The following is a 144,179-nucleotide window of genomic DNA, read 5'->3' on the forward strand; positions in this document are numbered from 1 at the left end:
TTTGTTATTCTAAGTCTCTTCTGTTTTCAAATGAATTTTAGGAATGTTTTCTCTAGTTCTGTGAGGTATGCTAATGATATTTTGATTTGCATTGTATTAAATATGTATAACAATTTTGGAAGTATGGCCATTTTCTTTATTTTGGTCCTTCTCATCCAAAAACAAAGGATATTTTTCCATTTTCTGTTATCTTCTTTGATTTTCTTTTTTAAGGCACTATAATTTTCTGTATTTAGATCTTTTATTTCTTTATTAGATTGATTCCCAAGTTTTTCATTTTTTTGGATGTTATTGTAAAAGGTGTGGTTTCTCTAATTTTTCTCTCAGTGGGTTTGTTGTCTGTGTACAGGAATGCTATTGATTTTTGAGTATGGATTTTGTATTCAGCTACACTACTGAATTTGGTTTTTAAACCTACAAGCCTTTCAGTGGAGGTTTTGGGGTCTCTGATGTAGGGTATCATTTCATCTGCAAATAACAATAATTCAACCTCTTCCTTTGCAATCCTTATTCCTTTTTCTTTTTCAGTTGCTTTGGCTAATGTTTTCAGAAATATTTGAGTAGTAGTGGTGACAGTGGACATCCTTGTTTTGCTCCATACTAGTGTGAAATATTTCCACTTTTGACCATTTAGTAAGATGTTAGCTATTGGTTCATCGTAGATGGTTTTGAACAGATTGAGGTAAAGACCATCTATTTAAATTGTCTGCAGGATTTTTAAAAATCATGAATGCATGTTGGACTTTGTCAAATGCTTTTTCTGAGATTTCTGTCAAATGCTCATCTACTGAGATGATCATGTATAGAACTTCCCATCCTCGTTGCAGTCCAGGAAGGTTTGTATTTTTAATCCCATGGAGAAGTAATTGGAATTCTAATGAGTTAATTACAATCTACCACTTCTAGTGCAAATCAAAGTGAGAATAAAGACACTAAGACATATATACAGTTATGGGGAGCTGAGGGATCCTAAGTCCAGCCAAGATGGTGGCTCACCAGAACAAAAGCCTCACCCAGATCCCAACCTCTGTTTTATTAATTCTCTGTGAGAGAAGTGGCTCAGAGATGCATTACAGTGAGAGTGGCAGAAAATATGTGACTTCCATGACTACTGTGAACTGGGCTAGGGAGGAGGTCTGAGATCACCTCTGTGATAATCAGAGGACAAGCAATGCAGAGAGAGCAATCTGTATAACACAACTCAGGTAATGTCTAATAATTTGAGACTGGGACTTCAGTTCTGATATATAATCCTTTTTGCCCTGTGAAGCCATAGCGTCTTTCTCAAGGTTCTGACCCAGCCAACAGTGTAGAGCAGGGCTCTCCATCCTTCCCTGCTCCACCATGTATTTGGGGAGTCACTGGGTGGGATAACACTGACCTGTTGCTTTGCTTCAGAGGTTGCACATCAGCTCCTCAGCCAGCCCATACAATGCTTAAAGCCAATTGAATGGACAAAGAAACAGACCAGCCAGCTCTGTACATATCAGTACATGGAGATAGGGCCAAGTTTATCCAAAATGGAGATAGTTGCTCTTCTTTTCAAGGAGGGTCAAGGAGAATCATCTGGGTGGTTCCCCACAATTGTGTGATTGTTGTCTTTTGCTCTTTTAATGTGGTATATTACATTTATTGGTTTGCATATTTTAAACTATCCCTGCATTGCTGACATGAGTCTTACTTGGTCAATGTATATAGTCTTCTTGACTTGCTAGTTTCTTTCTGCTAGTATCTTATTGAGGATTTTTGTGTCTACATTCATTAGGGAGATTGGCTTGTAGTTTTCTTTTCTGGTTGGGTTCTTCTCTCATTTTGCAATGAGAGAAATACTACCAGGAGCAATTTTGCATGTATGGATTCCCTTCAAATTCCTTAAAGAGTTTCAGCATTAATGACATTGGTTTTTCTCTAAGTTTCTCATAGAAGTCAATAATTAATCGATCAGGGCCTGGGCTTTCTTTGTTGGCAAATTTTAAATTACATTTACAATTTAATTGGCTGATATCTGGTTATTTATAATTTTTATATCGTCAGTTTTGGAAATTCATATGTGTCTAGGAATTTGTTCATTTCTTCCATTTTTTCCACCTTATTAGAGCACAAGTTTTAAAGCACATGCTGATGATCTTCTGAATTTCTGCAGGATCCTTTACAATTTCCCTCTTTTGATTCCTAATTGACTGTAGTTGTGTTTTTTCTTTTCTCTTTTTAATGAGATTGGTAAGGGTTTATCAATTTTATTTAATCTTTTAAAGAACCAACACTTCCATTTTCTTAGTCTTCTTGCATTAATTTCTGCTCTCATCATTATAATTTCCTCCCTCATATGAGCTTTGGGCTTAATTTGTTCTTTTTCTAGAAGTTTGAGCCTTAAAATTAGATTATTGGAGCTCTTTCTGTTTTCCTGTTGTGAGAATTTTTCGCTATGACTTTTCCTCTTAGAATGGTTTACATTGCATTCCATAAGTTCCTGTATGTTTACATCTGCATCATCACTTAATTGTAAGCACTGTTTAATTTTGTCTTTAATTTGCTCTGTGACCCATTGGTTGTTCAGAAGGGTGCTGTCATTGCAGGTCTAGGGCCACTGTCTGATCATGGGTTCAGAAGATAGTGTGACATCTCAGGGGAATCTCCTGAGGGCTGCAGTCATTGTTGATTCCCTATGGTCTTGTTTTGGAAGTCTTTTTTATTGTTTCTATTGTTTTGTTGGGTTGGGTTTTATTCTTTTTTTCAGAGATATATAATTTTTATTTTTTTAAAACTTTATTTAAAGAAAGAAAAGAAAAGAAAAAAAAAGGTAGAAGAGTACAGAATTTTAAAAATTAACACCAGGAAATCTCTAATTGATACATTACATATTGTCTTCTTAGAAATAGTTGTTGAAGTCACAAAATCAAAGTATAAAAAGTTGATCGACACTCAAACATTGACAGTGAAAACCGTTCTGTCCAATGATCTAACAGAAATTTAGTGATATGATCATCTATCTTACACACTTATACATACCGTTATATCCTTTAGAACACTTTCCTTTCCTTTCACTTTTACAACATCTATTATACTTTTTGGATCTTATTATTCTGTCAGTTTTTATTATTTTTTACACCAGAGAGACAATGTGATATTTATTAATGTGAGTCTTATTTCACTTATGAGGATAGTCTCAGTTGCCTCCATTAACCTACAAATGCCTCAAAAACATCTTTTTTATAGCTGAGTAATATTTCATTGTATAAAAATACCACATCTTTTTCATACACTCTGCGGTTGATGGGCATTTTGGTTATTTCCAAGGTTTAGCTATCTATAAACTGTGCTGCTATGAACATGGGTACACATATATCATTGTGACATGATTTTTTCAGTTTTTCTGGGAAAATACCCAGGAGGGGAATAGCTAGAATGAATGGGACTTCCAATCCTAGTTTTTTGAAGAATCTCCATACTGATTTCCACAGTGGTTGCACCAGTCTGCACTCCCACCAACAGTGGAGAAGTGTTCCTTTTCCCCCACATTCTTGCCAACATTTGTTATTGGTTGGTTTCTTGATGGCAGACATTCTTTCTGGGATGAGATGAAATCTCAATGCTGTTTTAATTTGCATTTCTTGAATGACCAGTGATAGTAAACATTTATTCATATATTTATTTGCCATTCATATATCTTCATCTGAAAACTATGTGTTCATCTCTGATGCCCAATGGGTCTTTGCATTTGGGTAGCCTGATGTTTTTCAATTCTTATTTTTTTTTTTTTTTTGGTACCAAGGATTGAACTCACAACCTTATGCTACCAGGGAAGTGCTTAAGCCACTAAGCTAAATCCCCAGCCCTCAATTCTTTATATGTTATGGATATAAGTCATTTGTCTGAGGAATTGTTGACTAAAATTCTCTCCCATTCTGTGGGTGTTCTTTTCACTTTGTTGGTGATTTCTTTTGAAATGCAAAAACTTTTTAGAATTATAAGCTCCCAGTTGTTGATTCTTTGAAGTATTTCCCATGTGGTTTGTGTTTTATTCATGAATTCTCTGCCTACCCCTGTGTCTCCAAGATTTCTACCTACCTTATCCTCCAGTAGATTTAGTGTTTCTGTTTTAATATTTAGATCCTTGATCCATTTTGACTTTAGTTTAGTGTACAGTGATAGGCATGGGTCTAGTTTCAGTTACTCTATATAGAAGACTCAAAAAACTCCATTAAAAGACTACTAAAAATAATAAACAAATTCAGAAGCAGAGCCGGATACAGAGTGAACACTGAAAAATCAATAGCATTCCTGTACACTAACAAAAAACTCATTGAAAGAGAAATTATGGAAATATCACCTTTCACAATAGCATCTAAAAAATGAACTAATTAGGAATCAATCTAACCAAGAATGTAAAAGACTTATATGGTGAAAATTATACTAGTCTAAAAAAAGGGATCAAAGAGGATATTAGAAAATGAAAGGATATTTCTTGCTCATGGGTAGGAAGAACCAACATTGTGAAAATGGCCATACTCCCAAACTGTCATACAGATTCAATGCAATCCCAATCAAAATACCATTAACATACCTTACAGATCTAGAGAAAATATTCCAAAAATTCATTTGGAAACAGAAGAAACCTACAATATCAAAACAATTCTGGGCAACAAAGGCAAGACAGGAGACATCTCAATTCTTTTTTTTTTTTTTAAATTTTATTTAAAAGGAAAAAGAGAAAAACACAAAACAAAACAAAGCGGTGTAAGGGTACATGTAATACAGAACTACATAAAAAAAACAGTAAGAAATCACCTGTTAATAGATTACATATTATCATCTTAGAAATAGTTGCTCAAATCACAGTATCAAAGAATACAAAGTGGACATTCAAACAGAGAGACTGCAAACAGCTGTGTTCAGTGATCCAAAAACATTAATATAGTCAGCTATTTAACACCCCTAAACACACTTGCTGTTATATCCGTTAGAGCTCTATTTTTCCCCTCTTTTTTTACAACAAAATTTGCACATTTTGGATTTTATTACTCCTTAGTTCTTATTACTTTTTTTGGGGGAGAGAATAAAGTAATGAAAGTAAAGAATAAATAAAGTAAAATAAGTAAAGAATAAATAAGAAAGTAAATAAGTAAAGAATAAATAAAGTAAAGAATAAATATGGCAAAACAAAGCTGTCAGTCAAAACCAAGGATAGACATAGCACATGATGTAAAATAGAGTACAAGGTTATCAACAATGGTTATCAACGATGTCTCTTGTTTCCTTAAAAAGAATTGTCTATCTCATTAGATATTATAAAGTTGAACAAAACAGTAGAGAACAAGACCAATAAAACTTACGCATTGTAAACATTACAGGACTTCCAAAGGAGACAATAGTCAAACCAGAATGGGCATCTTAGTGAATCTTATTGCCTTCAAAGTAGTTGCCTATACCTTCAAATTTGATACTATCATACAGAATGGAACAGAGTCTAATCAGTCAAAACAAGATAGTGGGAGTATTACAGGACTTCAAAACAAGTTAATAGGAAATCAAAAAGAGTTACTATTATATATCCTGCTAATTTTTAAAATTTTTCCCCTTAATTAAAACAAACATAAGAAATAACTAAATAATTTTTTAAAGAATAAGGGAGAGATTGAGATAAAACAGGACATAACAATATAACAATACAGGTCAAAGCATGACTGTTTCAGCAACCTAGTGCTTCACCACCAAATAACCCAACTTAATAGTAGTTACCATAGTGTCTGTCTTTTTCCTTGATATATTTGGATAAAACTTCATATACTCTAGCTTCAAATATTTTCATATCAAGAAGCCCAGAATAAAGCCTTTCCAATTAATAAGTGAAAACTTTATAAGGCTTCAAAGCCACATAATGGGGAATCATGATTACCACATATTTTTATATATTTGAATCATTACTTACATTAGGGAAACTATTCAGTATTCACACATGCGAGATTGACATCTCAATTCTTGACTTGAAACTATACTACAAAGCCACAGTAATTGTTATGGATTAAGAACTGGTGGTCAACTTAACCCCAGCTGAAGATATAGCTCAGAGGCACAGGCACCTGCCAGGCAAGTGCGAGGTCATGAGTTCAATCACTGGTGCCACACACACAGACAAAAACAAAAACAAACAAACAAAAAAACTTAATGCCAGCTGGATTACATCAGCATGGCATTGGGCGAAGATGCTCCACCTGAGAAAAGTTGCCAGGATACATAGGTGAAGAAGGGAGGTGTTGAGGGTTGAGGCATTAAGGAGGCATCGTGGGTTCTCCTACAAGTTGCTGTCTGAGCTGTTGGTTCCCCTGGAGAAGCTTTGGTCCTCACATCGAGCACTTCTTCCTGGCTCCGGAGGCTAAGACATGTGCTGCTTGGTCTCCAGGATGAACTCGTCACGCTGCTTCCTGGCACATACCCGACTGTGCTTGTCCTTGGAGGACCTTGGGGCCTCTGTGTCGCTGAGGACAGCTGTGGTGTCTTTCAGGATAGTCCTGGTCTTTGTTGTGAGTGTGACTTCTCAGCTCCAGCGTAGAACCCTCATCCCACTAGCACAGCTCCTTCATCCTGCTGGCATAGACTTTCTGGCTTCCACCGCTGACCGTTGGGTCTTCCCGGCACGGATCCTTAAAAGAGACTGGCGTGAGTCCTTCTTGTGGGCTCTGGACCTCCAGTTGGACTCATGGGAGGCATTGTCCTGAGTTTTTATCTGGACTCATGTGGGACATTGCCGTGAGGTTTAGGCGCTTGACTAAATAATCTACGTCTTTGGTGTTGTGGATAGATTTCCTGCATTTTCCTGTGTTAACTTCCGGTGACCATTATAAAAATATTATAAACTCCATGTCCTAATCCTAGTTGTTCTCTGTGTACAACCCCTGACTACAACAGTAATAAAATCAGAATGGTACTGTCAAATAAATAGACCTGAGGATCAATGGAACAGATTAGAAGATGCAAACACTACTAAAAAGACACTCAGCCAGCTGATATTTGACGAAGGGGCTAGACATGTTCATTGGAAATAAGATAGCTTCTCTATTCTCTTTTGTTTTGTTTGATTATATCAAATCTGATGGGAAGAGTAGGCATTTCAAAGATAGCAACATATATTGTATTAATTTTGGATTTACTATTGGCTTGTTTTGAAGTCCTTTAATGTATTCATTGTCTTGTTTTTGTTTCTATTCTATTCTGTTCTGTTTGATTTTTACTATGTCCGGTTATCTGCAGCTATTTTGAAGACATCAAAAGGTATTGTGATAACTGTTGTTGATTTTGTAATGCTTTTAGGCCTGTACCTCTTACGTTGGTTTGTTTTGACTGGTTTTATTCTGTTTTATCCTCTTAAAAATAAAAAAAAAATACATAAAAAGGAAGGACATTGTTTAATTTCCATGTTTTAGGTAGCTTTTGTGATTTCGTTTGTCGCTGATTTCCAGTTTCATTTTGTTATGGTCAGATAATATGCAGGAGATGATTTCAGTTCCTCTGCATTTACTTAAGTATATTGTATGGGCCATCGGAAAATGTCCCATGTGCAGCTGAGAAGAATGTGTATTCTGAAGTTTTGAGGTAAAACACTTTGTAGACATCTACTGTGTCCATTTGTTTACAGCCTTAGTTTAATTCTGATATATTTTCTCTGTTGATTTTTTTGTCTAGTTGATCTATCTTTGTAAGAGTAGGGTATTAAGGTACCCCACTACACTTGTATTAGTTTTCTTTTTATTATTTTGTCTGTAAATATTTGTTTATGTAGTTGGATGAATCTGTGTTTGGTGCATAAATATTTATGATTATAGACTCTTCTTCTTGTAGTTTGTACTTCACAAATATGTAGTGACCTTCTTTGTCTCTTTTGATCAGTGTTGGCTGAAAGTTTACAATGTTCGCAAATAGAACAGCTACCTCTGCTTTTTTCTGGGTTCCTGTTTCTTGACCCATTCTGCCAGTCTGTTTCTTTTATTGGTGAATTGAGACCATTTACATTGATGATTATAAGTGATATGTATTGGCTTATCTTTTCCAGTAATTTTCCTGCTGTTAGTTCCCAGTCTCTCTCTCCTCTGTTTAATTACTTGCCCTGCCTAGTGGTTGTTTTATATTGTTGTTCTTGTGTTTGTGGTCTTCATTTTCTCTTTCTAATATACTCTTCTGAGCATTCTGAAGAGCTGGCTTTGTTGTCATGGATTTTGTCAGTTGTTCTTTGTCCTGTAATTATCTTTTTTAAAAATTTTATTTAAGGAGAAAAAGGAAAAAAAAATAGAAAAAGGGTACAAGTTATACAGAATTTCAGAAAGAATAAACAGAAGGCGATCACTAGTTAACAGATTACATATTGTTATCTTAGAAATAGTTGTTCAGTTTGTGTGGGCTTCTTGATATGGAAATATTTGAAGCTATAGTATATGAAGTTTTATCCAAATATTTTAAGGAAAAAGACAGACACTATGGTAACTACTATTCTTTAAAAAAATTATTTAGCTATTTCTTATGTTTATTTTAATTAAGGGAAAAATTAAAAAAATTAGGATATATAATAGTAACTCTTTTCGATCTCCTATTAACTTGTTTTGAAGTCCTGTAATACTCCCATGATCTTGTTTTGACTGATTAGACTCTGTTCCATTCTGTGCGATAGTAGCAAGTCTGAAGGTATAGGCAACTAATTTGAAGGCAATAAGATTCACAAAGATGCCCATTCTGGTTTGACTATTGTCTCCTTTGGAAGTCCTGTAATGTTCACAATGCCTAAGTTTTATTGGTCTTGTTCTCTACTGTTTTGTCCAACTTTATAATATCTAATGAGATAGACAATTCTTTTTAAGGAAACAAGAGACAACGTTGATAACCATTGTTAATAACCTTGTACTCTGTTCTACATCATGTGCTATGTCTATCCTTGGTTTTGACTTACAGCTTTGTTTTGCCATATTTGACTTTATTCTCTCCCCCCCAAAAAAGTAATAAGAACTAAGGAGTAATAAAATCCAAAATGTGTAAATTTTGTTGTAAAAAAGACAGGGAGGAAAAAAAAAAGAGCTCTAATGGATATAACAGCAAGAGTGTTTAGGGGTGTTAAATAGCTGACTATATTAATGTTTTTGGATCATTGAACACAGCTGTTTGCAGTCTCTCTGTTTGAATGTCTACTTTGTATTCTTTGATACTGTGATTTGAGCAACTATTTCCAAGATGATAATATGTAATCTATTAACAGGTGATTTCTTACTGTTATGTTTTTTTTTGTAGTTCTGTATTATGTGTAACCTTACACTGCTTTGTTTTGTTTTGTTTTTCTCTTTTTCCTCTTAAATAAAAAAAAGAAATAGTTGTTCAAGTTACAAAATTAAAGCATATAAAGTCTCATTGTTTGAGACTGCAAACAGTTGTGTTCAATGATCCAACAAAACTCAGTAATATGGTTATCTATCTTATACAGTTAAATATATATGCAGTTATATCCTTTAGAGCACTTTCTTTTCATTTCTTTTGTACAATGACAATTACACATTTGGGTTTTATTACTCCCACAGTTCTTATTACTTTTTTTTTGAAGAGAGTAAAACCAAATGTGATATAACAGAACAGAGTCAGTCCAATCAAAAGGATGGACATAATACATAATGTAAAAACAAAATACAAGGTTAATCAACAATGGTTACCATACTGCCTCTTGCTATCTTAAAAAGAATTTCCTATATCACCAGTTATAATAAAATTGAGCAAAATTGTGAAGAATAAAACCAAAACATTGGAGACATTACAGGACTTTAAAAGAAAATAATAGTCAACAAGAATGGGCGTCATAATGAATCTTATTGTCTTCACAGTTGTTGCCTATACTTTCAAACGTGGTACTATCAAGCAAAGCAGAATAGGGGAAAATCAGTCAAAACAAGATGGTGAGGGCAATACAGGGTTTCAAATCAAGTTAATAGGAAACTTCATATACTGTAGCACCAAACATATCAAGACAATGTAAAATCATTCAAGAGAATGACAGTATTACAGCGTATTTAGAACCAACTGTCAGAAAATGAACAATGGTTCCTGTATAATCTCCTAGTCTATTAAGGTTTTTGCTTATATTTTCACATATAATAAAATCCAAGATGATACAACCTGTTAAGACCGATGGAGACAGAAGAATACAAATTTGATGGGACTTCAAAACAAGATCATACTAAATCAGCACTAGCTATTATAATGCCTTGTTTTCTCCAAAATGGCTGTTCCTACCATCCAATCTTCTCTGCCTCATTTCTGTTGAGCTCTTTTTCTGTCATTTGTTGTCAGTTTGTCTTCTTCATTTTGCTTTCTGCTCCATTCATTGTGGCCTCTCTGCCACTGTTTCTGGAATCTTGGTATTTTCCTTTTTTAGAATATCCTGCAGTATTCTCTGTAGAGTTGAATTGGTGATTGCAAATTCCCCTAGTTCCTCTTTATCCTGGAAGCACCTTGTTTTTCCATCAATTTCTAGGAACAGTTGTTCAGGATATATCAATCCTGGCTGGAGGTTATTATCTTTCAAAGTTTGAATTATTTCCCCCCACACTCTTCGTGATTTGATGGTTTGTACTGAGAAGTCTGCTCTAATTCTGATGAGGGTTCCCTTGTAAGTGATCTGTTTCTTGTCTCTGATGGCTTTTAATATTCTGTTCTTATATTGGATTTCTGGAATTTTGATTATTATATGCCTGGGTGTAGCCCTGTTTGGGCTGTAGGTGGCTGGGGTCCTGTATGTCTCATACATCTTTACCTTTACCTTTTGCTAAATTAGGGAAATTCTCTTGGATTATTTCTGTGAATAGCTTTTGTAGTCCATTTGTTTGTGTCCCTACTTCTTCTTTTATGTTCTTAATTCTTAAGTTATAAGTCTTCTTATCATCTTCTAGCCTTTGTATTATTGCTGTTTGTTTTCTTGTTATTTTTAAGAAGTTTTTCATTTCATGCTCCCACATTACAAATCTGCCCTCCAGTTCAGATAACCTATTCTTAATTTCTTTCAAGCTGTTATGCCAGCTTTCGATAGAGTTTTTAGTTTCCTGGTAATCTTTTGAACCTGCTTCATGTATTCTATGTTTTCTCTATTTTCTCCATCAAACAATTCTCCCCTTTTTTTCTGTTCTTCCATTCCACCATCTGTTTTTTCTTGGGCAGTGCATAGCATTTCTCTAACTATTCTACTTATATCTTGCTTTATTTCATTAAAAACTTCTCTTTTGAACTCATCTATGAGGCTCCGGAGATATCACTTTACGTCTATTGGTGCTGTTTCTGATATTGCATAGTTTTTTTCCCTCATTTTCCTTTGCATTCACCTTTCCTGGATCAGTGTTCTCAGGATTGGGGACTGAGGATCCTTTCTTGTTGCTTCTTCTTCCCATACTTTTTGTTCCTTCCATACAAGCGAATATAGGAGGTCCAGTTTTTTTTTTCTCTTTGTCTGTTACAGTTTGTTTGAATTGCGCTGGCTAGGTGTTCCCGCCCACTGCAGTGTAGTAGGGAGACGAAACCTGGGCAGCCTCTGCTGAGCCTGCCCCTCCAAGTCAACCTACTGAAGGCTTCACTGCTAGGGTGCACCTCCAGGTGCTGGGACCTGGTTTGGGCTAGCCTACTGGGTCTTAGTCAGCGGCATCACCCAGGCCAGGCACTCCCCACCAATCCCGCTTGAGAGGGGATTATGCGACTAAAGTTACTGCAGCATCCTGTTACGGCAAGTCTGCCCGGTCCCAGTATGTCCTTTGCTGAAGCCTCCTACTTTATGGATGGGTCCCCGTTCAGCTCACTCACTGCAGGTCAAAGCAGGGCTCCCTGCCAGTCCCGTTCTCAACTCTGTTAGCTGATTCCCACTCTCAGAGTTTTTGCACATCTCTCTCCCTGCCGTGCCGATTTGGATGCAGCAGCAGTAGCAGGAAATTCAAATCGTGGCTTCCAATGGTGCGGAATCCAGCTTCCGCATTGAGATTTTATCTGTTCCTGTTATAGCACTGAAATGGCATTTCCAGTTGGTTTCTCTTAGCTTAGTTCATTCCTGGGTAGGCAGGGTATATCTTCCCTTGCTTAGGACTCCTCGCACCGCCCCATTCCTGGATTCTAAGCAGAGTATCTCAGAGAGACTCCATAGCTGCTGCTATCTATCTGCCATGTTCTCCCAGATGTCATGTCTTGTAATTATCTTATTTCTCCACCAATTTTGAAAAATAGTTTGTTAGATACATCAATCTGGGTTGAAGATTATTTTCTTTTAGGGCTTGAAATACTTCACTCTCAGCTCTCTTTGATTTGAGAGTTTGTGTTGAGAAGTCTTCTGTGTTTGTGCTGGGCTTTCTTTTATAGGTGATTTGTTTCTTTTCTCTAACCACTTTTAATGTTCTGTTTTTGTGTTGAATTTCTGGAATCTTGATTATTGCATGTCTTGGTGTAGATTTATTTTGGTCATGGCTCTTTGGATTTCTGTGCTTCAGTTATTTGTGTCAAGTTCTTTATGCTTGGGAAATTTTCTGTGAAGAATCTTTTTATGGGTTTTGTGGAAAACCAATCAAACAAACATGGAAAAACAAATGTAGTAAAATTTCTCTGGTGTCTGTGCTTCTGTGGTAGGGCCAAATTTTATATCAGAAATGTGTATGCTAGCCAAAGTTTCAAGTGGATTTGTGTCCTTATAGAAAGAGGAAATTTTGACAGAGGTGCACACTAGCAAACAGAGAACATCATCAGACAGTGTAGACACAGAAGGGGTTGAAGCTTCTAGGTGTCTAAGAATATTAAAGACTGCTAGCAAATTCCCAGAAGTTGGACAAGAGGCTTAGAATGTATCATTCCTCACAGTCCTCAGATGAGCTAACCTGCCAATGCCTTGACTTCAGACCCCCAGCCTCCAGGACTGTGGGACAATAAATTTCTTTTGGTTAAGCCACAGTGAAAATTATGTATTGTTAAGACAATAATCCACATAAGTATTAGTCAAAAGTTTATTACTCAATGTCTATTTTTATTGATTTTTTCTTTTTGAAATAAAATGGATTTGGGGGGAAAAAGGAAAAATCAAATGTCTGGTGTTACAAATTGGATGTTTGCATCCCCTCCAAATTCACATGCTGAAGTCCTAACTTATTGTTGTTATGTTTTGAGATGGGGCCTGTAGGAATTAATTGAGGTTAATGTGGTCATAAGGTGGGGTAGAGACGGTGATCTGATGGGGTTAATGTCTTTCTAAGAAGAGCCACAGTACCTTCATTCTTTCCATTCCCTTCCTCTTCATTTTTTCTCCTTTTCTTCTCCTCTTTGTCTCTTTCTCCTCCTCCTTCATCTCCATCTCTCTGACTGTCTTTCTCTGTGTCTCTGTCTGTCTCTGTCTCTGTCTCTCTGACTTTCCTTTTTTCCCTTGTTGTGACTATGCTGGAGAAAGATCAAAAGACCATGTGAAGACATAACAAGAAGGTAGCTCTCTACAAGCCAGGAAAAGAGCTGTTACCACCTGAATTAGTCAGAACCTTGATCTTGGACTGCTAGCCTCCAGAACTTTAAGCAAGTAATTTCTCTTTTCTGAGTCACTTGGTCTGTAGTATTTTGTTATGGCAACCTGTGCCCACTCATCCATGCATTGAGTGTAAGATGGTTAAATAAACTGTAGCCTACTCATAATGAATTGCTATGTAACACTGTGAATAAACAAATTACAATTGCATGCAACAACACAGATGAATTACACACACATACATGCAGGCACACGGTATTAATCATGTTTTGATGACACTGGAGTAATTTAATAATTCTAAATTATTGACATTATTTAGAATGGGGGGGCTAGCTCACTTGTCACAGGGTGAAGACTAGCTAATTCTCAAAGATTGTCAATGGCTACAAGATATCTTTTATATGCAAACCAAATAACCCTTTATCAGGGTCTTAAACTTTGAATCACCATTTCCCTGCTTTAATCAGGCCAAAATTAGGTTACAGAGGACCAGAGGCAGTCCTTATACCCCAGATTCCTGGAAGCATTAAAAATAACCATTGCTAGACCTGCTGTTTTTGCCTCACCAATATTCCCCAGACATGTGGCTTCCTCACAGACACTGATATTTCTGAGGGTGGTGTTGAGTGTGATACTGTGTTTCCTGTTTCTAGGAATCTGTGAATATTAATGTTTCCTTTCATCACAGGCATTTCTGTGTCTTACCATAACTGGTTAAAGCAAATTTCAAGTACTTTTAAAACACACACAAAGAGTAAATACTATATAATCCCATTTAAATGAAGTTCAGAATCAGGCAAAATTAGTTTATTGTGTTAGGAATCAGAGTGGTGGGTCTTCTGAAAGGGAGATGTAAGGAGGTAAGAAAGGGGTTTCTAGTATGCTGAGAATCTCTTAACTTTGATCCAGATTATGAGACTATGTTAACTTAAATTAATCAAGGTGTGTATTTAGAATCTTTATGTATGCATTCTTTATGTATGTAATAGAACACTTGTATTATTTCTTGCAATTCTCTCCCTAGATCTTTTCCCTTTGCCATGTCACTGTGCAGTATACTTCCATTCTACACTTGGAATCCCGTTCACTAGGTGACTTGATTTGGTCAACAGAATGAATAGGAAGTAAGAACGTGCCATGTCTTGGCCTGAACTTCAAGAGGTCTATGTGTTTTTTCTATTTTATTTTTGTTATTAATATTATTTAGATGGTAGGGTTAGCTCACTCATCACAGGGTGAGGGGTTTGGATAGGGCCCCTAATTCCATTTCTACCCAGAGATGGGCTGTAAGGGACTCCTCAAGAGAATAAATGAACATGGTCAAGATCAGGTAAACACAACTGTCGTGCTAGATCTAAATGTTCCTTCAATTTTCAAGTGTGTGGAAATTTGAATACAGGAGCACTGTAATGGACTCATTAGGAGGTAGGACTTGGTTAGAGGCAGATCACTAGAGGTGAGACCCAGAAGGGTACCTCTCTCTCTCTCTCCAGTTCTGCCCTGCTATCTCTTGATTCCTATCTATCATTATATGAGTAGATTTCTTCCACTAGGCTCTTCTACCATCTCTTTCTTCCTTGGAGCCATATGACTGTAGACTGAAGCCTCTCTAAATCCTGAGCTCCAGTAACTAGTAACTCTCTCCTCCTTTAACTTATGGGTACTGGCTATTGTGTCTCAGTGACTAGGACTGAGGGATCTCAGACTGATCAGTTTGACTGACTAAATCAGTTGATCCCTGGCAAATCTACAGCTTTGAAAAATAAAAATGATTTTTATTATGCCAGTCACTTTTTAGGTTTATTATTCATCAAAAATTATTATAGTAGTGGAAAAAAAGATAATGTCCAAAGTTGGATAAAAGTAGGGACAAAGAGAGGAGAAATTTGAGACAGAGAAAATTTTCTTTTAAAAATATTATTCCACAGGGCAAGGTTTGGAATGACACACTGCTTGTGGGGGAATGTTGGCCAGAGGTAAATATGACATAGATATACAAGTTTAAGGGACTTTTGGACCCATATACTCAAAACCTCCTGGAATTCATAGGTAAAGATTAACACACAGCCTTCAGGGTCAAAATTCCAAGAAGGATTAAAACACACTGTTAAGGAATGAATGCTCTAGCCATCCTCCTCTTGATCTTCTGATTGGTTACTTAGATTGGCCTTAAGGTCAGTCATGTAACAGACCACTGTGATCTTCCCCTGTCCTTTCTCTGTTCCCTACATGAAGTCCAACTCTGATGTCCTTACTTTATTCTTTAATGTTGATTTCTAGCAATAAAAAGGCACAAAAGCTTTGATTCAAGGTCATGCTGAGGGATCTCAGTTAAGGATGGTCCCTCTGGACCTTCTTGGAGTTTGCATAGGAGACTGACTGTGAGTAGTCTTTCATCCTTTGTTCTGTGACAAAGTCATGAACTGTGAAAAGTGATGAGGAATAAGGTGGTGAAACTCGGCACAAAGGATTGACTTCCCAAAGCCTGGAAAAGGAATAGACATGTCTGACTGTCCATCCAGAATGGGGACAGACAGCCAAGGGGCAGCCTCACACATCTTGGTGAGGTCACAGGTTAGGTTGATCAGCCTGGTGGTCTCTACACTGTCTAACTGCTGAGTGAGTGGTTCTTCTGTTTGTTCTTTTCCTTTCTTTCATCTGGTATGAATCAAACTTTATCCAAAGAAGAAAAACAATTTAAGCAACATTTAAGATGTCTCTGAAAGACAGCTGAATGTAAAGTTTCTAAACCTCAACTTATGAAATTATTAATAGTTATTTGAGCAAAATGTTGATGGAGGACAGCCAGTAAATGGAGGACTGGGGAACCTGTGGGCCAAACATTGAGACAGTCACTAAGTCCTGTACAAGCTGTGTGCCTTCTATCTGCCATCTTTGCTGGGATGCAATTTGTTGTATTCAAACAAAGAAAATTTCTCTAAAAAGCTTCCTCTTCATCCCTTAGGGGCTCTAAAAGCCCCTTTCTTCCTCCAAACCATGCCATGGTCATGAGCTGCAACATGCTTATGTCCTAATGCTGCACAGCGTCATCAAATTTATAGTTCTTGGATTCAGTAAGTCAGCCTTCCCAGGAGCTGATGGTCCTGAGGCCAGAGAAGAGAGAGCGACCAGGAATGCAGAGGGAAGATTTGGATATGAGTAGGGTGGAGGAAAAAGATAAATCGATTTGGCTGGGGAGGACTGAATTAGATGTTCTGAAGGGCATCCAGGTGGAGTTTTCTGACCGGAAGAAAATGAAAATCTGAAGCCCAAGTGTTCACCAATGATCTGTATTTCTGCATTTTCATGAAGCATGTAGTAACTGAGAAGCTAAGGCTGCACCTGTATCAGTTGATCCCTGGCAAATCTATAACTTTGAAATAAAGCTATAGATTTCCCACCACTGGGACAAAATACCCAACATCCACAACCTAAAAGAGAAGTTTATAGCTGGGGTGGTGGCATATAATTCCAGCACCCTGGGAGGCTGAAGCAGGGGAATCACTAGTTGGAGAAACTTAGCTCCAGCAACTTAGTAAAAATGCTTTTGAAAGAAAGAATAAAAATCTGGAGATCTTTTTCCTTAAAATATTTGGATAAAACTTCATATACTATAGCTTCAAATATTTCCATATCAAAAAGCCCAGAATAAAGCCTTTCTAATTAATAAGTGAAAATTTTTTTAAGGCTTCAAGGCCACATAATGGGGAATCATGATTATCACATATTTTTATATATTTGAATCATTACTTACATTAGGGAAACTATTCGGTATTCACACATGTGAGATTGATTTATTTCACTTATGAGTATGGTCTCAAGCTGCGCCCATTTATTGATAAATATCTCAATGCGATCCTTCTTTATAGCTGAATAATACTCCATTGTATAGAAATACCACAACTTTTTTATCCATTCCTCAGTTGATGGACACTACAATGCCTAAGTTTTATTGGTCTTGTTCTCCACTGTTTTGTCCAACTTTATAATATCTAATGAGATAGACAATTCCTTTTAAGGAAACAAGAGACAATGTTGATAACCATTGTTAATAACCTTGTACTCTGTTCTACATCATGTGCTATGTCTATCCTTGGTTTTGACTGACAGCTTTGTTTTGCCATATTTGACTTTATTCTCTCCCCCCCAAAAAAAGCAATAAGAACTAAGGAGTAATAAAATCCAAAATGTGTAAATTTTGTTGTAAAAAAGAGAGGGAGGAAAAGAAAAAAGAACTCTAATGGATATAACAGCAAGTGTGTTTAGGTGTGTTAAATAGCTGACTATATTAATGTTTTTGGATCATTGAACACAGCTGTTTGCAGTCTCTCTGTTTGAATGTCTACTTTGTATTCTTTGATACTGTGATTTGAGCAACTATTTCCAAGATGATAATATGTAATCTATTAACAGGTGATTTCTTACTGTTATGTTTTTTTTTTGTAGTTCTGTATTATGTGTAACCTTACACTGCTTTGTTTTGTTTTGTGTTTTTCTTTTTTTCCTCTTAAATTAAAAAAAAATCTGGAGATCTGCAGATGTAGCTCATTTAGTGCAAAAGCACTGGGTTCATATCTTAGCGCTACGTGTTGGGAACTGTTGAAACTGAACACATGCCAGGCTGGAGCATGACACAAGCCAGGAACAAAGAATGCCCAGGGCAAGTCACATGCAGAAGCTGCTTCAGGCAAGAGAAGACCTAATCCCAAGACAATCTGAACAGAGGGTTTCTAGAACAATAGGGTGTCACGTGACATTAAATCTCTAAAATAAATGCCCCTGCAGTGAGGGGCTAGTTCTTTTCTTCCCATCAGGAGAGTAAGGGCTCCACCTGACTCCTGCTTTGTCTGTTCTTTATTTTTTCATCCTCTCACAGTCCTTTACCAAGGAACATCAAAGGGCTGCATGGGCCACAGCATATGGCACCTGAACAGGGATGAGGTAAGAGACTGAGGTGAGGGGATGCTTGTCATTTTTGCCCTACTGGGGAAGAAATGCCTTGGAATAGGTCAGTAGTCATCCCTGGAGTGTACTGACATTGGTTTCATCAGGTATAAAGAATGGGGCATTAAAACAATCTTTTATTCTCTAGGGCCAGTTATAAATGGGCTTGTGAGAAACCTATTCCTCAAAAAAAAAAAAAAAAAAAAAAAAAAAAAAAAAAAGGAAGAGAGGTATATTGATCATACCAGCTGTCTAATTATGGGACAAATGTATTCAAAAGAATCACAAACGTGTAAGGAACTCTGTTGCATGCTTGATTTCAGTATTTACATTCCACCTGTGCATTTGGATAAGACAGTGTTTTAATAATCATAATCTTCTTGAAACAACCACAATGGAATTGGCTCCAGGCATTATTTTAGAATCAATTCCCAAGCAGGGGAAAATGGTGGAATTACTGCCACCTGATAATCTTAATTGTGCCACAAGCTGCAATTCCTGCCTTTTCAGCTCAGACAAATTTTGCTGCATCACTGACTGCAACTTCCACTTCTCAGGGAGTAGAGCCATTTTCTCTCTCTCCCCCTTACAATTAGCACTAAAGGAAGCCAGATGAATGGCGGAGTACATAGAGGGTTTTCAGCATATCTACCCATTTGCAGAATTTTGAGTACCCAATAATCCGGGATAAGTTATATATTATCACGATGTGGTAACATTTAAGTCATTAAAAGAATTAAAAAACACTACCACTACCTATGGCCCTAGAGACCCATTACCTTGGATTTTATAGAGCTCTCGGGATACCAAGCTATGGCCCCAAGTGACTGGACAGGCATAACTAAAGCATGTTTAAATCCAGGAAATTATTTATGATGGAAAGGAAATTTTTTGAATTGTGCATGGAACAGGTCACTCACAATGCCACTACGAACAAAAGATATGTTGCAAAAGATATGTTGATCAGAGAAGGTGTCTTTGCTGCTATAGGCAATCACCTTGATTCTGATATGCAAGCATGTGACCAAGTTAGAATGGCAGCCAGGAGAGCCTGTAGGGAGCTTCCTTCAAGGGTGAGACCACCCTGGATTTGATTTCTATTTGTCAGGGTCCAGAGGGACAATTTCAGGATTTTGCTGCATGTTTATTGCAAGCTAGTGAAAGAATTGTGAGTGACAAGGAAGTGACTAAATTAATAGTTCAACAACTGGCTTTAGAAAATGCAAATAAATGGTGTAAAGGAGCTTCTTTATGAGCCCACAGAAAGTGAGCTATGCTCTCTGAGATGACTCGAATTTGTGCAGATATTGGCTCCTCAAATGTACAGGGGGCTGCTTTGGCAGCAGCTGTCCCGCAGCTTGTTAACCCACAGCCTAAAGGAAAGGGAAAAAAACAAGGTTCCTTGTTAACATTGCAGGGGGAGGGACATCTTGCTCAAAATCGTTATGCTGCTGCACCTAACTGGGCATTGTCTGTCTCTTCCACAAAACCTCCTTATATCTGTGCGATGTGTCGATAAGGATATCATAAGGATATCACTGGGAAAGCAACTATAGATCAAAAACAGATGTGGAAGGCCAACCCATTTTAGGAAACTTCTAAAGGGACCTGCCTGGGCCCCACCAAACAGTAAGGGCGCTTTCCTCAATTCCTTCCCAGCCTCAGCCTCTGCCACCAAGCACATTTCTGACTTGTGGTAGGTGACAAAAGACAGCAGAGGCTTGGACCTCAGTTCTCTTCCAGACTCATACTAACTCTTGAAATGGGACCTCAAGTTATTTCTACTGGAGTCTAAGGGCCTTTGCCTCATGGAACAGTGGGTCTACCACTAGGTCATAGCAGTCTCATCTTAAAAGTCCACCAGATTTTGCCAGGTGTCACTGATGCTGACTACACAGGGGAAATCAAGGTTGTGGTTCAATCTACTCAACACGCTGTTCAAATCCCTCCAAATTTTCATAATCCTCAGTTGGTTATTCTTCCCTTGACAAAAATTGGAAAATCTATAAATAAGGAAAGGGGTCCAAGGGCTTTGGGTCCTCCAGTACTTATTGCAATCAACAGATTAAGCAGGATCACCCTGAGATGGAATTAATCATTGAAGGGAAAGTTTTAGATGGCTTTTAGACACAGGAGCAGATATTTCTGTCAGTTCCCAATAGCACTGGTCAATGGCATGGCCTCTGGATGTGACAACTACAGATCTAGAGGGCGTAGGCAATATTTCTCACCCTAGTACAAGTGCTAAGTTATTAACCTAGAGGGATTCAGAAGGTTATTCTGGACTTGTACCAGTCAATTTATGGGATCATGATTTATTACAGGATATGGGGACATTTCTGTTTAGTCCTAACTCTGGTGACTCATCAGATGTTACAACAAGGTTTTTCCCCCATTCAAAGGCTGGTAAAAACAATCAAGAAAGGAGAGAAGATATTACAACAGACCCAAAGAAGGACAATTTTGTCATAGGATACTCCCCTTCACATTTTTGCGAGGGGCCTTGATCTCTTCTCTGACCCCTGAATGGCATCCAGGATAACTTGGAGGTCTGATGACCCTGTATGGGGTGATCAATGGCGCCTTACTCAGGAGAAACTTGTAGCAGCTCACTCACTGGTTAATGAACACATGATGGCAGGACGTCTAGAATCCTCCAATAGCTTTGCAATATCCCAATTTTCATAATAAAAAAGTCAGGGAAATGGAGACTTTTACAAGATTTGTGGGCTGTTAATAAAACCATGGAACCCGGGGGAGTACTTCAGCCAGGGCTGCCCATCCTGTAGCTATTCCTTTGCATTTTTCTCTCATGGTGATTGATTTAAAAGACTCCTTTTTTTTACTATTCTCTCTCCATCCCCAAGGTAAGAAACCTTTTGCTTTTAGTCTACCATGTATTAATCATCAGGCCTCTATGCACTACTTCTAATGGTGCTGTCTGCCATAAGGAATGGCAAATAGTTCACCTTTATGTCAGGAATTTGTGCTGTAGCTATTTTGTCAGTCCATCAGGCTTAGCCATCTGTCTCTCTTACTCAGTATATTAGTGATATACTACGGGCACATGAATCATTATCCACTTTGCACCATGTGTTTATTCAATTAGGCAACGTTCTTCATAGAGCTGACCTAGCTGTGGCCCCTGAAAAGGTGCAAACCATCGTACCTTTTCACATTTGGGTTATATCATCCAGAAAAGACATAGTGTGCCCCAAACTGTTCAGATTCAAACTAAACACCTTGCAACCTTTTCAGATTTTCAGACTTACTCAGGGACATTAATTGGCTCCACTTAACTTCTAAACTAACAAGTCATAATTTAGATTCTCTCTTTGACAGTCTCAAGGGGTACCAAGTCCCCACATCTCCAGGGACACTCCAGAGGCTGAAGTTGCCTTGGGCAAAGTTAATCTGGCTCTCTCTAATGCCTGACTTTCTAGAGTTGACCCAGCTTTGTTCATATTTTAAATTATTTTTCCTACTCATTGGGGTCCTGTGGAAGTCTCAGGGACCTTTACAGTGGCTACATATGCTGCATACTCCATACAGAGCCATTACTCCCTTTTATGAACCACAACCTTGATTTACCCTATGTAGTCAGCATCAATGACACCTGACAAAGGCAGAACTGAACTGATTGCACTTGGATGAACATAACTATCCAGCTTTTCAGTCATGAAGTGAAAACTATCATTATTCCCTTTTTTTGTCAATCTTCTCTGACAAATGGATGTCACTCACACTCCTGAGTTTGGTTCTCTATGCTGGGTCCATGTTCAGTGGACACTTTCTTGGGATTCATCTTTGCTTCTGCTCACACTGGTAAATTGATTATTGTTAACCTCATGGTACATTCATGTTTCCAGATGTTCAGCTCTTCAAAAATGTAAAACAAGGATTTAAAAGTTTTTTAAATTTTTTATTTTGGTACCATGGATCAAACTCACAATCTCATGCTTGCCAGGCAGGCACTTATGCCACTGAACTAAATCCCCTGACCAAAACAGGGATTGTTTATGGTGACAGAATTTTGTTTCACATTCAGACCTCTGCATTCAACAAATGCTTATTAGATGAACATCTAAGTAAAAGTAAGCAAGTTAGGTAAAAGTTCTTATGCATTAGATAGGGAAGATTAGTCAAAATGGGGTAGCATGTCAAAAATGAAAATTCTAAACGTGATCAAGATTGTCATGCTATAATTTTAGGTAAAACTACAGAAAAAAGTAATCATCAATATAGTGTGCCTAGAGAGAGCAGAGACAGAAACTGCTAGACAGCAAGGGATCTATGATGAGATGCAGACCCCAAGGTCAGCCTCTGATGAGCCTCTTCCTCCAACTGGGCTCCATCTCCTAAGAGGCCTTCAGTTACAAACTCATTCATGAGTTCATTCTGATGAAGTCAGAGCCTTCACAATCCAATCACTCTCCAGGAGGGTCTTAATCTAGTAAGTTGCCAGTCAAGATTAACCAGCACAATGAGCCATGAAACACTGAAGCATGGGTACCATTTAACAGCAGAAGGAGATAGTATTTCTTGATCAGTGAACACTAAAACCTCACCATATACCACTTGGTCCAGTAGTCAGAAAACAGCCCCAAAGTGGAGATGTGTCCTTCATCAGAACACCTGGCAGGGCTGGCCAGGGTGGATGGGAAATTGCCCAGAGGTCTCTGTGAGGTGTGAATTAGAACTAAGGCAGAAGCTTCAAAGAAAGGGAAAAAGAATAAGGGAAAGCCTGGGATGCCACCTAAGGGGGGGCCGGAAGAGAAAATAGGGATGAGGCAATCCAGAGAGTGGGACAAGAAGATAGAGATGCAATCAGCCGGTGGGAAGAGGAGGGGACAGCAAAGGGGCTCAAAACACAGGAGGAGGCTGCCGAGAAAGGGTAGATGCTGAATCAGAGACCAAAGAAGAAGGAAAGCAGAAGGAGCAAGTACAACAGAGGGTGAGCAAAGGGTGGCCAACGGAACAAGAAAGAACCAGCCTGGCTGGGGGGCTGCTGGTCAAGCGGTTAGAGAGAGAGAGAGACAGAGACAGAGAGAGAGACAGAGAGACAGAGAGAGACAGAGACAGAGAGAGAGAGACAGAGAGAGAGACAGAGAGAGACAGAGAGAGACAGAGAGAGAGACAGAGACAGAGAGAGACAGAGAGAGACAGAGAGAGAGACAGAGACAGAGAGAGACAGAGAGAGACAGAGAGAGAGACAGAGACAGAGAGAGACAGAGAGACAGAGGCAGAGAGAGACAGAGAGAGAGACAGAGAGAGACAGAGAGAGACAGAGACAGAGAGAGAGACAGAGAGAGAGACAGAGAGACAGAGACAGAGAGAGAGACAGAGAGACAGAGAGACAGAGACAGAGAGAGACAGAGAGAGAGACAGAGAGAGAGACAGAGAGACAGAGACAGAGAGAGACAGAGAGAGAGACAGAGAGAGACAGAGACAGAGAGAGACAGAGAGAGAGACAGAGAGAGACAGAGAGAGACAGAGACAGAGAGACAGAGAGAGACAGAGAGACAGAGACAGAGAGAGACAGAGACAGAGAGAGAGACAGAGAGAGAGACAGAGAGAGAGACAGAGAGACAGAGACAGAGAGAGACAGAGAGAGAGACAGAGACAGAGAGAGACAGAGAGAGACAGAGACAGAGAGAGAGACAGACAGAGAGACAGAGAGACAGAGAGAGACAGAGACAGAGAGAGACAGAGAGAACTCAGCTCATAGACTGAGAGGTTGTCCCGCAGGGAAACCCCCAGACTTTAAGGAGTCTGGGCCAGCTCTCAGGCCTCCTGGGGTTGGAGAGGCGAGGTGGCCTGGGCAGCAACCGGTGCTGTCCCGATCCGTGCCCAGCGAACACGCCTCTCTGATAGAAGGTGCAGGCGCTGGACCCAGAGGGTGCTCAGAGAAACCCGGAGGAATTGAGGCTGCAAAGCGGCTGGTACCTGCGGGGTGAGGGTGGAAGAGGATCTGAGGGTGGGGAAGGAGCAGTGGGGCTCAGAGCAGAGGGAAAGGCGGGCTTTCAAGGCGTCCAGGCAGGACCCGGGTGGAAAGCAGGTGCCTGGTCTGGTGGGAGCTGAGGGAGGCGAGAACCCTTTGAGAACTGCAGGAGCTGGGGAAGTCCTAGCCTGGCACAGGCTGCTTGGCGATAGCGCTAACGGTGCGCGTCGGGGAGGAAGAACCACCCGGCCAACCGGTCCCAGCGTTGGATTACTTAGTCCCCGAAGTTACCCCATCTGAGGCCCATGGATAAAGAACAAGTCAACAAAGGGTAGCCTCGGAGAGAGGCGAGCGGAAAGCGGTGGACAGGGCAGCCTTGCGGGCGGAGGAAGAGACCACCGGACCCTGGTCACCGCGAAAGTCTTCGTCCTCCTGAGTCCTGGCTGCATTCTTGGAAGGCTTCGCTGTCCTACACAGCCAGGGACAGCCGCGCCCAGGTGGGAGGCACAATGAGGGGGCGGGAGCCCTGGCCAAATGGGGCGGACACCGGGTGGCGTCTCGGGCTCCATAAAGGGCCGTAAGGGCTGTGTCTTCTGCGCGGACTGCAGTCACCCGCGGCGAAGGAGGCACGATGCCAGTTCAGTGTCAGGAGAGTGCAGTACTGGCAGGTAGTGTCACTTTGATCACCATAGGGGCAATGACTCTGTGCTTCGCGGAGCCCTCGCCCTACGGGAAGTACAGCAAGAGGTCTGCGCCCGAGGCTAAGCGCCTGCCCGCCCGCGCCGCCTGGTTCCTGCAGGAGCTGCCTTCCTTCGCGGTACCAGTAGGGATCCTTGTCCAGGAGCCTGGCTTTGTCTTCGGACCTCCCCAAACTGTGCTTCTGGGGCTCTTCTGCGGACATTACTTCTACAGGTAGCGTTATCAAGCGGGTACCGTGAGCAGCGTCCTGCCCCAGCTCCTGGCGCTCAGGAGCTCAGCGCGCACGGTGGACATCGGGGGGCGGTGGGCAGTGCCAGGTGCGGGAGCTCAGGCGCTCAGGCGACAGCCAGGAGCACCTAGTGGGCTTGATGCCTGCTGGATGCTGGCGAACTGGGGAGTGTCCCAGAGACCGGCCCAGCGCTCCTCTTCGCGCCGCATCTGGCTGCGCCAGCGCCCCAGGCGAACCCGCCAAGCCGGGACGCTGGGATCACTTGAATGAGCAACAGGTCAGGGCTGCTCCCTGCAGCGAAGCGCGCTGTCTGCAGTTATCTGCTCATCCCACGCCTGCACGCCTTGTCTTGCTTTACTTTTCTCTTGCGGAGCTTGGCCAGGTTGATTCTGGGGTCTTGGGAGACTTTTAAGGGTCTGCACTTCTGGAAGAAAACTCTGCCAGAGATGTTAATCAGTTTAAGGAGGCCATGAAGAGTGAGGTGGGCAGAGCTCAGACCCGGGCTTCAGAGGTGGGAAGATGCTGTATACTATATACTATATCCCCCTGATTTAAACCAGAGCCCTGCTCTTAAGGTTTCCCCCCAAAGGGACTGAACTCATCACTAACTTAGCTATCCAGGTGCACTTGGACTTGAATTGTGAATCAAATTTAACAGAGAACACAGAGATTCTAGATGAAAAAGCCTCAGTTCAGCAGAACTTTGCCTTTCTAATCTGGAGGGAAAGACAGGGCAGACCAAGCAAGAGATATCAGGATTTGAAGAATGTGGGACCCCGACAAAGACTCACAGAGGAAGGGAACAATAGAGTGCTAAATTGCCTATCATACAGATCATGCATCTTATTTAGTCCTACTGTTAGGTTAAGAGGCATGTCTTTATTATGGCCACTTCACAAAGGAAGTGAGGCAAGGTAAGAATATGTGACTTAAGGAAGATAGGAAAGATAACACCCAGTAAGATTTACATCTCAGTCTGTGATTCTCTGGGGTTCAAGGCCTATCAGTCGCTTCAGCTAGGTAGACAACTCCATGCAAAACAGGAGCATCCTTGGGTAAAGACATAGTTAGCTTGGTTGTCAAACCAACTCAAGATACAAACAGAAGCTTTGCCTTATTCTGAGTGAATGATTCATAGGTTCAAAAGATCCATGATTACTTTGATTGGAAGTTAAAATAAATACTAATGCTTTTGGAAGGTGAAGGACTTCTTAAAAGAAATTGACACCTCATGCTGTGAAGGAGTGTCAGAGACCCAAATTTCAACCTCTGTTTCCATAGCTCCCTCCTAGCCGCTAGATTTTCTTCATTGGTGAAGACTTAGCAATTATCCCATAGTAACTAAATTCTCATTCTTTTAGAAAGGTAGGGATTGGCAGGCAGTGATGAAGTTTGCATCCTTCCAACAAATATTTACACAAAGTTTGTTTTGGACAAGGTTCCAGGGTATAGTTATCTGTTGCAGTTATCTGCAGACAATTCAAACTCCAAGAAGACCCAGAGGGACTGCCCTCATCTGAGAGTCCTTATGCTCTGAGAGCATGAGAGAGTCTCATACCGACAGTCTCATATGGACTGCACTAATATACTGTGACTTTTTATTGATAGAATCAGGAAACATAGATAAAGCATAAAGAAAAGATGTCTTTGCAGTAACTCATGTAGGCAACAGGAGAAAGGGAGGTCGAGGTAGTCTGTTACATAACTGACTTTAGGGCCAATCTAAGCAATGAATCAGAATGTGGAGAGGAGGAGGAGGACTAGAGAATTCATTCCTTAAGGCAGTGAGTTTTGATCCTACTTGGACCTGTAGCCCTGTAAGCTACCTTTTAATCTCTAACCATGCATTCCAAGAGGTTTTAGAGATATAGCTCCAAAAGTCCCTTAACTCTTCTCACACATATCTGTATCCATTGCCCCTACATATCCCATATTTTTAATACCTATAAAATTATAAGAAAAAGCCAAAGGGAAATTATTTTAATAGCTATAAAAATCCAGATGTGAAGGTTCAAAACCAGAAAACCAACTTTTGGGATTCACCAATAGGCAATATCATTGAGATGATCTAAAGGAATATTACCAGCTTCTAGTTGAAGTTTGTGTAACTGGACTTGTAGTCAGCACTGGACAGTGGAAATCTCTCCATTGAGATCAGCATGAAAAACGCCATGGAGGATTCACTGGATTTTGCCCCAAGTTTCAGAATGATTAAATGAAATTGAAGCAGTGCACATGGAATGGTAACCAACAACCACACACAGTTGAACCTACTGTGTGTTTAAAGAGCTTATTGATGTTTGCTGAGCCATTCAAAAGCTGCTTCAAGGGGGTCAAGTCTGCAAAGTTTCCTTATGGATGTAAGTTTGAGTTAAGAGCTCAGAAGTAACATTTTCAAAATAGCCGTATGTGCTTTGGCCATTTTGGATGGAATGAGTTGGGGCAACACCTGCTGTGACCAAAGTAGCTGTTTCTGCTATAAAGTCTGAAAACCAATTTTACCTGAGTTGTTCAACTGTTGAAGTAATTTGTTCAAGAGCAGAGCCTTTTACCCAGTTGCCTGGGATTATTGGGGAGCTAAGCTTTAATTCTTAGTCTAAGCACTGTAATGTGAGTAACATTTAATTGAGAAATATTATTACTGTTGACACCATGGAGTGAGCCATTTGGAATTTGTAAGCAAGATAATATAGAAAGCCCTAAAAGGTCAGCACTGAGGAGTGGACAAATTGTAAACGGTGAAAAAAGGTTCCTTTCTACTAAGGACCAAAATAGGTGAGCAGAAAGTAGAGATTGTGACATGATCAGAGGTATCATAACAATCCATGTGAGGTTATCTAAAGAATGATAGTTGTCATTTCTGACAATGCAAAGAATGGAGTAGCTAAATTCCGTAGATTTTTTAAAGGGGCCAGAAGAAACATGATTAAAGTCCAGCAAGCCGAGGATTTCGTAAGAGAGAGCTGCCACTCTAATTAAAACATAAACTATGATTTCAGGATGACTTGGACCATAACACTGTCAGATTATGGGGCCCCTCACTTTCTAGAGTTATGTTATAAGCAAGATCAACAATAGAGAGATTGGAGGATCACCATGAAGTCCACCACAAGTCTAGGTCATCTCCTATAGGCACCCACAGGGGAGAACATACAGGCATATTGCCTGGAGGATACAGAGGAACCTAGGATTCTGGCAGAATTAATGAGACCTTGATGATGGGCCCTTTCAGAACAGTGAGGACCTATGGAAATATGATTCTTATACCACTGAGACTGAGAGGGAATACAGTGGTTACTGGATGTGAAATTAATAATGATAGCTAGAAGGAAATCTTCAGCCAAAAAGTGTCATTCATGAAGTGGTAAAGGCCAGTCAGTAGAGTATTCAGAGTGGCCATAATTTTTATCATAATCCCCTGCAGGGTTTAGAGGGAGCAGTTAGGCTCTGTCAGTATAAGAGGCATCTTATGAGGAGAAGGAAGGCAGAGTCCCCCCTGCCCCCATGGCTAAAAACAGGAGGTGTAAGTATGTATGTCTAGTGTATTTTGCCACTTATTTTTGCATACAGTTAAACAGAAGCAGAATACAAAGGAATCCTTTTACCTTTGCCATCTTAGAGTTGGAGTTAGCTTGTGCTACTGTTATCAGAAAGAGGTTTTCTGGGGTAGGAGGAATTCTGGATTTTTAGAGTCTGGTCAGCCTTTGCGGGGAGCTATTTAATCTCTCTCCATCGAGGTCCTGAGAATTTGTTCCCCTCTTTTTGCTCCCCATCCCTGGAGGGGAAGCATCATTTCATGCATCTCAGGGATGGATTTACTTCTAACCTGGTAATAAAATACACATACCTGCTCTCCCAAGTAAGCAGCTGCAAAAGGCTCAGCCCTTGTGGGCTAGAGAAGCTCTATCCCTTGTGGAAATAAAGTATATTTTCACTGCTGTGAAGTCATCTGTGTCACAATTAATGCTTTATTTAATTATTCCTGTGGGTAAACACTCTTTATCACGATCCATCTCTTTTGTTTTAACAATTGAATTTTAAATAGTAGATCTTTGCCCCGGAGTGTGACCAGTACATTGAGAATAAAGGGCTGCCTTTGACGCCCTGGGCTGATGTAGGATAAAGGGCATCTGCTTTGGCATGGGGTTCTACAGCTGCCTAGACTTGTGTAGAGAAACCACAGAGAAATGAATATAAAGTCAAGTTTGCAAAAGATTCACTGTGAGTCACATCCATTTGCCAAATTTCATTGACTTTATTAAAAATCATATTTCATTGGTATATTTTCAATATACATATTGATCATGTGCCTCATAGAGAATTTGTACCTGTACATGATATAACGTGATTCTTTTTTTCTTACTCCCCTACTGTCCCTTCAACCCCACCTTTCCTCCTTTCTTACAAAAGATTTGTTTCCATTTATTCCCTTTTTCTCATTTGTTTTGCTTTTCTATCTCTTCTGTCCCCCGTCTTCCTCCTTCATTGACTTTTATTATTTTACTTTATTTTTAAGTGACTTTTAAACCATGGGGATTGACTCTTGCCTGAGTTGTAAATTTTACCAGTCATGGTTGTCTTAGAAGTTGGATCCCTGTCGAATGATAACAGATGACAATTATGAAGTTTTACAGAGAAAAATAGAGATCAAGGGCAACATAATATTTTAGCACAACAGTCATGATGACATTATTATAAGTATTAGGTTTTGCTAATATCCCTGAAAAACACTTAGGTGTTTGTCTTATATAGAATAACTTTTTAGCTAGTTACCATAATCTAATTCCAAAATATTAAATGACATAGGGAAACTTGTACCTATGCCATTGTACCTTGACCATACTCTGTTAGCAGAGTGACCTTTAACTAGAATGTATTTGTTTATAGGTGCATTTTATAGGTTGTTAACCTCTAAACTTTTAATTTCTACAGTGACATTACCTGGATTTCACAGTTCCTGGGTACCTTTAACCGTTATAATTATGTACCAATTACATAAATATGTGATGAAGCATGAAAAGATATTCATACCATGTGGCTGGCTCTGTCATGCTGGATGACCAGGCACATTTCATCACAAATAGCTAAAACTCAAGTAAGGAAAAGCCAGAAGTGTTATTCATAAGTCACCAGTGTGAGAAGGTTTTTTTTCCCCCCCTTCGGTTTTCTATGTTCGAAAGCCTGTCCATTTGAGAAACACAAATATGAAACTTAACATGCCATGAGATCAGCAATAGTTTGTATTGCAGCTATATGGAAATTTTTACATATATTTAGTTTCTACTCAAGACAAATTTTAGACTCCTTTAACTGGTTTTATCTGACATAATTATATCAATAAAAATCTTTATAGCTCTGATAAGTTTTGGAAACAGTGTCAATGGTTACAAATAGGCTTATTACCCAATATACAAGTGCATTTCAATTATATAATAAGGAAATATTTGCTTAATCAAAATCAATACATATAAGTCAACTTTAAATATCAGGGTCAATTTTAAACAGATGTCAACTTTTGATCATTTTATACATTTAAGAACTAAACATATATTGTATAAAACAAAGAACTTATTACTTTCTATTAATTTATTAAATTTATGTAGTTTTAACTTTATAAGCTTAGTTTTAAAGTTTGGATTCATAGCATAGCAGAAATATATATTATGTCACAAACTAAGACATAATTGTTTATTTATCAACCATAAACTGATTATTGAAAAAATTTTATAGGTTAACATTCAAGTAGTCTTTAACTCTTGGGTTTTTTTTTTTTTGTCTTTTTCATTTTTATCAGTACTGGGGATCGAACTCACGACCGCCTGCTTGCAAGGCAGGTGCTTATGCCACTGAGCTAAACCCCCAGCCCCTAGTCTTTAACTCTTAAAGCTCACATTTTCAGTAACTAAAAGCCTAGCAGTAAGAACACAAAAAACTTATTTTAGTAAAATATAGATTCTTTGCTTTTAAATTTAGCTTTATAAGTTTAACGAAGAGCATCTCAACATTTATAGAAAGCCGTATTATTTTAGACATAGAAAAGTTAACCTTTTTTATTTAAATGAGAAAAAAGATGCAGAAAAGAAAAACAAAAAACAAAAGACACAAACAATAACAACAAACCCAATACAGTAGCAGTATAGGTTTACAAAACAAGATTATAGGAATTTGACAATGGTTGTAATATTGCATATTGTTAACTTCAAAAGAGTTGCTTAGATTAACAAATATAGACATGTAAATTTGATTTAATCATATGAATATTGACTGTTCTTTTCCAATAACTAATACAGTTAGTAGTATAGTCGTTTTAGCTATAATATACACCCCCCCAAATTTATATTTTTTTCTTTTTCCCTTTCTTCCTTCCTCCTTTCCCCTATCCCAATTACTTTTCCTCTTTGAGCAGTTTCTTACCCTTACACAGCATTTATTGTAGTTTTTGGATCATATATACTTTTTAAGTTTCTTACACTAGAGAGACAATATGGCATTTATACATATGAGTCTGATTTATCTCACTTATGAGTGTGATCTCAATTTGCATCCACTTACTTATAAAAGTCTCTATGTAATCTTTCTTTACAGCGAGTAGTACTCCATTGTACAAAAATACCACATCTTTTTAATCCATTCTTTTATTGATGGGCACTTGGGTTGTTTCCAAGATTTGCTATTACCAATTGTGTTGGCATAAACATGGGTGCACATATATCACTGTGGTATGATGTTTTCAATTCTTCTGGGCAAATGCCCAGAAGTGGGATAGCTGGATCAAATGGAATCTATAGTCTGGCTTTTTGAGGAATCTCCACACATTTCTACAGTGACTGCACCATCCTACACTCCCAGCAACAGTGGAGAAGAGCTCTTTTTTTCCCTCCAGCCCCTCCAGCGTTTGTTATTGGTTGATTTCATGATCTTGGCCATTTATTTTTGGAGTGAGATGGAATCTCAGTGTTGTTTCAATTTGTATTTCCTGAATGACCATTGATGTTGAACATTTTTTCATGTATTTATTTGTCATTTGTATTTCTTCATCTGAGAAGTGTGTATTCATCTCAGATGTCCATTTTTGGATCAGGTCCTTGAATTTTGGGTGTCTAAGTTTTAAAAATTCTTTATATGTTTTAGATAGAAATCCTTTGTCTGAGGGACAGTTGGCTAAGAAATTTTCCCAATTCATGAGTTTTCTTTTCACTCTTTTGGAGATTTCTTTTGACACGGAAAAACTTTTTAATAAAATGAGATCCCAGTTGTTGATTCTTTGAAATACTTCCCAGCAGTGTGATGTTTGTTCATGAACTCTGCCTGCACCTACGTGTCACGATTTACATCGACTTTGTCTTCGTTCAGATTTAATGTTTCTGTTTTAGTGTTTAGATCTTTGATTAATTCTGCCTTTAGTTTAGTGCATGGTGATGAACATGGGTCTAGTTTTAGTGTTTGGCATGTAGAAAACCATTTTTTCCAGCACCACTTATTAAAGAGTTTATCTTTCTTCCAGTACGTGTTTGGCTCCTTTGTCAAAGATGAGGTGGCTGAGTGTGTTGGTAGTTGTATCTTCTAATATATTCCATTGATTTAAGGCCTATTTTTATTCTGGTACCATGCTGATTTTACCACAGTAGCTTTGTAGTATAATTTCAAGCTGAGGATTGTGGTGCTTCCTTCCTTCCCTATGTTTCCCAGAACTGCCTTTGCTATTCTAGTTCTCCTCTGGTTCCAGATGAATTTTATGGATGATTTCTCTAGATCTGTGAGGTATGATGCTTTGATTGGAATTGCATTAAATCTGTATAACAGTTTTGGGAGTATGGCCATTTTTACAATGTTGGTTCTGCCTAACCAAGAACAAGGGATATCTTTCCATTTTGTGATATCCTCTTCAACCCCCTTTTTAAGAGTGCTATAGTTTATCAGATTGCAGTAAGACCATCTATTCCAATTTTCTGTAGTTTTTTTTTTATCATGAATGGTTGCTAGACTTTGTCAAAAGCTTTTTCTGCATCTATGGAGATGGTCATGTGATTCTTGTTCTTGGCTCCTTTGATATGGTATATTACATTTATTGATTTGTATATGTTGAACCACCCTTGAATTCCTGGGATGAATACCACTTCATTATGGTATATAATCTTCTTGAAGACTTGTTGAATTGCCAGTATTTTGTGGAGGAATTTTGCATTTATGTCCATTAAAGACATTAGTCTATAATTTTCTTTTTTTGATTGAGTATTTCTCTGGTTATGGTAGTAGAATAATTCTTTTTGGGTTTTTTTTTTTTTTTTTTTTTTTGTCTTTTTCATTTTTATCGGTACCGGGGACCGAACTCACGACTGCCTGCTTGCAAGGCAGGTGCTTATGCCGCTGAGCTAAATCCCCAGCCCCTATAGTAGAATAATTCTTGCTTCCAGGACTAAATTAGGGAGACTTGCTTACCTTTCAATTTCACTGAAGAATTTGAGGAATGTTGGCATTAAGTCTTCCCTAAATTTCTTATAGAATTCAGTAGTGTATCCATCAAGACCTGGGCTTTTCTTTGTTGGTAAGATTCTAATTACATTTTCAGTTTCATTAATTGAAATTGTATTATTCAGCAGTTTTACATCTTCTTGATTCAGCTTTGGTAATTCATACATTTCTAGGAATCTGTCCATTTCTTCCTTGTTATCGAACGTATGAGAGTAAGGGTTTTTGAAGTAAGTTTTGATGATCTTCTATATTTCCACAAGGTCTGTAGTGATTTCACCCTTTTCATTTTTTATTGCATAGATTTGAGTTTTTTCCTTTCTCTTTTTGTTAAGGTTGGCTAAGGGTTTAACAATTTTATTTATTCTAAAGAACCAACTCTTTGATGCATTAATTCCTTGTATTGTTTTCCTGGTTTTAATTGAATTAATTTCTGTTCTGATCTTTAAAATTTCCTCCCTTCTTTGGGCCTTGGGCTTGACTTGGTCTTTTTTTTTCTAGAAGATTGAGGTGCAGCATTAGGTTGTTTGTTTGTGTTCATTCCATTTTCCAGATGTGGGAGTTTAGTGGTATAAAGTTCCCTCTGAGGATCACTTACATTGTGTCCTACAGGTTCCAGTAATTTGTATTTGCAGTTTCACTTGATTGCAGATATTAATTTCTTCTGTGACCCATTGGCTATTTATGAGAGTGTTATTTAATTTCTATGTGTTTATGAGGTTTTCATGGGTTTTTTTGTCATTAATTTCTAGTTTTATTGTGCTATGGTCAGATAATATGAATGGAATTATTTCAATTACTTTGCATTTGCTTAAGTATGTCATGTGGGCTAGTATATGATCTATTTTAGAGACTGACCCATGTGCTTCTGAGAAAAATATGTATCCTGATGTTGTGTGGAACACTTTGTACATATCTACTGGGTCCATTTGTTCACATGTTTTATTCAATTCTCTTATTTCTTTGCTAATTTTTTGCTTGGTGAACCTATGTTTTGTGACAATGAGGTGTTAAGGTCCCCTGTTATAACTGTATTATTGCTTATTTGATTTTTAATGTCTATTAAGATTTGTATTACATAGTTGGGTGCTTCCATGTTTGGTGCATATATATTTGTTATTGTGATCTCTTCCTCTTCAAGTTTTCTTTTAGTAAGTATGTAGTGACCTCTTTATCTCTTTTGGTCATTCTTGGCTTGAAGTTTACATTGTCTGCAAACAGATTAGCTACCTTGCTTTTTTCTGGGTTCTTGTTGCATGGAGGGTTGTTTTCCATTCTTTCACTTTTAGTATATGGATTTCCTTTTGAGTTAAAATGTGTTTCTTCTACACAGCATATTGTTGGATTTTGTTTCTTAATCACTCTGCCAGTCTGTTTCTTTTTATTGGTGAGTTGAGACCATTTACATTGATGGATATAATTGATACATCCTGACTTATCACTGTCATGCTATCTTTTTGTTGTTGATTTTCTGCTTTTTCTATTTAATTTCTTGCCTTGCTTAGTGGTTTCCTTCTGCTGTTGTTCTTGGGATTGCTGTTGTCTTTGTCTCTTTCTAGAGTGTGTTTCAGTATTCTTTGAACTGTTGGTTTGGTGGTCATGACTTTCTTCAGTTATTCTTTGTCATGGAAGTATATTATTTCTCCATCAATTTTCAAAGATATTTTTTCAGAGTATATCAATCTGGGTTGAAATTTGTTTTTTTTCAGGATTCTGAAATACTTCACTCCTAGCTCTTCATGACTTCAAGATTTGTGCTGAGAAATCTGCCATGATTTTGATAGGTTTTCATTCATATGTGATCTGTTTTCTCTGACAGCTTTTAATATTCTGTTATTGTGCTGAATTTCTGAGATCTTAATTATTATATGTCTGTGTGAAAATTTATTTTGGTTATGGCTCATTGGACTGTCTGTATGCCTTACTCATCTGAATATCAGGCTCTCTTCTCATGTTTGGAAAATTTTCTGCTATTCCTTCTGTTAATAGTCTTTGTATGTCATTTGTGTTGACCCCTGCTTTTTCATTGACACTTACCAATCTTATATTGTTTCTCTTTGCATCATCTTGCAGCTGTTGAATTGTTTCCTCTTTCCTTTTTATTTTTAAGAGACCTTTTCTTTTGTAATTGTAAGCTCCCATCCGGTCTTCAAGGTCTGAGTGTCTATTTTCAGCTTCATTCAAGTGGTTTTGCCAGCTTTCAATGGAATTTTTGATTTCCTGAATATCTCTTTCAATCTGTTTCATGGATTCTAATTGTCTTATATTGTTCATTCAAGGTTTCCATCATTTTCTTATGTTCCTTTATTTTTTATGTAGATCTTCTTTAGATACACACAGCATTTCTTTCATAATGTTTGTCATTTCATCTTTTACCTGAGAGATTATTTCTGATCTCATTTATTCTGTAGTTCATGGAGTTGTTTCTTTACTTCAGTTGATATCATTTCAGAAAGTTCAATTGTGTGATTTCCATTGTCTTCCAGCAGTGTCTTTTGGATTTGTTCTTGTTGGGCTGGAAGACTGAGACTGTATCTCACTCTTTTGTCATTTTCCTCTGGGACCCATGTGGCTGCCCAGGTACCCTCCTAATGGAATGCGGCACAGGGCAGAGCTCCAATCTTCTGATATCTCTTTGGCTAGCCACCCCCAAACTATGGCAGTGAAGACTCGTGCTTTGTGGCCTGTGATGCTGGCTGGGCATTACCCTGATGTACTGGCTGGGTTGCTCTGGGATGCTGAGCTGGACAGAACTCCATGCAGCTAGCAAGAGTGCACCCCTGGAGTGTGTCACAAGGACCTAGAACCTGGCTGAGTGGAGTTCAGAACTTCCACGACCCACGTGGCTAGCAGGGACCCATTCCCAGAGTATGAGACTGAGTCCTAGAGTCTGGCTAGGTGGAGTTCAGAACCTCCGTGATCCAGGTGGCTAGAAGGATGTACCCCTAGAGTGTGGTGCTGGAGTCTTGCACCTGGCTGGGTGAAGTTCAGAACCTCTGGGACCTCCATAGCTATGTAGATTGTGTCCCTAGAGTGTTTAGCTTCCAGGGCCTTATTTCTGGATGGGAGGAGTTTAAAGCCTTTGGATTGCTAGGTTAGCTGGAGTGTACTGCTGGCATATGGTACTGGGCCCTTGTTGTTGGCTGGGAGAGGTTTGGAGCCTGTGCGATCTGTATGTGGCTAGCTGGTTTGTACTCCTGAACTATGGATCTGGGGCCTTGTGGTCTGATGGGCAGAGCTAAAATTCTCCAAGTCCTGTCAGCTAGACTGGTAACTCCCTGATGGGTGGCTCTGGGCCTCTGGGCTGGGCTGGGCGTACCTGTGAGGCTGGCTATATCCCCCTGACAGTGTTGGGATGTTGGGCTGGAAAGAGCTTGGATCCTCCTTGCAGCTAGTGAGGATGCATCCCCAGTATGTGGTGCCAGGGCCTTATGTCTGGCTGGTTGGAGTTTACAATCTCAGGCCCCAGGTGGCTAGGTGGAGTGCCTTAACCTTTGATTATAGCTCCCCAAAACCCAGTTATTTTAGATGATCTATCATAACCGATACCACTCATTTAAAACTATATTTAAACATCATCTTTGACCAAGAAAAACTCTTCAAATTATGGTACACAGACAATAATAGGTATTACATTCATAAAGCTGAGTTTTGATATTATCTTAGTTACTTAAGAACCTGAATTTAAATATGTTACCAACTTTAAAGATGTTTTTATTCTTCCCAACTGATTAAAATTACCCTACTGTTAAGGTATACTAATGACAAGCATTTGAGATAATGTCTTGAGTGTTTATTTGTCTATTAGTCAAGTTAAATGGAACTTTTGGAGGACAATGTGTACTTAAAAGTTAACACACATATAACCTAAATCATATGTAAACTTTATGTTATTAAACTTTAAGGCTTTTGTTTCTGTGTAAGCCTTGAGCCTGTCAATCTTTATCTGGGAATGTTTTTATTTTTTTTGGTACTGAGGATCAAACTCATGACTGTGTGCTTGCAAGGTAGGTGCTTATGCCACTGAACTAAATCCCCAGCCCCATGGGAATGTTTTAAATGGGTTTGTCTACCCTGAAGACCTATACAGGTGGTCTTGGCACTCCTATGGAAAACCTATGGAACTCTCAAAAAGAACCAAAAAAAGATAAAAATGAAAATAAGTTGCTGAGCTCAAAAAATACTTTTCTTAAATGAAACAGTTGTAGGTCCTTTAATAAACACATATTAGACAGACAGACAAACATACACACACACAATACCATTGTTTTTGAGCCAGAGTGCACTCTCAGATATATTGGCCAATTTGAACTACAATAATTTTTTAATAGTTTTTAGGTTCATAGCTATAAACAAACTAGTCAGAATTTTTCTTATATGTCACCAATTGGCAGACATCTCCTGTAATGAGTCAGAAGGAAAAAGCCCTTTTAAATCTGTGAAAGCATAGACTTATTAAGAAGAGATTTAGGCTGATGGTTTATCTTTTCTAAATAGAACTGCTTCAGTTTAAAACCATTAATAAATTCATAAAGATCCCTAGGAATTTTTTTTTATCGATGAATATATACGTGCTATAAAAACCAGTTCACTTCCTGGAGCAGCATTATATTTTAATTTTTTTTATTTTTAAAAGAATTAAACCAAACAAAATAAAACAGAATAAAGGCAATCAATACAAAACAGTGAAAGCAATATAAGACTTCAAAACAAGATAATAGGAAATCAACAATGGCTACCATAATATATCTTGTTATCTTCAAAATAGCTGCCCATGCCATCAGATATAATACAATCAAGCCAAACCAAACAAAATAAAACCAATCAAAACAAAACAATGAAAAAAATATATGACTTTAAAATAAAATAATAGGGAATTAACAGTGGTTAACACCTTCCCTTTTTAGATGTTCCCTCCCTGCCTGGAGATTTAGCTCAGCGGTATAAGCGCCTGCCTTGCAAGCAGGCGGTCAGTCTGAGTTTGATCCCCGGTACTGATAAAAAGAAAAAAGACAGGAAAAAACAAAAAAAAAAAAAAAAAAAAAAAAAAAAAACAACACACACACACATGGGCCTGGAGATTTCTTTAACAAAACAAACAAACAAACAAAAAGATGTTTCCTCCCCTTTCACTTTCACAATATCCACTGTACATTTTAGATCCCACTAACTCCTTCAGCTTTTTTTTTTTAAGCTGGGGGGACAATGTGATGTTCACCAATGTGAGTCTGAACCATTTCACCCACAAGCATGATCACAAGTTGCAGCCATTTACCTACAAGAGCCTCATGATTGTCCTTCTTTATAGTTGAGTAGCATTCATTGAATAAAAATGCCATATCTTTCTTATCCATTCTGTGGTTTATGGGCAAGCTACTCATGCTTTTTTCTGATTCCCTGTCACATGGAGCATTGTTTTCTCTCTTTGACTTTCATTCTGTGGATTTCATTTTGAGTTAATGTGTTTCTTGTATATTGCACTGTGATGGACTTTGTTTCTTGATCCACTCTGCCTGTGTTTCTTTTTATTGGTGAATTGAGGCCATCTGCATCAACATGCACTGGCTCATCTCTGCGTGCTATTTTTCCACCATTGTCTCCCTACCTTTCCCTTCCATTCAATTGCCTGCCCCACTCAGTGATCCCACTGTGCTGCTGTTCCTGGGACTGGGATCATCTTTATCTGTCTCTAGAATAAGCTTCAACACTCTTTGTAGGGTTGGTCTTGTGGTCATGATTTCCTTCAGTTGTTCTTTGCCATGGAAGTTGTTCTCTACCATTAATTTTGAAAGATAGTTTTCAGGGTACATCAATCTGGGTTGAAAGTTGTTTTCTCTCATGACTTGAATTATTTCACTCCAAGTTCCTCTTGAGTTGATGGTTTGTGTTGAAAAGTCTGTCATGATTCTGATGCATTTCCTTTATAGGTGATCTGATTTTTTGTTTTCTAACAACCTTTAATATTGTGTTCTTGTGCTGGATTTCTGGCATCCTGATAATTATATGTCTGGGTATAGGTTTATTTTTGTTATGGCTAGTTGGAGTTCTGTCTTATTTATCTGAATGTCAGGTCCTTTCCCCATGCTTGGGAAGTTCTCTGCTGTTACTTCAGTCAATAGTCTCTTTATATGATTTGTGTTGACCTCTGATGTTTTGAAGACACCTATCATTCTTAAACTATTTTTCTTTGCATTGTCTTGCAGCCATTGAATTGTCATTTCCTGGTTCCTTGTTATTTTTAAGAGACCTTTTCTTTCACAATGGCTAGCTGCCATCCTGTCTTCAAGGTCTCAAAGCCTACCCTCAGTTTATTTCAAGCAGTTTTACCAGCATTCAATGGAGTTTTTTTTTTTTTATTTTCTCGATGTCTCTTTGAGTCTGTTTCATGCATTCTAGTTCCTCTCTCCATTGTTCATTGAAGGTTTCCCTCATCCTCCTGTGATCCTCTATTTAAAATCTGTGTCTTCTTTAGATATGCTCAGCCACACTTTTATTATGTTTATGATTTCTTTTTTTACCTGAGATATTGTTTCTGATCTGATTTCTTTTATCGCCTCATGAAGTAGTTTCTTTACTTCAGCTGCCATCATCCCAGAAATTTCAGGTGTACAACATCCACATTATTCCATGTCTAAGTCTCTTGGACTTGTTCTGTTTGCGCTGGGGGCCAGAGATTGCCTTTTGCTCCTTTATCTTGACATTCTTTGTGTTCTTATGGAAGAATGAGTTGTGGGGTCACAGGTGCTTCCCATCTTGGCTATTCATTCACAGTGTAGGAGATGCATCAGGAACCTGGGTTCCCCAGGAGGTAGTCAGGTGCTGGACAGGCTTCTCCAGACACTCATAGCTTCTCCAAGGTTGGCTGGCTGATTCTCCTGGCTACACTTGCTACCCATGAGAGGGTCCTGATGGTGGCCTGTCTGTGTGTATGGGAGCAGAGTTCATTTCTTCTCCCAATCTGCCCATTATGATTACCTGTGGGAGAATCCCAGTGATGACTTGCATGTGCATGGTGGCTGGGCTGGCTTGTTCTCCCCACCCATACTGATTCAGCATTCAATTTGTTCTTATTTTTTGTGTTTATTTTTATTTTAAAGGGAATGAAACAACAGCAAAACAAAATGGAACAGTGATAAGACAGTAGGAAATCTACAATATAGTTAGTACATTGCATAGTGTCCTTTAAATAGTTGCTCTGACTACTGGTTTTAGGCTGGCTCACAGGCAGGGGTTTAGGTTCCTTCCTGTTTCGCCCTATTCTGAACTCCATTTGGCTCAGACATGGGGGCTGAGCTGCCTTCTGATTCTACCTACTCCTGGGTCAGCACTCTAGAAAAGAGGAAGAAGTCAAAGGGGTTAATTTCCAGTTCCACCTAAGAATAGGCTGAGAAATCTGGACTAAAACATTTACATTTATTCTTCAAGAGTCTGACGGTCAAATCCAGACCAATTTTTAAGAATATGGCCCAGAAATAAGCGAAGGTCAGCTTCACACTCTGGAAAGGTTACAAAGGGGAGGTTTCAGGAATGCAGCAGCCACAGAAAAGAAAACTGCTCTGGAGCATGAGACCCAAATCCCAACCATCACAAAAGCAGAAATATAATCAAGATCAAAAGCTTTTCAGGGAAGATCTCAAGTCCTTAGCAAAACATGCTTCCAAAGACAAAAGCTACAATTGATTTCAACTGCAGTGTCAAGCAGAAAATTAAATTGCTAGTCAAAGAACATGAACTACAGCCTTTAAACTTTCTGAGGAAGAAATCGTAGGTCAGATTGGAGGTACTCCTTTAAGTTTTGTTGTTTTGAGTTCACATGTTTGGGCTTGAGCCTTTGTGAAAAATACTGATATCAGGGGTTCCTTTTTCTTGATAAGCTTGTCCTAGTGTATCATAACTACTGGTTGACTTTTGTGGTCTTTAGCTTTCTCTCCTTTATTGCCCTATTTTTCTTATTTTTATATTCTTTTCCTAATTTCTCCTATTGTCATTTTATTTTTCTATTTTTTCCTATTTTTCTTTTTAATTTCTATTTGTGGTAAAGCAAGTCCAATTGGCAAATGTATAATTTTAGAGTTCCCCCTGCCATCCCTCTTGGTCCCTTATGGGGCAGGAGGTGGGAAGAAGTTTTCAGAGGGAGTTGAGAGCAAAGAATGAAGAGGAGGAACAGGAAAAGAAGGAGAAGGAAGAGGAGGAGGAATCTTTTTAAGGGGAACTTTCTTTGTTTGAATACAGCAAATGGCATCCCAGCAAAGATGGCAGGCAGAAGGCGCACAGCTTGTACAGGACTTAGTGACTGTCTCAATGTTTGGCCCACAGGTTCCCCAGTCCTCCATTTACTGGCTGTCCTCCATCGACATTTTGCTCAAATAACTATTAATAATTTCATAAGTTGAGGTTTAGAAACTTTACATTCAGCTGTCTTTCAGAGACATCTTAAATGTTGCTTAAATTGTTTTTCTTCTTTGGATAAAGTTTGATTCATACCAGATGAAAGAAAGGAAAAGAGCATACAGAAGAACCACTCACTCAGCAGTTAGACAGTGTAAAGACCGCTGGGCTGATCAACCTAACCTGTGACCTCACCGAGATGTGTGAGGATGCCCCTTGGCTGTCTGTGCCCATTCTGGATGGACACTCAGACATGTCTTTGTTCCTTTTCCAGGCTTTGGGAAGTCAGTCCTCTGTGCCGAGTTTCACCACCTTATTCCTCACACGAGACACTGCTTTTCATAGTTCATGACTGTGGCAGAACAAAGGATGAAAGATTGCTTAGAGTCAATCTCCCATTCAAAGTCTCAGAAGGCCCAGAGGGACTTCCCTTAACCAAGAACCCTCAGCATGAGAGAATCTCATGAGGACAGCCCTGAAGCAAAGCTTCTGTGCCTTTTTATTGCTAGAACTTGGGGTCAAGGATAAAGAACAGAGAAAGAACATCTGAGTAGGGCTTAACGTAGGGAACAGAGAAAGGATAGGGGAAGATCAAAATGGTCTGTTACAGGACCGACCTTAGGGCCAATCTAGGTATCCAATCAGAAGACCAGGAGGAGAGGGCTAGAGCATTCCTTCCTTAACAGTGTCTTTTGATTCTTTTTGGATTTGTGTCCCGTAGGTTATCAGTTAATCTTGAACTATGAATTCCAGGATGTTTTAAGTGTATGGCTCCAAAAGTTTTTTTTTTAACTTTGCACATTTATCTCATACAAACCTCTAGCCAATGTGCCCACAGCTATCAAGTACTTCACTTTACTGAAATTTAGATAGTTTAGTTTCCACTGAAAGAAAGATGTTAAGTACAGTATGTCAGGTTAGTTTTTGATTTCACTGATTTTGTTATAGATACTTGACAGAAAAGAATGATTATATCAGTGACTTTTTTAAATCTGGAAATTAACTATTAGCATCATAAAAAATTTTTATGAGATCATTTTACTTTAAAGTATGAGTAATGTTTTCTGAAACATCTATGAACATAATTTTTAGACTTTCTTCTTAAATCATGAGACACTTTGTGCAATATATTATAAGTGAATTAAAAAAACCCCAAGAAGTAAGTTCTCATAAAACAAATATATACGTATGAAGAAATGGATACATTTCTTCAGGAAAAATTTTAAAATATTAGTAATGGACTTGGGAATTGATTGTCTGGGCAAAAATTGACCATAATTCTGAGTTACTTGTCCCTAAGGTACCAGGATGCAATGTTTGCCAACATTTGCCTTTTAAAAATTTCTTACTTAAGATTTCTGGATAGAATGTTGGATGTCTTATCATTAAGTGTTTCTTTGATGTTATATGTCTATTAATTCTGATACCGACCCATTATGTAGGCATTAGTATCACCTCCATTCTGCAGATTCAAAACAGGAGCAATAAAAGATTTAATAACTTGCCCAAAGTCACAGTGACTTGAGGAACCAGAGGTCAAGTTCATACAGTAACTGTTGTGATCAGAGTTCAGAGTCATGCACTTTTGATCCAAACTATTCACGTACACTTGTACACTTAGGTATTTGTGTGTATGATTAGACTAAATGAAGAAGCTGTGATATCCATTTTTGCATCTAAATTCTTTTCAGAAGGTAGTACTATTTTCTTAGTCAAGATTCCTAAAGGTAGTGGGGCTGAACTTGATGGTAAAGTACCTACTTAACATGTAGGAAGCCCCAGCTTTGGGCTCCATCACTAGTACCAAGAATAAAAGGAAAATATTCCTAGAAGTGGTTCAGAAGCTTTAAATATTCTTTTGGGCCTGAATTTGTCTCTGAATTGAGGCTTTGGGAGTCCAAGGAATAAAAATCAGGCTACCTTAGCCTCACCTTTTTTTGTGAGCTGCTGTGTCACAGAGGGTAATAGAGGAATAAAGTCCCAGAGGGATGAAGGACTCAGTCAGGCTTGACCTAGGTTCTTTCGCAAAATACCTGTGGGACTCTTCCATACAGCACTCTATCCCATGGGACAGATGTCAAAACTCATTGTGCTTTTCTTAATACAAGGATAACATACTATAATGCAACTTCTGCAAGTGGCAATGTTTTCTCTCATTTCTTTATGGATTCATCCCAGAGTATAGAAAAATGCTGATAAACAGTTAGTACTCACTAAAATTTGTTGACTGCATAAATGAATTCTCTTTGGAACAACAGTAGAAACAGAATTGTGGGAGGACTAACAGTTACTTAGGAAGCATTATTGCTGAGATTGCATGGTTAAGTCAACTCAGATCAGCCTCCTCTTTTTGGAGTCTATTGTTATAGATGTTTGGGTTATTTAGCCAGCCACACAAAAATGACTGCTGCCTAAGCATGTTGCCTAGTCCCATAGCCAAGTCACTTGAAATCAGAGTTATTTCACCTCTTGCTGACCTCCACTACAGCCACAGGATGGCTTTTTCCCCCTCAATTCCCTGTCAGCCTTAACTTTCTCAAGAAGTCTGAGTGTCATCTCAGACTGGCCATCACACCATTTCTATGTTTATGGTAGCTGATGTCTTAAAAGATGTAGATATGACCTTGATAACTGGTTGACAAAGAAACAGAAATACATTTTCCTCCAGAAAGTGACTGTATTATGAGAAGGTTCACAGTGGTGTAAAATACATTAGGATCTGTTCTGGTTCAGAGAGATCTTTACTGGGTATATCAGTCAATGCTTACTAGATTCAATGCAATGTATACAAATATACGAGAATGTGTAAGATCAGCTTACAGTGGGCACCCACAGAGTCAGGCGTGGAAGAGTGCAGAGGGTCTCTCTGCACACTGGAGGTCCACTGTGGTGCCCTGTGCGAGTCTGCATCAGGAGGTCAAAAGGTCTGGCATGAAACGCTGACAGTTCTGTGCTAGAGGCTGACGAGTCAGCACTGGAAGCCAGACCGCGTCTAAGGTGAATGTGAAGACTACAGGTCCTCCAAAGGAACAGAAACGAGCCTTCCTCCTTCCTTTCTGCTTTATTCAATTCAAGTGGCAAACCGATGGTTTGCTGTCACTCATACTTAAGGTGGGTCTTCTGACTTTGGTTGACTATACCAAACTGCCGTTGGAATTATAACAATGCAATTCAGTTGGGTATTTCTGACTCAAGTTGACACAATCGGTTAACTATCACAATGGGTTTTAGATAATGAAATATTTTCTAATTAGCCTAAATCAAGTGGTGGCTTCAGTAAGATGCCTTTTGCATTGTGGATCAATTCATTCTCCAGCAGCACAAATTTTACCTTATCCATCCAGCCTTAGGCATCACTGTCACTAAGAATCTGTACCCAAGTTCCTGCTTGTCATGGTTTTGTTTGGATCCCCCCCAAAGCCTCATGCAGTCAGGGGGATGGATTTTGGTGGTGTGAGTGCTGCACTCTTCCAGGGCCGTGTGTAGGAATATAATATAAGAGAGAGAAGGAGGTGTGATTTTCTGCTTTTGCCCTTTTGCTCTCGTCATTTCTGGAGTCTGCCACAGCTTCTATGAATGACATACCACCATACTCCGGAGCCAGCTGAGTGTGGACTGAAACAAGCTAAGTAAACCTTTATTTCCTTCATTTTTGGTGTCAAGTATTTTGTCTCAGATAGAAGAGAAAAGTAACCAAGACTCTGCTCTTCTATAAATGCTATTGTGATGTTTATTCTTTTTTTCCCCTTTTAAACAGTGAATATGGCTTTCCAAAGGTTCTTTACAACCTGGAGCATAATGATTTATTCAAAAGAAATTCAGTCCTTGTGTTTCCATCCTTCACATTTTACAAAAGCAAAGCACAAGAGGTTGAGCCAGTTAGGAGCAAAGTGGGGACTGGACCTTGAGGCTACTTCTGGGTCCTGCCAGTGTGTTCACTGTCTGTTAAGAGGTGCAGATATCTTAGGTATTCAAAAGTACCAAACCTAAGGAGACTTCTCATTGTCTGAGTATCACAATAAATAATATCTACTCTGAAAACAATAGACAAACATTTTTACAGATTAAGGAGAAAAGTCACATCAAGCAACATTCTTGTGGTCGTTTAGTTGTGTGTGAAGGACATTCCTGAGACACGATAAAGACTTACTAGAAGATTTTTAGAATGGAGATTAGCAAGCTTTTCATATATATAAAAAACCCAGTTCACTACTGTTTTAGACTTTGTAGCCAAGCCATATACGGTCTCTGTTGCAATAAGCTCACCTTGCTGTTGTAGCAGGAAACAGCTGCAAATATTATGTCAGCAAACAAGTGTGCTGTGTTCTAACAAAACTTTATTTACAAACTCAGATAGTGGACCCTGTGGGCCATAGTTTACAAACCTCTCCTTAGGAAAATTATGAATGGCATAACTTTACATTCAGTATCCTGATACTTTTAGAATACATTTCGATTTAGTTTTGTAGCAAAGCAGTACATTTTAGGCAACTTTTGCTACATTTGATTGGAGATTCAGTAATAAACATCATTTTGTAAGAATTTTTGTGTTCTAAATGCTTTCTTTAAACCCTTATGGGAAATAGGAGGAGTATTGGAGTTTTCATTTTAAATGAGATTACATCATAAGCACATCTGAAAAAATATATAGCTATGTTTGCTAATAATGTAAACAAACTTTGGCACTGTTGCTTGTGTCAGTCTTATGATGTAGTAGAAAGGATGCACTTCTTGCACATTTTAAATTTAACTTAAAGAACAAATAAATTGGGGAAACAGGGATCCATTGTGGAGAAATGGCACGTACCAAGATTACATGGGAAGGAAAAGAGAGTTGGGCTTGAAGCCAGGACTACATACGGACCTTTATGAGTTGCATATGCTTAGGCCTGCTGGGTCTTAAAGGAAGGGACCTCTGTCAGGAGTTGGGCAGAAATAATCCATCACTTGCTTGTGTCTGGCACTATTTCTGGTGTGAAATGTGGGTGGTGGCAGCATCCTCTCAAGAGTACCAGACAGGTGGGAAGATGTAAACTGTGTGAGAAAGGAGCCTGAAGGGAACACAGTCATCCCACTGATATATACTGATGGCCCTGGTGGCTGTCCATTTGTGCACGAGGCAGAGGGCAGATGGTGGGTGGGCTTTGAGAGGTCTCCCAGATGGCATCCCTCTGCCTTATCCAATGTCAGAACCAATTGAGAGATAGACCCAGGAATTAGCCAGCTAGAGACACATTACGATTCTTAGTACTGACAAAACTGGTTTGGAGAAAGTTATTTAGATTTTAGATCATGTGGGCCTTCTGACCCTGCACCTCAGAAATATTCAGCAACAACCACAGCTGGACCACTACTGGCCTCTCCCAGCGGTGTTTATTCTGAAAGGGTACAAGGGCTGACCATTCACTCCTTTGAGAGGTCTTGTTCTCAGATTCACCAATCAGGCAATTCACTTCCCCTTCCCTGAAGAGTGGTGGATAAGGGATAGTGGAAGGAACCACAAATTGTGGGGACCATTAAATGCTTTTTGTTGCTACACAGAGCATAAATTTTCCCTGCCTATTGATTTTTGCCCAAGCGTGGCAACTTGGGGCCCTTTCCAATCTGCTGCTGATCGCCTGGCTTGTACAGTGACAAGGACCTCAAAAGTCTAGAGTCAAGTTGTTAAAAAAGTTTTTGTCCTCAACCCAAGAGTCCTTAACGAGGCTCAGTTCAACCTAGGAGCTCTAAATTTTAAAAACCTCTGAACTGGGGCCAGCGGTGCAATTTGCCTTCCATTTAGTTATGGAAGGGGAAGAAGGAACAGAGAAGCCAATATTTATTGAGCTCTGGGCGTTCCAGGCATCGTGTTATGTGTTTTCCGTTGGTCATCGCATTTTGTCCTTGATTATTCGTGCAGTTTCACAAGAGCATTGATGGGAGTTAAGTGGGGTGAAGGTGGGAAGGCAAGGACTCGAGCTGGTCCTCAGAGGATGGTTTGTTTTCAGATTTGCAGGCGGGATTGTGATATCCTGTCAGGACAAGGGCCCGTCTGCAGATCTGTACTCCACCTCCTGAGTCTTGGAATATTTCACCACTTTTAATTCTACACATCTTCTGAATCTACGCCATGTTATCCAACTCTGTGGCCCAAGGCTTAAGTCAGGCTCTGACTACTTTCAAAATTGGTCTATTATATTTCTCCATGTTGGTGGGGTGATCTTCAGAGTCGCTCTGTAGACAACAGGAAATTTTTCCTTGACATGTTCCCCAGTTAACAACCACCTCGACATCCTTTTCTGCATACAGGCTGTTTCTCCCTCATTTTTTCTGCTGGCTTTCTTTTTAACAGCAGTGCATGATCTTACTTCTGTACTTCAAAACTTATGTACTCCTTGCCCACATCTCGGAGAGATACTCTGATGATACTAATGGATTTATTATTCCATTTATATAAATTTCTATGAAATTCAAATAATCAAAAGTGGCAAAAAGTACATTCGTGGTTTCCTGAGGACAGGGCAAGGACCAGAGATTGGAACCAAAAAGAAGATGAAGGATCTTGTGGTGGGATTGAATATGCTCACAGTTTTGATGTGCGGTGGCTTCATGAGTGTAAGTGGATATTGTGGGTTGTGACTGTAATCACAGCACTTTGGAAGGCTGGGGTTCTAGACAGACAGATCACAAATTTGAACCCGGCCTAAGCAATTTAGTAAGATTCTATCTCAAAGTGAAATTTAAAAAGGCCTGAGAATGTAGCTGATTGTGAAGGCGCTGGGTTTGAGCTCCAACACTGCCAAACAAGGAACCAAACATACAACAAAAACCAAAACCAAAAAAAACTTTGAAATTTCACCCTCAGAAACTTGTAATTAATTATACTCTGTAAAGATAAAAAATATTATAGGTATCTGTGGCCCTGTTAAAACTTTCTGTGAAACTAATCTAGCAATGTTTTAATAAAATGTGGGAAGGTACTGAATTTTTATTTTTTGTGGGAGGGGAAGGGGAAGTGCCCAGAAATGCAATGGAAGGGAAATACTCAAGGGAAATAATACAGAAGAAAGAAATATTATTATTACAGCATTATTTACAACTATGGGTGTATTTAGGTGTCTACAGCTGAGGACAAGTTGTAATCAACGTAATTAAATGTCACATACAGTTAAAGTGAATGAACTATATTTGTTTGGAACTGAATAAAATAATTTAGTTAAAAAGTAGCACATATGGGGGCTGGGGGTTTAGCTCAGTGGCATAAGCGTCTGCCTTGCAAGTGTGTGGTTGTGAGTTCGATCCCCAGTACCGATAAAAAGGAAAAAGCTAAAAAAAAGTAGCACATATGGGTTGTGCTCAGTAAATTATTTTGGCATTAATGGATTAATATTGATAATGATTGTAACAGAAAGTGTGAATAGTTGATACTTTAGACTTGCATTTTTCTCATATAGCTAATGTATTTAATTCCTACGATAGGTAATAAGTTAAATAATACTAACATTACTGTTTGCTTATTTATTTATTTGAGACAAGGTCTTGCTATGTAGTTCTGGCTGGCTTTGGACTCACAGTGATCCTCCTGCATCAGTCTCCTGAGTGTTGGCACCACAGGTGTGTACCACCACACTTGCACTTACAGAATTTTAATACTGCCTCATAAACTGACTGTACAGTGAACAGAGATCAACACAATTTCATAAGTTCCCATAAGTTTTGAGAGATTTCAAAAGCTACATTTCATGTGTAAGACCTCTTTCACAAAGCAACTGTGACGCCACCAGCTACTGAAACTGTGCTGTTTCATAGTGCAGCTTGAGTTAAGACCCTGAAGATCTCTTAAAATTAAATTTTGTTACCTGGTAAAGTATTCACACAAACATCCTTATAATATTTGTTGAATCTATGGGGATATCATTTAATTTTTGATAATGGTAATTTATGCCTTCTCATTTTTTCCTGATATATCTGACAGGAGCTTATCAAATTTTTGTTTTTCTTTCTTGCTTTTTCTTGGTACTGGGGATTCAACTTATGACCTGGTGCTTGCCAGGCAGACACTTGTGCAGCTGAGCAAAAACCCCCGCCCTTATCAAATTTTTTTGATATCAAAGAATCAGATTTTAGTTTCATCGAGTTTATTGATTTTCTGCTTCTTCAACTGTTTTGTTTTGAACATTACTGTTTATTTTCTTCTGCTAATTTTGGGTGTAATTCCTTCTTTCTTTTGTATTTTCTTAAGTGGAAATGGAAGTATTACTTACAATTGTGAAATACCAGAAGTTATTTAGATGTTCTAAAGACTGAGACCTTCAGCCAGGCATGGTGACACATGTCTGCAATCCCAGCACAGAAGAGGCTAGGGCAGGAGGATTACTGTGAGTTCAAGGCTGGCCTGGGCCACATAGTGAGTTTAAGACCAGCCTGGATTGTGTAGCAAGAACTTGTCTCAAACAAACAGACAAACAAACAACCTCAAACAAACAAAAAACAAAAAACAAAAAAAAACCAAGACTGAGACCTTCTCTTCCAATGGACATTTATTCACACATTTTCCACAAATACTGTTTTTTTTAATTTAAGGAGAAAAGAAAAAAAAACAGTGAAAGGGTACAAGTTATACAGATTTACAGAAGAAAAAAATGAACAGTAGGAAATCACTAGTTAATGGATTACATATTGCCATCTTAGAAATTATTGTTCAAGTCACAAAATTAAAGCTTGTAGAGTGGACATTCCAACAATGATACTGCAAACAGTTCTGTTCAATGATCCAATAAAACTCTGTGATATCATTTTCTATCTTATACACTTAAATATACATGCAGTTATATAGTTTAGAGCACTTTCTTTTCCTCTCTTTTGTACAATGACTATTACACATTTTGGGTTTCATTGCTCCCACGGTTCTTATTGCTTTTTTGGAAGAGAGTATAACCAAATGAGACATAACAGAACAGAATCAGTCAAGTCAAAAGGGTGGACATAATAGATAATATAAAAACATAATACAAGTTGATCAACAATGGTTACCATAATGCCTCCCGCTATCTCTAATAGAATTGCCTATATCATTAGTTATAATATAATTGAACAAAACAGTAAAGAACAAAACCGAAAAAACCAAAACATTGGAGACATTGTAGGTCTTCAAAAGTAGATAAAAGTCAACGAGAATGGGCGTTATAATGAATCTCATTATCTTCTCAGCTGATGCCTAAACTTTCGAACCTGATACTATCCAGCAAAACAGAATAGGGGAACATCAGTCAAAAACAAGATGGTGAGAGTAATACAGGGCTTCAAATCGAGATAACAGAAAGTCAAAGTGGATTACTATATTATATCCTGCTATTTTTCCCCTTTAATTAAACAGATAAAAATAAAAAAGTAAATAATGGAGTGGAGATTGAGAAAAAAGAGGGCATAACAGCGAAACAGCGCAGATCAAAACATAACCATTTAAGCAGAATAGTGTTTCACCACCAGATAATTCCGACCCAAAAGTAGTTACCATATTGACTCTTTCATTGAAGTCCTTGAGTACAACTTCGTATACTGTAGCATTAAGTATATCAAAACAATGTAAAACCATTTAAGAGAATGGCAGCATTATAGAGTATTTAGAATCGACTAACAGAAAATGAACAGTGGTTTCTGTATAATCTCCTTGTCTTTAAAAGGTTTTTTGCTTATACTATCGTACATAATAAAATCCAATAAGATACAACCTGTTTAGACCATTGGAGACAGAAGAACAAAAGCTAGTTGAGACTTCAAAACAAGATGATACTAAATCAGTATTACCTATTAAGATGTCATTTTCTCCAAAACAGCTGTTCCTATCATCCAATCTTCTCTGTCTCATTTCTGTTGAGCTCTTTTTCTGTCAGTAGCTGTCAGTTTGTCTTCTTCATTTTGTTCTCTGCTCCATTCGTTGTGGCATCCCCGCCACTATTTCTGGGTTCTTTGTATTTTTCTTTTTTTAGAATATCCTGCAATACTTTCTGTAGGGTTGAATTGGTGGTTGCAAATTCCCCCAGTTGCTCTTTATCCTGGAAGCACCTTGTTTTTCCATCAATTTCCAGGGACAGTTGTGCAGGATATCTCAATCTTGGCTGGAGATTATTATCTTTCAAAGCTTGAATTATTTCCCCCCATGCTCTTCGTGATTTGATGGTTTGTGCAGAGAAATCTGCTGTAATTCTGATGGGTGTTCCCTTGTAAGTGGTCTGTTTCTTGTCTCTTGCAGCTTTTAATATTCTGTTCTTGTATTGAATTTCTGGAATTTTTATTATTATATACCTGGGTGTTTCTCTGTTAGGGTTGTAGGTAGCTGGGGTCCTGTATGCCTCGTACATCTGAGTATCTTTACCTTTTGCTAAATTAGGAAAATTCTCCTGGATTATTTCTGTGAGTAGCTTTTGTAGTTCACTTGTTTGTGTCCCTACTTCTTCTTTTATGTTCTTAGTCCTTAAGTTATGGCTCCTCTTATCATCTTCTAGTCTTTGTATTATTGCTGTTTGTTTCTTTGTTATTTTTAAGAAGTTTTTCATTTCATTCTCCCATATTACAAGTCTGCCCTCCAGTTCAGATAGTCTGTCCTTAGTTTCTTTCAAGCTGTTATGCCAGTCTTGGATAGACTTCTTAATTTCTTGATAGTCCCTTTGAACCTGCTTCATGTACCCTATGCTTTCTCTGTTTTCTCCATCAAACAATTCTCCCCTCTTTTTCTGTTCTTCCATTCCACCATCTGTTTTTTCCTGGGTGGTGTTTAGCATTTCTCTAACTATTCTGCATACTTCTAGCTTCAGGCCGTCGATAACTTCATTCCTGAATTGGTCTATGAGGCTCTATATGGCGCTTAATGTCTATTGGTGTGGTGTCCGCTATTGCCTATTTCTTAGAATTGGGGGCCGAGGAGCCTTTCTTGTTGCTTCCCTTCCCCATATTCTCTGTTCCTTATAAAATGCAAGCTTACATAGGAGGCCCAGCTTCCCTGCCTGTCAGCCACAGCCTGATCAAATTGCGCTGGCTAGGTGTTCCCACCCACCGCTGCGCACCAGGGAGTTACGGACTAGGCAGCCTCCGGGCCACCGTCAGGCTCTGGGATCTGGGTTAGGCCAGCCTACCAAGTCCGCCCGCAGTGTCACGCAGGCCAGGCACTTTTCACCAATCCCGTCTGAGAGGGGAATGTGTGGCTGGAGTGGCCACCGCGCCCTGCTCTTACAGGACTGCCCGAGCCCAGAAAGTCCTCTGCTGGAGTCAAACTGTGGTAGAGTGTCAGTTTCTCTCACTCACCTCGCCACCAGTCAGTGTACGCCTCCTTGTCCGTCCTGTTTTCGACTCCGTTCGCAGACTCCCATTCCCAGAGCTTCTGTGCGTCTCTCCTTGCTGAGCCGCTGTGGAGGCAGCCAGCCGCCAAGCGGCGGGAAACCCAAATCGCGGTTTCCAATGGCGCGGGGTCCAGCCTCCACTCCGAGTCTTTTCTGTTCCTATTTTAGCACCGGACTGCATTCCAAGTTGGTTTCTCTCAGCTCAGTTCGTTCCTGAGTCAGCAGAGCATATCTCTACCGGCTCATGTCTCCTTAGTCCGCATCATTCCTGATTTCTGAGCCGAGCCTTTCAGAGAGCCTCCAGTAGTTACTGTTATCTGTCCGCCATGTTCTCCCGGCCCACTCGTCCACAAATACTGTTTTATGGACTCTCACAGCTTCTGATATATTGTTCCCTTTTTAATTCACTTCAAAATATTTTAATTTCTTTTTTCATATTTTTTTCTTACCTGTGACTTATTCAGAAAGATGTTAATTCCATTTCCGAATATTTAGGATTCAAATATTTTGGTATTAATTTCTAAGTTTATTCCACTGTGAACAGAGAAATACTTTTTGTTTTCCGAGTTTATTGGTACATTTTAGATACAGACAATGATCACATTTATTATAGAGAATGTGTCCCTGTGCGTGATGTAACTTGATTCTCTTCCCATTCCTCTATCCTTTCTCCAATGCCTCTACCTCTTCCGATTTCCAAAAATTTTGTTTCCATGTTTCCCTTCTTTTCTACCTTTTTAAAAACTTTTATTTTCCCCTTCCTCCTCCCTTGTTCCCTTCCCCATTTAAATATTTTCTTCTTATTTCTCAACATCTAGCATATACATTTTGGTCCTTGTTTGGTCCTTGTTTGGATCTTTTAGTTTCTCAGAGAAACAGTACAGAATTTAAAGCCATGTGCAATTTATTTCTCTTAACTGTGTGATCTCAAGGTGCATCCATTTACCTAGAAGTGTCTCAAACTTATCTTTTTATGGCAAAGTAGTATTCCATAAAGAAAAACACATTATCTGTTCCTTGGTTGATGGGCATTTGGGCTGTTTTTAAGATTTGGCTATTACAAACTGCTTTTATAAACATGGGTGTGTTTATGATGCTTTTAATTTTTGGGGGAAGATACCAAGAAGGGGAGTAGATGAGTCAGACGGGACCTCTAATCCTAGATATTTTAGGGTTCTTCACCCTGATTTCTACAGTGGTTGCACCAGTCTACAATCCTACCAACAGTGGAGAAGGGTTGCTTTGTCCCCACAGCCCCCAAATCATTTGTTATTGGTTCTCTCTTTCTTGATAATAATCATTCTTTTGGGAGTGAGACACAATCTCAGCGTTGTTTTAATTTGAAAGAGAATATGCTTTAAATAGCTAAATTGTTTCAAACTTTACTTTTCCTCCTTGGTACGTGATTTTGTTTAATCCAAGGCTGCTTTTAGTATTTTCTGTTTGCCCCTCCTTTTGAGCAATTTGGTAGCTATAGTCTTAGGTGTAGTTTTCTTAGTATTTCTTATGATGGGTTCTGCGGTGGTTTGGATGTAGTTTGGATTGTGTGCTGAGTGCTTGGCCCTCAGCATGGTGATGGTAAGTGATGGAACCTTTTATAGGCAAGACCTAGAGTGATGTACCTATGTCACTGGAACATCATCCTGGGAAAGGCTAATGTTGGTCCTGCAGAGGGAGCTAGCTCTCCCAAGTGAGCTGTTATGAAAAAAACAAGCCTGGCCCCTGACTGCCTTTTTCTTTCCCATGTGATCTCTCCTTGAGTGCGCTCCTATCATCACCCCATCTGCCATATGGTGATGTGTCTTGGAGGGCTCACATCAGAGGCTGAATGGATGAGGTGACCTGATTTAGCATCTGCAATATCTTATCGGTCATTAATTTCATCTGGGCAATTTTCATATGAGACGTTGTAGTTTTTACCTGTGAAGTTAGAACATTTTTAAATCTTCCACATCTCTACTCAGTTTTATAAAAGTTATAATAGCTGTTTTAATGTCATTGACTGTTAATGTTAACTGTCAATTTATGACATCTTTTTGTCAATTTCAATTGATTAATCTCATTTGTTTTTCCCACTTTTTACATTCTTAGCAATCTTTTATTGGAAAGATCAGAAATTGTACCTTGTTGGATATTAAGTATTCTTGCATTTTGGTAAAAACTCTTGAGCTTCATTTTGGGATATAGTTACATTATTGGGAAGCAATTTGATGCTTTCAGGTTTTTATCTAATTTGTTAGGTGATTCTATAAGAGAGCTGGTTCTAGGGCTACTTAATCCCCAAGGTAAGTGAGTATTCTTTTTTTAATTTTCTTTTTTATTGGTACCCGGGATCGAACTCATGACCGCCTGCTTGCAAGGCAAGTACTCATGCTGCTGAGCTAAATCCCCAGCCCCAATGCCTGACGTATTATGAGTTTTCTATCTGGCCGGGGAGAATGAGTCATATGGCAGGTCATATATAAGCAGTGGGTTCTGTTCCTTTTAATTTTTCTAGGTGATTCTTTCCTCACACAAATGCTTCAGTTAGCACACTCCTGAATACTTGGAGGAGACCCTTTGTAGGATTTTGTGTGTGTTTCTTGTCTTTTGTGTTCTGTTGTAAGAATGCTACGTGTCTTTGTCTCATAAAATCTCAGTTCTGTTTTGGAAACTCTGGAAGTCTTCTAGCTTTACTATGATATGCTCTTTTCTGAACAAGAGCCTGGACAGTCTTTCAAAGAAGTAAACTATGTCAGTTACAAGGCTCATATCATTTGTTTCTTGTTTCTTAGGAATTACACTGTATTTCATTGTCCACTGTCCATGTTTCTATAAATCATTCTTTCATATAATTTGCCTTTTTTTTCTATCCTGGAGGATAAATCCAGTTTTTTCTATTTTGAGTTGATTTGAAGCAGACGTCTCACCAATGGCATTTAGCATTTACCTCTACTAATTCAGTCACCTGTAATTTTGTCTGATTTGTTGGTTTTGGTGGTATTCATGTCATGCCTAAGTCCACTGATTTGCATTTCTAAACTCTCCATCAGTTTTCTCAGGACAACTGCTTTGTTTTACTGTAGTCCTATTTATTGTTTTCATCCTCAAGCCTGATGTGAAATTACAGTAGTATCCTATTTTACAAGTCTCTAGGCTGTGGATGGCTAAAAATACTGGGAGAATAAAGACTTCCTTTACACAAGTCCTATGTCTCCACATAGTGGTGAGTGGCAAGGTGGCCCAAGGGCTATGGAGTGGGAGCTCTACAGTGGGAGACACCAACAGATGCTTATGAATTACAGGCTTGAAATTTGCACATGATAGAGTCTGACATGGTAACTTCTGTATATATTTTCTTTATCTAATAAACAGTGGAATGGAGGTTACTAGAGAGGGGAGAGGTACTGAAGTGGATCCATCTTTAAAGGCTGTGCCCTTTGATAAGGGCAACTGAACTCTAGGACAATATTTCAGTGTGGGTGGAAAGTCTCTATTCTTAAAATAATGGCAATATCTAAGCTTCATAATTGCAAAACTCTTCAGAGATGTTTGCTTCTAAATGACAACAAAAGCCCTGTAAATAAATCTGAGTTGAACTATAAAGTGAAACAACTGATATTTATTTATATTTTTAAATTTTTTATTTTAAAGAAAAAAGCCAAGGAACAGAATTTAGAAATAATGTTGTAGTAGAGGAACAATGGCTAATACATTGCATTATTGTTATGTTCAAGGTAGTTACTTGTATTATAAGATATAGGCATGAATTTTGTTCTGTCTCCATCGGTTTTATCTTATTGGATTTTATTATATGTGATAGTATAAACAAAATTTTTTATGGACAAGGAGATAATATAGTAACCATTGTTCATTTTCTGTTAGTTGGTTCTGAATACCCTGTAATACCTTCATTCTCTTGAATGGTTTTATACTGTTTTGTTATGTTTGATACTATAGTGTATGAAGGAATACTCAAATATTTCAAGGAAAGAGACACTATGGTAGCTACTGTTATGTTGCGTTGTGGTGAAATACTATGTTGCTTAAATTGTTCTGTTCTGACCTATTTTGTTATGTCCTCTTTTATCTTAATCTTTTTTTAAATTTAAAAAAAAGATATAGGCATGAAAAGTGATGAAACAATATAGGCACAAACCTGTCTTTTCAATGAACTAATCACAATTAGTAGTATACCTATCTTAATTAATTTTGTTATTTTGTTTTCTTTTCCCTTACTTCTTTTCTTCTTTCCCCATCCTGATTTCTCTTTCTTTTGAATAGTGTCTTCCTATTTCACAATATCTATTGTACATTTTGGATCTTATTTACTTTTTCAGCTTGTTACACTATGGAGACGGTAGAATGTTTACACATGTGGGTCTGATTTATTTCAGTTATGAATATGCCTCAACTTGTATCCATTTCCATATAAATGTCTCAAGTTTATCCTTTATAGATGAGTAGTACTCCATGATATAAAAATATTACGTCTTTTGTATCCATTCCTCAGTTGATGGGCATCTGGGTTGTTTCCAAGATTTAGCTATTACAAATTGTGTTGCTATAAACACAGGTGCACATACACTGGTGGGGTATAATGTTCTTTTAATTCTTCTGGAAAGGTACCCAGGAAGGGAATAGCTGGACTGATTGGGATCTCTAATCCTACAGTTTTGAGAAATCTCCACAGTGACATCCATAATAGCTGCACCAGTCTACATTCCCATTAACTTGGGAGAAGGGTTCCTTTTTCCTCACTGGCACTCTGGCATTTGTTATTGATTCATTTTTTGATGACAGCCATTCTTACTGGGGTAAGATGGAATCTCAGTATTAATTTGCATCTCTTGAATGACCAATGATATTGACCATTTTTTCATATGCTTATTTGCTATTTATATTTCTTCATCTGAGAAGTGTGTTCATCTCAGCTGCCTATTTTTGGATTGTGTCTTTGTATTTGGGAGGATCTGATTTTTTTCAATTCTTGGTATATTCTAGATGTAAGGAGCAGTTGGGTAAAATTTTTTCTCACTCTATGGGCTGTCTGTTCACTCTATTGGTGACTTCTTTTGATGTGCAAAAACCTTTAAATAAGAATAGGTCCCAGTTGTGATTCTTTTTAAGTGTTTCCTGTGCTGTTTGTGTTTTATTCATCAAGTCCCTGCCTATCCCTATGTCTTCAAGAGATTTACCCACTTTCTTTTCCAGGAGATTTAGCATTTCTGTTTAATGTTTGTATCTTTGATCCATTTTGACTTTAGTTTAATGTATGGTGATGGAGATGGGTCTAGTTTTAGACTTTAGCATGTAGGGAGATGGATTTCCCAGCACCATTTACTAAAGAGATTCTTTCTTTCAGTGAACATGTTTGGCCTCTTTGTCAAAGATAAGATGGCTGAGCATGTCTGGAGTTGTGTACAAATCTTTTAATATGCTCCACCGATCCTCAGGTTTGTATTTTGCCAGTATAATACTGATTTTATCATAGTAGCTTTGTAGTATGATTTCATCTAGAATTATGATGCTTTTGGCCTTACCTTTGTTGCCCAAGCTTGCCTTTGCTATTCTAGGTCTCTTTGGCTTCCAGATGAATTTTAGGAATGTTTTCTATAGTTCTGTGAGGTATGCTAAAGGTATTTTGATCAGGATTGCTTTTGATCTGTGTAACAATGTTGAGAGTATGGCCATTTTCACTATGTTGTTTCTTCCTATTCATGAGTAAGGAATGTCTTTCCATTTATTGATATCGTCTTCCATCTTTTGTTTGTGAGTATTGTAATTTTTTGTAATTTTCAATATATAGGTCTTTATTTCCTTTGTTAGGTTGATTCCTAAGTGTTTCATATTTTTAGATGCTATTGTGGAGAATGTGGTTTCCCTAATTTCTCTCTCAGTGAATTTGCTGTCTGTACAGGAATGGCATTGATACTTGAGTGTTGACTTTTTATTCTACTGAAATTGGTTACTATCTATTATAGTCTTTTGGTGGAGTTTTTGGGGTCTTCTATGTAGAGTATCATGTCATTTGCAAATAATGATATTTTACTTCTTTTCCTTTCTTATTCCTTTTACTTCTCTCCCATCTAATAGCTCTGGCTAATGTTTTCAGAACTATATTAAATAGGAATGATGACACTGGACATCGTTGTCTTGTTTTTGATTTTAGAGTGAAAGTTTTTGTATATTTAGTATGATATTGCTTGTTTGTTGTTATAGATGACTTTTATCAGATTGAGACAGAAACCATCTATTCTGATTTTCTGTAGGATTTTATTTTACTATGAATGAATGTTGGACTTTGTCAAAAGCTTTTTCTGCATCTATTGAGACAATCACGTGACTTTTGTCTTTGAGTCTGTTGATATTGTGTTTTACATTTATTGATTTGCATATGTTGAACCATCCCTGCATTCCTGGGATGAATCCAGCTTGGTCATGGTGTAAAATCTTAGTGCTTTGCTGCATTCTCTTTGCTAGTATCTTTTGAGAATTTTTGCATCTATGTTCATTAGGAAGATTGCCTTATAGTACTCTTTTTGGGTTGCATCTTTCTCTGGTCTTTGTATTTTTGTAATACTTGGCTCCAGGAATGAATTAGGGAGTATTGCTTCCTTTTTAATTTATTAAACAGTTTAAAGAGTGTTGACATTAAATCTTCTATAAATTTCTTGTAGAGTTTAGCAGTAAATCTATCAAGACCTGGGTTTTTCTTCACTAGTAAGTTTTAAATTACACTTTCAATCTCATTAACTGATACTGGGTTATTCAGAATTTTTATAGCTTCTTGGTTCAGCTTTGGCAATTCGTATGTATCTAAGAATGTGTCCATTTCTTGTGTGTTTTCCATCCTATGAGATTAAAGATTTTCAAAGTAGGTATTTATGAAATTCAGAATTTTCACAGGATCTGTAGTGATTTCACTCTTTTCATTCCTCCGTGCATGAATTTAAGTCTTTTCTCTCCTTTGTTTGATAAAGTTGGCTAAAGGTTTATTAACTTTATTCATTCTTTTAAAAAATCAACTGATTCATTAATCCTTTCTGTCTTTTTTTGTGGGTTATATTAATTTCTGCTCTCATCTTTATAATTTTCTACCTTGTGTGGACTTTGGATTTGTCTTCTTTTTCTAGATGTAGTGTAACACTTGCTTGTTTGGTTGTGTTTGTTTTGTTTTCCCAATGCGAAAACTCACCAGTGTTACATTCCCTCTTAGGACAGCTTTCATTGCATCCCATAAATTCTGATATCTACATTCTTGTTTAGTTGTAGATATTACCTAATTTCTTTCTTTATTTCATCTGTGACCCATTGATTATTTAGGAGGTTGTTCTTTAATTTATATATGTTTATGGAGTTTTGCAGTTTCTTTTGTCATTAATTTCCAATTTCATGGCACTATGGTCATAAAATATGCATGGGATAATTTCTTTTTTTAAAATTTTTTACTTAAAGAGAAAGAAAAAAACCAGAAAAAAAGGGTAGAAACAATACAGAATTTCAGAAAAATAAATAGTAAGAAATCACCAGTCAATAAGTTACATACCGTTATCTTAGAAATAGTTGCTTGAGTTACAAAATTAAAGCATACAAAGTGATATTCAAATAATGACACTGCAAACAGTTCTGCTCAATGATCCAACAAGAACTTAGTAATATGATTATAAGTCTTATGCACTTGTTTTTTATCTGAAGAGGATAAGATTAAACATAACAAAACAGAACTAAACAGTTTATAAGGAAACAATTTAAAGAAACACAGATTTCAAAGCAAGTGGCTGGAGATTTTCACCATCTTATTGTCTCTAGTTTTCTTTCAAATAGTTGTCCCTATCTTTATACACATTGAATATATACTGAACATTATAGAACTAATCAAATCATGACAGGATGATGAGGGCTTTTTAGGACTTCAAAACCTGATTTGGAGGAAGTCAATAATGACTACCATAATATTTCTCAGTCTCTTTGTAGCATCTGACTTGATATTACATATGCTGAAATTGAACATAAGAGACTAGACTAATATCACTCTGAAAAGTGAATAATAGGAGTTCTAGATTTTATATCATAATGCTACAGAATTAGCATTGGGTTTCTTAGTGTCTCTTCTTCTTCAGAGTATCTGTTCATTATATAGTGTATTATATAATTTGTTTCCATAAATCATTTAGAAATTCTTCCCATGTGTGAATCTCTATATGTATATCTATCCTTTCTGTATTATAGGGAAAAACAGATCAAAACAAGACAACAAAATAAATTCCTAGAAAAACATGAAATGAAAAAGACATATACAACTACAATATCAGGTGATCTACAGTAGTTACTATGCTTTCTCTTGTTATTTTCAATAGAATTGTCTACATCATCAGGCATAATATAATTAAACATAACTTTACATAGATATTTTAATAAAAACACACCTTTGAAGACATTGTAGGACTTGAAAACAGTTAATAATCAAAACCAGCATTGATATCTTTTACATCTTGTCATCTTCAGAGTAGTTGCCTCTATTCTTAGACTTGATACTATCAAGCATACCAAATTCGAATAAAATCAGTCCAGGCTAAACAGCAGTCTAACAAGCCAGCTTCAAATAAGATCAGTCATAGTAAGACAATGTAAGCAATACAGGGTCTCAGTGTAAGTTAATAGGAAATTAAGGATAGTTACCATGGTATAACCTGCTATTTTTGGTTTAGCTGTCTGTGCCCTCAAATCTAATCTGAGTAGACAGACCAGAACAGAATATCATCAAGCTAAACACAGCAATAAGACTTTTAAATCCTGGTACACTATTAACAATGTCTTCTGCCTTCCCTTTTTAGACAATTCCTCCCTTTTTCCTTTCTCAGGTGCTTTGTATATTTTGAGTCCCACTAGCTCTTTTAGTTTTTAGATTAGGGGACCAACCTGTTATCTATCTTGAGTGTTGCTAAACCTTTTTACCCCTGAGCTTGATCTTGAGCTGTGCTCCTTTACTTACTAAAGTCACAAGGTTGTCCTTCCTTCTGGCTGTGTAGTTCTACACTGCACAAAAGTGTCATAACTTTCCAACCTATCTGTGGCTGCTGGACGAGTTGTTCCTATTTCTTTCTGTCAAGGCATTTTGTCAGCTTTCAATGGAGTTTTTAGTTTCCTGGTAATCTCTTTGGATCTGTTTCATGTATTCTAGATTTTGTTTATATTCTTCATCAAAGGTTTCTCTTCCTTTTCTGAGTTCCTCCATTCTTTCATCCATGTTCTCTTGGGAGGGGCTTATCATTTCTTTAATTAATATTTTTATATCTTGCCTCACTTGGATCAGAAGTACAGTTTTAAGTTTGTCTATGAGGTCATGAAGGTATTTCTTTATGTCTGCTGTTGCTGTGTCTAATATTGCATGATTACTACACTGGTTTTCTTCTGTATTTACCTCTCCTGGGCTTATTTTTCCAGGGTCCATGGCTGGAGGTTTTTTTGTTTTTTTTCTGTCTCTTGTCATGTTTCTGGTTTCTTTCAGACAGGTGTGTCCGGGGGGGTTTGTGGCCCTCTCTGTATTGCTTAGGGTCTTTTCAAAGTGTGCCGATTGGGGTCTTGCTGCCCTCCCCAATTTGCTGTAATCTGCGGTATCTTAAACTCCCTCCCTAGGTGTGGGATGGTGCAGGGACACTCACCCCAGGCCACCCAGTCTAGAGTTCAGGGCGCAGGCAGGCAGGCCCTGAAGCTGGTCGATTATGGCAGGAACCCGGAAAGTTCTGGTTCTGTATTTTTGATTATTATCTGAAGAGGTGTTTTCAGAAGCAGATTCTCTGAGCTCTGTTCATGGAGGCAGCTCCATGGGGCTCCAGCTGCGTGAGCCTGGCAGTGGCAAAGATGCACTCCCCGACCCGGTGACCTCAGGGGTGCTCTGGCAGTGGGAGCCTGCTCAGCACTGGTGCTGCAGGCTCAGGTCCTTGTGCAAGTGGCAAGGGCAAAGGTAACGATGTGTCTCAGCAGGTCTGGTCCCATACCTGCGACTCTACAACGTGCCCTCCTCCTTGCGCCTTCTGGGACAGGGCCGGATCCGGGGGGAGGTGGTGGTGGTGGTGGGGGCAGGGGCAGGTGTGAGGGCAGTCGGTGGGTGCTGAGTTGTTCCGCTTCTTCAGCCACCGGCAGGCCTGCGGCGATGGAGTCGGAGGCGGCAGGGCAGGGATGGCCTGTTTCACTGGCGGCTCTAAGACGCTCATGGCTGCATGGTGGCACGGCTGGCTGGGACTGTATGTTTGAATGGTTTTTCTCACCTTTGTTTCTTCTTGGGATGAGACAATGCCTCTCCCTCTATTCATGGCTCCCCATGCTGTATTATGTTGAATTCTAAGTTGACTATCTCAGGGAGCCTCTGTAGCCAGCTGTTATCTATCTGCCATCTTTGCTCCGCCCTCATATGCATGGGATAATTTTAATTCCTTTGCATTTACTTAAGCATGTTCTGTGGGCTAGTGTATGTTCTGTTTTAGAGAGAATCCCATATACAACTGAGAAGAATATGTATTCTGATGATGTTGGGTGGAACATTCTGAAAACGTCTACTTAGTCAATTTGTTAACAGGTTTGGATCAGTTTTGATAGTTCTTTGCTGACTTTTGCCTAGTTGATCTATCTTTTTGTGACAATGTAATATTGAGGTCTCCTGTTAAAATTGTGTTATTGATTAGTTGATTTGTCATGTCTATCAATAATTGTCTTATATAGTTGGGTGCTCCCCTGTTTATGTATACATATTTTTGATTGTTATCCTTTTGTTTTGTAGTTTTTCCCTAACAAGCATGTAATGAAGGTCTTTCTCTATTTTGATCATTCTTGGTTTCAGGTTCACATTGTCTGCAAACAGAATAGTTACACATGACTTTTATGAGTTTCTGTTGCATGACAGATTGATTTTCATCTTTAGATTTTTAGTCTATCAATTTCTTTTGAATTAAATGTGTTTATTGTATACAACATATTGTTGGATCTTGTTTCTTGATCCATTGTCCCAGTCTGTTTCTTTTGATTGGTGAATTGAAGCCATGTACATTGATGGTTAAAATTGATATGTATTGACTTATCTTTGTCATGGTGTATCCTTCTGTTGGTTCCCTGCTTTTTCCCTCTAACTGCTTGCTCTGCATGGTGGTTTCTTTCTGTTGTTGTTCTTGGAATTGTGCTCATTTTTATCTCTGTCTAGAATATCTTTCAGTACCATTTTTAGGGTTGGTTTGGTGGTCATAAGTTTCTTGAGTTGTTCATTGTCACGGAAGTATCTTATTTCTCTATTAATTTTGAAAGATAGCTTTTCAGGGTACATAAATCTGGGTTGGAAGTTGTTTTCTTTTTGAACTTGAAATACTTCATTACAGGCTCTTCTTGACCTGAAGTTTTGTGTTGAGCAGTCTGCTGTGATTATGATGGGTTTTCCTTTATAGGTGATTTGTTTCTTTTCTCTAACAGCTTCCCTAGAAGATGTATATTCTTCAGGGATGTCTTCTGGATGCAGGTGGTTCTTTTCTTATTTTAAAGAGAGTAAAACACAGCAAAACAGAATAAAGCAAATCAGAAAAAAAAGCAAAACAGAATAAAGCAAATCAGAAAAGAGCAAGCAACACAGATCTTCAAAACAAGACAACAGGAAATCAACAATGGCTACTATAATGTCTCATTTTCCTCAAAATAACTGCCCATATCATAATAAAATCAAACAATACAAACCAGACTAAAAACAGTTAAAACAAAAGAATGAAATTATTATAAGACTTCAAAACAAGATAATAGGAAATGAACAATGGCTACTACAGTGTCTCTTGTCTACTTCAAAATAGCTATCCATACCATCACACATAATAATATCAAATAAAATAAAACAATAAAATCAGTCAAAACATAGAAATAAAAGCATTGTAGGACTTCAAAACAAGATGGATAGGAAATCAGTAATAGCTTCCATAATATCAAATTTTCTTCAAAATAACTGTCCATACCATCACACATAATAAAATCAAACAAAACAAAACAGAACAAAATCAATCAAAATAAAAGAATAAAGCATTAAAGAACTTCAAAACCAGATAATATGAAATCAACAACGGTTACCATAATACATCCTGTATCTTTTTTTTTATCAGTACCAGGGATTGAACTCATGACTGTGCATTTGCTACATCCTATTCTCTTCAAAATATCTGCCCATACTATCAGACACAGTAAAATCTAATAATACAAGACAGAATAAAACAGAACCTATGTCTTTTTCATTTCATGTGTCTATAGGAATATGTTTTGTCTTGCTTTGTTTTGTTTCTCCCTCTAATATAGAAAGGATAGAAATAGATGTTAAGACTCTTGCATGTGTAGAATCTATAAACAGTTTATGAGAACTGATATTATGACACATGATGAAATTAGCAGATACTCTGAAGAAAAAGAGACACCAAAGTACCCAGTGCTGATCCTGGAGTGTCATAATGTGAAACCCAGCAATAGTATTAGTCTTTATTCAGAGTGATATTAGATTGCTTGGGTTTGTTCAATCTCAGCATAAATGAAGATATGGATAACTGCATGTATGTTTAAGTGTATAGGATTGACAATTGTATTACTAAGTTTTTGTTGGATAGTTGAACAGAACTGTTTGAAGTCTCGCTGTTTGAATTCCCACTTTATATTTTCCACTTTTGTATCTTGAACAACTATTTGTAAAAGGACAGTATGTAAACATTAACTAGTGATTTCTTACTGTTTATTTTTTCTCTGAATGTATGTATTATCTCTACCGATTTTCTGTTTTGTTTAGCTTTTCTTTAAATAAAAATAAAAAAACAAAATTATGAAAACAATACAAGAACTCAAAACAAAATAATAGGGAATTAACAGTGGTTACCACTTTCCCTTTTTTGGTGTTTCCTTCCCTACCACTTTCTTATTATTAATTATGCTTGTTGGATCCCACTAACTTCTTCAGTTTTTTATGCTAGAGAGATAATGTATGAGTCCAAACCGTTTCACCCATAAGCATAATCTCAATTGAATCCATTTACCTACAAGAGCCTCAAGATTATCCTACTTTATAGCTCGGTAGCTTTCCGTGGTGTGAAAATACCATATTTTTCTTATCCATTCTGCAGTTGTTGAGCAAGTTAGCCTTGCTTTTTTCTGGTCTCCTGTCATGTGGAATAATTATTTTTTCTCATTTAATTTTCAGTCTATGTTTTTCTTGTACACAGTATATTGATGGGTCTTGTTTCATGATCCACTCTCCCTGTGTTTTTTTCTATTTTGATTAATTGAAGCCATCTACATTAATGGTTATAACCAGCACACATTGATGCATCTCTGCCATGCTTTTTTCTTGCCAGTGGCTCCCTACTTTCCTCCTCCATTCAACTGCTTGCTCAGCTCATCCAATCCCACTCTACTCCTGGTCCTGTGTAACTGGGGTCATCTTTATTTCTCTCTAGAATAGCCTTATATTCTTCAGTACTCTTTGTAGGGTTGGTTTGGTGTTCATGAATTCCTTCAATTGTTCTTTTTCTTGGAAGTGTCTTGTTTCTTCATTAATTTTGAAAGATGGTTTTGCAGGATACATCAATCTGGATTGGAATTTGTTTTTTTCAGAACTTGATATACTTTGCTCCAAACTCTTCTTGATTGTTTCTATTGAGAGTCTGTTATGATTCTGATGGGCTTTCCTTCATAGGTGACCTGTCTTTTTTCTCTAGCAACCTTTAATATTTGGTTCTTGTGCTGAATTTCTGGGATCTTGATTATTATATGTCTGGGTGTAGGTTTATTTTGGTTATGCTAGTTGAAGTTCTATTTGCCTCACTTATCTGTATGCCAGCTCCTTTCCCATGTTTGGGAAGTTATCTGCTATTACTTCTGTAAGTAGCCTTTTTATTTCATATGTGTGGACCTCTATTTCTTCTCTGTTACCCATCACTTTTAAATTATTTTTCTTTGCATTGTCTTGCAGCCATTGAATTGTCATTTCTTATTCTTGTTATTTTTAAGAGATCTTTACTTTCATGTTTGCTAGCTGCTATCCTGTCTTCAAGATCTGAAAGTCTATTTTCAGTCTCTTTCAAAGAGTTTTACCAGCTTTCAATTGACTTTTTAATCTCCTAGATCTCTCTTTGAGTCTGTTTCATGCATTGTAATTCCTTTCTATATTGTTCATTAAAGATTTCCATCATTTTCCTATGCTCCTATTTATTATCTATATCTTCTTTAGATATGCTCAGGAATTCTTTCATTATATTTATGATTTCTTCTTCTATCGGAGACATTATTTCTAATCTGATTACTTTTCCAGTCTTATGGAAGTTGTTTCTTTACTTCAGTTGCTATCCTCTTGGAGGTTTCAGGTGTGTGACTTCTATTTTCTTCCATGTCTATGTCTCCCAGACTTGTTCTGTGTGAGCTGGAGGTCTGAGATTGCCTTTCCTCCTTTGTCTTGACATTCTCCTTGGATTCTCCCACCAAGCTGGTTGTGGGGTCCTAGACACTTCCCATGTTGACTGCCCCTCCATGGTGTGGAGGAATGGGCCAGGCACCTGGGTTTCTCTGAACCCTGGTACCCAGGGAGATATTAAGGCATGGGGTGGGCTTCTCCAGACCTGTTCCGCTACACTGAGGATTCTCTAATGGCCAGGGCTGTGTGGTGGCAGGGAAGCTTCTCCTCTCAGTCCACATGTGTACACCAGGACTTCCCCAATGGCAGCAGGCATACAGTGGTGTGTTTGTCTGATTCTTCTGGTGGGTTCTGGCTGCCTGAAGGAAGCAAGGGTCTCCAGTGGTGGCCTGTGGGGACTGTTATGGATTAAGAACTGGTGGTCAACTTAATGCCAACTGGATTACATCAGCATGGCACTGAGCTTAGATGCTCCACCTGAAGAAAGTTGCCAGCATAAATAGAGAAGTGGAGAAGGAGAAGATTAATGCATTGTTGCATTGAGGCATTGAGGCACTGTGGCACTGTGGGTTCTTCTACGTGTTGCTGTTTGAGCCATTTGGTTCTCCTGGAGAAACTGTGGTCCTCACATCGAGCATTGCTTCCTGACTCCAGAGGGGAAGATGTGTGCCACTTGGTCTCCAGGATGAACTCATCATGCTGTTTTCCTGTCATGTATCTGACTGTGCTTGTCATTGGAGGATCTTGGGGCCTCCATGTTGCTGAGGATGGCTGTGGGTGCTTTTCAGGACAGCCCTGATCTTTGTTGTAAGTGTGACTTCTTGGCTTCAGCATAAAATCCTCATCCCACCAGCACAGCTCTTTCATCCTGCTGGCATGGACTTTCTGGCTTCCACCACTGACGTTTGGGCCTTCCCAGCATGGATCCATAAAAGAGACTGGTGTAAGTCCTTCTTGTGGGCTCTGGACCTCCAGTTGGACTCATGGGAGGCATTGTCATGAGCTCTGGGTTTTCATCTGGACTCATGTGGGACATGGCTGTGGGATTTAGGCCCTTGACTATATACTCTATGTCTTTGGTGTTGTGGGTAGATTTCCTGCAGTTTCTTGTGTTAACTCTGGGTGCATCATAAATAATATTATAAACTCCATGTCCGGATTCTAATTGTTCTCTGTACAACCCCTCACTACAACAGGCACACAGGGATGGGTCTCCCCACCTGTGCTGGCTGCCCACAGGAAGCAAGCTTTCCAATGTTAGTGGTGGGCATGCAGGGGCAGATTTAGCTGTGTCTCAAGGTTATCTTTAATCAGAAAGACCGACTAGGTGGTTCTTTATAGCTATCCTATGAATCTATCTTCCCAATTTGTAAAGAATACAAAATTACTATTTGGTTCAGGTCCCAATCCTTTGGTACTGAGCTGTGGCAATGATTATGACCTCGTACAATCACAATGTTATCATACAAGGAAGAAAAACTATTTATAACATGTATAACATCCTGGCTAAAATGTTACAGTTAATAATAACAATAGTTTCAAGTACAGCTTAACTACTGACAAACTATGGTAATCATTAACCTGCTGCCTTCATCCACAGGAGCAAACTCTAAGATTATATAACAAAAGCAAACATACCAGTGACTTTACCCTTAGTGGAGTGATTTTGTCCTTCTGTGGGGCATGAGGGAGTTAGGATGGGTAGGGGTCAGGCTAAAGTGATGAATGAGGTCAGATATAGTAGCATCAAGGCTGGAGATCAAGGGAGGGATGATTACCTGAGTTTTGGCAAACTGGAGGACTCAGGAGGGAAGAATGAAATAGAACACAGAGGAGTAATCAGAAAGGACAGAGACAATGATCACTCGAAAGTTTAACTCAACTCAAGAAGTAGTTGAGGAAAAAGAGAAAAAGGATCAACTGAAGAAAATGAAAAAGGTAAGATGCTTAAACAGTGAAAAAAAGAAGGAAGAAAGAGAACCCAAAAGAAGAAAAAAAGGAAAGAAAGAGAAAGGAGCCCAGAGAAAGCGACGAGAAAAAAAGAAAAAAAATCCCCAATACAAAAGTAATCTCAGAATACAAAACAAGATGGAAGGAAGTCCTGAGTTGCTACTCTTTGGGAGAAAATCCTTCATAAACATAGCCTTTATCTTTTTACTACTGGAGAATACCTGTCTTAACCCTCCAACCCCAAAAGAAGGATAAAATCACTGCACTAAGGGTAAAGTCACCAGCATGATATTGTACTGGTGGAGTCTTAGAGGCTGAAAACAAGACTTACTGAATATGCTCAGTGCCAGAGTCACCCCACTGGGAATGCATTGGAGAGGTGAATGATATGCTTTTAAAAAACCCCAGATTTCATGGCATTTTTTGTTGAGTTTTTAGAGAGGTGCTGAACTTAATTCAGCAGCTTAATTCTAAAATAGAAGAAGGGATCAGGAAAATGTGGTAATTATACACCATAGAGTACTGCATGGCCATAAAGATGTGTAAATGTGAGTCATTTAGAGGAAAATAGCTGTACCTTGAAACCATAATATTAAGTGAAATAACTTAGATGCACACCCTTAAGTATCATGGTTTCTCCTATGTGAGAAGCTCAAAATAGAATTAAAGAGCAAAATAAAAGATCCATAATAGAAAGTAGGGAAATAGATCTCTTCCAAAAGAGAAAGAGACAAGGAGATGGATGGACTAGAGAGGGGAGAGAGAGGAAAAAAAGAATTAAAATGCTTTATGTACATGTACCAATTTCCATGAGGAATGTACTCATTTTATATTCTAAACACATACTCATCATAAATTTTTTTAAAAAAGAAAAAAAAATCAGTGGTGTTGTCTAGGATGGTTAAACACAGACACAAAAAGTACCAGAGCAGTGCAGTGGGGCTGTGAGATGAAGCAGGAGCTTGGAAGGAGGACCCAGCCGTGGAGGCTCTGACACCCAGATGGCATTTGGTTTCAGGCTCCTTGCTGGCCCCATTCTCCTCTCTGCCTTCCCATCAGTCTATCTAGATGCGCACATCAGACGCAGTGCTTGTTTGTCAGATTCCACATTAGAAGCAGCAGCAAGATGGAAAGGAGTGTGGATTGTTGCCATTGGAAACAGAGGGTTGGCTTTATACAGGGTGCAAGGTCAAGGATCATAGAGTATCCAGGAGCACCTTCTTTCCACCCACTCAAAATACTTGAGCCCCAATAGTCAATGATTTTTATCTTTAAAAGGAGGCTGGTGTACATATAGCTATATGTGGTCATTTGAAAAGGGAAGTGATGACATTTCTGTGTACCATTTTCAGTCACCCTCTTGTACTTTAGTCTTAATAGCTCCTGGGTGTATATATTGCAAATCCAAAATGGCTACCATAATATATTTTATTATCTTTGAATAGCTGCTCTTGCCATTGGATTTGACATCATCAAACAAAACAAAAGAGGAAAAAGCCAACCCAATAAAATAATGGAAATGATACAAGACTTCAAAACAATAGGGAATCAGCAAAGGCTATGTTTTGAGCCACTCTTCAGAGCTGAGTCAGGTTGTTGGGACTATGTCCTTTTGTGTGCTGAGAGATGATTAAAAGCTTGCTATGTCAGTGTGTGAACTAGCCCCTCAGCATTTTCTGTGGGTTATGGGAAACACTTTCTGGATCTCTGACTGAGTTTACCGAGGCTCCATGGGGACCTGGCCTCACCTGGGTTTTCTCCAGACTTCTCAGCTCTGCTGCTGGAGTTGACTAGTGTCCCTCTGTCCCTTGACCTGCCACCTTTCCTCTTATGCAGAGCTTTATATATATTCCTTGACTTTTTGGTAAATTCCAGCCTATTCCTGACTAATGGTTCTGTCACAACACAGCCTGTTCTGAGAAATCAGTATAAATTTCCATTTTTGTGAGGGTTTTTCCTGCACCTACTATAAGGATGTTGTCAAGGATGCTGTTTGTTGCATATTTTGATGTCCTTTTTCCTGAAGATCCTAGGGAGAAAATTTCTCTGGTATCAAATTAGAGACCATCAACATCCCATTGAGCAACTGGGGTGAGGATATATATAGTGATATTTTGTGTGTGTGTGTGTGTGTGTGTGTGTGTGTGTGTGTGTGTGCGTTTACTTCTGAGCACTGATTTACTGATTTTATGGTTACCAGAAGCTCATAGTTGAATTTTTGTTTTATTATAGCAAACACACCTAACATGTTCTATTATAGCAAACACATCTAATCATCTCTTTACCCTGTCTCATATCTTTGTTTCCTTTCCTCTCCTTTTCTTTAAATACTAGGCTATTTTGCTACACATTTAACATCAGTATAGTACATGCATTTCTTTTTTGGGAGCAAAGTGTGAATTATGAAAATATAAGTAAAATTTGAGTTTAAAAAACATTTTACACTATCCAAGTATGTGATATAATAGTCAAAGAATATAGGGGATTCAGGACTAAAAAGTAGGTGTTACAGCTAAAATATGATATCATCTAGTAAGAAATATTTTCCAAAAAATTATATTACTCACCATTAAGAAGGTGAATCAGTTGATGAGTGATTTCTAGGGAAACAATATTTTTGGCAGACATTGGAATTACTACTCTTTTTTTTGGTTAAAAACTGGGAAAGAAGGTACTTAAGACAATGTTTTATTCTGGGCTTAGTTTGCAGCAGGTATAGTTAGAGCAGTAATGCCTGGCACCCGAAGACCTGGCAGTCTGAAGACCCAAATATTAGGCAAAGGTGGCAGGTGGCAGGTCCCTTGATGAAGGGGACAAGGGACAGCCATGGACATTCAGTGTCAGGGAGATCTTCCATGGTGGTGGGGTCCAAATACAAACAAGTTCAGAGGTAAGACTGGAGCTGTGTATTACATCGAATAGCATCTCCCCTAAATCCATATCCTTTCTAGGAGATTTATGCTACAGCCTTATTTGGAAAAGAAAGAGTATTTGCAGGAGCAATTATTTAAAATGAGACTACGCTGGATTAGATAGCTGTCACATGCTATATAACCAATGTCGTTGTGAGAGGTGAGATAGAGACACAGACAGTAGGCTGATGGCATCATGAAGACAGATACGGAAACTGCAGTCATGCTGCTCTGAGTGAAAGCAGTGTCAAGGTTTGCTGGCCACCACCAGAACTGAACAAGAGTTAAGAAAGTGTCCTTCCTGGCACATTTGGAGGGAGTGTGGCCCCTGTCAATTTCTTGATTTTTGGAATTCAATCTTCTAGAAATATAAGACAACAAAATTCTATTGTGTCAACTACCCAGTTTGTGGCAAATTGTTACAGTATCCCTAGGAAACTCACATGAGCTGGAAGAGCCAAGTGAAAGATCAGGCTTGCTTCAGGGAAAGGCAGGCCAAATGCTTACCCAGTGGATCCCTTGTTCTGGGTTCGGGTGCAATATCAGAGTGTTCCTTAATGTTAAGCTGATCCTCACAGTGAGTTATTTTCTGCCCAGAGGAACACAAGGACCTATTTTAGAAACAATAAGAACCTTTGATTTTGCTCTATGGCAGTTCCAAAAAGAAGCGTCCCCACAGTGCTACACTCTGAATTTTTAGATTACAGGTCTCCAGACCAGGGCTGACCAGATATTGACAAGATTGGTGTCTGAGGGATGTGGGTGAATTCTCATTTTTCACCCATTTCTGTTCCTTCTCCATTATTTCAGATATATACCCTTTTCCCCAGCACTAAAATAAAAACAAATTATTGATTACTAGGAAGCCTTGCCATTGAAACAATCTTCATAGATACTGATCTACTGATTGTTACACACTGTACACACGTGTTGCAAGGACACTAAGTATGTATATTTACTATGTATCAATCAAAAATGAAAATATATCAAAGAAAAGAAATAGATCAAATACTCTTACTGGAAAAATGTAGTTTTTTTGAATTAAATATTTTACTAGGTTTGGCAGTTCCCTCTCCCTGTGTGAACATATCTTTTGGAGAATCAAAACATCTGACAAGTGCATATCTTAAAAATTAATTAAGCACACCACTGGGAGTGATTATGTTACTGGGTTTAAGCTGGTTGCACATTAAAATTATCTAGGGAAATTCTTAAAATTTGATGCTGCTTAAGTTTGCATGCCCAAAATTTTGGTAAATATATTGTCAGTGCGCCTCTTCCTCTTTAGAATGTCTAGAGTTGCTCAGGGGATTTGAATGTGAAAGCAGGTGTCTTAACCACTTTCTAGTTGCTGAGACACAATACCCAACACATACATATTAAAAGAAGAGGGGTTTGCTTTTCTCATGTTTCTAGTCCACTGGAGGCTGGTTTCAAAGATGGCATGGTAGAAGGGCAGGGGGAGAAGAGCTGTTCATATCTCAGTAACCAGGAAGCAGAGAACAAAGAACAAAGGGAGGAGCTGGGAAGGAAGAGATGCTCTTCCAGGCCACGCCCCGAGTGAACCACCTCTATCTAGCCACCTCCTCACAGTAAGCCAATTGCAGCTTCCTCAGAATCTAATCACCTTCCAAAAGCTCTGGCCCAATTCAGGAAGCTCGGGGGTGGGGGTGGGGTGGGGTGGGGGTGTGCATCTAGATGTAAACCATAGCAGCAGGGTGTGATCTTCTGATGTGGATATGTGCTTGTGTGACTGATTTTCTTTTTCCCACAAGGAGACTGAAGGAGAACAAAGTATTTGAAAGCATAAGCTCACTCTGTAGTCAGTGTCACCTGTGAATCCAACTCTGCTATTCATAGCTGTATGACCTGGGGCTGACCTAATCTCACGTGGCTTAGTTTCCTTCTTTGTAAAATAGGAAACATCATTATCACAATATCCATCTCCCAAAATTGTTATAAATAGTGAGTTAATATGTGCTTTAGTTTGGAATATCACCTGTTGTCTGTGGTTCTTTGCTAACATTTCCTTTACCGAGTGTTGAAATCTAAACTAATTTCAATGGGCGAATATTGCTCTAAAAGTGCATTAGTTTTCTGTGGCTGTTATGACAAATTAGCACACCTGAAGTGGTTTAAAATAAGAGAAAAAGTTTCTCTTATTATTCTAGAGGCCAATAGTTTGAAAACAGGCATCAGTAGGAAATTACTGCCTCTGCCAGTCCTAAGAGAGTGTCCATCCTATGCCTTTTTAAGCTTTTGATGCCTGACAGCATTCCTTGGCTTGTGGCCCCATTGCTCTCATCCATAGTGCCTGCTCCTCTTTGTGCAACTTTCTTCTTATTGCTGCCTTGTATGGGATTGTGTTTACAGCCCACCTGGATTATACAAGTTAAGTTCTTTCTCTCAAGTACTTAATTTGAGCACCTCTTTCCACATATAAGATAATATAGAGTCTTTTCCTATAATAAGGTTAATAGTCACACGTTCCAGGAACATAGACACATCTTTTGCAGGGCAGTGTGTATCATAATTCAACCCATGGCACAAGATACCATAATAAAAAGTAGGTGAGTGTGATGCACAAGTGACTCCTGCGTTTAGCTACTTCACACTTGGCCTTCAATCCTCTTTTCCAACATACCCCAAACCACTATTTACATGACAGGTGACATCTGAGTACGTAGTCAAGTGAGTATTCACTGCCATTTTGTGGTTATTTTCTGGCAATGGCATAGGAAAGTCAATCAAGAACTCAGGAGACTGCTGATCCAGTGTCCTCTGGTATTCAGATTGTCTAGTAAGGAAAGGACCCTTGGTATGTATAGCTCTAAAGAGAATAAATAATCTGAGAAAACTCTAGTTTATGCTTAAATATGCAAAGTTCAAACCTCATCAACCCTTGCTTTATTCTTAGAAAAGTCTGATCCTTATTTCCAAAGAGAACAATGTGATGCTGCTTGAACCAGGATTCTTTTAGTTCCAACTTTATGCAAAACCCTAATTGACGAACTCTCCTAAGTGGGAAACTCCAGCTTCAAGCTCACACTGATGTAGTGTTCCAAAGATATCATCAGAAGCTAGTTTCTCTGTCTAGCTCTTTGCTCTACTTCTGTTGGGTCTTTTGTCAGAAAAGCTGTCCTTTGTTGGTGGCAGGGCAGTGGAAGTATCTAAGACCTTCTATCGTTTCAGGCCAAAAGCAAGTGGCAAAACAGCCCTAGAAAGTACATAAAATCTTACAGAGGTTTTATGGGTCACCTGGTTAAGCCGGGGTGATAGGACTGTCCTTGTCCTAGTAACCTGAGGAATCTGGAGAATGAGACCCTTAGCCTCTGGGCTGGAGATGGGGTAATGTGGACAGGTGGTGAAGGACAAAGGTGGATTCCAGAGTAAGGGGAAAGAAGATTGGGTAACAAATTCAACAGATGCCCACTACAGATGCAGTTAGGTTCTTGGACTAAAAGTTTAGACAATCAAACTTGAATTCTTTTCAAGGGCTGTTTTCTGGGATGTCTCCCAATATTAAATGTTAGTCAAAATTTCCCTTCCACTTGAAAATGAGTGAGCTGATTTCATACAGAGACCTCCTATTTTAATCCCATCTATGCTGCCCTGTTGCAGCTGTGTGGCTTTAAGCAAGTTGCTTTATTTACAGAGTCAAGGTCCTCATGTGGACCTTCTGTCACAGGGAACATAAGCAGAACAGGATCTACCTGGAGACAGCCTGGATCACATGCTGGACCTGTTTTTTGACTCTATTTTAATTTTTTGCTTTGTTTTTTGAAACAGGATCTAATTGTGTAGTTCCAGCTGGGCTTGAACTCACTATGTAGTCCAGGCTGGCCTAGAACTTGTGATCCTCTTGCCTCAGTCTCCTAAATTCTGGGATTGTAGACCTGTGCCACCACACTTGGCAGTTTTTAATTTTTTGAGAAACCTCCACACTGTTTTTCTTAAGAGTTATTCTAATTTGTATTCCCATCAGCAGTAAGGCTTCTTTTTCCTTGACATTTGCTGTCTTCTGTCTTTTTGATAATAGCCATTCTAACTGCAGTGTGGTATGGGAAGACAAATATTGCCTGGTCTTACTTATATGTGAAATCTAAAAAAGAAACATAGATGCAGAATAATGGTTCCCAGAGTCTGGGAAGGGTGGGAAGTGGGGAGGATTAGGAAGCAGTTGGTGACTGGGTAAAAAGTGACTTTTTTTTGGTACTGGGGATTGAACTCATGATCCTGAACTCGCCACACAGGCTTGTGCCATTGAGCTAAATCCCTGGCCCTAAAAAGTTACTTTTAAGCACAATTAATAAGTTCTGATGTTTTATTGCATAGTAAGGTGACTATTGTCAGGAATAACATGGTATATTTCAAAATAGCTGTCAGATTTTGAGTATTCCATCCCAAAGAAATGATGTGTTTGAAGTGTTGAATATGTTATGTACATTACTTGATTATTATAGAATCACAGTGTACCCCTTAAGTTTTATAGATACTATATTAGTCAACTTTCCTGTCACTGGGCCAAAATATCTGACACACACTTAAAGGAAGGGAGGCTCTATGTGGCTCGCAGCTCTGGAAGGATCAGTTCATGGTAATCTGGCAATAAAGCAGAACAGAATGGTGGACTAGTGTGGCAGGAGAGGGAGAAGAGGGGGAGAGAGGGAGGGAGGCAGAGAGGTGGAGGGAGGGAGAGTAAGGAGAGGGAGAGCAGGAAGGAAGGGGAGAGAGGGTCCTAGGACAAGAATACTGTGGTGGATGATGCCTGGTGGTCAACTTCTAACACCAGCTAAGCTGACTCATGGGGCGCTGAGTGTGGATGGCCCACCTGAGGATTGTTGCCAAGATAAAAAAGAGAACTGGGGAGGAAGAGGAGCTGTTGGTTCTCCATGGAACCACTGGTTCTCCTGTTGTCCTTGGTTCTCCTGGAGAAGCTTATGGAGCTTCTTTCCAGATATGAATTTGGAAGTTCTCATTGTCAGAGGAGCTCAGAACCTTATTGTCCCTGAGAAGGGCTGCAGCTCACCTTGAGGGAGCTCTGCTCTTTACTGCTGGCTTCCTCTGGAGGGGAGGATGTGTGATGTTCAATCTTGAGGTAAAGTTCGTCATGCTGGTTTCCTGATATGAACTTGGTTGTTTTCATTGTTGGAGGAGCTCAGGACCTCACTGTCACTGAGGATGGCTGTGATACTTTTCAGGGGAGTCCTGGTCCTTACTTTGAGGTGGCTTTCTGCCTCCAGTGCAGAACCCTCAGCCTACTGGCACAGATTCTTCACCCTACTGGTGCAGACTTTCTAGCTTCTTCCGCTGACCTTTGGGCCTTTCCAATGCAGATCCATGATAATAGACTTGCATGAATCATTGTCGTGGGCTCTAGGTCTTCAGCTGGACTCACGTAGGATATTTCTGTGCAATCTAGGCCCTCAGTTGGACTCTTTGGGTCTTAGTGTATGGATAGATTTCCTGTATTTCTTGTACTTAACTTGTTGGGTGACCATTATAAAATAATACTATAAATTATGTGTCCTGTGTTAGATTGTTTTGCTTGAAAACCCCTGACTACAATAAATACCTTCCTGCAGGTCATACTTTTTCCACTCAGGGCCTCGCCTTGGAAAAGCATAGTCAGCTCTGAACTCATTAACCAACTAACTTACAGATGAGTACAGTGTCCTTGCAATCCAGTCACTTTCCAAAAACTCCAACTCTGGGCACACAAGATTTTGGGAGGATATTTTAGCTCTAAACCATAGCAGTTATTATGTGTCAATGTAAAAGAAAATAAAACTAAAAAAATTTAAAGAATTTCTCATTAAATTGTACTATTAAAATTTTACATGTTTATGAATTTTTAGGTTAACTTTTGTAATTTATTTCTAACTTTATTCTGTTACGATCACAGAAAGCGATAGTTGTCTATGTAAGTCTATTGAGAACTAATTTGTGGCTAACATGTATCTTGGAAAGTGACCTATGTGCACTTAAGGAGAATGTATGTGCTGCTGTTGACTCCTGTATTCTGGGTATATCTGTTGGATCTAGTCTGCTTATTATGTTAAGTCCTATATATCAGTACTTAATAAGTTTTGTCTGGTCATGCTATTTTAGAGTGGGGTTCTGAATTTTCTAACTACTATTGAAAAGCTATTTTTCCTTAAATAAAATTTTTGCTTCACATATTTTGATGTGTCATTAGGTATATAAATGCTTATAATTATATCTTCTTGTTCTATAGAACCTTTTAATATTAATAGTAAGGGCTAGGGGATTTAGTTCAGCAGCATAAGTGCCTGCCTGGCAAGTGTGAGGTCGTGAATTTGATCCCCAGGACCCCCCCAAAATATTAATACTCTGTCTCTCATAACCTTTTTTTGAATTGGTCTATTTTAACCATTATTAATGCAGCCACCCCCTGCTCCTTTTTATTTTTATTTGCATGAAATATCTCTTCCATCCTTTATTTTCTTCTATTTGGGTCTTGGGTCTAAAGTGAATCTCATTCTCTCTGTCTCTCTCTGTCTCTCTGTCTCTGTCTGTCTGTCTGTCTGTCTGTCTCTCTCTCTCTCTCTAGTCTCACTATGTAGTTCAAACTGGCCTAGAACTCACCATGTAACCCAGGCTGGTCTTGAGCTCACAGTGATTCTCCTGCCTCAATCTCCCGAAATTAAAGGCATCAGCCACCATTTCTGGCTAATGTGAATCTCTTTTAAGCAGCATATATTTGAATCATTTAAAAATTCTGTTAATTGCACAGGGTGGTACTTGTGCAGTTGTAAAAACTGAATGCTGTGTGTATATTCCTGAACATTTGCTAATATTTCAATAACTATTCAAGATATTAGATGACAAATTAATGACATCAGATTCTAAAACTTCCCTGACTTTATCCTTTTCCTCTTTATGGGAAGCCAGTACTAGCTCCTCATGGTGGAAATCTTTGTTACCTATACTCATAATTATCCTGTTGATTATATTATTTGGGCCATGTATGTTTAATTGGTTCTTTGGCTTTGTCTCCCGCAGACTTAAAGCTGTACAGTCACCCAAGATGAAAATGCCTGGTGTCTATCGAGGACCTTTAGATAGACCCTCTGTAGAATATCTCTGACTGCTGATCAACAACTACTCCCCTTTGCAGCCTGAAGAAGTCAGATCGGTCATTGCCCATTTGCATTTGGAGAAACAAATGCACCCACACCCTTAAGTATAATCCTTAGGGATTAAGTCTGGATCACCTGGAGAAGCCAGGAGTCACCCCTCCCTATTGGAAGAGTCACTGATCCATAGTGACTTGCTTCCTCATTTGTCCCTGACTTTGTAAATTTTACCTGAACAATTAAACTTATTGGTTGACCATAGCTCTGTCCCACCTCATGCCCACCTGCCTTGCAAGTTCCCAGTTTTTCCCAACCTTAGACTGACCTCACTTCATGATTTTATTCTATAAAAATCCCTGGAAAATACAGAATCTTTGGCAACCCACTTGGGACCCCTTCTGTCTCTTTCTCAGACAGATTCTTTCTTTCTCTCAATAAATAATTTCTGCTCTTAAAAAAATTCTGTTAATCTTTGCCTTTTGATTAAAAGGTTTTAATCCATTCAAGTTTAATTACTGATTAGGAGGAAATGAATTTTGTCATTTTGATAGTTGTTTTCTTTATGCCTTATAGTTTTTTTTGTCTCTTATTTCCTTTAATACTGTCTCCTTTTATATTTAGTTATTTTTTAGGGGGTAATGAAATGTTTAAATTCTTTTCTTGCTTCCTGTTGAATATATTCTGTAGCTATTTTCTCTGTAGACACCACTGGGATTACACTTAACATCCTAAAGTTGTAGTGCTCTAATTTGAATTTATGTCATCTTGACTTCAAAAGCATACAAAAACGGATCCTTTAATAGTCCTTTCTCTAGCCCTTTTGGTTGTTGAAGTTACAAATGACTTTATATGTCTTGTGGCAATAACATAAACTAATAATTCTTTGACAAGCATTATACTCCTGAATTATGTAAAAACAAGATTAAGAATTACAAACCAACAGTACCACCTTTTAGACAACTGTTTTTTAAAACTGTATCAGTTCTAAATCACGTGGAAAATAAAAAGTGCTGTCCTCACCATTGTTTACCACCTTTTATGACACCCATGTATTTATCTTTGTTGAATCTTTATTCCTTTACATGGCTTCTAGTTGCTCAGCAGTTGTAGAACTCTCCTTTATTTCTTGCAGTGTGTCTATGATGGCAAACTCCCTCAGCTTTTGTCTATCTGAGGTCTGTATTTTTCCCTCACATTTGAAGTATAGTCCTACCAGATACAGAATTCTTTGTTGACAGATTTTTTTTTGTTTCTTAGTACTTTGAAAAAACCCACTGGCTTTGATCTGTAAGACTTCTGATGAGAAGTCTGTGCATAATCTTATTGAAGATTCTTTGCGCATGAAAAGTTTTTTCTCTTTTCTGATTTCAAGATTTTCTTTTTATCTTTGGAAAGCCTGGTGATTGTGTCCATGTGAGTCTGAGTTCATTGTGGATTCTACTGAACTCGGATCCTTATATTTCTACCTTTTATAGTAATTGGAGAGTTTTCAGCCATTATGTCTTCAAATATTCTTCTTACCACATTCTGTTTCTCTTTTTCTGGGACTCCCTGTGTGTGATGATCTCTTTAATGGTGTTCCCAGCCTCCCTGGGTTGTGTTCATTATGTTCCAACCTTTTCTCTTTTGTCTTTCTCAGATGTGATTATTTCCATTGTGCTCTGTTTAAGTTTGCTGATTCTTTTTGCTCAGATCACTTTTGGAATCCCTCTAGAGAAATGTTTGTTCATTTCAGTTACAGGGTTTTTAGCTCCAGAACTTTCTTTTGGGGTTTTCAGTCTCTTTACTGACATTTCAGTTTTGCTCATAATCATTTTCTAGAGTTTTCCACATCTCCTTTTAGTTCTCTGAGCATGTTCAAAACAGTTTTATAGTTTTTATTGAGCAGATCTGCCATTTATTCTTTTTCACAGGGAGTTTCTCTATTTAGTTTTCCTTTGAATGGGCCATGTTTTCATTTTTCTTTAAACACCTTATGATTTTTTCTTGTTGGTATTGAAAACTGAACATTTGATCTAATGATGTAATAATTATGGAACAGAAATCTTCCTTTTTCCTAGGATCTGTTTTCTTTTCTTTTTGCTTTCTTTCTTTTTTCTATTCTGAGGGAAGCATTAGCCTATGTATGATCATTAGATTTTTCAGGTTCTTCTGCCCTGCATTTTCTCTGGGTCATGAGCATTTGCTTTTTAATTTTCCCTATATATTTAGCTGCTTTTAAATATCTTCATCTTTAATATATGGCTCCCAAAAAGGAGAAAAGAGAAAATAAAAGGGATAACATAGAGTACTGATCCTTTAAATGTCCCGGAAGTCAATTTAGCTAAGGGGGAGAGTTTTGCAAAGATGGAGGAAGGTGCAGCAAGCAATAACAAACCATGTCTTGCATCTCTGTGACCGGAAGTAGAAATCAGTAATCTGATCACACATCCCTGATATTTAGAGGAAAAAATCTTTATTTCCTGCAGGATGACCCAAAAACCTTCACAAAAATATCTGTCACAAGGCTGGAGAGGGAGTTGGATAGCTAGTAGGATGCTAAGAGCTGAAGTTGATTGAAATTGACCACAATTATGTCCGTGCCTTTCAAGTGGGAAGCTATCAATAGACTCCAGAGTTCCAAAATAGTTTTTAGACAGATCCTGCCAGTACGTGTTGTCTACGAGGGAAATAGTTTCCTGGCACTTCCTACTTTGCTATCTTCCCACAGTCTTCATACTTTCTTCATTAATGTTTATATACATTCTTTAATCCTTTGTTTACTTTCAGCCTTCCTATACTGTATGTTTGCAGTGACTTTCTTGTAGTTGACTTATAGTTAGTTTGGTCATGTCTCAGCCAACTCTGTCTTTTAATTGGTGAGTTTGGATCATTTATATTTATTGTAATCATTGACACCTAGGGCTGACTTTCTTGTTTTTATTTTGTTCTTTCTGCTTTTTATTTCTCTTCTCTTTTTCCTGTTTTTTGTAGGTTACTTGGACACGTTTTAGAATCCCATTTTGATTTATCTATAGCATTTTGAGACTATTCTATAGCTTTTCTGTAGTTACTATATTATATTACATATACATGACTCTTCATAGTTTACAAGTATTGCCATTTTATACTTGAGTGTAGAAAACTTGCCTATTATATCTGTTTATTGTCTCCACTTATAATAAATATTTCCCCTCCATATATTCAGAATTATATAATATGATATATTGGCATCTGTTGATTTTTCTTCTCCATTTCCAGATCTTTCCCATTTGGGGGATGATAAATGATTTTAAATTGTAACCTGAGCATTTGAGAATTATGTTAGGAGGCCCTGGATCAAACCTTCCGGGGTTTTTTGTTCTGTGGATTGAACCCAGGTAAGGTCTACCACAAACTAGGCTTCTAGCCAAGAGAGTGTGGTGTGCTGAAGACAGAACAAAGCATTTTCAGAAGGAAAGAGTGATTAACTTTTCAAGTAAGAAGAGCATTGAAAATTGGCTGTTGCTTTTGGAAATGTGATGGTGTCTGGTGATCTCTTCAAGATTTGTTTCTGTGGGGGGAGGAGAAAAAGATAAAAAGACAGAAATAGCAAACATAGATATCTCAGTTTTGCTAAAAAGATACAGTCAAAGAAGGAGTTATTACTATGCGAGATAGCTAAATGTAATATATATAGTTATTACTCTACAGAACAGCTAAAATAATACAAATATATTACTACACAGAATAGCTAAATATAATACATGGAGACTTTTCATTTACATATAGAATTTGAATTAATTTTGATTGACAATGAAGTTTAAAATTTCATATAGTGAAGTCTTCAATTAACTTGAACATCTCAGCAATATCATTTATATTTGAAGAAGGTTTAGTTAAATATGAGTTGGTCTATGCAAGATGTGTAATTTCAAAGTTTTTTTTCCCTTTGCTTTAATTTGGATTTGCAATTGTAGTTAACCCTTTCCAATGAGAGTCCCTGCATGTGAATATTTACTTAACAGTGATAGAAAAGTTTGCATTTGCAGAGTAATTTTCAGTCTCTGGATTAAAATAAACACAAAATAATTAAAATTTACATTAGAAGTGTGGGAAGGAATTAGAGAAATTTGGTCTCAAGCTAGGGAAACTGAGTCCTGAGGGGTGGTGGGAATTCATCTACAACTCCATGCACTTCTCCAGCTTAATGGGATAAGTGACTCTCTTTTTCTCTAAGTTGTTTTTTTCTCATTGCAACATACTTTGAATACTTTCATTTTCCCAGCAGCAGTTATTCAGATCAGACCAGCATCAGTTCCTCAGACTTCTGTCTACACCCTATGTCCACCCAACTTCTTTTCCTTCTTCCACTGGGAAACTTTGTAGGCTACATTTTTCAGTCTCCCTTGCAGTTGGTTGAGGTTGGGAATGATTGATGCCACTTTTAGCCTGAAGTTAGACCTTTAGGAAGACATACACAACCCTCCATACTCTCTTCCTTTGTCTCCTGGGCAAGAGCTCTAAGTTCCTTGTAGATCCTGTGATCTGAATGACTTTGGATCAAAGTATCAATACTGCGGCATGACATGATCAGGAAATGAGCCTCTATGACTCTGATACTCTGCAATTATTAGTTGCAAGGGCCAGCCTGCCCTAATTAAGACATACTCCTTTGGATGAGATGCAGTGATTATTGACTGCATTCAGACTTAGAAGATCTAGAGAATAAAGATGGGCTGGGCACCTGGTTTAATTTGGAAGTATGACTATTTTCATCATGCCCTAGGTCTTTGGATTTTATCTCCCGGGCTTATCTGGGAGGCATAGTTGGCACTGATAGCACTACACTGGGGAGCAAAAAACCATTTTAATGACTCTGTGTAGCCTTCTAGGGCACTTTCCCTCTGAGAACTTACACTATTTTCATTCCTCAAAGCTCTCATGTGATGTGGAGGTAAAGAGAAACAAATATTTTGCATTAATCTGGGTCAGATTTTCCTTATATCATATTATTTAATCTTTACAATAATTCAATTGGATAGTTATGATTAACCTGTTTGTAGGTGAAGAAGTTTGTCCAAGATCATAGAATTATGAAGTTGTAGAATTCTTTAAGCCAGGCTTTTTTGATCTATTTTGTCTTCTTTCTGTTTTATTTCCTTCCAGGGAAGAAGGAAAGATTCCTGAGTCTAATTTCATTGTGCACGTTCTTAGTAGAGATGCATTTTTCTCATCTTTAGTGTGCATATTTGCATTTTGAGGAAAGTAATAGGTAAAGATAATTGTTTATGCAAAGAATTGAGTTGCAGGCACTATTGTGATTGAGTGGAGTAACAGCAACGCTGCAAGTGACTGAAGGGCCTGAGAGATCTAAGGGGAGAGGAAAAAGCAGGTAGCCTTTAGTTTTCAGGGAGGCAGCACAAGAAGTGGACCTTTCTTTCCTCTTCAGCTCCTTAGTACAGACCATGGAAGGTTTCCACAATCCAGACTGAATGGCAGAGGGAGGAGTTTCATGTCCTGAACACATCTAGGTACCTTTCTGTTCCAACAGGGTTGGTAATGTTTAACATAGAGAGAAAAGGTGTGGAATTTCTGTTATTAAGGAGGAAACTGAAGTTCCTTAAGACCATCTTGATAATTTAGATCTCTATAGTTTTATTCACATGTAATACAACATGTATATATGTCTTTTGCCAGTGATTTTGCAGGTTAAAATGTGCTGCTATGTAGATACTTAATTTGATGCTTACATCATCAGTATTGGAAGTTTCCAGGGAAGGAATTTTCATCAGATCTGCAGATAAGGCAACAATGACCCAAGTTTTCTGACTTGGAGCCCAGTGTTTTTCTCAGGCTGCCTGTGCCTCATGAGAGGATCAAAAACAAACCTTCCAGGCTCTGCAGCTAAAGAGTCTTAGTTACTTTTTGCTCTTCCCTGAGACAAAGTACTTGATACCCAAAGTTAAAAAGGGAAAGGTTTATTTAGCTCACAGTTTGTAGAAGTTTCATTCCATAGTAGGTTAACTCCCAGGCAGGTGGTACATGGCAGAGGACCAACAGTTCATGATGGCAGAATATTATCTGCAGGCAACCAGCCTTAGGGTGAGTGTAAGAGTTACATCCTTAATCCTAACAGAGGACCATGAATCAATCACAAACTCTAGATTTAGTCACCTCTGAGAAGCCTGTGCCCCATGAGTGACCACCTGAAGCTTCAGGGGGGCTGCATCTAGGCACAAACCATTAGAGTTCATATCTAAAATGCTACTGTGTTATCTGTGATAGTCTCCAGACCTTGCTCTTTGTTGTCTACAAGTGATCAGATGAATGCTTGGAGACTGTGAGCTTAGCTAGAGAGAGAGAGAGAGAGAGAGAGAGAGAGAGAGAGGAACATCTGTTTACCATTTGGTGAGGGCCTTCTTTCTGCATCATGATATGGCAGAAGGCATCCCATGGCAAGATAGAGAGCTATTTTTATTAAAAATGTCACTCCTCGGATAGCTTATAAATCCATGAGTAGATTAATTTATCCATTAAATTAATCATATTCCACAGGTCCTACCTGCAAATATAATTAATATATGAATTTGACGGTTTGGTTTGTAACACATGAAATTTGGATGGATTTGCTTAAATCATAGCAGTTTTCAGAGCTTCAGGAATCAGTCATCTGCACAGATTACCAGCTGTGTTTTGGAAAGTAAGGTTCAGAGTAGAGTTGTAGTTCTGGGAACTGGGACTCCCTAGAGTCTCCATTTTAAGATAATCACTGTAGACTTAGCTAAGTATGTTGAAGCTTGAAGGTACAAGCATGTTAAATTTTGCTTAATATAACAGAACCCAAGTTTACTTAGCTCTAGGACTTTTTTTTCTTTTTTTGGTACCGGAGATTGAACTCACGACCACGTGCTCTCTAGGTAGTGCTGCTGAGCTAAATCCATGGCTGTAGAAATCCTTTTTTGAGTGTGACAATCCATCTTTCAAAAATTTCAATTCAGCAAATTAAAACGGCAATGAGATTTCATTTCACTCCAGAAAGGATGGCTGCCATCAAGAAATCAACTGATAACGAATGTTGGCGAGACTGCAGGGAAAAAGGAATACTGCTCCACTCTTGGTGGGAGTGTAGATTGGTGCAACCACTATGGAAATCAGTATGGAGAATTCTCAGAAGACTGGGATTGGAAGTTCTATTCAACCCAGCTGTTCCCCTCCTGGGTATTTTCCCAGAAAAACTGAAAAGGTCATATCACAGTGATAAATATGCACCCATATTCATAGCAGCACAATTTGTAATAGCTAAATCTTGGAAACAACCAAGATGCCCACCAACTGCAGAGTGGATGAAAAAGATATGGTTTTTTAATACAATGGAATATTACTGAGCTATAAAAAAGGATGATCTAGAGGCCTTCATAGGCAAATGGAGACAACTTCAGGCTCTCCTCTTTAGTGAAATAAATAAGAATCATATATATAAATATATTGTGTCTCTAGCATAAAAAGTAATAAGGAATATAGGAGTAATAAAACCCAATTGCTATTGTAAAAAAGAGAGAAAAAGAAAGTGCTCTAAAGGATATAACTGCATGTATATTTAAGTGTATAGGATCATTAACCATATTACTAAGTTTTTGTTGGATAGTTGAACAGAGCTGTTTGCAGTCTTGCTGTTTGAATATCCACTTTGTATGCTTCACTTTTGTAACTTGAACACCTATTTGTAAGAGGACAATATGTAATTATCAACTAGTAATTTCTTATTAAATTTTTTGAAATTATGTATTATTTCCACCTTTTTCTGTTTTTTTTTTCTTTAAATAAAAAAATAAAAAGGTCAATTTAGAAGTGATTAGAAATGTTTAGTATGTAGGTCCAGGCTTATCAGAAGACCTTGGACTTGTTCTTACTCTACCAATTGGCTCTACGATCTTGGGCCCTAGTTTAACATCTCTGGTCCTATTTTTCTCATGTATAAAATTAAAAGAGTTTGAGAAAAAGATTTTACCTCTAAAAATCTATCACTCTGTCTTTAGTCTTAAAACCAGTGTGATGCCAGCCAGGCGCGGTAGTGCATGCCTGTAATCCTAGCACTCAGTAGGCTGCAGCAGGAGAACTCACATGAGTTTGAGGCCAGCTTAGGCTACATAGCGAGTTCAAGGCCAGTCTGAGCTGCACAGAGAGACCCTCAAACAATAACCACAACAACAACAATGATAACAACACTGACAACAACAAAACAAAAACCCAAGAAAACGGCATAACATCCTCGATATGTGTTATAGTCTTAACTCTACTTTGTAATTTACTTTATAACCTAACCCTCGTTTTACTCAACTTCTCTAAGTGAAATGTTGAATATTGCTGTGGTCTTTTCTACTATTAAATTTCTGGGACCTAAAAAATGTTTTACAACCGTAAAGTTTTTTAAATTCTAAAAACTAACAGATGCTCGGTCATCTCTTTCCTGCATGACTTCTGAACTGCCCAGTAACTGGTTATTTCTTCATCTGTTTACTCCAGAGTATTTGCTATTTGTGCCAAGTATGATGTTCTTTATTTTAGCTATTGCATTCTTCATATCTTGTATTTTTGTTTAGTTCCTTTTAAAGTGACTTTTTTCCTTCCTTGAAAGAGATGTTTCTCTGAGGATTCTTACTGAGCTTACTTAAAATTGTTCTGAGACTTTTACTTTATTCATATATGCTGTTCCATATTTATTGATTACATCTATTATTTATGCTTTATATGTTGCTGATTATTTTCCAGTGGTTACACTTCTCAGATGTCTGATTATTTTAGTTTGTGAGTCATATTCCCCTGGCGAATTCATCTGTTACTGTGTATTGGGTTAGGGTTAAAGCCTTACAAGGCCAGTGTGCTTCTTCATGAATTAAAGAAACAGGAGGAATTGAGACTCAGAGTGACAGCCCCAAGTGTCACGAACTGTTGGTAGCCAATGCCCTATGTCATCTAGGCAACTGTCAAACTTAAAAGCAACACTGAGGAGACTGTAGATTGCAATGCACTGGCCTAGATTTGCAGATTTGGAGGGAAGAGTGAGGAATGGATGTCTCAGGGTGGGCCCCATCACAGGGGGACAATTGCACTCTTCCAATGTGATGGCATAGATCTCAAGTGACTTGTACTATTTCCCATTGCGATGGGCTGTTTCCCATCACACTGCAATGGGTTGGGAATTTTCTTCTCGAGGCAGAGTAGGGGGTGGGCAAGCATAGAATTTAAAAGCTCTTCTATTGTATAGTAGACACAGATGTTGCCACGGCTCCTTCTTCACCTACCAGGTCATAACCTTTTGTCATGGCTTTATCACAGATTTGATATCCCTGTCTTTTATGCAGGGATGAATTTATATGGGGAAAAATAGCTCATGTTACCTTGATACCTTGTGTGATGCTCAAATAACCAAAGGAAAAGAAAAAAGTCTAATCATTTTTGATCTTAGCCTAATGCTTTCATTCTCTAATACTTACTAGCCTTTTAAAAGAAATTATCTAAAAACCATTCAGTCTTTTGGAACCCTGTGATGGATAGGTTTCTAATTTTAAAATCTAGTCTCCATTTATCTGCTGTTATTCTTCTGAAAAGAGGTTTTTACTTATCAATTAAAATGACAACCATAGTTCCTTTTAAGAAGGTAGGAATATAGGATATTAATTGTGCCTTTAGTTACATTTTATCACAGCAGTGATTTTGTATTACTAGTGCCCTTTAATGGTAGTGAATATCTTCTAAATATATTTTTAATATATCACAGTGGACTCATGAGTATCTATTAGATGTTTTTAATCAACTCTACTCACTATTCTTTTTTTGACACCCAGTTTGTAACAAACTTGGCCAACGGAACTCTTTTGCAATTGGTATCTATGTAGTTTTTTTTTCTTTTTTTATTTAAAGAGAAAAAAAGAAAGGACATAAAAAAACAAAGCAGTAAAAGGGTACAAATAATACAGTATTTCAAGAAAAAAATATACAGTAAGAAATCACCAGTTAATAGGTTACATATTATCTTCCCAGGAACAGTTGACTAAATCACAAAATTAAAGCATATAAAGTGGACATTCATACAGTGAAATTGGAGACAGTTCTGTTCAATGATCCAACAAAAGCTCAGTAATATGGTTTTCAATCCTACACACTCAAATGTACCTGCGGTTATATCCCTTAGTCCACCTTCCTTTCCTTTCTTTTTTACAATAATGATTAGACTTTTTGGGTTTTATTACTCCCACGGTTCTTATTACTTTTTTTGGAAGAGAATAAAACCAAACGTGACTAAGCAAAACAGAGTCAGTTAGAACAGAAGGGTGGGCATAGCACATGATGCAAAAATAGAATACCAGGTGATCAAAAGTGGTCACCATTGTGCCTCTTGCTATTTTTAAATTGAGTTGTCTATATAATCAGGTATAATAAAATCGATCAAAACAGAAAGAACAAGACCAATAAAACCTACACTGAAGACCTTGCAGGACTTCAAAAAAAGAATAATAGTCAAACCATAATGGGCATCATAGTATATCTTATTGCCTTCAAAATGGTTGCCTATACTCTCAAACTTGATACTATCAAACAAAATAGAATATAGAATAATCAGACAGAACAAGATTGGGGAGAACAATATTGGGGTTCAAATCAGGTTAATAGGAAAACCAAGAAAGTTACTATAATATGTCCTGCTATTTTTAATTTAGTTTTCCCTTAATTAAAAAAATGAGAGAAAATAGATGTAGTTTTGATGGCCCTCTTTTTTAAATCTTCAATTCTTTCCTTATTTCCAGTGTAATAAAACATCTCTGACATACCTTGCATCTTCCCTGCCTCTACCATGGAATTACCTGTTTCTCTATGCTTCTTTGAATATGATATTCACAAATGATGATGTAGATGCTCAATGTACTGGCTGAGTTGGCATGTCCTTACTTCTGCAACTCTGGGTGGGTCAACTTTAAAGGCCCTGCATCTCTATTGACATTTCCAATTCCAATTTAGCATTATAGCTTTTCTTGAGAATGCTATATATCTAATGCTCTACAGGCATATCATTCCACAGTTTTTCCTTTTAGGATTTTTGGTTAGTCTATTGTTTGCCCTTCCTGATACCTACTGTACTATCAAAATGCTGAAAAAGCCCTCTTTCTTTGAAAACTATTTACACTTGGTAAGTGTGAGTGATATGAAATGAGCATAAGTTCTTTGAAAAAGGGGTTCCAGGGAAACTACTGGACAGGTAAAATAATGACTATTCTTTGGGAATGAGGCTCCCGTTCTAGAACATTCTATTCCTGACCTGCTACCTCCAGTCCCAGGAATGTCGACTTAAGTTTCCTAGAGCTAGAGAGTGGGATACAGGATTAGGGTAAATCAAAATGTTACAAACCTTGCTCCTTTTACTGATATTCAGTCATTTTCTTAGCTAGATGTACCTGGGGTAAGGCTGTAGTTCATATCCAGAATTCTAAAAATGTTTCTGATTTTTTTTGTGGGGGGCAATTTTATACTGCCTTTATAGAAGAGTCAGCTCTTGGAGTCTTTCCTTTGCCATTTTCATTCTTTCAATTAATTTTTAAATTAAGAGCTTTTTAAAAATTTGAGAGGTGAGTTGATGTGACACAAGTTGATTTTCAAGTTCAGATGAGCAAATAATCAGAGTTAACTTTAAAATTCCTCAAAATGTTTAATGAGAATATCCCTGTCTAGGATTAAGTTATATTTGAAAACAAACTGTAGTGATTCAAATTGTGTGGCTCCAAGGAAGGAAAAAATACAGTGAAAAGACAGCCTACAGAATGGGAGAAGACCTCGCCACCTATTCTTCCAAAACAAGAGTAATATCCAGAATACATAGAGAACCCAAAAAAACTTACAGAAAAACCCTACCCACAACCAAATAATCCAGTTAATGAATGATCAGATAGTTCTCAAAATAAGTACAAATGACCAAGAAATATAAAAAATGTTCAATTTCTTCATCAACTAGGAAAATAAAATCAAAACCATCGTCAAATTCCATTTCATAATGGCTATCACCTAAAATACAAAAATAGTAAGTGATAGTATACAGGGAAGAAGGGAAGAAAGTAATCCTTCTCTTCTGCTGGTGGAAATGTAAACCAGTACAGCCACTATGGGAATCAGTGCTCAGGTTCCTAAAAACAATGAAAGTAGAGCTCATTTCTGTTGTAGCTATAGCACTCTAGTATATTCCCCAAAGAAATAAAGTCAGCCACTGTAGAGATAGCTGCATACCCATAGCAGCCCAACTCACAGTAGCTAAGCTATGGAATTATCCTATGTAGCTGTCAACAGATACATGAATTTTAAAAGGTGGTATGTATAGACAGTGGAGTATTATCCAGCCATTATAAGGAATAACATTATGCCATTTGCAAGAGGAGGGAACTGGAGATCATCATGTTAAGTGAAAAAAATACCAGAAAGACAAACATTGCATGTTTTCTCTCATATGTGAAATCTCAAAAAATGAAAATAGCAGAGAAGGGACATAAAATAGAAGAGGAAAAGAAGGGGGAAGGGAAAAGAGGGGTGGATGGGGTGAAATAGATGTAAGTATATTATAAACTTGTATAAATATGGCAGCATGAAATGCCTTGGCTTTTATTACTAATGTGTTCTAATAAAAAATAAAGCTGACATGGAAATAGAAGAAAGACTATTAGAGAAAAGGGAGGGAATAAGAAGGAGGAGGGAAAAAGAGGGAGGAGGAAGGGGTGAAAAGGATCAGAGTATGTTCTGTGTATCTACTATAACAAGAACCAGTGTGGATCTAGCAATAAACAAATGGGCAGAATCAAGAATCTACAGGAAGGACCAAAATATCTGGTCATTTAGTGTATAGCGCTAAATGGTAATGCATACCAAAAGAGACAGCTACTAAACTTGTTAGCACCAGGAAAAATTAAATTGGATTTTTAATCTAACGTCTTGGAACAAAACAAACTGTAAATGTATCAAAAGTTTAAAAATGAAAGAAAATCATTAGGATAGCGGGAATGTTCAGAGTTACAACAGAACAATCTCAGAGTGAAAACAATCCAAATACTCATCAAGGTTAAAGAAGTGAGATGAATAAGCAGAAACAGTATGCTTACCCGTGAGAATGACTCAGAGCGATGAAAATCAATGAACAATAGCTGTACACAGAAATATACTTAGCTTCACGCATAACAGTGAGTACCACAAGATGTTCAAGATTACTTTAGGGATCACAGAGTATGATTCTATTCATGAGGAATTAGAAATAAATTAAAAATATACACTTCATTATTATTTTTATTAATCAATGTTTACAGTACATATATTTATGTTCCTTGTGGCAAGCTGGTACATGTACCTGCCACACATCTTAATTCATGTTTTCACCCCCTTCCCCTCTGCCCCCCTTCCTTCCTTTGTTCCATGTCTTAGTCCCCCCACCATCTTCCGTTATTTATCTCTTTTTTGCTCTTTACACGATGGGCTTCTCAAGTAAGAGAAACCATGTAATATTTAAGCTTGTGTGTCTCGCTTACCTTGCTTAACATTATGGTCTCAAGGTGCATCCATTTTTCTATGAATGACTCAAGTTTATCTTTCTTTATGGCAGAGCACTATATGCGTCACATTTTCTTCACCCATTTACCTCTTGATGGACATATAGGCAGCATCCAAGATTTAACTATTATGAATCACATTACTATAAACACTGGCATGCATATATCTCTGTAATATGATGTTTTTGACTCTTTTGAGAAGGTATCTAGAAGAGGAATAACTGGGTCGAATGGAATTTTTAGTTTCAGAATTTTGTGGAACCGCCATACTGATTTCCATAGGTTTGTACTAGCTTACCTACCCACTAGATATGTAGAAGAGGTCCTTCCCTCTGCAGCCTCACCAGAATTTATTATTTGATTTTTGATGATGGCCATTTTTTCTGGAGTAAAATGGTATCTATGTTGTTTTGATTTGCATTTCTTGATAGGCTAGAAATGTTAACATTCCACTTCTTTAATGAAGTGTATTTCATTTGCACATTATTTGACTGGGTGTGTTGTAGTCTGGGGTTATTACACAGAGAACAACTCAGGTCAGGACATGGAGTTTATAATATTTTTATAATGGTCACTGAAAGTTAACACAGGAGAATGCAGGAAATCTATCCACAACACCAAAGACATAGATTATTTAAGTCAAGAGCCTAAACCCCACGGCAATGTCCCACATGAGTCCAGATAAAAACACCCAGAGCTCAGGACAATGCCTCCACGAGTCCAACTGGAAGTCCAGGGCCCACAAGGACTCACGCCAGTCTCTTTTACGGATTCGTGCTGGGAAGACCCAAGGGTCAGCGGTGGAAGCCAGAAAGTCCATGCCAGCAGGATGAAGGAGCTGTGCTAGTGGGATGAGGGTTCTACACTGGAGCTGAGAAGTCACACTCACAACAAAGAACGGGGCTGTCCTGAAAGGAACCACAACTGTCCTCAGCAACACGGAGGCCCCGAGCTCCTCCGACGACAAGCACAGTCGGGAACGTGCCAGGAAGCAGCGTGAGGAGTTCACCCTGGAGACCAGGCAGCACATGTCTTCCCCTCTGGAGCCAGGAAGCAATGCTTGATGTGAAGACCAAAGCTTCTCTAGGGGATCCAACAGCTCAGACAGCAACTTGTAGGAGAACTAACAATGCCTCCATAACGCCTCAATCCCTCTCCACACTGCTCTTCTTCTCCACCTATTTATCCTGGCAGCCCTCCTCAGGTGGAGCATCTTCTCTCAATGCATGCTGATGTAATCCAGCTGGCGTTAAGTTGACCACTAGTTATCAAACCATAACAGGGTGTTATATTTGGGGGTATCTAATTTTTTGGAGTGCTTTATATGTTCTAGACATTAGTCCTCTGTATGGGGAATAGCTGGCAATTTTTTTCTCGTTCTGTAGGTTGTCTTTGCACTCCATTGGCTGTTTCTTTTGCTGTGCAAAGACCTTTTAATTTGATATAATTCCATTCACTGATTCTAGGTAGCATTTCCTGTGCAACTGGTGTTCTGTTCAGAAAATCTTTGCCTATGCCTATAACTCCAGTAGTTTGACCTATCTTATCTTCCATCAGGTTGTTTTCATTTTAACATTCGTTCTTTGATTTATTTTGATTTTAGTTTAGTCCATTGTGAGAGATATGAGTCCAGACCCAGTCTTCTGCGTGTGGATAACCAGTTTTCCCATCACCATTTATTAAAGAGGGTGTCTTTCTGTTGTATGTTTTTGGTCTCTTTGTCAACGATCAAGTAGTTCAATGTGCCTCTCTTGTTTCTGCATCCTCTATTCTGTCCCATTGATCCTCGTGTCTATTCTTGTACTGTGCTGTTTTTATCAGCATCTTTTATAACTTCACATATGGGGTTGTGATGCCTCCAGCTTTGTTCTTGCTATCCAGAATGTTTTTGCTGCATCAGATCTGTTCTTGTTCTCTATAAATGTTTGGATTGTTTTCTCCAGCTTCGTGAAGAATGCTGTCAGTATTTTGATTGGGCTTAACTCTGTGTATCAGTTTTGGAGAAGGGCCATTTTGACTGAATTCATTCTGGCTATCCAGAAGCAGAAGATATCTTTCCACTCTCTGATGTTCTCTTTGATCTTCTTCTTCAAAACACTGTATTTTATTGTAGGTTTAAAAAAATTCCTTAGCTTAATTCCTAAGTATTTAATTTTTCTTGGTGCTACAGTGAACAGTACTTCATTTATTAATGTCTTTTTCAGTGGGCTCGTTATTGGTGCATAGGAATGCTATTGATCTGTGTGTTGATTTTTATGTCCTGTTATGTTGATGAATTTGGTTAATTTTAAATGTTTGGTGGATTTTGGGGTCCCTCTATTTAGGCATCATATCAACTGCAAAAATAATAATAGTTTGACTTTTTCCTTGCATATCCCTATCTTTCTTTCTTTCTTGTTTTATTTTTGTCTACTTGATCTTGTTTTATGAGTACTATGTTGAACAGGTGTGGTGTTAGTGGACATCCTTATCTTTTCCTGATCTTAGAGCAAAAGCTTTGTTTTCCCCATTTAATCTAATGTGGGAAGTAGCTTTGTCATAGTGTTTTTATCAGGTTGAGATAAGGTCCTACTATACCTATGCCATATAGGATTTTTTTAATGAAAGGGATTAGATTTTGTCAAAGGTGTTTTCTGTTTCTAGAGATGATCATGTGATTTTGTCTCTGCTTCCAATTATGTGACATATTACATTTGTTGATTTGTGTAAGTGGAACAGTCTTTGTGGAATTAAGCCTACTTGCTCATCAGGTACAATTTTTCTGATGATTCATTGCATTTTATTTGCAGTATTGCATTGAGGATCTTCTCATGTATGTTCATAAAAGAGACTGACCAATAGTTCTTTTGTTCTTGTTGTTGAATCCTTGTGTGGTTTTGAAATCATAGTAATGCTAGCTTCCAGGAATAAATTTAGGAGTACGTCTTTTCTTTCAATTTCATGAAATATGAGGAATATAGGTGTCAGATATTCTGAGGTTTTTGTAGAATTCAGCAGTGAATCCATCCAGACCTGACTTTGCTTAATATTTTTATTACCGCTTCAATTTCATTGCCTGTTATTATTCAGTTTTTAATGTCTTCTTGATTCAATTTTGATAATTTGTATGTCTCTAGGAATCTACCAGTTTCTTTTGAATTCTCCAATTCATTGGTGTACAGATTTGCAAAATATTTCTTAATGATATAATTGATTCTGGTAGTGTCTGTTATGATTTCACCTTTTTCAATTCTAATTGAATTGTTTTGGGTCTTTTATCTCTTTTTTGGCTAGATTGGCTTATTTTGCTCATCTATTTGATCGTCTACTCTGGTCATTTTTTTAAAGAATCAACTCTTCAAATCATTGATTCCTTGTATTTTTTTTTGCCTCAATTTCATTGATTTCTGTACTGATCTTTGTAATCTCCTTCATTGTATTAGCTTTGGATTTGGATTGTCTTTGTTTTCTAGAATCTTGAGGTATAGAATTAGGTTATTTATTTGGGTTCATTCTGTTTTTGTGATAATTTTGTGAGCATTCTCAGCTATGAACTTGGCTCTTCAAATTGCTTTCATTGTGTACCATAAGTTCTGGTATGTTGTACTAACATTATAGCTTAGTTCTAGAAATTGTCTTATTTCTTGACTTTTTCTGATTCAGTGATTTTTTTTTTTTGGTCTTTTTGAGACAGGGTCTCGCTATGCATTTCAGGCTGGCCTTGAACTCACTTTGTTCAGTGAGATCAGACTAGTCTCGAACTCCCAATGATCCTCCTGCCTCAGCCTCCCGAGTGCTAGGATTACAGGCATAAGCCACCATGCCCGGCTCTTCATTGATTATTTTAAGAGTGTTTATTTCCATGAGTTTGCGTACTTTATGTATTTTCTTTTTGTCATTGATTTCTGGTTTCATTGAACTATGATCTGGTATGCATAATATAATTTTAATGATTTTGCACATACTTAAACTTGCTTTATTAGTTAGCATGTGCTCTATTTTGGAGAAAATTTCATGTACTACTGAGAAGAATATGTCTGTTGTTGGGTGGAATATTCTGTATATATCTATTAAATCCATTTGTCAAGAAGTGTGGTTCAACTGATATTTATTGTTGATTTTTGACTAGTTGATTTGCCTATTTGTGACAGTGAGGTTATTGAGGTCCTCTACTATAATTATGTTGCTGTTTATCTAATCTTATATGTTCAGTTATACTTGTTTTATGGAGTTCAGTGTGCTGTTGTTCAGTGTATAACATGTTAATAATTGTTATTTTTTTCCTGTTGGATTGTTCCCTTAACCAGTATCTTTACTCTTTGCCTCTTTTGATCATTTTTGGCTTGAAGGCCACTTTGTCTGTCTGAACATAGGGTAGCTATACCTGCTATTTTTCATGTTACCATTTTCATGGAATATTTTCTCATTCTTTTATTCTGAGTCTATGAATTTGGATTAAATGTGTTTCATGTGTTCAGCATTCCACTGGAATTTGTGTCTTGATCCATTTTGCCGATCTGTGTGTTCTGATGCAGGTACTGGGACATTCACACTGTGTTCTTACTGACAGGTTTGACATTTCTGTCCCTGCCTTATTTTCTTGTTGCTTATTTCCTCTCTCCTTCCTCTTAACTGTTCACCTTATCTAGTGCATTTATTCTATTAGGTCTTTGTCATCACTAGATTCCTTTTCTCTTTTTAGTATATCCTTGAGACTTTTTTTGGAGTTCTGATTGGTGATTATGAATTTCTTTAGGTGTTCATTATCTTGAAGATATCTGATTTCTCCAGTAAATTTGAAAGATGTTTTTGTAGGATATGTTAGCCCAGATTGGAAACTGTTTGTTTGTTTGTTTTAGGGCTTGAAACACTTTACTCCAAACTCTACTGGACTTTGTTTCTGTTGAGAAGTGTGTCCTGATCCTAATGGTTTTACCTTTATAAGTGATTTGTTGTTTTTCTCTAGCTGCTTTTAAGATTCTGTTCTGGTGTTGGACTTCTGAAATTTTGAGTATGATGTATTGTAGGAGATTCTTCTCTGACTGTGGCTGTTTGGCATTCTATACCCCTCACTTGTCTGTATGTTTAATTCTTTTCCCTCATTTGGAACGTTTTCTGCTATTATTTCAGTAAGTAAGTTGTTATGGCATTTGTGCTATCTTCTGATTTTTGACCAATTCCAATTCATCTTAGATTAGTGTCATTTGTCTCGTCTGGAAACTGTTGGGTCCACCTGTAATGTTCTCTTTTATTTTAAAAGTATCTTTCTCTCCATTGACTATTTCCCTGTCTGAGTTATGTGATTGTCTCCACATTGGTTACTTCTGATGTCCATTTTTGACTGAATTTTTAATCTTCTGATTTTTTATTTGGAATCCTCTTGTGGACTCTAATTCCTTTCTATGCTGATTATTCGTGTTTTGAATCATTTTGTTTGGTTTGACCAGGTTTTTAATCACTTAGTCCTATAGATTCTGATCCTTTTGTTTGGCCTGTTATCTGTTTACCTGTACTTTCTGTGGGCTTGGGGAACACCTCATTCATCTGTTTTATTATCTTTCTTTTAACACTTTAGAATAATATGGCTATGTGTTTTTTGGTTTCATCACATCAGAGGCTACATGGATCAACTTTGGGGGACTTGGGAGTTTTGGGGTGCATTCTGTTGGCTTTTCTTATGTGTCTAATTTTTATTTGTGTGTGTATGTGTGTTTTGGTACCGGGTATTGAACTCACGACCTTGTGCTTGCTAGGCAAGCACTCATGCCACTGGGCTAAGTCCTGGCTCCTTATTTGTGTTTTTGCATTGAAGCTTGTGAGCTGATCATAGTGGCAAGCTTTGTTGCTAGTATGTAGATGTCTTTAGTTACTATATACTTTTTAGTGGTTCCCAGTGAGCATGGTTAGCTCTTGGCTTTTGACTCTGTCCCAAGATCAAACTACCTCTGTTTACTTAGGAGTTAAAATAAACTGTATTTTTAAGGATGCGTACAATTATGGTATAGTTGTAAAAAAAATGAAAGAAAATATTTATTATAAAAATACATATAGTTAGCCGGGCGTGGTGGCTCGTGCCTCTAATCCCAGCACTCAGGAGGCTGATGCAGGAGGATCGTTGCAAGTTCGAGTCCAGTCTGGGCTACAAAGTGAGCTCAAGGCCAGCCTGAACTGCATAGCGAGATCCTGTCTCAAAAAGACAAAAAAACAAAAACATATAGTTGTTATCTCTGGGGTTGTTATCATGAGATAACATGAGTTGTTATCTCATATAGCTGGTTCTGTGGACAGGGAGGGCACACAGGTGTCCCAGAGTGATGGTATGTTCCACTTCTATGTTTGTTTGTTTTGAATATTTTGCTTTTTTTGAGATAGGGTCTTGCTATGTAGTCCAGGCTAGCCTTAAACTCACTATGTAGCCCAGGTTGTCCTCAAACTTGCAGTGATGCTCCTGCCTCAGCCTCCCAAGTGCAGAGATTACAGGCACACACCACCACATCTGGCATGTTCTGCTTTTTAGCTACTAGCTGTTTGGGTGTTTATTTGATAGTTATCCATTATGCTATTCACATAGATTTCTAAACTCCCTGTATGACTAAGTAGCTCTTTTCTCAAGGTTTCCTGCAGTCTACTTTCTATAGTATCAGTAAGCAACCATGTTAGAAAAACATTATAGAATGGCATATAGTCAAGAAACTGCTCTCAAAGAGCCATTCTGCTGTGTTCTATTTCTAGAATTATGGGAAGCATATTTAATTTATTGGATGGCTATTGTGAAAAAAATAATAAGACACTAAATAGTAGCTATTATGGATTTTTATAAAACTAGAAAAAAAAATAGCGTAAATGATTGCTCTAGAACCAGATAGTAATGTTCTCTAATTGAACAGATTTCCGGAAAAACTAACCATAGCTTAATATAGTTTTCTGTTTGAACATCTCCTTCTTATTGTTTGATTTATATTTTCTGCTTTTCTTTGTTTGACAATGAATACTAACCTCTTCCTCCTCCACCTCCTTATACCCCAGGACTTTTATTTACTCACTTCTCACTAGAGGAACGCCCTATCCAGCCTCCTTCCTTCTCCGAGGAATAGTCTTCTGCATTGGCAATGGACTCCTTCAAAGCTACTATCTCATTTACTGTGCAGAGTACCTGCAAGAGTGGTACACAGATGTTCGGTTTAGCTTGGGTAAGTGAACCTGGCCATTCCCCACTCACTTGCCAGCTAACATCGCTTCTTTGAGTGTAAATCGTCATTGCCTCTCCCCGTCTTAACCTCCTGGTGACCCCGTTATCCTCTCACTCCCTGCCTAGGTCGTTTTCTGTACCATAGCCGCAGAGATTGTTCAGATGTTCTTGGCCTTTCCAGCTTCACGACCCGCTTTCTATCTCCATCTACTTCATTTCGTTTTCTAGTCCCCGTGGTGTCTTGCTGTGTTGAAAATCATTGTTTTTCTTCCTCAATTTCCACCTTTTCAGAGACTGTTCCTGACCACCTTATCTAAAATAATTGAAGACAAAGATCTTCAATTCTTCCCCCCCCATTTTTTGATAAGAGGAGTTATAGTCCAAGAGGATTTAGTCCTTTGTACAGTATTTTGGCTCCGAGATTATTCTTAATCCCTATTAGTATCACACATTCCACACTGTCCATCAGTATAATGCCCGTGGCCTAACTCCAGACCATGTGCCAACTGGACTCTTACATGACTACTTAATGTCATCCTACTCAAAGCCACCCTGGCCTACTGCTTGAAGTTTCACAATAACTTTCAAGCTGAATTTCCTACTCCATCCTGTCCTTTAACAACCTAGGCATGCAGGAGCCAGTGGATATTCAGATATGAATGACCAGAGAATTCATTGCATGAGTGCTTACCTAGGCATGACAGAATATTCTGTGTCCACAAAGACAAACACACAAACAAAACAAACAATAGCAATAACAAAACAGAACAGGAAAGACTCTGTGCTCAGCTGGAGACACCTTTGGGATATGTAACAGAGAGAGAGACAGAGACACAGAGACATACAGAGAGACAGAGAGAGGTGAATTGCGTAGAACAGTCTATATAGTATACTTTTTTATGTGAAAATGGGATAGAAGGGAAAGTGTGTGTGTGTGAAAGTAAATGTTAGAATTATGAAAGTTTCCCTAGACATTATACATGTTGGAGTAAAGAATTTGGAGTGGGTGGAATGGGGCAGAAAAGAAAAAGGCAGGGCTTTTCTTTCCTTATAGTTTTGCCCTTTGCATGATGACACTTGATTTAAAAAACAAACTTACATTGAAGAGAAGTTACCCAAAATTGACAGCACACAAATGTACCTCACTTAAAATGATAATGTTATGCAACTGCACAGGAAATACAGCAATAGAGCCAAATACAGAAATGTGAGGACATAGGCCAGTCATGTCTAGGAAAGGGAACATTCTGAGCGACAACAGTCTGATCCTTTCTCACCCTCACCCCTGCCAGAGATAGTGGTCTTGTAATGGAAAATGGCCCCCCAGTCAGTATCTTTCAGTTTCTTGGTTGCCCAGGTAACAGTTCCTGTTCCAGTTCGGGTTGCTCCTGTCTCTTAGAAATGGCTGCTCACTGTGACGCATAGCTGGTCACTATGATGCACGCCTATAAGCCAATCCCCAACTGACAGTCTATTCTGCATCTGCACTTCCTGCTTGCTTATCCTACATAAGCCCTAGACCACCAGAGATCAGGGCCTGATACTCTGGAAATGATCCCCGTCAGTGCCCATCAATGCAAATAAATCAGCCTCCAAATCCTGGGTGCTGTTTTGGTGTTTCTGCCTGCCACTGCAGCCTGGGTTGGTGTTTGGCATGACTTTTTACTTATCATTCTGTCCTCTGTCATCCTGTCTTCACGCTTCAGAGACACTGGGCCTTCTTACCTAGTAGTCCCTGTATCTCAGATTTTTGCATTCTCATATTCAAATCAAAGGACAAATGCCAAATCTTCAAAGTACTTTCCTTAGCCGCATTCTCTAAACTAGAGGCAGTGTGTACCCTCCTTTGCTCTCTCATTACCCTATTTTGTTTTTCTGCAACGCAGAATTTTACTTTGATTTTTGAATTCGTTAATTCATTTCTGCATTCCTCTACTAAAATGTAGATTCCTTAACAACAGATACCTTGACTATTTCTTCCATTCTTGTATCCTCAGAGCTTAGGATACCGTTTGTATGATGGAAGCCCTTAGTGAATGTTAGTTACATAAGTGGAAGAATGAATGAACGCACGGATGACCCTCATTCCAACCTTGAGAGACAGAAGCTGTTAGAAGCTACATTTTACAGATGAGAAAATTGAGGCTGTTAGCTGCAGTGACTTTGCTCAAGGACACATAGGCAGCGGGTCCCAGGTCCCCGCCTTTCTCTACTGCTGTCTATGCTGCACCTTCCTCCCCACTGTCCCCCATCCCAGGACCTATTTCTCCCACAGCAATGATGATTTGAGTAGACAAACTGAGAAATCATATATCAAATAAAATGAGAGTAGATCTGATTGTTTTACTTAAATTTTTCTTGCTTTCTGTCTGAGCAGGACAAATACATTTTATGGAGAAGTAAGGCTGGGCCTCTGTGTGAGACAGTGCAAGCACCCCACTGGGGTGCAGGACCAACATGCCTGAATCTAGAATTTCTTGCCTAAGACCAGGGCCCTTTCTGTACCAGTGACTGATACATACCAGGATACCTTCAGGGTATGTGGTTAAATGGTTGAATGAAGTCATGAATAGTATGTGTAGCATGTATGCCTTGTTTTATAAAATGGTGTGTGTGTGTGTGTGTGTGTGTGCGTGTGTGTGGACTACAGAGGTGGAAATCAGTTTTCTAGTTGCCAGGCCCTTCAGTCTAGTTCACTTTACTGTCATGAAAGTGGCAAAAATGAATCAGAAATGCTCTCAGCCATGAGTCACAGAAAACCAATTAGTGACAACCTAACTCAGAATCTGTATGTCTTACCTAACAAGAAGTGTCCATAAGCTTCTTACTAATACCATTAAGAATCCTGTCTTTTCTGTCTTAATGCTCCGCTGTTCCTAGGATGTTTACCTGTGCTTTTCACATTCATCACTTGATTACAGGACTCTGCTGCAGCTCCAGGCATTACATTAGCAATTAAGGCAGGATAGATGAGGGAACAGAGGCATTGGCCACACTGGCCTTTACTGGAAAATTGAGAGATTTTTGAGGAAAACCCTGAAGATTCTCCCTTACATTTTATAGGCTGAATCAGATCATATGGTCACCTTTCACCTGTTCAGCCTTTGTAATGAGGTGTGGCAGAGGGAAAATAGGATGAAATTCACTGTTGAGTTGGCTGAGAAGTTTGATTATCTGCCAGTGTTACTCATTCATCTGTTTGCTTAGTTTTTAAAATATCAAACAATGTTTCTGCCTCCTGCTCCCCTCCCTTCTCCCTCCTGTCTCTGTCATCTGTCACTGAATAAGCACACCAGCATTTTAGTTTTGCAAAAAGTACAACACCTTGTCCACCTGAATCTGGAACCCTCTCTTAGTACCATTCCTGGATTTAGAAATTAAATGTTCCTCCCTTCGTTTATGGAGAAAAAAAAAAAAAAACCAAGCACAGAGCAAAATTTAATGTATAAAAATCAGTAAAATTGGAACACATTTTTCATTTTTTAAAAAAAATTTATCCTCTCTCTCCTGTGCCAAGGTATCTTCCTATTTATTTTGGGAATGGGAATCAACATTCATAGCGACTATGCCCTGCGCCAGCTCAGAAAGCCTGGAGAAGTCATCTACAAGATCCCACAAGGTAACGTGTCCCCCAGGTTCAGATTCCCGTTCTTCCTTGGGGCCTGTCCTGGGCATTAAGCTATGGGTAATAAATGGAGAGGGACATCAAAAGCACAAATACACAACACATGCTGGCTTGGTCCTGACTACTCCTCCACATGTCAGGCCCAGAAGTTCAAGAGAGCTACAAGACTCCCAGGAAGGAAGCTTCCAGTACCCTGAAAGTGGGAGAGGGTGCAAGGCTTGGAAATAGGTAGTTGAAGGACATATGATTGTCACGTACATGGAATGTGATCCTTTTAGCCTTAGCGGACAAAGTCAGGTTTCCTTGTGTGAAATCACAGGGCACACTGATAAGAACTTGGTACAGCCCACTCCACACCGGAACTGTGTGGTACAGCTACAGCTTATTTAAATTTTTTAAAAAAAAATTTATGTTTTTATCTTTTTGTTAAAAACTAAGATACAAATGCACTCCTTAGCCTAGGACTACATAGTGTTGGTATCACTGGTGGCACGGTCTTCCACCTTCATACCTGGTCCCTCTTGAAGGTCTTCAGAGTAATGTCACACAGGAGCTGTCATTTCCTGTGATAACAATAGGGTTTTTTTTCCTGAAGTATTAACCCAAGGCTGTTTTAGAGCTGCTTTTTAAAAATAAGTAAGCAAACTAGGATTGGAAGCCCTATTCTATCCAGCTACTCCCCTCCTGGGTATTTTCCCAGAAAAACTGAAAAGGTCACGTCACAGTGATATATGTGCACCCAGGTTTATAGCAGCACAATTTGTAACAGCTAAATCTTGGAAACAGCCAAAATGCACATCAACCACAGAATGGATGAAAAAGATGTGGTATTTTTATACACTGGAATATTACTCAGTTATAAGAAAGGATGATCTTGAGACTTTTATAGATAAATGGAGGCAACTAGAGACAATCCTCATAAGTGAAATAAATCAGACTCACATTTATAAGTAAGGTATTGTCTCCCTAGTGTAAAAAGTAAATAATAATAATGATAATAAATTGAAAGAGTAATAAGATCTAAAATGTACAATAGATATTGTAATTATGAAAGGGAAAGAAAGAGCTCTAAAGGAAGGAACAACTTGTAGATGTACACACGTAACTGTGTGTATGTTTAAGTGTGCAAGATAGATAACCATACTGCTAATTCTGTTAGTTCATCAAAAAGAATAGATTGTGCTGTCATTGTTTAATTGTTCATTTTTATGTTTTGATTTTGTGACTTGAACAACTACTTCTAAGATAACAGCATGTAATATATTAGAGTTGATTTCTTACTGTTATTGTTTTCGAAATTCTGTATCATTTCTTTTTTCTGTTTTGCTTTTTTAAAAATAAAAAATAAAAATAAGTAAGTATGCACTTAAAATATCAAATCACAGCATAGCACAGTAAATATATAAACTGTGATAGTCATTTGTTAACACTGTCAAGTAGTCTGTCATGCCCATAATGTATGCGCTGTACTTTGACATGCCTGGCAGCAAAGGTTTGTTTACATCAGCGTCACCACAAACACACACGTGATGTACTGTGCTGTGATGTCCTAGGTGACAGCAAATTTTGAGGTCCATCATAACATAATGCAACCACCATCACTGACACCATCTGCTATCAACCAAAATGTCATTATGCAGCACATCAGTGGACATTTTTTAGAGATAAAGATAGAAAATTCTTGAAATCCTAACTTCCCAAGAAACTCCCGTGTGAGTTTAACAAATAGGCAGGTGGCGAGGAATCAGTTTGAGGAATTCTGTAATATATGTAGGGGGCTTAGTGGCTCCTACCCTTCTCGATGTAAAACACTTTATTTACAGCAAAAATGAAATTCCTGAATTATGACATGATGTTTGTGAGATCAATATCCATTGATTAAGAAAATAATGACAGTACCACTATGAATTCAGCAATACATTGAAGTAATCTGATTATTGTTCATACCCTGAGAGAATTCACCTTAAAAATAATACTGCAGGCAGAGAAAGTGTATTTCTAGATAATTTACAATAAATCAGTGGCTCCTCTCTAGGTCTAGGGAATTGCAGGTAGGGAACCACTGATACAATGTCACCCTAAAGCAAAATAATTTTAAGGAAACTTGATATTTTATAAGGCCTTCACACAGTCACTGGACAAAGGAACAGAAAAGGTTCTTAAAGATCATATTGCCAAGATTTTGAATTCTGATAGAAACTAATGTAAAAGTAAAAGTATTTTTAATGTAAGTCTAGGAAGAGAAAATTGTTTTGGTTAAGATTTCCCAGTTTAATATGAGTCATGAAATTTGAGGATAGGTAAATTTAACAGCATTAGAAATGTGCCAATTTCTAGATACAGTTGAGAGAGAAGAAATAACTTTTTGGGCAGAAAACGAGACACTTTCTACAGAAATCAACAAACGCAGGCCTCACCAGCCTCTGGAGGGACAAATAGTCCTTGAGTTAAAAGGGACCAGAGTCTAGGGCTTAGCAGAGGTGCAGGGGCGGGGAGCTGGGGTGGGAACAAACGCCAGAAGAGACTCTAATCACTTCCCACATTGATTCAGAGTTTCGCTATTTTGATGTAGCGTGTGGTTTCCCTTTGTGTGAGCAGGAGTGTCCAACATGCTGACCATCAGTGCAAGTGTCTGGGAAAGTGAGAAACACAAAACAAAAGCAGATCTTCTGCTTCTTTTCGTTGTCCTGTCCAGAGTTCATGGTCGGGCACCGTCAGACAGGTGTGGCCAGTGCTCAGGATTCCAAATGTTCTGGGCACCAGTTGCTCTTTTTCTGTTTTCTGAAAAAAACTCCACTAAACTCCGATCACTGTGGGAAAGTCTCCAGCCCCGGGTTGTCCTAGCTGTCTGTATTTTGGAACACAGGGATCTACCACCACTGTGACTCTGAGGGTTGATTCTCTGGTTCCTCTGCACTCAGGTGGCTTGTTCACATACGTTTCTGGAGCGAATTTCCTCGGCGAGATCACTGAATGGATTGGTTATGCCTTGGCCACTTGGTCTATTCCAGGGTTTGCTTTTGCATTTTTCACGCTTTGTTTCCTCGGGAGCCGAGCTGTTCACCACCACAGGTAAGGCAAGCTTTCTTTTCCCTTCCTTCCGTCCCTGTCCCTCCCTCCTTCCTTCTTGGGATTGCGTCTAGAGCCACTTTACCACTAAGCTACTTCTCCAGCTGTTTCTGTTGTACTTTTTATTTTGATTTCGAGACAGAGTCTCACTAAGTTGCCCAGATGAGACTTGAATTTGCTGTCTTTCTGCTTCAGCCTCTCTAGTGCAGGGATTACAGGCACGCACCACCTGCACCTAGTCAATTTCTCAGTAGAGGTCAGAGCATCCATTAGCTTTTTGTTTTTCTTTCCTCCAAAAAGTCTTTTAGCACATGGAGTCAGACTGAGAGACCAGAGTTACTTATTTTTATAAGGGAAATATGATACGGTACTCTGGATTGTTAAATTCTGACATTTTAAGGATTTTACCGAAGTTGGAATTTAGCTAGATGATAGTAACAGTACATTTTTTTTTTAAGAGAAAAAATAAGCCCAGGCAGACAGGGGCACCTGAAGTGGCCATTGAGAAGCCTGTTTAAGGCCTCACAGCGAGGGATGCCTTGTGTCACGGAAGTAAGCTGACCCAGGCTCTGTGTCAGTGGTGATTGCTTCTTGGCACTAAGCCATAGATAACTAGTTAAGAGGCAGAAGAAGCAAATTCCATTTCCATATTTTGATTCAGATCTCTCCCATCACATTTCTTGAAGTACGTTCCACAGTTCCACAGCTAAGTCCCTGGCTGGCACGTCTCAGAATGTCACGGATAATTCTGAGCTACAAACAGGATGCAGAACCACTGGGAAAAAGCATAAGCCAGGGGCCTGTGGCTGCTTTTTGGGGTGGGATGGGGAGGGTGTTGTCATTTAATATGAAGTTTGGTGCTAACAGTTCGGGTAATCACAGAGCCCAGTAACCTGCTGTAGGATTATTTATGCAAGGACTTGGGCACTACCAGGGCTTGTTCTGACACCTCCCTCCTCCCCCTGCTGCCACTCTCCCTGACTCCAGCCAAGGTCTTTGCTGGGCACCTGGGAAGCTAGGTAGGGTAAGCAGTTGGAGTGGGCAACTGTTTTAGCGAAGCCCCATCTGCTGGTATAGTCTGGGATTGCAGGCATGTAGAACCCTCTCAAGGTTAAGGCACTGATCAGGGGTGGGGATAAAAGAGCTAACTGGGGCTGGGGATTTAGCTCAGCAGCATAAGCACTTGCTTGGCAAGTGTGAGGTTGTGAGTTCAGTCCCTGGTACTGGGGGAAAAGAAAGCTAACTGAATATCACCCGAAGGAAAAGGGTAAGGTATTAAATTATTATCAGTATTTAAACCTGTATATGAACTTGAGGTCTCTGTCCAAAATTTTCTTCCTTTGGGGGGTGGGGGAGAAAGCCCTCACTTCCTGGAGACTGAGAGGGAGAATGTAGATGCCCGTAGGGAAGCAGACTTGGGTCTAGAACCCGGTGGAGCCCCTCAATCTCTTGCCTTGGTGCCTCGGCCTGGCGTATGGCTCATTTTATAGTTTTGAAGGCTAAACAGAGAACTTCTTCTCAGTGGAATTTACAGCCCAATTCAGAGATGAATGAAGCACCCGTTCCCCAGCCACGCTCACTCTGCCCTCAGCAGGAATGAAGGACAGGGGATTCCTCACCTGCAGCAGAGTCACAGAGCGGCTCTCCCCATCACGGTCTGGGGGATAGGGGAGAACAGGGTGTCACTGAGGGGCCCCGAAGAGCACAGGCCAACATGTTCGGTCTGGGAAGGGAGAGCGATCCCTCCAAATGTTTTCAGCTGGTGCAAAACCAAAATCCAGATGGAGATCATCGGTTATGATACTCTGCAAGAAGGAGGGCCGGAGGATGTCTCTTTTATAGGCCTAACACAGCCTTGTGCAGGTGCTCAGGGAATGAGGTCAGGCGTTCACAGCAGAGGCCGCACGCACTGTCCTCTCCAATCAAAACGCAAAAACCCACCACCAAGTGCACATGGTGTGACCGTCTTTCCTCCAACTTAAATGAGGTGCTTTAGCAGAGTGTATTGTCTGAGGCACAACCAGCTTCAACTAGTGCAGCGCACGACCTGGCAACCTCCAGAGAAGGCTTCCCCCGAAGGTCCACTGTCTCCCAGGGCTGCTGTGAGAAATGACCACCAAGTGAGTGGCTCAAAACCTCAGGAAGCTATTTTCTGATGATTCTGGAGGCGAGAAAGTGAGGCAGGGCTCCGATCACTGTGACAGCTGGAAGGGCCCTCCTCCTCCCTTCCCCACTTTGGGTGGAGACCGGCCAACCTCGGGATTCCCTAGCACACAGCCGCCTCACTCTGACCTCCTCTCTGGCCGTCTCTCCTGTGTCTCTGTTACTCTTCCTTTAAGTGCACCATTCATACTGGATTAAGGGTCCGTCTTGCTCCAGTATGATTTTATTTTAATTCATTGTAGCCGCAGTGATGTTATTCCCAAAATAAGGTCATTTTGTTTGGTACTGGGAATTAGGACTTCAGTCTGTCTTTTGGGGGGGGACAAAACTGAACCCAAATACAGAGCTGTTTCTAGGCTTCATGAAGGGATATTTTCCAGGGATTCTCTGAGATTAACTTTGCTCACAACTGTTGGGAGTCTCTTCTGTGTATTTCTCAGCGGAATCCAAATGAGCACTTCCTTCTGGCTACTGCATTAGAAAATTCTGCTAAAATATACATCATGTGAGATTTATCATTTTAACAACTTCTAATATGAAATTCAGTGGCAACGGGTATGTTCTTAATATGGTGCAACCCTTACCACTACCTTCTGGCTATGGCTTTTTATTTCCCAATGCAAAAAGAATCAACATTTAAAAGACAGAGGCTGGAGGAAGGGAAAGTGCTTAGGCGAGTGGCCACTGGAATAGCCAGGCCCTGAGTAACTGCAGGTTGACTTGTAAAAAGTATTTCAGACCCTGCAAACCTCAACTGATGATCGCCGCTCATTTATATTTTCACCGTGTGTTTCCTGTCTTCAGGTTCTACCTCAAGATGTTCGAGGACTACCCTAAATCTCGGAAAGCCCTTGTTCCGTTTATCTTTTAAGGAAACAACTTCAAGAGAAGCAAGACTTCCATAATACCAGTAAAAACCGTCAAGCTGCTAAAACTGTGATGTGTAAAGTCCTACTATATGCATATATTAAATATATACCTACATGTATATGCGTGCGTGTGTCCGTATGGTGCGTCCATAATAGTAGATCTCTTTTCTGCCTGCTGACCTGAGGATTCTGAATGCCGCCTGCTCACTTCCCTTCTGCCTGCCAGGGACCGTAACCCAGTTTCCTAGCAGAGCTTTAGAAAGCTTTTTCCGGCTGAAAAACCTTCTTAGCCACCCCTGCTATGAAGTATAGAGCTTTCCCTGTGTGTTTTTCTTTGGACGGTGCAAGTCTGTGTGGCTTTCTCTTGCTCTGAATCTATGTGGGACAGCTTTGTAGCTGAGACTCTTTTGGGCTCATGAACTTACTAAAGGCATCTGTTTGCTTGTGCTTGTACTTACACAGGATAGCAAAGGTTTAAAGTCTGAATCCACATATATGCTGAGCATAGCCACCCCTAAAGGAAAACTTAGACATGCTTTCTCTTCCTTTGTAAATTAGGAACGATATAAAATAGCAGATGCTTAATAAAAAAGCCCTCTCCTTATGTGACTGAAAATGTATTGAAAGGTTGACTCCAAGTAAAATGTATGTACTATCTTCACGGGTGAACATCTTGGTTTTCCAGAAAGAAGATTTTGCAATTTCCATTATAGATAGCACAGCCTAACCCAGAAAACCGGTATGGGTTTTCTCAAAGACCGGGTTTTAATGACCACAAAGAAAAAGATATAAACCCGAGTGGCTTGTGAGAGAGTGAAGAAGTGTTTTGATGTGGACACTGTGCACTCTCATGTTCCAGGAATATCCATGTAACAGAAATAGTCACGTAACAGCACAGGTCAAATAAGAGAAACTAATGAGCAGGAACGATGCCATGTGTCTTGACGAGAGATCTGCAATGACACAAAGCAATCAGAAGAAGTGAGAAGCTTTCCTCCTCCACAATTCCTTCACCACTGTCCTTAGGAAGACAAGTCCTGGGGGCAGCTTGCACCTCAGCCCTCAAAAGTCCCAACGGAAGAAGCTGCAGACAGAGACAATCTGAGCTCAAAATCAGCTTTGTTTGGCCAGTGTTTCACACATTGCTTGATTTTATGTTTTGTATTTAAAATTTCCAAAATGTAAAAATTAGAGTGTGCCTGCTGAAAACTTTGATATTCTAATTTCCTTTTGAAAGCTACAGGATCTCAGTGTACAAAATCTGTGTTTCTACGTGAAAATCGAACTGGGCAGCCAGCAAGCTTTGCAACCGGGCTGTGGCTGGCACTGGCGTTGTTTAGCAATCCCGTTTGAGAGCTGAGTGGTGGTTTTATCCTTCTGTGACACAGACAGATAACTGGAAAGATTGGAGCTTCTTTAGGGTAGATTACTAAACAATACAAATTGTACTTACAATTATGTACTTACATAATTATAATTACATAAGTACGTGATTGTGAAATGTCAATCACTTATACGTAAGTTTGTTTGAATTAAAAGATCCTGAGCTATAGTTTCTCCTTTCTCACCATGCTTTTTGGTGTGGTTTTCCTTTTTTACTTCCTCTTCCTTTTGCCAATCTGAAACTGGGGCTTTGAGGGGAAAACAAACTATAACTTACAGAGCTTCTCAGACACAGCTCAGAATTCCAAAGGAGTGCAGTACAGAAAGGTGGAAAAATAGAAAGAAATATAATGTGTTGTGGTTACTGCTGCCCCTGAGTTCAGAGATGCTGGGGGGGAAAACATAGTCAATGCATTTGTCAGCCTTCTGACACCGTCACAGACATCTGAGGTAAATCAAGTTATAAAGACAAAAGATTTATTTTGATTGACAGTTTTAGAGGTTTTAATCCACAACAGGCTGGCCCTGTTGCTTGGGGTTAGGGGGAGGCGGCAGGTCCTATGAGAGCACTGGGGACCACGTGCTTGCCACCTCCTGGCTGGGAAGCAGACAGAAGGAAAGAGCAGGAAGGGAGAGGAAAGGCAGACACCTTCAAGGGCATCCTCCCGGTGACCCAGACAGCCTCCTCTGATTCTGCCACCTCCCAGCGGAGCTCTTCTGAGGACCAAAACTCTAACGCAGGGCCTTTGAGGACACCGGAATCCGACCCACAGTTCGCTTTATGACATTATCTTATTAGCATGAAAAAAAATCCAAGACAGCTTCTGACATCTGATAATTGCTCTCGGTAGGTGGCAGCTACCATTCTCAAACTCAGGACAAAACGATTTTGCAATTGCGCCTTTTTGCCACATGAGGGCGCTCCGCAGAAGTAGACTCAGGTCAACCCTGAGGGAATTTACTATGTGAGAACCAAAAACAAAACCACCAAAGAATTCCAAGCCTCTGTCATTTCAGGTTAGCCTGATTACAGACCTTCCTGGTCTAAATATAATGTAGGGTGAACTCGTGTGATCCAAACCCTTCCCGGGGAATTAAAGTATTCTCAGTGCTCTGGGATTAGTTTTCAACCACTTCTCTTTGGTTAGGTAGATTATACATATGCATTAAATATAATAAAATATGGATCTGTCTCGTTCATAGGTACATTTCCTTCCACTTGCTCCTAAAAATATAGTGCGCCAAAATAAGGCTACTGGAGGTGTCTGCAGAGTGGCTGGTTGTAACACTGTAAGAGTGTCCTAGCTAGAAAGATTGTCCACCTTGGCCAGGGATATAGCTCAGCAGCATGGCAGCTGCCTGGCAAGCGCAAGGTCATGCATTTGGTTTTTGGTTAAAAAACAAAAAAATCATCTGTTTTTCTCTTGCTGAAAAAGCTTTCACTGAGGGAATATTTTCCAGTGATCTTGCAGAAGATAAGAGTTTATTTATTTTTCCGAGTTTGGGCTTAAAACACTGAAGCAGCGTTAGACATGCACCAGTTAGTGTTACACTTGCCTGCGGTAGATGGAGACCCTGAGACCCACGGAGTCAAAATGCTTCCCAGCGATTCACAGCCAGTTGGCGCAGCCTCTCACCTTGTCCCTTTGACAGTCAGAAGTATTTTTCTTCTTAAGGCACAGCAGACTCTCTCAGAAGAGACTTTGCAGATCCTGCAGGTTTGAGCACATGCAATAATCCCAATCTGGCAGTTTATGCAAAACATTATGGGTGGGGGGATAATTTTGAGGGAGAGGGAGGTGCTGGGTTGAACCCTGGGCTCTGTGCATGCTGAGCCCACGCTCTGCCACCGAGCTACCAAGGCAGCCACGAAGATACCGTGAAATTGCCATTTGGATTTCTGTAGAACTCATGCAAGAGAAAAACAGCCAGAGTTTAAGTGCTGGGATCCGATTCAGATATGTTCCTGTTATCTGGTGAACCTTGGTGAGTGGCCTGATTCTCTCACGCTGTGGGAGAACCAGGTAGATACCCTCGTCAGAAATCTATGTGAGCAAAAGGGGGTTTCCAGCCTCGGTGTATTAAAGACGACCTTTGTGTCCAGTGAGGTAAAGACTTCCATTCAGCTCCTCTTCTCTCCACTTTGAGACCCACAGGGATCAGCAGTGGCTTCCACTGTACTGTCAAAGGCAGGATCTCTAATGAGAAATTGGAAACTAACAGGTGCTTGATGTGGCCTAAACCCTTCGCAGAACAAATAAACGAACCTTTAGTTTTAAAGTCCTTTATTTTATGACAGCTGTCTTCACTGTGGTTCCCTCACGACAGTTCCACGGTGAGAGAAGAGACTGAGAAGCCTCCGATCGCCTCCTGCTTGCTCTTTGATTCTCAGTGTACGGGCCGAGGTCCAGGCGGGCTAATTAAGCAGGGTAACAGTGAATCCTTCTAGAAAGGGGGCTGCTGATTGTTTTATAGCATGAACGCTGTGCCAGGATAATAAAAAAAGAGGCCTGGATCCAGGTGCGATAGGGGTGCTTGGATGACTTAATATCCCTTTGAGCGGACTTAATTGCTAAATAAGACACATGTTGATTTTCACTATGAGTCCACTGAGTTGTAATCTTGCAAAGGTCAGCATTTTTCTGTTGGGTCTTTTGTTCCCTCCTTAGCTGAGGGTTTGGGTGGCTACTAGGGAGGGCCGGGGAAGGTTAAAATGTGTGCCATGCTGCGTTAACTCCCTGAGTTCTGCATTTTGGGGTTCTGGGTTTGGTTTTACTGAGCAGAGTCTAGCTGGCAGCTGCTTCACACCTCTGCAGGCAGCTGGGAGGAGGAGGATGGAGAGAAGGGAGGCAGAGGCAGGAATGGGGCCCCTGTGGAGGGCAGACAGTGAGGGGGCTGTGGGGGCGCTCCCTGGTAGAAGGGGGCTTCTTCCCTTTCCCTGTGGCCAGACTGCACACGCCTCCCTTTCTTTTTTTGATACTGGGGATCAGACTCATGACCTCACGCTTGCCAGGCAGGCACTTACACGCTTACACCGCTGTGATAAATTCCCAGCCCATCACTCGAGGCTCCTCTCAAAGAGTGAACCCACTCTTCCTAGAGCTCTCTTTTCATGAGGAAATGCTGAGTTTCCTTAAACTCAAACCGTATGGCTATGCCTCACACTCAACAGTGTAATTGTGTCTCTGACAGCTCACCTCATAAAGATGGCTCTCGGCCTGCACTGCCATGACTTTTGGGAGGATGAAGCAATGCTTCTAAGAAGTGTGTGGTGGCATCCGGGTCCCCAGTGGGTGGAGGGAAGTGTCCAGAGGAAAAACAGTCCCTCCTGGCCTGGCCTTTGGTGTCCTTTACCCCAGAGGCCCGACAACGGGCCTTTCTTAACGAGGACATTATTTTCTGTGTATTCCAACTAAATTTTATTAATTCACTAATTAGTGCCTTTGTTTTGTTGCAACTTGTCTTTCAGATACTGGGGTCGGGGGGTGGACATGAGAAAAATACATTATCTGCATTGAAAGCCTCCCCACAATGAGAAGCCGAGGGAGGGCAGGGGGAGGGGAGGGGAGAGATCAAAGTATGCTCTGTGCATTTATGAATCTGCCAAAATGAAACTTATTAATCTGTATAACCAATAAAAAGGTGGAAAGTGGGATAAACTATCGCCAGATAAGTAAATGGAGATATGCAGATGTAGAAGCATGAAATGAAGCCTGAGATAAAATTTCCCGGGCCAATCAAGGTGAGACCTTTGGGCTCCTTTACTGAGTACTCTGCTTGGAGTTTATCAGTCATAACGAGGACAAGCAAAAAGTACTGCCATGTGCAGAGTCCGGAAAGCTTATCCTCTTATCAGGCCTTTCTTATTTCCAGGTGAATCAAGGGTGCCCCGCACTTCCCATGTTTTCCCTCAGCAAATCCCAATTTTTCTTCTGAATCCTGCTTGAGACTAATTTCTTCCTTTGAAGCTTCCTGATCTCCAGAGGAAGCACAGACTTTCTTTCGGCTGATTGGTTGCTTATGAATTTGTTAATGTTTGCTGACGTCCCGATTTTGTGCTCCCTGGGATGGTTCCTTGATCACTGTGGGGGTGACCTTCTGGGCTCCCCTGTGGCCCGGATCTCATGTCTCATTATACATAGGTGTGTGTTCTAATGCAAAACACGGGGAGGAGCCTCATGGAACCCCGCAGCTGTGTCCGGTTTGATAGCCTGCTCCAGAATCCCCTTGACCCACTCTGGCAAGAGACAGAAGGCTCCTGGGAAAGCGATTGTTTACTCTCACATGCTTGTCGTGCTGCCATGGTCTCATGGTGTCTGCACTGTTATAAAAGTAGACAAGATTCTGGGGAGTAAGAATCAATTTCCACATCAGCTGTCTGTTCAACTAACAATCTTATACCATGCCCCAGAGTCCCCCAAAATTAGACATTTGTGGTCACCACAGGTCCTCTGGGGAGCCAGGTGGAGGAAGTGTTCCAAGAAAAAACATTGTATGTGTTATTGCACCTTTTATTTCAAAAACTGATGAGCTGGCCAGGGGATAAAGCTCAGTGGCATAACGCCTGCCTGGCAAGCACAAGGTCCTGAGTTCGATTCTCAGTACAAAAAGAAGAAAGAGGAGGAGGAGGAGGAGAGGAAAAAAAAAGAAAAGAAGAAGAAACAGAGAAGTAGAAGCAGAAGAATCAGAAGCAGAAGCAGAAGAAGAAGAGAAAGAGGAAGAAACAAAATAACTAAAAAAAACTGATGAGCTGAGTTGACTATTCAGCTTCAGACTGGGCTAATGCTACCACCAGAAGCGGGTTGAGGGTTCTTGATGAGCCCATCTTGGGTCATTCTCCAGTCTCAGCCTTCTAGTTGAGAACAGGAAAAGGGAGCCAAAGAGAACATCAGATGCTAACTGAGGTCGGGTTCTCCTGTTCACGTCTGGCTCGGAGGTCACCTAAGTCAATTGATCTCTTATTCTGGGATCCAAGCCTTCCTAGCTGCCCAGAGAACAGGACAGTGAGCTTCCAAATAAGAGGCGACGCTGGACCAAAACTGGACTCCCAAAATGATGGGCACAAACTGAAGAGAGATGGGCGGAAGCGGAGGGCTGTTGCTGATGTGACACTGCTAACCCAGGCATTCCCAGGTCACGCGCACAGTGCGAGTCCACGCATGAGACTGTGTGTTAGTAGAACATTATTTTTTCACGAAATGTATGTGCTACAATTTGTTTATTTCTTTTCCTTGGTGGACATTTTTAGTTTTTCATTTTGGGGTATTGACAGACAATGAAGTTGGGAATATTTTTGAAAAAGTCTCTTTGCGGATACATGTTTATATTTTTCCTAGTATAGACTTACAAATAATATGGTAGATGGATGTTGGCTTTTACTATGAACTGCCAATATTTTCTAAAATGAATACCCCATTATATGCTCCCACAAACTATGGGAGTTCAAAGTGCTCTAGGTTTCAGTGAAATTTGTATTGTCATTGTTTTTAATATAATAATTCTGGTAGATTAGGAATGATATTTCTTTGCATTTTCAACAAATAAACTTATGAAGCTATAACTCATGTGTAAGAAGCATTTTAAGTATACACTTTGATGGGTCTTTAAAAAGGCTGTAGCTACCTGTATGACTATTGTAACCTAGTTGTAATATAATTCCATCATTCTTGTGCTCTCCCAACAGTCAGGAATGACCCACCGTTGCCTCCAATTTAGACAAAAATTGATGTGTTTTGTCAGTTTTGGTTTAGTTTGTTTTTCTAAAAAATTTCATGTGGGATTGTTTAATTTTTTTGAGATTATATCCAGGAGAGTTTAGCCAGATCAAGTCGCATTCATACTATGAGCGTTTTCAGGCATCTCCACACTGATTTCCATAGTGGCTGTACTAGTTTACATTCTCACCAACAGTGTACATTCCTCACAGCCTCCCCTGTATATTGATTGCTTTTTGCATTCTTGATGATTTCCATGCTGGGGTAAGAATCAAACATCAAAACTGTTTCAGTTTGCATCTCCCTAAGGGTTAAAGATGGGCCATTTTTTCCTCCCTTACACTCACTGGTACTATACTCAGTTCATTTGCCCATTTCTTGATTTGATCACTTGTTTTTTGGGGGGGTTAAATTTTCAAATTCTTCACATATTCTAGAGATTAGCTCTTTGTCATAAAAATAGCTGGCAAAGATTTTTCCCCATTCTGTAAGTTACCCCCTTACTCTCTCTGTTATTTCCTTCACTGTGCAGAAGCATTTTAATCTGATATAATCCTATTTTTTGATTCTTGATATTATTTCCTACGCTGTTGGAGTTCTATTCTAAAAGTCTTTGCTTCTGCCTTACAGCTTCCATATGTTAGCTTTTGGAAGTTTTAAAGTCCTTGTTTTTGAGTATAGCTCTGATCCATTTTGTTTTAGTAAAGTATGAGAGAGAGGGTTGAGTTTTAATCTTCTGCAAGTGAATGTCAGGTTTTCTTAGCACCACTTGTTAAAGAAGCATCTTTTCTTCAATTTTTTTTTTATCAAAAATCAGATGGTTGTAGGTGCCTGGGGTTATTTCTGTGCCTCCTGTTCCACTCCATTGATCTAAATGTTTGTTTTTGTACCAGTACCATCTTTTTTTTTGCTTCCGTGATGCATAGTATGAGTTGAAATTCAGTATTATGATGCCTCTACCATTGCTATAGATTTCTTTGATTCTTTTGATTGCATATGAATTTTAGGATTGTTGCTTTTAGTTCTGTGAAAAATATTGCTGGTATTTTAATAAGTATGTTAAGTCTACAGATTGATTACAATACTTCCATTTTTGTGATATGAGTTCTTCTGATCAAAGAACAAGGAATGTCTTTCCTTTTGTAATGTTTTCTTCTAATGTCTATTTCTGTAGAGAGTAATTTTCATAGTAGAAGTGTTTTTTTAACCTCCTTGGGTAACATGATTCCTGTTATTGTGAATGGAATGGTCTTCTACAGAGTTTACCATTTGCTCTGCTGAGTTCAGTCCTGGTTTGGTCAGATTTATAAATATCTCCCCACTCTTCCATTTTGAAGCAGAATGTTTATGCCATGCCATCATATTGTGGAATTATAAAAGTTATTTTTATCTTTACAGACATGTTCAGCTAAGAGTGTATCTTGAGTTTCAAGGAACTTGGATTTTGGTGCTGGAACTGTTGAAAACTTTGGGAATTAAGTATTATTTAAGGAGATGTTATCCAGGCGTCACTTTAACAAGGGGTGGGATGTAATGGTTAAGCTTATTTGGTCAACTTGATTGGCTTAGTAACATCCAGAGGATGGAGGAGCACCTGGCAGGGCTAAATTAAACCTCTTTGCCTTTATGTTGTGGATTTGGGAGTCTGTGTCTCATTGAGGGAAAAGCTGACTAACTCAGGGGTAAGAGACAAGATAGGGAGGATTTTGTAATTCTCAAACTGAGATTCAAGTAAAGCTAGATATTCCTTCGAAAGAACTGTTGATTGATGTGAATGAATATGAATAAACAACATGTTATAGAAGCAGCACCAAAAAACTCACATACACAGCATACACACACACTATTTAAATAAACTAAACAGACAAGAACAATAAAAGAAGACATTTACCCTCCTTTGTTAATTATGGCGAATGTCTCAATGCAGCTTGTTGTGTTTACACTGCCGTGCTCAGGTCTTCAGGTCACACTCCTGCCATGGCCTCCATGCCTAGCTCTGCCCAGTTGCCTCTTGCCATTTCTGGGGCTCCCAGCTCCCAGCCATGCCCCTGTTCCCCAAACCTCTCCATGGCCCGTGACTCCATTGGTTACTGGGATTGGGCAGGAGACAGCGGCCCTCTAAAGTCCCTGGATGGCCCGGTCTTTTCTCCATGCTCGGGCCTCATGGGTCTCATTTGTGCTGTGCTTGCCAAGCCAGTCTGTGGCCTACGATTCAGTGGTGTCTGTGGCTGAGCAGAGTCCTGTTCTATAGTCTTTTCCCTTCTCTCGATCACTGGTCCTGGCTCGGCCTCTTTTATCTGATCTTTTCTCCAGCCTTTCAGCGGCATCTGGGGTTGGGCAGGAAGCAGCCCAGCTCTCACAGGTCCTGGGCACAGCAAACTGCTGGGTTTCCATCTGGCTTATGAATCTCACGTTGCCTGGTGCTGAATGCCAGGTGCTAAGCTAGGACTGCACCCTCTGTCTTTCTTTGCCCCTGGGGCTCATAGCTCCTATCCCAACCCCCGAGTTTTGAGTATCTCTCTGGCCTATGCTTTCCCTGGCACCCATGTCTGGGAAGCTCTTCCTGGCAAACCTCTCACTCTCTGAGTCCCATCCCCCCACAGGAGAGCCAGTTGGCTCGGTGAGCACTGAGAGCAGTGACAGGCCAGTTACTGCTTGGCGACCACCCCACTCAGCTTCTTCCCAGGGAGGAATTTAAATGTCCCCCAAAATGTTGCCTTCTTCAAACTTGTACTGCTGGGGTCTGGTGGCAATTTTGCTTCTTGTTGTAAGCATCCCTGTTCCTGGACTGCAGCTGGTCCAGGAACACTTTCCCCTTCAAGTGTGTTCCTGTGGCCAGTCTCCTTTCTACTCATCGCAGCCCTGCTGCGTCCTCTAGCCCACCATGATGGGGCTCATTGCACAATCTTCACTGAATAGTCCAAGGCGGATAATTTGCAAACAGTTTCAAATGGAAAGATGCACAGCTCGTTTTATAAGGCTGGATTAATTTAATAACAATTTATGAAGTCAACTTGTAAGTATGAGTAAAAAACATCTCAAAGGGTTTGTAGGTCACATACTTAGGTATGTCTGAAATATCTATTAGTGTAATTCTTTACATTAATAGGTTAAATGTTATATGATGATTAAAAAATCAACTGACACATATAAACAAAATTCATTCACGTTAATGGGGTACCAGGTAATGTGTCAACTCATGTGTACATAGTTCTCTCCTCAAGCATTTATAATTTTTCCATTGAAAATATTATAAATCCTTTCTTCTAGCTTTTTTTATATGATGATTTAATAGATGCTTTAAAAACCACTTAGGAGCTCTTTTTCTTTCTTTCTTTCTTTCTTTTTCTTTCTTTCTTTCTTTCTTTTTCTTTCTTCTTTCTTCCCTTCCTTCCTTCTCTAAGACAGCTACGGCTGGCCTGCAGCTCACTGTGCAGCCCAGCCACACTGGCCTCAATCTCCCTGCTCCAGCCTCCTGAGTACTGCAATTACAAGCATTACAATCACCACACACATCCAGAAATTTCAGCATGTATTCACGGGATGAGAAGAATCAAACTCTTAAGAGTAAAAGAACTCCTTAAGGTGACAAATAATGTCTTTCAAATACTGCAGCACACAACATAATTATAAGTAAAGCTCAAGAATAGGGTGTGTGCTTACATTTATTATCAGTGTAGTAATAGTTATAGGCAATAAAATAAGACATACACATAAAAGATAAAAGGATTTGAAATGAAAAGTACAAAACTGTCATTTTTCACAGATATATTACTGCTTACCCAGGAAATCCAAAAGGGTTTAAAGCAAATGAATCGAAATAAAATAATTCAGCAAGTTTTTTGGTTAAGATTTACATACAGAAACCAAGTCTTCTTTACACTAGAACAACCAATAGAGGAAAAAAATGTCATTTGAAGTAGCCACAGAACCCAACAGGTATTTATAAAAAAAGTTCACTAAGGTGAATGTTTTACAGAAAACATTCAGGAACATATCCCTGAGTAAATGAAGAGACGTATTTGGCTTCTACATGAGAAGTCTCAATAGTACACCTGAGTCAAGTCTCCAAGTACTACTTCATGAATGTGGTTCATTTTAGAGAAAATCCCAATGGCAGGCTTTCTAGGACTTCCATGATGATTACATAATTGATATGAAACAAAACAAAGGAAAAAAGTCAATCAGAATAAGTTTCACAACCTTTCTTCAGCCAAAATAAAACATTTTGAACCTATGCATATTAAGATAAACATGTTATAGACTGAAGGACAAACAATTAGTCTTCTGGCATGAATCTACATATGTAGACCCTAAAACAACAGATTCACTATGATGGCAGTGATGATGATGATGATGATGATGCTGTGTGTGACTGTATATATTTACATTTATTTAATGTTTAAATTCTCCACAGAAAAATCACAAGTGCAGTTTATGCACATACATGGGTAGTAAACATAAAAACACAGGGGTAATACAAACCAATTTCGGAATAATTATTACCTCTGGAGATAGATGAAAAAATCAGGTTAGGAGGAGATACTTTATGTTAAATTTCAATTGTGCCGTTAATATTTTACCTTTTTAAAAATAAAATATTGAGAAAAATGGCAAATTATCAGAATTTGTCGAAGGTTTAGGAGTTTAAGGGTGGCCGGTCTCCTTTCCACCAATTGCAGCCATGCTTCAGCTGGTAGCCCACCATGATGGGGCTTGCCGGGCAAGCTTTGTTGAATATTCCAAGGCAGATAACAGCTGTTGTTATTTTGTATTGTTTTCTCCAAGTTAAAATAATTCATCATAAAAAGTATTGAGAAACTATATTCTACAAGATTGTGTTTTTATAAAGACACATTGGAAGTACTTGGTAAAGATATTATAGTATAATAAAAGACTTTTCTCATTCCCTTGGGTTGGAAATACACCTGTTTTAGGTCATTTTCTATTGCTGTAATTGAGTACCACAGACTAGAGAGTTTATACAAAAAGGAGGCTTATTGAGCTCATTGACCTGGAGTCCAGGAGCACGATGCTGCACCTAGAAAGAGCCTTCTTGTTGGTGGGAATTCTCTGCAGAGTCCCAAAGTGTCTTAGTTACTCTTCTCTCATCGCTGAGACAAAATACCAGATATTCAATGTTAAAGGGGCAAAGGTTTATTTAGCTTACAGTTTGTGGAGGTTCTGGTCTGTAATCAGCTGGCTCTAAGGAAGTGTGACTTGGCAGAGAACAGTTCATGGACCCCACAAGTAGCAAAAGCAGCAAGGGAATAGAGATAAGACTCTGTCCCTTATACTATATGCAGGCCCTAAGGCAGGCATAATACAATACCCTGATCCTATCCAGAACTATGCCAAACCAATCAATGGACTGATTTACTAATCACACACTCTAGATTCAGTCACCTCTGAAAAATCTTCTTGACCACAGGGGGCTTTGGGGGAACATCTAGCCATGAACCATAACACAAGGTTTGTACAACATCTTGTGTTGGGCCAGAGCCAGTTGGCTAGAGAGAGCTTGTTTTAATGACATATCCAACCTTGACAATCAATTGACCTAATACTCCGTGAATGGATTTATCTTTTCAAGGGGCAGAGTCCCCATGACTCAGTCACCTTCCAGAGAACTCACTTTTTAAATGCTATTAACATTTGATTTTAGGGATTACATTTCCAATTATATTTGTTTAGGGCTTACATTTCCAGTCAATGAAACTTGGGAGATATATTCAAACCACAGCACTGATGTGGTAAATACTAAATTCTTGGAGTAAGACAACTTGGATTCAAATCCTAAGTGGTTTGTTTTTAGCTATCTAACTTTGAGTAAGTCACTCATTGTGTGCACTAGTCAACTTTTCTTCTCCTAGGACAAAATACTTGACATATAAAATTTAAAGGAGAAAAGATGTATTTTGCCTTGTGTTTCAGGTCTTGCTTGGCTGGTTCAAAGATAGAAATGTCATGGAGAGCAGGTACAGAGGAGGACAGCTGCTCAACCCATGGCTGCCAGGAAGCAGAGGGATCAGGAAGTACCAGAGACAGATTGAGAGAGGAAGGGATCAGGGATAGGATATTCCATCCAAGGGCATGCCTTCAGTAACCTACTTCCTCCACCTGACCTGATCTCAGAATAAGCTCATTCAGTTTAACACGGTTAATGAACTCATCTCTTGATGAGGTCAGCACCTTCGTGATTTAATTACTGTCTCAGCCTCATCTCTGAACATTGCTGTGTTGGGGATCAAGCTTTCAGCACATGAGTCTTTGAGGAACATTTGATATTTAAACCATACTGTGATGCTTTTCACATTTGTGAAATAAAGATTCTTATGTTTTCCTTACAGTGTTATGAAGGTGCCACTATGCATGTCACCTGTCTGGTGTAGCTGGCATTCCATGAACCTCAAGCCTATGTTATTAATATGAGTTTTCTTTCCTTTGTACCTTGAATCTTTCCTATAACCCTTTCACCCCCTCGCCCTCTCCACCCTACCTTCAAAGTCAAGAAAGATTTGCTCAAATAAGAGTAAAACTGTAAATGTAATTGGCTGTGCCCCCAGGAAAAGTGAGTGGACATTCACATCACTTTGGCAGAATGAAATTCAATAAAAGTTGCATTGTGTAATGAACACCTGTCTGGCTGATCTCACATTGCAGCTATGAATACTAACGCTGTGATAAGTAGGAAAGTGTCTCTGAATGCTGAGTCTTTCTTAACAGGCAACATAGACTGCTGGGAATTTTCCTCATTTTGGTAGGTTTGAATGGAAAAGTCTCAACCACAGAGGTGCCTGAAATCAGGACTGGCCCTGCAAAGATATTAGATGCTCATTATTATCACAGTGCCCTTAAACCAGTTCCTGATGAATGACAGCCAGTTGTCAGAACTGACAATGATCCTCTGTGCAGCTGTCTCAAGTGCTCCCCACAGATATGCAAAAATGAAGTAATACCTAAGGTACACAGTGCAGTGCTCACAGGGGAGCTTCCAAGGCAGGCAAAATTGTTTGTCTTCCTTTGTGGCTCCACACAGCTGCCTGTTTACATTCATCCTTCCAACCAGCAGAAAAGGAAGCTATAATAACGGAGAGCCTACCATGTGTTCAGTAGTATGTTAAATGCCTTTTATACTCTGTCTCATGTGACCAGATTCTTATCTGCTAGGTGTTGAGTATTAAGAATATTGGTGAATGCCATAGCATCTGAGTCAGAGGTGTTAATAGTGTAGCTGGGCAATATTCTGAGAAAATAAGCAACCAAAGAATCATCAGGAGAAGCTACAGGAGTCAGCGGGCAGTGTCAGGGAGCAGAATGAAGTGTGCCTGGTGATAATTTAATCACGGTAAAAGATGAGATAAAGAGCATTCCCAGTGGGGGAAGACACGAATCAAAAGCATGCAACAGGGGAAATTCAGAGTGGGCTAGAATTATCATAAAATCTAAATTAATGGGTTGGAACACGGACCCATGACTTTTACTGAGAGACCTAAATGCAATGCTCACAAAATAACTTTTACCTTCTGTGGGCAACTGCCCCAGAACAGCCTGACTTCTGCACTCTTAGACACCCCAAGAGCTGATCATATGAAACTCTATGCTTGGGACTTATTCAGAATTGTCCCTATTGTGAATTTATCCCTGTCTGACACTTTGATAGTCAGGGTCTTTGAGTTTTTTCCTGTGGAAGAGTTTGGAAGACATAAACATTCTGGGATCTTGGGACGGCTGGGAAGGCTTATAGCAATGACCTGCCACCAACAGGAGACAGAGTCCTATAAGCTAGAGCCATTACCCTTTGACTGCCACTGGAGGTCCTGGGTCACAGGTCCCCTTATCATCTCCGAGAATCTTTCTCCTTTCCTCTGCCTCCTCAAGGACCTTGACACATCAGCTTCCCCACCCGACCTTTGTCACCAAACCCTTGTTTTGCTTTGGTGTTTCCCTCTCAGAATAAAAACACGGCCTACATATTTGAAAACGAGTAACAGATTCTTCCCTATTAACAAGGCCTTGCTATTTTTGGCTTTCATTTTTTAACCACTCACTGTCAACTTTCCAGAAAGAGCTCTTTTTGCCTTTCCTTATCCTAGTTCTTTTCATCTGAATCATTATTTAGTCCCGTGTATCTGAGGCACCCTTCCACGGTCCTATTGAGATGGCTTTCACTCTGTTAATTATCTGTTACTGCTCCAATACTAAGCAGTTAGCAATAAAAATCATTTGTAGTCTCACATTTTTCTGAAGATCAGGAATTTGGGAGCTGAGATTCAAGTGGGTAGTTCTGCTCAGAGTTCTCATGTGCATGCAGTAAAGCTACAAACTGACCTCTCTATCCTTACCTCACCATTCCTGTGCAGCACCCCCCCCCCGGTTGTGTCTCTCTGTCTCTCTCTCTCTGTCTATCTGTCTACCAGATATCGAACTTACAACCTCGTTCTTGCCAGGCAGGTGCTTACACTGCTGAGCTCAATCCCCAGCCCCAGTCTCCTCTCTTGAAGTCTGTGATCTGCTTCTCTCTTTCCCTCCTACTTTTTAGGCTGTTATTCCTCATTCTCCTCCCCATTGGATGCTGATTTTGTCTTCCAAACTTGGTGGCCCCAAGGTGGACTCATAAAAACTCCTACTTTGTTCTCCTGTGTGGGCCACATCAGTGACATCTCTGGGAGCATAATTATTCCCAATTTCAGGGGTCTCAGAAATGCCAGAATGATGGACTGGATAAGAGCCTGCAAATGATGGAGCTTCAGATGTATTTTATTTTAAAAAACTAAAAATTTTGAAAAAAAAGCAAAAATCTAGACTCATCTGTTCTTAAAACCTGAATTATTGCTCTTGAAACCTGCATTTTTGCATGACAGTAATAATTGTGAGCAGAGTAACAGCCATCCTGTTGATTCTGAGGCTGTGGTACTCAGTGCGCTCTATGGTTTGCTATCAAAACATCTGGTAGGTTTTGCTTCTTTTGTATTTACATTGTGTGCAGTAAAATATGTTTTGGCATTATCTGGAAACACATTGACAGTTTTTTTCTTAATGTTGAAGAATTACTCATGGCATGTGCAAAAAATGCAGATATATTTTGCAATTGTATTCCCTTGGTAATAGGGAAGTACAGGAAGTGTAGACTCTGCATTGTTCCAAATCAACCTTTAAATAAAGGAAAAGGAAGTCAAGCTCCCTTTGAGTGAAAATTAATGCCTATTAGCAGGTGTGGTAGCAGCTGTTTGTCCCCTGCTGTTGTTAATATCAACATAAAAAAAAAATCTGTCTGATTTGTTTTCCTTGCAGGGCACTTGGAAAGAAGACTTAAAACATATTTGCCCAGAGGTCAGAAAAAGCCTTTGCCTAAGCTCAATTACAGAGTTACCTTTCTTCTGCACAAAGCTGTACCAATGGAAGTGCAGTCAACTCCTCAGAAAGAGTTTAGCATTTATCATTTCCTGGGGTTCATCTCTTCCCTGAGCTCTGCCTACAGGTTATAGGTAGCACCAGGCTTTGGGAAATGTGTTTTATCATTATGTAGCCTCAGCCCCATAGAACTAGTCGCATAAACTGAGCCTCAATAGCTACTACTTTAAAGACAAAAGCAAACCATGTTTTTCAAAACCTCAAAGAAAAAAATGTATTAGATTGTTAAATCAAGTATAAATCACATGTAGAAAAACAGTATAAGAGAAGGAATCTTTATTAAATAGTAGCAGATGATTTGTTTAACCTGTTATGTGTCCTTGATAACATTCTGTAGGTGCAATCCTGGGTCTGCTCTGATAAAACTAGGCTGCAAATCACACCAGGAACTTTGTGTGCCTGTGATTTGTTGGTTGTATTAATAATCACATTTTTCCACATGTAAAAATCTCCAGGAATCTATTTTCCCAGGGATCTTTATTCTCTTAGAAAATCTACCTACTGCTTCTATTTCCCCTCGTAGAATGGGGGGTGAGGAGCCCCATTTAAGCAAAGGTTTCTTTAATTTTAATTTTATTTTAAAGAGGGAAAAACAAAACAAAAGAAAACCAATAAAAATAAGAAACAAAGAGACAAAGAGACAACAATAACAAAACCCCAAAACAATAACAATACAGGCTTTCAAAACAAGGAGGTAAGAGTTTAACAAAGGTTGTTATTTGGCATAATTATCTTCAAAAGATTTACTCAGATTACCAGATATAGACATGCAAAACTGATCTAATCCTATGCATGTTAATTGTTTTGTTGCAAGAACTAATACAATTAGTAGTACGATCAGCATAGGTTTCTTTTATGACTGCATGTAGCACCTTTTCTCCACTCTCAAAAACTGTCACATAAATAAAAACATAGCATCATGAATCAAATACACTCCTATATCAACAAGATAATTTCCCTGCTGACATTGAGATTTAAGTATCCTATTCAATGAAATCAGCTCCAGACCGAAATCCCCTCTCTGAGCCACTGTATTTCAGACATCTTCTTCTGGCAATGTAAGAAATTGGTCACTCCCACATTAATTCAGGCTGGACAGGCAAGGGATTAAAGCCAGGGCTTCAGTGAACCCAGAGAATCAAGTAAGCCTCAAGTGGCACAAGTTGCAGTTTTAACTGAAGGATCTTGGATCATGTTGTTAAAAGCAGAGTTTGAGAGTTTGATATTGTGTCCATGTAATTGATGAAAAGCAGAAGACTCAGTGGCTTGCTAAGACCTGACTCCAAGTCCACGCTAGGATTCCACCCCAGCTCCCCAACTCGAGTTCCTTATCTTGTCCTATAGTGCCTAGAACATAAGGGACAGTGAGAAGAAACCTGTTTGAGGGCTTATGACTCATTTGCTTCAGGGATCTGTGAGGTTCAGAGAGATAGAGTGAGGAATATAACAGGCTAAGAAGTATCTGTTTAAAAGCCTAAAAATCAAATACAAGGTACAAAGCGATCTGACATCCTCCAAGAAGACCTGTGCTTGTACACTTATGGTTTGATGGATTTGGATGGCTTTTTGAATGATTTTAAAAATTAGTACATGTTTGCTGTCTAAAATGATTACATTCATTGTGAGGAGTTGGTACATATATAATAAGCTTTCTTCTGCCTCTTCAAGGACGTTGGTACAACAGCAGCCGCATGGGACCTTTATCATCAAACCCAAATAGAAAAAAACCCTGTATTGGCTTTTTCCTCTCAAAATATAAGCACGGCCTAATTTACCCCCTTTGAAGAATAACAGTAGAATTCTTCCCTGGTGTCAATTCTGATGTGAATGGTGAGTGAGAGAGAAGGCACATGCTCTACCCAGGAAGGAGGAGCACTGGGAGGATCACAGGCTCCATCTGATTCATTTGTTAAGAATCCTTGGTGAACTAGGACCATGCTCTAGGTGAAGTGGAACGGTGGTGAGAACCAGGGTGGTACCGGTGGAGAGAGTTAGTCTGTATTTTAATATTGTTGATTAAACTGTGAGAGAGAAGGCAAAGATCATACAAGACTTTTTTTTTTTTGACCTGAGAAATGGATTGAAAGACTATCAAGTAACTGTTACCAGATACCAGAGAAGGAAAATTTTTGAAAAGGTAGGAGGAAATTAAGTTCAGTTTGGAATATAGGAACTTTGATACATCTATTAGTTACTCAAGAGAAAGGTTTGGGGAGACAGTTGGATATACAAGTCTGGAAATACTGTACAGAGCTGGACATCAGGCCTAGAGGCTTTTGACAACTCTGCGGGCTTTAATAAGGCTGTTAGGAGAATGAGGGTAGAGAGAGAAGGGTGGACTTCCTTTGTTTGTGTTAAAAATTGTTTCTGAGGTATCCTGCAACTATCTTTAACCTCACTCCTTCTAAACCCCACTCTCAGTCCACGGATTCATTTCCCTTCTAGCCACTTCCACAGCTATTACCCTGACTCAACTACCAGGATCCCACACTTCACTGATTGCAGTTGACTTCCGGTTGTGTCCGCACTTAGCCCCCTATCATCCATGCTGAACGCAAAAGCTAGTAGCCTTTAAAAATGTTAAGTCAGATCATATCACTGAAGTTAAACTTTCCAGTGATTTCCTTTGTTATTCACTGTAAGAGAAAAAATTGTCCCAAGGGCTTAACAGAGTGGTTGTGTCTTGGTTAGTGGGAGATAGCTCTTTTTATAGCCACTGTCCTTATATAATTAATTGTAGCATCGCCTCTGTAATTCTCATAATGTTTTGGCTTATATGGTGAATTGTGTGTTGTCCATTGTGATTGTTAGGCTTGCGTCAACTTGATTGGCTTGGGATCTCTCCAGAGGGTTAGTGGAGCACACATCTGAGTGTGTGGGTGATTCATGAAGGCACGGCCTTAGGGGTCTATGTGTGATCCCTGGCTCCCTCCTTCTGGTGTACTTCCCCTCTTCTGCTTTTCAGCTGCCATGAAATTCTCCATGATGCTTGTGCCTTGGAGTCAGGCAACCATGCAGTGAATTCCCTGAAATCATGAGTTAAATTAAACCACTTCTTTGTGAGTATCAGGTATTGTATTCCAATTATGGGAAGGCTGACTAATAACCCCTACATTACAAACTCTTCATGATCATGTCCTTATCTCCCACTTTCATCCCACACTCCATTCTTTGTCTATTCCATTTCAGGTGCATTGGCTTTCTGGATTCCTCCAATGAACCAAGCTTGACCTTACTTTGGGCATTTGCAGCTGCTAGCCCTTCAGCTTAGAATATTCTTGCTTCCTGCATCTGCACAGCTTCCTCCCCACCCCGTTTCTTCAGGTATCTGTTTAGATGTTGTTAGAGAATCTTCCATCGCAGACAGTGGCTTCTGGTTATCAGATGCTTGGCTGCCTTCCATGTTCTCTCCAGCATCATAGGAGCTGGATGCCAGAAGAATCTGGCGTTTCCCAGTGGAAATGCAGCTATGTTTTGCCAAGGGGAGCACTCATGCAAAACTACAAGCCGGGAGAGTGAGAGAGAAGTCATTCTGTTTCTGCTGGTGACAGTCTTTCCTGCAGAGGCCCTCTTGGTGTCCATGGAGGTAAATCCAGTATGCCATAGGCTGCGATGACCAGAGATGTGACAGCAAAGACTCCTGGCTGTGACGGAAGTTATAGACTCCAGTAGCAGGGGCACAGTAATGTGGGGACAGAGGAACAAGGACTCAGTTAATTACGGATTCCAGGAATCTTTGAGTGGCAGTGGAGGATCCCATGGAGATGGCACAAAGACCTCCACATACTCCTGTTGAAGTGGGGAGCAGTGGGCCAGTGTGGGCTTCTTCAAGGGTTATGGGCTGAATTGTGTTCTTCCAAAATTCATACATTGAAGTCCTAACACTTGGTGCCTCAGAATGTGATTGCATTTGAATTTGAGGTAATTATGTTTAAATGAGACCATTAGAGTGGGTCCTATCAACGTAACTGGTGTCTTTAAAAGAAGAGGCAAAGGGATGTAGCTCAGTGGTAACACTTGCCTTGCATATACAAGACTGAGTTCAGTCTCCAGAACTGCCCATATATCTACAAGACCAGGAGGGAACACTGGGTCACGTGGTGCCCAGATGGCTGGCAGGCGGGTAATTCCTGGTGTGCCCGAGAGTGAGTGCATTTCTGGATGAAAGCAGCATTTGAGTCAGGAAACCGAGTGCGGCAGACTGTTCTCTCCAATGTGACTGGGCCTTGATTGGTTTAATGAGGACCTAAACAGAATAAAGCATGCCACGATGGAAAATTCATTTTCTTCCTGACTGATTTTGAGCTGGGACACCAGTCTTTTTGCCTTTGGACATAGACTCAGACTATGGTTAGCTCCGTGGTGCTCAGAGTTTTAGATTTATGTATCTAAAGTCTACCCTCCCTACTGGTTCTGGTTTTGTTTTATTTGGTTGAGAGCCAGATTCATGCCGTGGTCCCTTGTAAGTCAAGGAGAGTCAATTCTATTGAAAACTTGACATCAGATTTCTAGAATGCAGGATTGCAATAAAAATTTCTGTTCTTTAAGTCACCCAGTCTGTGGGGCTTTATTATGGCAGACCTAGTGAGCTCCTATAGGTGGAAATGACTTCTCACAGTATCTGATCTTTGGTACCATATCTTCCCACCATCTCCACTTTGGTCCTTTTAATACTTTTAAATGATTCCTATTGTATTAAGTTCTTTTGTGCTTAAGATATCTGAGATATTTTCCTTTCACTGGCTCAACTCAGACTGGTACGGTATTTGCTAGCAAGCATAGTGATGGTTCTGGCTGTAAATATTGATACGGGCATGTGTTAGCTTTCTGTTGCTATGCCAAAATACCTGAGATAACCAACTTAAAGGAAGAAAGATTTATTTTGGTTCATGGTTTTAGAGGTTTTGTTGTCCATGGTTACCTGGCTTTGTTGTTTCTGGGCCTGTGGTAACAGGCTTGACAGAGGAAAGCTGCTTACTTCATGGGGCGTATATAAAGGTGTGCGTATATATATAGAGAGAAAGGATATGGGTCTCAATAAACCCTTTAAGGGCGTGACCCCAAAGATCTATTTCCTCCCCATAAGCCCCACTTTCTGAAGTTTCTGTGACTTCCAAAATAGTGCTATCAACTGTGGACCAGGCTTTTAGTGCATGGTCTTTGGGGGAAATTTATGACCCAAACCATTATAGGATATATTTGGCAGAGATTTTGAAGTTGATGTGTCATCGTGAGCACCTGATATGAAAACTATCAGTTTATTTGCTTAATCAACTGAAAACTAGACTCGATGGTGACCTAAGTCAGTTAAGTTAAGGTGCCATAACTTCTCTGGTACAATGGAAAGAAGGAATTCAGAGGCTTAGAGAAAGGAAGGTTAGAATAAATTTTTCAGGTATGATTCCTAACTATGTCCCAAGGAAGATCCACAGGATTATGGAACATGTTTCAGGGGAAATGTGATTCCATAAGGCTGTGTAATGTCTGCCTCTTTCCAGCTGCTGATGATGGTGATTGCTGCCACCAACACAACATTCTCTCAGAGAGACTGAGACTATGTGGCAGCATTAAATTGCTAGAACAGTGATGGCCAGTTACTGGAATGGTACTCAGGGTGCAGCAGGAATTACACAATTGTGCCTCATGTGGTTGACCAGTAGTGTCTTTATGTAGCCAAGTAAAATTTTACAAAAATTTGATATCTGGACAATAGGCTTGGGTACTGATGACTTGCTGACCATGATGGAGAGTTGTGTCCTTTTACTGAGACAAGGCAGTTCAGCTATGTGCAGCCTTTCGAGTGGAGAACAGACTGAGATTCCTTAAGGAAGATACTTATGACATTATCATGATAGTGTTATGGATTAAAAACTGGTGGTTCACTTAATGCCAGTGGAATTAAGTCAGCATGGCTCTAAGTGTAGATGTTTCATCTGAGGAAAATTGCCAAAATAGAGACATGGAGAAGGAGAGGATAGGCATTGTGGGTTCTCCTATGTGTTGCTGTTTGAACCATTAGTTCTCATGGAGGAGCTCATCATGACTAGCTTCCCCAGTGTGAGTTCGACCATGGTCATTGGAGGACCTCTGGTGTAAGTGGTTGTGGTTCACTTTGGGGGAGCTCTGCTCCTTACATCAAGCATTGCTTCCTGGCTCTGGGGGTTGGGGGAGACATTTAATCTCCAGGACAAACTCGTCATGCTGGCTTTCTGGCATGTACTTGACTGTTCTTATTGTCAGAGGAGCTCTGGCCTCCGTGTCACTGAGGATGGCTGTGGTACTTTTCAGGTCTTTATTATGAGTGTGACTTCTTGTCTCTAGCGTAGAAAGCCCAACCTACCAGCACAGCTCCTTCACCCTACTGGCATAGACTTTTAGCTACCACCACTGACCTTTGGGCCTTCCCTGAACAAATCCATAAAAGAGACTGGCACAAGTCCTTCTTGTGGGCTCTAGACCTTCAAATGGACTTGTGGGAGGCATTGTCATGAGCTCTGGGTTTTCATGTGGACTCATGTAGGACATTGCTGTGGGATTCAGGTCCTTGTCTAAATATTCTATGTCTTTAGTGTTGTAAGTAGATTTCCTGCACTTTTTTGTGTTAAATTTGGGTGACCATCATAAAATAATATAAATAATTATAAATTCTGTGTCCTGATTCTAACTGTTCTCCTCACAGCCCCTGACTACATCAGATAGTAAATATTGCTCCAACATTTCCTCAAAAGAACTGCATTCATACATCAGTATGACAGTGAGTTGAAGAAGGAGAAATACAATGTCTTTAGGAATCATACACAAGAAATTTAAATTAATGCTAATCCCTGGGAATCTGAAATGTATCCATGATCTACAGGACTGAGGGCTTATGGAAATTGAGAGTAAGTGGATTTTTGGTCCAAATCCCATCCCTGAATGCTTGTCTAGAATAAATCTATCGATGGCTAGCAGAATCACTATCTTGTTTTCTTGACCTGTGGAGTGAGAGCTAGTAAAATAGGAAAATCTAAGCCGAAGTCACTGGAACTTCCCTTCCCTACCATAATAAGCCAAAGTTAATATCATATGCTTAAATGAACTACAAAAGTTGGTGCCACCATCAAAGGCTTAAAGGATGTAAAGATGATCATCCTGGGATATCTTCCTTACCTTGTCTATTGGTCTGGCCAGAAGATAGCTGTGCCATGCAGAATGAATGCATTTTTAAAAACCTAATCAGATGTGATTCCAATTTCAGCTATGATATAGAGAGAGCAGAGGTCACAGGAGACTGAGGCCAAATGTGCTTCCAATTGACTTATATTTCAGAATCATTTCTACTTTAATTGTGGCATGTTACTATGGATGTCCTTTGATGTAAACTACTCAGGTAACACCTAGCTCATAATGAATGGCTGTGATTAAATGGTATTTTGGGTTCAGGCATTAAGCCTCAGGCAGGGACCTATAGTGAGCAAGGAGCTGGTTCCCAAAGAAAAATACTTTGGCTTTGATCTAGGGGGTATCAGTGTCACTACTGTTTGTCAGAGAGCTCATCAGTATCCTTATCTGCCATAGACACTGTGAACATGACTGGATCTCCTAAATTACAAGGCCCAAGTGGCTGAGCAGTTTTCACTAATTGGACTAATTGCAGAGTTTCCTGTCTTTCAGACTAATTTATATCTGGCATATTTCTAGGTCTCTCAGTCAGTGAGTCAGAGTGGCACAATTTAATGCGGTATTTTGTAACATGACCTGACATCCCAATTTGCCCAGGCCACTCCTAGTTGATTCTAAAAGATAAAAATCTCAACCAACAAAGAGCTCCTTAGTGCTTCATTCCCTTGGACAGATGCTTCATTCTTACAGATTTTCATTGCTTATCTCTCCTGAGAGACTAGGGCCCTTTTATAGAACTTGGACAAATACTGTGAATTTTTATAGATCTTTGGTATTTACTGGGCAAGTGTGTGTCCACTTTTGAATGTATGTCAATAGTACCTATTTCAAATAACCTATTTGGAAAGTGTGGCTTCTATGGTGGTGAAGTCTAATCCTGCCATTCTGATGGGATCTCATTTTCTCTTGTAGGGACTTGGACCCTGATAGTTTAAAGGAATCTGAGGGGATTTTTGGCTTAGGTTTGTACAGGCAAGAAATGCTGATGCATTAACGGTATAGTAATCAACATACAAAGCTGGTACACACTCCTCTTCCTTGATAAAAATTCCCTATCAGCCATTTCTGCAAATAAGAATCATGTTTAAATTGCAAGCCTGTGGTCCTATGTTCCTATAGCAACTTCTAACTGCCATTATCACCAGAGGCTTTTCTAAGCGTCTTACACAGGAAGTCTGGGCGAAAGAACTAAATTTAAGGATTTAATTCATTGGAATTTTTGTTAAGGTCACCTAATGGACCCATTTGATTGCTATTTTTTCTTAAGGACAGAATAAAGGATGTAGAAACAAAGCCCACAGAAGTAAAGATTACAATAAAACAAGAGAAGGAGGCTGGAAATTGACCTAATGGAACTCTGGGCAGATACTGAACTTGATTAATATTTTATTTCAGGTAATAAGCTATAATTATATCCTCCAATAGGGCATAGTCAATTATTGGGAGTGTCTACTAAATATTGATGTAGTCTACTGAGTCCACTGGTATAAACTGGGCAATGACAGAGCCCAGCCACATAAATGTAACTATTTGAAAGGCCTCCCTGGTGTCCCCATCCTCCTGTTTACTTCACAGACCTCTATTACCTCTTGTTACCACTTAAATCCTATTTGCCAAGCACAAAGTTGCTGTGATTTAAGTGAAAAATGTGGAAGTACTTTAATTCACTCTGCTTTGGAAGGAAGAGAGTGAACACTGTCATTTCTAAGAGCAATCATTTTAACAAGTACCATGGTGGATACAGACAAGGACTTGCCAAGGACAGAAAGAGCCAAATTACATGGGGACATTGTGAATCTTCCTGAGAGATGGTCCCAACCCTCAGTGCCTATACTGGTGGAGAAGGGCAGTCCCATCTAAATGATGGGATAAGGTCTCCTTGTCTTCATCTTCTGGAGTCAAGCTGGCTTTGACCTCTTCCTCCAGGACTCAGACACATTATGACTCTACCTCTATAAGAAGGGCTAAATAATCAAGTGGACAGATCTGTACTGAGGTGAGCTGAAGACAGATCTGTCTTCTTTGTGCGGTACTGTGTTCCTGGTAGGAGAATGGACCTCATCTTTGTCCTGTTGAAACCATTCTCTGCCAGTAATCAGAGTAATCATTTTACTATTCAATCAAATGCTGTAATTTAAGAGAACAGGTATTCCTCTTTGGAGATTATTTCCCTATACACTGCTCCTAACCGCTTTGGTCTCTGATGTAGCTTTCTTCTTTCTCTGAGTCTTTACACATGTTCCTTTCTCTGTAATGCTGTGGTGGACTGATAACTGGTGATCAACTTGTAACACCCAGTTGAACTGAATCAGCGTGGTGCTGGATGTGGGAGGCCCACCTGAGGATTGTTACCAATGGCATAAAAAGGAGACCTGAAAAGGAAGAGGTGCTGCTGTTGATTCTCCTGGAGAAGCTTGTCACTCTGGTGTTTCTGATATGAACTTGGCTGTTATCATTAGAGGAACTCAGGACCTTGCTGTCACTGACAATGGCTGCGTTTCAGTTTGCAGGGAGCTCTGGTCCTTACCTTGAGCATCACTTCCTGGCTCCAGTGTGGATTCCTCAGCTGCTGGCACTGATCCTTCATCCTGCTGGAGCAGACTTTCTAGCTTCCGCCACTGACCCTTGGGCCTTCCAGTGCAGATCCTCCATACAGACTTGCATGAGATATTGTTGTGGGCTCTGGGCCTCCAGATGGACTCATGGAGGACACTGCCATGGGCCCTAGGTTTTCAGCTGGACACAGGCAGGACATTAGTGTGGGATCCACTTCTCTGGATTCTTTGGGTTTCTAGTGTGTGGATAGATTTCCTGTACTTTTTTTTTTTTTACAGTTGAGTCTTTGGGTGACTGTTATAAAATATCCTATAAATTATGTGTTCTGTATGAAATTGTTTCATACACACACACACACACATGCACACACACATACAGACACACACACACACACACACACACACACACACACACACACTCACACCTACCTTTGCCCTAAAGTATATCACATTGTTCCAAAGAAGTTATCAAATCTGAATCCTTGCCAGTCTCTTGTGAGTCCTGAAAGTCCAAGCCCTAGGAAGTCATGGCATGTCAGCAGGTCTGTTTCACTCAGTGTGGTGTCATCTGCCCTGTCTGCTTGGTCGCTTTCATATGCTGGGATAATGCAGAAATCTTGACGTTATTCCCATTGGAGAATGAGGTTGGAAAGACCAGTGGGTCAACGAACATTTTTTTAATAAAGGGCCAAATAGTTAATATTCTAAATTTTGCTGCCTACAATCTGTGTTGCAAATATTCAGTGGTTCCCTGAAGGACTGAAATACCCATAGACAATATATAAATGAATGAAGATGGCTGTAAGCTTCAATAAATTTTAGTTACGAAAACAGGTAGAGAGGAAGGTTTGGCCTGCAGACCTTTATCCTAATATCCTAAATCAGAGAAAGTCTGTCATCACAAAAATATTTCAGCTTCAAAAATTTACCTCTGGCTTGCCTCCTAAACTGCTGTAGAACAGATCTGTAACTTTAGTGAGCTCCTCTGACCCCAGCAATGTTTCACTTCTGCTCACTGCCCCCTGGCCCCACCTCTCTCCTTGTCTTACCACTTGGTTTCATGACTTTCACTGGCACTATAATTAGCTTTGTTCATATTAGTCATTTTTTTTGCTATGCTTCCCCATTATCACCCCATCACATGTCTGTTAAACCGTAGATGAATAAATCAGCCCTGAACAAATTCACTCCTGGCCTTCCCTTGAGACTGGTCTTGTTCTAAATGGATGTCCCCACATTTCAAAGGACTTCCAGGTGACCTCTTGGGTTTTCCTTATTAATTGCCCTCCTATTCTGAATCACGTTGTCCACATCTGTTCCTCTCCACAAGTGTCTGACCTCTAGCACTCTAATCACTCTCCACCGAGGACATCAATTCTTATTTCAAAACTACCTCATCTTGCCACCACCAAATCACCCACCTACCTGCAATGTCTTCCCTGCTGCCATTGGGTGAGAACGACCAAGGCTTTTCTGTCAGGCTTCCTCCTTTCCGAAAGCCTCCCTGACCCTCATACCAGCTCTAATTACGGCCCCACATCTCTTCTTTTGAGCAGCAACACGTATGGAAAGGCTTATTTGTGCTTCATTTCCAATACCCTCCCTTTCCGTTACCTTCTTACCTATCTCCAATCCGCTGCTCCCGGGAAGCCACTTTATGAAGGCTAACAGACTTCCATCTTCTTACCATCAATGGTCAGTCTCTTTTTGTGTCTTATTCAACCCTCAATGATGCTTTCTTCCCAGAAATACACCTCCACTTTTCTTTTGGGATCCTGCACTGCTTTCTTTTACACCTTTCTTCTTCTTGCCTGTCTTAAACACTAAATTCTGGAATTTCCCAGGACTCAGTCTCAAGATGTCATCTCACTTCCCAGGTGATTTTTAAAACATGGCATGACTTTTGTTGGTACACCTTGATTTACATCTCAAGTTTTGGCATCTACTTTTGTTTCCAAACTTGTTAATAGGATGAGAGCCCACTTGTTGATTCTTTGAGGTATTTCCTGTGTGGTTTGGGTTTTGTTTATGAATTCTGCCTACACCTATGTCTTCAAGATTTTTAACTACTTTCTCTGCCAGTGTATTTAGTGTTTCTGTTTTAATATTTACATTTTTGATCAATTTTGATTTTAGTTTGGTGCATGGTGATAGACCTGGGTCTAGTTTTAGTCCTTAGCAGGTGGAAAGCCAATTTTTCAGCATCATTTATTAAAGAGGCTGTCTTTCTTCCAGTGAACATGCTTGGCATCTTTGTCAAACATAAGGTGACTGAGACTTGTTAATTTGTCTACTCAGTAAATCAACTTGACTCTTTAATAGGCATCATAGATATAACATGTCATAGGACTTCATCTTCTATCTTGCAAATTTCACTCTCTCATCAGAGGGAGACATTATCAGGGTTAAGCATAGATGGGTGAATCCTTAGAAAATGTACAATATGATTAGAGCTACTATTAGTAGAGTATCAATCTTTCACTTTTCCTCTGTATTCCTGGATCACATGTATGTATAGTGGTATAAGGAGAAACAGAATTCCACAGAGTGCTGAGGCTGAACTGCAACAGTTACCTTGGGCCCACAGAATAATGAACTGCCCAGATATGTGCATATCAAGATGTAGAATAATAAGAATGAGTTAGATACCTGTTTTCAAATTCTGTATCATCCACTATCTCCTGGAGAGTTCATATGTGTAAAGAAAAATAGCATCTCCTCTGGATGCTCTGGATTGGGTAAGGCGCCATGTTAGCATTCTTCTCATTAGAGAGGTTGGAAGACTAAGAACTACATTCCTTAGACTTTGCTGTAGCCAGGGTTCAGGATGTGAGTTTGGTTTTTATCAATCAAACAATTTGACACTTGTAAATTTTTAAAAAGTTATGGGAAAATGGAGGCTATTTTCCTGCGGTTTTTATCAATCAAACAATTTGACACTTGTAAATTTTTAAAAAGTTATGGGAAAATGGAGGCTATTTTCCTTCGTAGAAAATTGAAGAGACACATGGTATTCCTATTGGTGGTTCTAGGGTTTATTGCCTTTGGAAAGGAGAAGGAGGGGTATTGTCTATCCACAGCTTCTTGATCTGACTTCTCATTTTAATTACAGTTTGGGGTACCCACACTCCAACTTCCTGGGCATGAGAAGAAGCTGACAGGGCAGTGGCTCCTTACTTTTATAGCTACAGTGGCAGTCTCAGAGGAATAGGTCAGTTCTGGGTCTCTGGGGATTATCCAAGAGGATTGGTATGGAACCTGACTGGTTCCTTAGAGCCTTTTAATACATTTCAATAGGTCTAATTCTTTAGATTAAATCTCTTACTGCTTGAAATTCTGAAAGTAATTTCTATGTCCCTCCACTGAAGAAAAGACCCCTCAGAAAGACAAGAGAGGTGTCACCTGAGAAAGGTCAATTGACTCCTTAAGAAACTTGACAGATCCCTGTGGTATTGCCTTTGCTAAATGCACCACACCCAGGTTAGAACCCTGGCTTCTCACCCTAGGACTAGATGGCCTAGAGTTTATGGTACTGGAATATTGATTTATGCTATCAGAACTCTCAAAAGGAGAATTTATGAAACCAGAATGTTGATTTCATAATTTACAATGAAGAAAGCACTTCCAAAAAGACCAAGTGCAAGTATTAACCTGTCAGGATTTTTCTTGATTAAAGCCCATTCACATGGGAACTCCAGTGACTGTTTGATGAGCAGGTATAGAAAGAGCTACAACATGGATGTGCTTGCCCCCAAGATCAGATTAACCAGGGTTCTGGATATTTTCTTTCCAGGATAATGCTTGAATAGATTTTCCAAAATGGTGTCTCTGAGTTCTTGTATGGAAGCCAACTCCCCTTCTGCCCTAAACCCAGAATGTCAGGCAGGCCAAAGGGTAAACTGCAATGTGAACATACATTGTTGGCTCTCTAGGCAATCTGCCAATCAGAATTGAACTGGAGACTTGATCTTTGAACAGAGCTTTGTCTTAATTTCTATCTCATTTTTAATAAAGTGTATGACAGCTGAGCAAAGATTAGTTCTGATCAAGAAGAATAGGTTTAATATTAATGATGAAAACTGAACTCTGACCCCTAGAGAAGGGACTGTATTTGCTATAATATTTAAATATGCCATGTTTCAAAATATTGAAGAATAGCCCTTGGGGAGTGTGCTGAATTGGTTAGCATTAATCAAACACAACAATTCTGCACAAATAATGAAAGCAGAATTTTGAAGACTGAGGGAAATTTAAGATGGGACAAAAGTCACACGGATTGATCTATGGAAAGGGAGAGGGTATGGTGGGGAGAGAACTTAGTAAGGTTCTTGGAACAGAGAAGAGGAAACAGGTGAGAAGCTCTGTATCCAACCCTGGTGAATCTATCAGGACTGCAGCCTCTTGGACAGGATTCTATGATCCTCTACTAAGCCTACTCTTCATATCTGTCTGTGTGAGCATTGCTTTGAAAGTGAAAGGCCAAGGGACTGGGTCCCAGTTAGGGATTTATGTATGGTATTGAAGGAAAGATATAGCAGAGCACAAGAATTCTGTGAAAAGAGGAAGTTGGGCCAAGAAACTACCAAGATAGATAAGTCTGTACAATTTTCCAGCAATTGGGATGGAGGAGGGGAGGGCACTGATTACTTGTCCTATGCAGAATCTAGCTGAGTCCACTTTTATTTCACTCTGAAAGGTCAGGTCAGTCAGTGAGTTGGAGACATTGGGACGGTCAGGATCCATGCAGTCAGGAGATGCAGTTTGGCTTTAAGAAAAGGAGACTGCCAACTTCAAGACAACACAACATAGAGTTTTGTGTCCTGTACCTGGAGCAATAGATAGTTCAACTTCTTGATATTGTTTTATTCTGTTGGAAGGTGCTAATATTTTAGCTTTCTAGAAGCAAAGACACAATTTTTTCTCTTCTGTTTCTTAGAAGCTTTTCTTACCATTCCATGTGGCTTATCTGGCCAACATGGCTTCCTTCTATTTCTAAGAATAGCCCTGCACTCTCTCCTCACTGTCAATAAATAGCACGAGGTCATGCTAATTCATCTTGTTGGAAATGAAATGAGATATTTCTTCTTTTTACTTGTCTTAAAAGGATTTTGATGAGAAGCAATAAACTGTCATTAATGATGGTGATTGCTGGTTATGAAACATTTGATGAAGGGCTCTGCCTCTTGAGAGGAGAATATTTTCTTCCAATTAGAAAAAGCCAGATCCAGTCACACTGCTTCCTGCCTGCTGGTAAGATGAACAAATTTGGTGTCTATCGTATTATTTGACTTATAAAGTAAGAAATTCTGACACATGCCTCAACGTGGATGACTCTTGAGGACATTTGGCCAAGTGAAACCCTCCAGCCACAGAAAAACAAATATTATATGATTCCATTTATATGAGATATGTAAAGAGTCAGAGTCAGAAATTACAGTGATGCCAGGGCAGGGAGAAGAAGAGATGGGTTATGATAATTTTAATGGGTATGATGCTTCAATTTTGCAAAAGGAAAAAGCTCTAGGTAGATGATGATGGCTTCACAACAGTGAATGTATTCAATGCCATTGATTAGTGCATTTAAAAATGGTTAAATTGGTAAATTTCACGCCACATATATTTTAACACATGCGTACACACAAACTTACTGAGAAAGATACTGTGTTATTTGTAAAAGTTTGTTTTTCTTTAAATTATGTTTTCCAATTTGTGTTCAGTGAAAATACTCATGAGAAAGATTCTATTGTTGGGATCAGCTAGTGTCTCGGTTACTATCTCACTGCTGGGATAAAATAGCTGACAGTCACAAGTGAGCTCACAGTTTGTAGAGATTTCACTCCATAGTCAGCTGGCTCTAAGGCACGGAAGCTTGGCAGAGGAGCAACAGTCCACAGTGTAACAGGCAGGAAACAGCAACCTTCTTTCAGGTTCCCATTTTTAATCCATCCAGGCTACCAGCCTATTAGTTGGTGTCACCACACCCAGGGTAGTTCCTTCAGTCAGCTCATCATTTACACCCAGAACTGTGCTAAGCCAAATAGTGGACAGTCCAATATCAAACACCCATGATCTAGTGTCCTACATCCATGCTCCAGTCACTCCCAAAAGCCTTGCCTACGAATACATGAGGTTTTAGGAGGAGGGGGCCACCTACACATAAGCTATAACAGCTAGAGATCCTCTTCATGAAGCACCTTAACTATAGAAAACCGTTTGAGAAAAATATCCCTGGAAGTTTTGTAACCATTTAACCTAGCATTTTATATATGTATTTAAGGGACTAACCCCCACCCTGTACTTGATTCCTATTTAGTACTTGTTAGAACTGGTTTCCTGTATAATATCCATTTGAAAACACCATTATAAATCACCTTTCAATCTATACGGTAATATAACTACCAAGCAGTGGATGGTTTTTACCATGAACTTTGGGGTCTCAAATCCTTATAAATACACTTAGTGAAATTTGCAGCTAGCCATTAGAAATCACTGTTGTGTTTTGTTCTTTCAGTAAAGAGAATATAAGATTAAAATTCAGTAAATTGACCTGCCTACTTGAAAACCAGTTGTTAGTTTTCTGATAATGGAGTCACCACTGAAGCTTGACAGCAGGTACCTGTTTAGGAGATTTGCAAATAAGTCTATCAAGTGACAGTGATTGTCCAACAACTGACTTTTCTTATCTGATGTGAGCGGTCTGGTGGTTGTGCTCTGATAAAGAGACTTATGTCATAAATAATGATGCTCTTCTAGTTCTTATTTTCTGCTGGGATTTTTCTCTGCACCTCTTTCCATGAACAGTCCTAGAAAAAGCTATTCTATCACAGTGTATCTCATGCCCACAAATCAACATTTTACTTTCTGGAAATGAAGAACTGTGATTAGATTACAAAAGTCCTTTGCAGCCTTAAAAAAATTACTTCCTTTATGTAAAAGAGTTAATTTTCTTTTTCTCTAGGCAAGTCAACTTTCTGTGTTTACCCCGTAAAGAATCTGAAGTTCTGGTATTTCCCGTTTTATAGTATTTGCAATTGCACGTGGTGTATGTTTCATACCAACAAAACATTTTCTTAACAGTTTCCTTGTTTTACTAATTTCACTGTCAGGTTTTTTTTTTTTAATTTAAGAGGAAAAAGAGAAAAACACAAAACAAACCAAAGCGGCATAAGGGTACACGCAATACAGAACTACAAAACAAAACAAAACAAAACAAAACAAAAAAACATAACAGTAAGAAATTACCTGCTAGTAGATTACACACTATTTTCTTGAAAATAGTTCCTCAAATCACAGTATCAAAGAACACAAGGTGGACACTCAAACAGAGAGACTGCAAACAGCTGTGTTCAATGTTCCAAAAACATTGATAAAGTCAGCTATTTAACACCCCCAAACACACTTGCTGTTATATCCGTTAGAGCTCTTTTTCTTTTTTTTTTCCCTCTCTTTTTTACAACAAAATTTACACATCTTGGATTTTATTACTCCTTAGTGCTTATTACTTTCTTTGGGGGGGGGGGGGAGAATACAGTCAAATATGGCAAAACAAAGCTGTCAGTCAATACCAAGGATAGACATAGCACATGGTGTAGAACAGAGTACAAGTTTATCAACAATGGTTATCAACGTTGTCCCTTGTTTCCTTAAAAAGAATTGTCTATCTTATTAGATATTATA

At 39.2% G+C, this 144,179-nt stretch overlaps 1 protein-coding gene across 1 annotated transcript; it reads left to right on the plus strand.

Annotated features, from left to right (window-relative positions):
- The first annotated feature begins 24,972 nt into the window (after nt 1–24,972).
- On the plus strand, nt 24,973–110,394 carry Srd5a2 (steroid 5 alpha-reductase 2). The gene is made up of 5 exons (XM_063230244.1): nt 24,973–25,298; nt 100,387–100,550; nt 104,067–104,168; nt 107,096–107,246; nt 110,211–110,394. The coding sequence occupies exons 1-5, from the start codon at nt 25,018–25,020 to the stop codon at nt 110,275–110,277; spliced, it is 765 nt and encodes a 254-aa protein (XP_063086314.1). The 5' UTR covers nt 24,973–25,017; the 3' UTR covers nt 110,278–110,394.
- The last annotated feature ends 33,785 nt before the right edge of the window (nt 110,395–144,179 follow it).

The sequence above is a fragment of the Cavia porcellus genome, unplaced genomic scaffold (genome assembly GCF_034190915.1).
Source record: "Cavia porcellus strain 051 isolate PalLab524CR breed Dunkin Hartley unplaced genomic scaffold, mCavPor4.1 scaffold_1, whole genome shotgun sequence".
NCBI classification, from domain to species: Eukaryota; Metazoa; Chordata; class Mammalia; order Rodentia; family Caviidae; genus Cavia; species Cavia porcellus.

Bases quoted from the DNA above. Each gene is read 5' to 3' on its own strand.
- Srd5a2 (XM_063230244.1), top strand. From the start codon at position 25,018: ATGCCAGTTCAGTGTCAGGAGAGTGCAGTACTGGCAGGTAGTGTCACT. The intron at 104,169-107,095 runs GTAACGTGTCCC...CTCTGCACTCAG, and splicing joins CATCTACAAGATCCCACAAG to GTGGCTTGTTCACATACGTT. The intron at 107,247-110,210 runs GTAAGGCAAGCT...TCCTGTCTTCAG, and splicing joins CGAGCTGTTCACCACCACAG to GTTCTACCTCAAGATGTTCG.